Here is a 144,179-nt window from a genome sequence, read left to right as displayed (position 1 = left end):
AAGTGCAATTTTGAGGCACCATGGTCTCTCCTTGACAAAACAATGTTTTCAAGGAGATACCATTTCCAGGAGTGAAGGTGATAAACCCCATCTTTGTTGCCCTATTCCTTTAGCTTCAGGAATAATTACGTGGAACTCCAAAGCCTGTGTGCTTCATCTGGGACATAAGGTCAAGGTAAAGGTTGTCCCCTGACATAAAGTCCAGTCGTGTCTGACTCTAGGCTGTGATGCTCATCTCCACGTCTAAGCCAAAGAGCTGGCGTTGTTCATAGACACCTCCAAGGTCATGTGGCCAGCATGACTGCATGGAGCATCTTTACCTTCCTGCCAGTGCTATACCTATTGATCTACTCACATCTGCATATTTTTGAACTGCTAGGTTGGCAGAAGCTGGGGCTGACAGCGGGAGCTCATGCCGTTCCCCGGATTCGAACCTGTGACCTTTCAATCAGCAAGTTCTGGGACATACCTTAGTCTAAAACAAGAAGTGGAGCTAGGCAGGATTTTCTGTTTTTCGGATGTCATATCAACACCCAAGGACTTTATTAAGAGACTCGATTACACCAAACGTATGCAAATTTATTAAGTGTTATGCTTTGAATGCTTTCATCCACAGCACTCTGCATATTTATTTTTAGTACAGAATTTGGGTTACCTTGGTGCAGGGTTTGAATTTTTGTGCCAGCTATATATAGTATGCCAGGGCTGGGGTAATTTTAGCTTTCTTTTTTCCTAAACAACAATTACCAAGAAACCCGTTGTTTTTAGAAGTATAAAGGCAAATGAGCCTACAAAGACTCTTCTAGAAATCATGGATTAACTAATCTTTGTTAAGCAATGCTCTAGAGCAGGGGTTGGGATCATGTGGCCCTCGAGATGTGGTCAGACATCTGAACAGCTTAGCCAGCACAATCTATGCTGAAGAATGCTGGGAGTTGTAGTCCCATCACCTCTGGAGGACTGCATGATTGTCTCCCCTGTTGCAGGGGAGACAATCACTGTCACTTAAGGGCACAAGAAAAGCACATTTCTGGGCTAGAGCTGGCTCTTGCATTCTTTGCAATGATCCCAGCAAAACTCACATGAAATTGGCCAGTGAATTTGACTGGTAACTCATCAGTGGAGATGATGTTCCCAACTCCTTATAAAATGGGAGACAAAACGGTATATTGGTTTGAGTGTTCAGCTTTGGTGTCCAAGTCCCTACTCAGCCATGTAAGACTCTTGGACGAGTCACTCTCTCAGCCACAGAAAACCTTGTGATAGTTCACTTTGGGGTTGCAATAAGTCAGAAACTGACCTGAAGAAAAATAGCAAACAGGAATACAACAACATTCACACTTGCCTCCAACAGACAAGAGTTCTTTCTCCCACCCTGGACACTCCACAGATATATATACACGCCCAACTGGCCTAGTTTCCAACAGACCGCACAACCTCTAAGGATGCCTGCCACAGATGTGGGCAAAACATCAGAAGAGAATGCTTCTGGAACATGAAGACTTAGTTATATATTTTTTATTCCTCACTGTTTTTAAATGCTTTGTGATGGTTTTACTTTTTTCAATGTATGTATGTTGTATTTGGCATTGAATTGTGCCGACTTGTTTGCCGCCCTGAGTCGCCTTTGGGCTCATATGGGCAGGGTAGAAATAGCATAAATAAAATAAATAAATAGTGTGGTGGAGTGTGGTGGAGGCTCCTTCTTTGGAAGCTTTTAAACAGAGGCTGGATGGCCATCTGTCAGGGGTGATTTGAATGCAATATTCCTGCTTCTTGGCAGGGGGTTGGACTGGATGGCCCATGAAGTCTCTTCCAACTCTTTGATTCTATGAAATAAACATGGCCATACAGCCTGGAAAACTCACAACAACCCAGCAACACAACAACTAGAATGGATGGAAGGTTTTTGGTAGGAGTATAGACTCCTTCTTGTATGGAAATGAGTTATGGACGCTGGGTCCAGAGTCAACCAGTCTGCTACCTACACAATCCTGTAACCATGTAGACTATATGGAGCTAGAGAGGCTTTGGACTAGTGTCACACACTCACAGTCCAAAGAGGAACACACACACACACTGCAGACCTACTTCTTGCCCCATGCTTCCTTAAAAACACAGGCACTCTGCAATACGTCAAATCTAAGGACCACACATTGAAAGGCCCACTTCAAACTTTAGGTGCATCTTTAGGTGCACTCTTAAAACAGTTTGACACCACTTTAACTGCCATGGATCCATGAAACAGAAATATAGGATCTGTAGTCTGGCGAGGAACCAGCACTCTCTGGCAGAGGCGGTGAAAGATTTCGCGAAACGATCGCTTGTACGATTCCACGGCAGTCAAAAGTGGTGTCCAACGGCACTTTTTCCACTGTGTAGACGCTGTTCGGCAGGCCTTGTGTGGCGATGACAAATCACACACAAACCTCAGCTCTTCATCTGTGATGTTCCGTAAATAAGATTACAATCAAACAACCGCAAAAACTAAAAAAAAACAAAAAACACCCAAACCCAACGCTCTGCCTTTCCCACAAACACACACTTCAGAGTTCCTGAAGCTCTCCAGAGTTGGCAGCCCCGCACGAATGCATAACACCACCACCTTGCCTCCTCTCCCTGTAAAAAAGTAGGTCACGCTGGAAAGGAGATGAGGAGTTGGGACCCTTGTGTAGACATTGAGGGTGGGGCAGGGTGCGAGGGACACCCTAACCACATAAAACACACCCTCTTTGTGTGCAAGTGGGTTGGTGGCTTGTATCGGAGCACTAGAGTCCCCAGTCGGCTTATCTGGCTCCATTTACAGTGCTATATAATGCAGGTTCATCATGCTGTTTAAGTGCGTTAAACAACATTAAAAGAGTCCATTTCATGCACAACCTGCAGTCTCTTTGACTCCCAGAAGTCCTAGCCAACTGTTCCGATGGCCAGGAATTCTGGGACTTGAAGTCCAAAACAAGAAGTTGTGCAGGCCTTGGTAGATGGATATAATCCAGTAAAACAAATGAAGCCTCTGACACACAGCCTATAACCTGTGTGTGTGTGTACTCTATTATTGCTGTTGTTATTTATTCTGGCCCAGTTTACCTGTCCGAAAGTATTCTCCCCTATGAACCATCAAGTGTTAAGATCATCTGGAGAGGCCCTGCTCTCGGTCCCGCCACTTTCGCAGATGCGTCTGGTGGGAATGAGAGACAGAGCCTTTTCTGTGGTGGCCCCCCAGCTATGGAATTCCCTCCTGAATGAAATTAGATCTGCCCCCTCCCTCCTGGCCTTTAAGAAGCTAGTGAAATCCTGGCTGTGGAACGCGGCCTTTGCAGAATGATGGGTGAGACCGGTAATCGACTAAAGTATTGACCGCAATACATGGACTGAATATACGGACTGAGTTGGACATGTTTTAATTTGGCAAATGGCTTTTATGTATTTATTTTATATGTATTTGTTAATTTAATGCTGATATATGTTGTTTTAGATTTTTACTATTAGCATTGAATTTTTGCTGTCAGCTGGTCTGAGTCCCTCTACGGAGGTACAGAAAATCGGGATATAAAAGTTTTAAATAAATGAATAATATAATATTATTAGATACATAACAATATTAGTATACAGCAAATAAGATCAGTATGCTGGCTTTTGTATTTGCTCACACATCAGACACTTCCCAAGAGTCTACGACTGTGTGATGTATCGGCAAATAATGAGTGCAGATCCGAATAGGGCGGCTTTTGCACCTGACAGATAGCAATTTGTCAGCGGCGATTGTTTTTAAGTGCAGGCCAAGGTTTTTAGGCACTCCATCCAGTGTGCCGATCACTACTGCGACCACGTTTACTGGCTTGTGCCAGAGTCTTCGCAGTTTGATTTTAAATCTTCATATTGTGGATTTCAGCTTTTCCAGTTGCTTTTTGTCAATTATTAATGTTTATATGTGATTTATTTAACTGTATTGTTGTTATTTTTTGTTTACTGCTTTCTTGTTGATGTACTGATGTGTTGTTGGGTTTGGCTTCATGTAAGCTGCTCCGAGTCCACTGGGGAGATGGAGGCGGGGTATAAATAAAGTTTATTATTATTATTTATAAATATTTATTATTATTATTATCATTATTATTATTTCTTCCTAGTGTTTGTCCCATGGATTAAAAAAGGTAAAGGTAGTCCCCTGACATTAAGTCCAGTCATGTCTGACTCTGGGGGTTGGTGCTCATCTCCATTTCTAAGCCGAAGAGCCAGCGTTGTCCGTAGACACCTCCAAGGTCATGTGGCCGGCATGACTGCATGGAGCGCCGTTACCTTCCCACCGGAGCAGTACCTATTGATCTACTCACATTTGCATGTTTTCGAACTGCTAGTCCCATGGATTAGTAGGTCATATATATGTATGAGTACACACAATGCACCCTAAGTATCCATTTGATTCCCCGTGGATACCTGAACCCGTGAATGTTCAAATACCATGATATACAATTGTGTTCCCTTATGTCCCGTATATAAAATCAAGGTGAAATTTTGAAGCCAGGAATAGGGAAACTCCTAGATATGGAACCAGTGGATACAGCGGGATGATGGTATATATACCATCATCCCTCTGTATCCACTGATTTTGGATGTGTGTTATATCTTCTGTATTTAATTAGAAAAACAGAGCAGTGCAGGAATGATAATATGGAGGATGTTCAATTTGACTACGGATTGGCCCTTAGACTATGGATGATGTAATTTATTTATTTATTTAACGTGTCAGGAGCAAACCAAACAGTTGTATTGCATTTTTTAATAAACAAACAAATCACAAAGTTTGCAAGCTTGGTAGTTGATTAAATGTCCTTTGACCAGTAATGTAATTCATTGAAATGTATGTTATTATGCTTAGTAAAGGTAAAGGTTTTCCCCTGACATTAAGTCCAGTTGTGTCCGACTCTGGGAGTTGGTGCTCATCTCCATTTCTAAGCTGAAGAGCTGGCGTTGTCTGTAGACACCTCCAAGGTCATGTGGCCAGCATGACTGCATGAAGCGCCCTTACCTTCCCAGCGGAGCAGTACTTATTGATCTACTCGCATTTGAATGTTTTTGAACTGCTAGGTTGGCAGAAGCTGGGACAAACAGAGGAAGCTCACGCCACTCCCCGAATTCAAACCTGTGACCTTTCGATCAGCAAGCTCATCAGCTCAGCGGTTTAACCCACTGCCTTACCGGGGACTCCCGGTGCTTATTATGTTTTAATTTTTAACATGTTTTTAACGAATGCTGCCATTAATTTTTAACGAATGCTGTATGTTTTAAGGCACTGTGGAAGTGGGATTGTAAGCTGCCTTGAGTCCTCCTCGGAGTAGAGAAAGGCAGGATATAAATAAGGTAAATATATAAATAATAATTAATTGATTCCTAGGCGCCATTGACTGTAAGACATACATTCATTTCAGTGCTACCAAGGGCCCTTCCACACAGCCCCATACCCCAGTATATAAAGGCAGGAAATCCCACATTATCTAAGTGTGGGCTCAGATAACCCAGTTCAAAGCAGATATTGTGGAATTTTCTGCCTTGATATTATGGGATATAGGGCTTTGTGGAAGGGCCCCATGAGAAAAATGAGCTTTGTTTACATATGTGTGTATGTGATTCTAAGAGCCCTTCCACACAGCCCTATATTCCAGAGTATCAAGGCAGGAAATCCCACAATATTTGCTTTGAACTGGCCTGCTCACTGTGATTGCGATTTATCTATCACTGTGTTTTGCATTATTTTATGGTACTTTTATGTATTATTTCTTTCATTGTGATGTTTATTTTGTGTTTTTTGGTTTTATTTTGTTGTAATGCATTTCTGGGCTTGGCCTCATGTAAGCCGCCCCGAGTCCCCATTGGGGAGATGGTGGCGGGGTATAAATAAAGTTTATTATTATTATTATTTACTAGCCATCCCCTGCCACGGTTGCTGTGGCCCAGTCTGGTGATCTGGAAAATAATGAGAAGGTGTTGATTTTTAATATATGTAATTTCTTTATGCTTGTGGGTAAACCGTATTTATTGCTGTTTCTTTGTCAATGTTGATGTGGACATTGTCTGGTTTGCCTACTCTGGAACATGCAATTGTCCTTCTTTAGGGGTCCCTTTCAAATCTATGATACTATATCTCTCTGTGTGTGAATCATATATATCTATCTATATCTGTGGCTGGATGGCTCTTTGTCAGGAGGGCTTTGATTACATTTTCTTGCCCTCGTGAAGGGAGTTGGACTGGATGGCCTTAAGTATTTTCTGTTGGTCATGGGGGTTCGGTGTGGGAAGTTTGCCCCAATTCTGTCATTGGTGGGGTTCAGAATGCTCTTTGATAGTAGGTGAACTATAAATTCCAGCAACTACAACTCCCAAATGTCAAGGTCTATTTCCTCCAAACTCCATCTGTGTTCATATTTGGGCATATGGAATATTTGTGCCAAGTTTGGTCCAGATCCATCATTGTTTGAGTCCACAGTGCTCTCTGGATGTAGGTGAACTACAACTCACAAAGTCAAGGTCAATGCCCATCAATGCCCATGTTGGTCATGGGAGTTCTGTGTGCCAAGTTTGATTTAATTCCATCATTGGTGGAGTTCAGAATGTTCTTGATTGTAGGTTAACTATAAATCCCAGCAACTAAAACTCCCAAATGACAAAATCAATTTTTTGAGTAATGGTAGCTCCTTGGGTTAGTAGGTGTCTTGTGGCCAATTTTGGTGGCAATTCGTCTAGTGGTTTTTGAGTTATGTTAGTCCCACAAATGAACATTACATTTTTATTTATATAGACTAGGCGTCCCTTGGCACGCGTTACTGTGGCCCACTTTGGTGGTCATGGGGGTTCTGTGTGGGAGGTTTGGCCCAATTCTAGGTGAACTATAAATCCCAGCAACTACAACTCCCAAATGGCAAGATTCTATTTTCCCCAAACTCCACCAGTATTCACATTTGGGCATATTGAGTATTCGTGTAGAGTTTGGTCCAGATCCATCATTGTTTGAGTCCATAGTGCTCTCTGGATGTAGGTGAACTACAACTCAAAAACCAAAGGACACTGCCCACCAAACCCTTCCAGTATTTTCTGTTGGTCATGGGAGTTCTGTGTGCCAAGTTTGGTTCAATTCCATCATTGGTGGGGTTCAGAATGCTCGGCGATTGTAGGTGAACTATAAATCCCAGTAACATGTCAAGATTCTATTTTCCCCAAACTCCACCAGTGTTCACATTTGGGCATATTGAGTATGCATATAGAATCCATCATTGTTTGAGTCCACAGTGATCTCTGGATGTAGGTGAACTACAGCTCCCAAACTCAAGGTCAATGCCCACCAAACCTTTCCAGTATTTTCTATTGGTCATGGGAGTCCTGTATGCCACGTTTGGTTCAATTCCATCGTTGGTGGGGTTCAGAATGCTCTTTGATTGTTAGTGAACTATAAATCCCAGCAACTACAACTCCGAAAAGACAAAATCAATTTTTTTGAGTGAAGGACATACATTGGGTTGTTAGGTGTCTTGTGTCCAAATTTGGTGTCAATTCGTACAGTGGTTTTTGAGTTCTGTGAATCCCACAAACGAACATTACATTTTTATTTATATAGATTATCTGAGTCCATACTCAGATCTTGTGGGATTTCCTGCCTTCCAGCCTGGGATATAGGGCTGTGTGGAAGGGCCTCCAAGATATCAAGGCAGGCAATCCCACATTATCTGCTTTGAACTGGGTTATATGGCAGTATGGACTCAGATAACCCAGTTCAAAGCAGATCTTGTGGGATTTCCTGCCTTGCTATCCTGGGATATAGGGCTGTGTGGAAGGGCCTGCAAGATATCAAGGCAGGAAATCCCACAAGATCTGCTTTGAACTGGGTTACCTGAGTCCATACTGCCATATAACCCAGTTCAAAGCAGATAATGTGGGGTTGCCTGCCTTGATATCTTGGAGGCCCTTCCACACAGCCCTATATCCCAGGATATCAAGGCAGGAAATTCCACAATATCTGCTTTGAACTGGGTTATCTGAGTCCATACTCAGATAATATGGGATTTCCTTGATATTCTGGGATATAGGACTGTGTGGATGGGCCCTAAGACCCATCTTGCTTATATGAGGGGGTGTGCGCTTTAGGATGGGAAGAAACACAAACAAAACAAGACAACAAGGCACCCAAAGGGACAAACCAGGGAAGGAGCCTGGCCACATGCTCTTGGCGCACGCCATCGCCTCCTTTTCCACCCAAACAAAGCGCACGAAGGCAGGCAGGGAGGGAGAGAAGGAAGGAGGGATCCCACGCGAAAGGAAGCGGGGGGAAAAACACGCGAGGCCAACAATCGCCCTCCTCCCCAGGGCCTCCAACACGGATCTCCAGAGCTCATTCAGGGGAAGCAGAGAGGGGGCTCCCGTACCTGGCTTCTGCGCCGCCCTCGAGCCCAATCCTCTTGCTGCCTCCTCTTTTTGCTCAGCCTCGCAGATCCGCCACTGCCGCCGCCGCCGCCCTACTTCCTTCGCCGGCGAATGTGTGTTAGTAGGTCAGCCGGTTGCATAAGCGCTCCTGGAGTCGCCGCCGCCGCCGCACAAAACAACACGAAGGGAGGGGGAAGGAGCAAGAGGGGAGGGGCTGGAGGAGGAGGAAAGGCCGGAGTGGGAGAAAGGCTTGCCTCCAAGGCATGCCCCCTTCTCCTCGTTTGATGCCTCCTCTACTCGCCAGACCTCCAGTCACCCCTGGGGAGAGGCACTCTGCACATGCCTAGTGGCACTTCTCGGGACTGCTTTGCTGCTTGTAAAGCCTGAGAAGGAGAGATGCACTCTGCACATGCCTAGGGACACTCTTAGGACAGCTTGATCACTTGTAAAGCCTGGTCAATTCAAGGAGAGGATGGGAATGCACTCTGCACATACCTAGTGGCACTTCTTGGGACTGCTTTGCTGCTTGTAAAGCCTGAGAAGGAGAGATGCACTCTGCACATGCCTAGGGACACTCTTGGGAAGGATTTATCGCTTGTAAAATCTGGTCAATTCAGGGAGAGGGTGGGAATGCACTCTGCACATGCCTAGTGGCACTTCTCGGGACTGCTTTGCTGCTTGTAAAGCCTGAGAAGGAGAGATGCACTCTGCACATGCCTAGGGACACTCTTAGGACGGCTTTATCACTTGTAAAGCCTGGTCAATTCAGGGAGAGGGTGGGAATGCACTCTGCACATGTCTAGAGGCACTTCTTGGGACTGCTTTGCTCCTTGTAAAGCCTGGCTCATGAGAAGGAGAGATGCACTCTGCACATGCCTAGGGACACTCTTGGGACGGCTTTATTGCTTGTAAAGCCTGGTCAATTCGGGGAGAGGGTGGGAATGCACTCTGCACACGCCTAGTGGCTCTTCTTGGGACTGCTTTACAATATGAAAAGCCTGGTCAATCCAGAGAGGGGGTGCGAATGCACTCTGCACGTGCCTAGAGGCACTTTCAGTCATCTCTTGGGATAGGTACTCAGCACATGTCTAGAAACATTTCTCAGAACTGCTTTGCTGCTTGTAAAGCCTGGTCAATGAGAAAGAGAGGTGCACTCCGCACATGCTCTTGGGACACTCTTGGGACTGCTTCACTGTTTGTAAAGCCTGGTCAATGTGGGGAAAGAGATGCACTCTGCACATGCCTAGGGGCAGTCCTTGGGAGTGCTTTACAGTTTATAAAGCCTGGTCAGTTCAGGGAGGAGGATGCACTCTACTCATGTCAAGAGGCACTCTTGGGACTGCTTTACTGTTTGAAAAGCCTGTTCTATGTGAGGGAGGAATGCGCTCTGCACATGCCTAGGGACTCTCTTGCAGCTGATTCACTGTTTGTAAAGCCTAGTGATGTGGGGGAAAAGATGAACTCTGCACATGCCTAGGGACACTTCTTGGGACTGCTTTACTGATTGTAAAGCCTGGTCAATGTGAGTGAAGAATGTGCTCTGCACATGCCTAGGGACACTTCTTGGGACTGCTTTACTGGTTGTAAAGCCTGGTCAATGAGAGTAAAGAATGTGCTCTGCACATGCCTAGGGACACTTCTTGGGGCTGCTTTACTGTTTGTAAGGGCTGGTCAATGTGTGTGTATGTGTTGCGGGGGGGGGGGGGAGATGCACTCTGCACATTTCTAGGGGCACTCTTGAGAGTTGTTGCGTCTGCGGTGTCCCTGGAAAGGCAAAGTGGCTGCCTGTGTCCTGTGCAAATACATCCCCGAAGCCCCTGCCGTGAAGAGCTTCCAATTATTAAGATTAACTCTGCATTAAAAAAAAATCAGACAATCTGAAGAGCAGAGTTGTTTCTTTTTAAAGCAAAGCTGTGTTGTCTGAAAAACAAACACAAATTCCCCTTCACTACTTTATTTGGTAACATGAACTGAGGCTCTTAGAAGCTTGTTTGTAAAGTCCCAGTGTCTGGGTGGTTTTTGTTTGTTTGTTCAGAAAATGCCAATTTTTCTAAAACCATGACGGTAGAGGGCTGGTGTGGTGTAGCGCTTTGACTGGGTGCATGAATTAATTAATGCAATGTGACACCACTTGCATTGCCATGGCTCAATGGTATGGAATCCTGGGATTTGTAGTTTGGACAGGCACCAACACTCTTTGGCAAGGAAGGCGAAAGGCCTTATAAGATGACAACTCCCATGATTCCATAGTATTGGGCAGTGGCAGTTACATTGCATTGCTTCTACAGTGTAGACGCACCTTATGACCCTGGAGAGCAGGTTTTAAATCTCCACTCAGCTATGAAAACCCACTGCATGATCTTGGGCAAGTCACACACCCTCAACACCAGAAAACATTATGATAGATTAACTATAAGATGCCTTTGAAAGGCACCAGATCATAGGAGCTGTCTTCATAGACCTGTCAGCGGCTTATAACGCTGTAAAGCGCCACCTCCTGAGAAAAATGTATAATATCACAAAGGACTACCACCTCACTTGCCTCATAGGAAACCTGCTACAAAACAGGAGCTTTTTGTTGAGGTCCAGGGCCAGAGAAGCAGATGGCGGAAACAGAAGAACGGGGAGCGTGTTTGCTCCATCCATGTTCAACATTTACACAAATGACCAGCCGCTGCCAGAAGGGACAGAGAGTTTCATCTATGCAGATGACTGTGCCATTACCACTCAAGCAGGGAGATTTGCGATGGTAGAACAGAAGCTCTCCGAAGCTCTTGCCACCTATTACAGGGAAAACCAGCTGATCCCCAACCCATCTAAAACACAGACATGTGCCTTTCATCTTAAGAACAGACAAGCATCCCAAGCTCTGAGGATCACCTGGGAAGGAATCCCACTGGAGCTTTGCAACGCACCCAAATACCTGGGAGTCACTCTGGACCGTGCCCTGACCTACAAGAAGCACTGCCTGAATATCAAGCAAAAAGTGGGCGCTAGAAATAATATCATACCAAAGCTGACTGACACAACCTGGGGATCACAACCAGACACAATGAAGACATCTGCCCTTGCGCTATGCTACTCTGCTGCTGAGTATGCATGCCCAGTGTGGAACACATCTCACTACGCTGGAACTGTGGATGTGGCTCTTAATGAGACATGCCACATTATCACAGGGTGTCTGCGCCCTACACCACTGGGGAAATTACACCGTTTAGCCGGTATTGCACAACCTGACATCCACCAGGAAGTAGCAGCCAATAGTGAAAGGACCAAGGCAGTGACATCTCCGGCCCACCCGCTGTTTGGGTATCAGCCAGCACGCCAACGACTTAAATCAAGAAATAGTTTTCTAAGATCTACAGAGACACTCACTGGAACACCCCAGCAAGCGAGAGTCAAAAAGTGGCAGGCTCAAACCCAGAACCTCAATCAATGGCTGATACCAAATGAGAGACTGGGCACACAGAAAACTGGATGACTTGGAAGGCGCTGAACAGACTGAGCTCTGGCACCACGAGATGCAGAGCCAAGCTTAAGAAATGGGGCTACCAGGGGCGGCTCGTCCATTACGCAAAGTAAGCGGTCGCAGTACACTTTTTTTGCCAGGGGTGCAGAGGTGCCTCTGTAAATGCCCCTCGACCACCACTTGAGGAGAGCCCCCTTGGCTCACAACAGCCCTAGCTGGGGAGCCTCGGCTTCCTTGCCTTACTGCCAGGCGATCCTCTTCCCGAAGGGGCCGGGCCCTTGAGCCTCGCCTAGTCCCTCTTGTTCCTGCTCCATATCAATGATTGGTTGGAGGGGGCGGGGGTGCCAAAATACTGTTTGCTTACCATTGAAAATTACCTAGGGCCACCTCTGGGGGCTACCAAGTGAAATCCATGACATGCGAGTGTGGAGAGGAGCAAACCACTGACCACCTGCTGCAATGCAACCTGAGCCCTGCCACATGCACAATGGAGGACCTCCTTGCGGCAACACCAGAGGCACTCCAAGTGGCCAGATACTGGTCAAAGGACATTTAATCGACTACCAAGCTTGCAAACTTTGTGTTTTGTTTGTTTGTTTGTTAAAAAATGCAATGCAACTATTTGGTCTGTCCCTGACACAATAAATAAAAAACTATAATCTATCATATGACTCGATGGGTAACTGCTATCACGAAAAATCAAGGTATTCTTCTAACTCTGGGCTGGTAAGTATGAGCTCTAGTTCTTTTATGGAAAGTGAAATAGATTCTGCACATGGCCTGAGGTACTTTTGCATATTCTCTGTACGCCAAGGTGGCCCTTCTCTGTTCTCACTCAGAGCCATAAATCCAGAACAAGATAGAAAGGTCTCTGACCAAGAGGCTCTTTTTCCCCTCCCTGTTCAACTGTATTTGACCCTAACTTGCAAGCGGGCAAAAGCCATGCACAGAGTCGGACATGTAATAGTACACTGCTCTCTAGCAATGAGCTGGGGGTCATGTGACACACTGCCTTTGGCCCTTTAAAAGGGAACTCTGCAGCCTTTCCAGATTCAGTGCTCTAACTATTTCACTTCACTTCCCATTCCCAGCACTCAGACATAATTAGCTGTGAACATTTATCTCGGCAGCTATAATTTGGTGGAAAATGAGCGCTCCTTTGTGCATGTGTGGAATACTTTATTTCCCCCCTTATTGGTATATCTATGTTATTACACAGAAGCAACAAAGACACCATGCTTTCTACAAGGGCTCAAAACTTGGTGTTGGTCTGAGGCCCCTTCTACACTGCCATTTAAAATCCAGACCCCCTCAATGGACTGTCACCTTGTCATGGTGAGGGGACTTGCGTGTTCCAATGAACCTCAATGGTCCTCAACGAACCTCAATGAACCTCAAAGACCTCAACGGTGGAGCAGGCGGAGGATAACATGGTACATGTTACAACATCTGTGAAGGCGGAAGAAGGCTGCAACAGATTGAGAAAACACAGTCTCTATGTTTATGCCACCAGTGGAACCTCACTCTGTGAAGACTGTGTGTTGATCAGTGGTACACTGATCTCCACACATTGAAAAAAATCATGCACAGATGTCCGAAAAAATCCTGCAAATCTCTTGGGAAGACAAGTGGACAAATGTCAGCGTGCTGGAAGAAGCAAAGACCACAAGCATTGAAGCGATGGTCCTCCGCCATCAACTCCACATTGTCCGGATGCCCAACCACCGTCTCCCAAAGCAGTTGCTCTACTCCGAACTCAAGAACGGAAAATTGAATGTTGGTGAGCAGGAAAATAGATTTAAAGATGGGCTCAAACCCAACCTTAAAAACTCTGGCATAGACACTGAGAAATGGGAAGCCCTGGCCCTTAGTGCTCTAGCTGGAGGTCAGCTGTGACCAGAAGTGCTGTAGAATTTGAAGAGGCATGAATGGAGGACGAAAGAGAGAAATGTGCCAAGAGGAAGGCACATCAAGCCAACCCCGACTGGGACCGCCTTCCACCTGGAAACCAATGCCCTCACTGCGGGAGAAGATGCAGGTCAAGAATAGGGCTCCACAGTCACCTACGGACCCACCGACAGAACACCAACCTTGGAGGACCATCATCCTTGGACTACGAGGAATCGTCTAAGTAAGTAAGTAAGTAAAGTAAGTAAAATCCAGATTATCTCCTTTGAATGAAGCAAAATGGCAGTGTAGATCCACATAATCCACTTCAAAGCAGATGATGTGGATTATCTGATAATCTGAATTATATGGCAGTGTAGATCCAGCCTGAGGCCCCTTCCACACAGCTGAATAAAATCCCACATTATTTGCTTTGAACTGAATAATATGGCAGTGTGGACTGAAATATCAAGGCAGAAAATCCCACAATGTCTTCTTTGAACTGGGTTATCTGAGTCCACACTCAGATAATGTGAGATTTTCTGCATTGATATTCTGGGATATAAGGTTGCGTGGAAGAGTCCTGTGGCTCAAGCATGTAGCCGGGGGGGGGGGGGGGGGGGCTGAAATTCTTATGGTGGTCCGCGAGAAGGCCTTACTGGTACATTATTTAAACTGTTATGTTGATTCATATCATGATCTGATCACCATTCTCAATATATCCCATATGCATGGGGGTATTGGGGTAACGATACAAAAGGTTTGCTAGGCTAGACCCTCTTTCACTCAGACTCAGCCCCCCCCCCCCGAACCAAACTCAGCCCCCACCCCAAAACAAAATCCTGGCTACGGGCCTGCTGTGGCTGGTTGTACACTTATAATCCAGTTTAAATAATTTTATATGTATCTATGAATATCAATGGATTCAAGTGTACGTGGCTTGAAAAAATCCTCTACCCCCCAAACCCCAGGAAGCAAACCTTGATTTTGCCATTTTTTATACAGGACTCAATTGGCATTCACTAGTTTTGGTATCCACAGGAGGTCCTTGAACCAAACCCCAGTGGACCCAAAGAGACCATGGTACTGAGTTTAGGGGAAGGGGAAAAATCCACAATCTCTTGTGTGTTTGGAGCCCTTTAGTTCCAGAACTGGTCAACTTTCCCCTTTCTCCCTTTGGTTGAGAAAACGATGCCAAATCCTCAATCAGTGTCTATTATTAGCCAGCCTTTCATTTTAGGTTAAGCTGGAAAACCAAAGATTCACAATATGGGTCAAAGTTCTGCTCTTGAACGTATTTTAAGACTAAAGCGGTTCAAAACAAAACCCGTCCAGAGTATTTTGAGAGAACGTTTGTTGTAATTATCTTTTTATAGCTCCAAACCTTTCTCTCTAAAAGCCAGGTTGGTTTCATTTTACTGTTTAATGGGTTTTTCAACCACATTTCAGGATCAATGATCTTTCCAAGGTGATCCATAATAGCAAAACGATATAAGAAGGTACCGAAATAATAGCATCACATTATTAAAACAACACAATATGATCCTCCTGAACAACAATGTTACAAGATTAAAACTGCACACAGATCAATAAATCAAAGTACATGGAAGTCTATTCTTAGATCAGCTTCTATCATAGTCTCATTCTGGGTGGTTTTGTAACATTTGTGTGTGACTGGTACTTGGTGTAACAATATTGCTGTACTAACAATTAACAATTATATTGTATAAACAACATTATAGTAATACCTAAATACCTAAAACTAGGATGGCACCACATATCCAAGTGATACTCATGGATCTTTAGAAATGGCTTAAATGCTTAAAGTGGCTGCAGTGGTGCAACCGGTTAAACCGTTGAGCTGCTGAATTTGCTGACCAGAAGGTTGGTGGTTTGAATCCGCGGAATGGGGTGAGCTCCCACTGTTAGCCCTGGCTCCTGTCAATCTAAGGTAAAGGTTTTCCCTTGACATTAAGTCCAGTCATGTCCAACTCTGGGGGTTGGTGCTCATCTCCATTTCTAAGCTGAAGAGCTGGTGTTGTCCATAGACGCCTCCAAGGTTATGTGGCCAGCATGACTGCATAGTGCGCTGTTACCTTCCCGCTGGAGTGGTACCTATTGATCTACTCACATTTGCATGTTTTCGACCTGCTCGGTTGGCAGAAGCTGGGTCTAACAGCAGGAGCTCACGCCGCTCCCCGGATTCGAACCTGCGACCTTTCAGTTAATAATAATAAAAATAAATAATAAAACTTTATTTATACCCCGCTACCATCTCCCCAAGGGACTCAGTGCGGTTTACGTGAGGCTGAGGCCGAAGTACATCAACAGTAAATGCAATAAGAAAACAATCAATACAACAGTTAAAATAAATCTCATAAACAGAAGTAAACAATAGACAGTAACAATAACAGCAAGCATTTAAAACCTATGGCTGGGTCAAATGCAATAATTTAAAATTTAAAAAATATGCTGGACATGGATAAGTTAGGATATAACTGGGATAGAGTTTTCAGGTAGAGATAGGGCGTGCAGACAATCCTAAACCAGTGATACAGTGCATTTAGGGACATATTGCTGAGGGTATTTCCTTATTCTGAGAAGGCACACTGGAACAACCACGTTTTCAGGCTCCTCCTAAAGACTACCAGAGTTGGGGCATGTCTGATGTCCCTGGGAAGTGAGTTCCAGAGTTGAGGGGCCACCACCGAGAAGGCCCTCTCCCTCGTCCTCACCAATCGTGCCTGTGCCTCTCCAGATGATCGAAGAGATCGTGTGGGTTCGTACACAGAAATGCAGTCACGCAGGTAGGCGGGTCCCAAACCGTTCAGGGCTTTGTAGGTAAGAACCTGCACCTTGAATTGGGACCGGAAAATGAACGGCAGCCAGTGGAGTTCCTTAAACTGGAGCGTTGTCATAGGTGGGGAACATCTTGGAAATTTGGTGTCCAGAAATTGGCACAGTATTCCAGGTGAGGTCCAAACGCTATTATTTCCCATGTTAATGCATTGCAGAACTGGTTGCCTTTTTGGGCCACTGCGCCAGACTGATTTGTTCTATAGCTTTTGTATGCTTTCCTATTTAAGACAGTGTTTTTGTCCAACCACAATACTGGGAAAGTATGATTCTTCTTCTTGTTTACACATCCATAGTGTGGGCAATTTTGACGCAGCAGTTGGCTCAACCGTGGTAAGCAGATACTCGATTATTCCTGTGACATCAGCAACTCAACTCTCTCTTCTCTCTCTCTATCTCTCTCTCTCCCCCAGTGTCTTCTGAACTGGATTTTTCCTTCTTTTGTTCTCTGTTTTCCTCCATTACATCACAGAGGGGAAGAAAGCAGGTTCTCTAGATTTCCCTTCCTTTGAACACTATAGAAGTATTCATCTTAATTGGCAAGGGTAGTATTTGTTTTCTTGCTTAGTGGGATGACCACTGATTTTTTTCCTGGAAGGAGATGAATAAGTGGGCATATGGCATTCATTTTTTCCAGGCAAAAAAATCCCCCAGTTGGCAGTTTGCAATTATTTTTCTGGCTTCAGGAGAGAGAAAAATCATAGGGTATTATTAAAACAAAGCTTTGTTTTATTGGCAGTACTAAGCACACTAAAGCTAAAGTCTTATATGCGTTTACCTTGACATTCGTTCCACGTTGTACTCAGTGGCACTTTCCTCCTGTCAGTAACTTCATCCACATTGACTTGGTAAAGCTAAATAATGTCCCCTGACATAAAGTCCAGTCGTGTCTGACTATGGGGGTTGGTGCTCATCTCCATTTCTAAGCCAAAGAGCCGGCATTGTCCATAGACACCTCCAAGGTCATGTGGCCAGCATAACTGCATCTAGCACCCTTACCTTCCCACTGGAGCGGTACCTATTGATCTACTCACATTTGTATGTTTGAACTGCTAGGTTGGCAGAAGCTGGGGCTAACAGCGGAAGCTCACGCCACTCCCTGGATTCGAGCCTGCGACCTTTCGGTCAACAAGCTCAGCAGCTCAGCGATTTAACCCACTGCGCCACTGGGGGCTCCCTCCACATCAACTTACTTCTTGGTTGTTGTAGGTTTTTTCGGGCTATATGGCCATGTACTAGAGGCATTCTCTCTGACGTTTCGCCTGCATCTATGGCAAACATCCTCAGACCTCACTACCTCTGAGGATGCTTGCCATAGATGCAGGCGAAACGTCAGGAGAGAATGCCTCTAGAACATGGCCATATAGCCTGAAAAACCTACAACAAGCCATGAAAGCCTTCGAGAAGACTTACCGTACTTCTTGTTTACATCTTGCTGGTTGTACTGTAATTAAGTATTTATGGCTCCATCTGCACTGCTATATAATCCAGTTTCTGAATCCAGATTATCTGCTTTGAACTGGATTATATGACAATGCAGACTCATATAATTCAGTTCAAAATAAATAATCTGGATTCAGAAACACATGGCAGTGTATGTCTACTTCTCTTTTAATTTTACATTCCTCCCTCTTGAGATCTAGATCTTAATATTCCTTCCTCTTTTTACAAAGAGTCTAAATAGGCTTTTGTTAAATACATTTCCAAATAATAAAAGATCCCAGTTCTTGTTTGTAGTACATAGCATCTCAGGTCACTTTTACACGTCCATATAAAATCCAGATCATGTGCTTAGAACTGGATTATATAGCAGTGTAGAAGGGGCCGGAGTGCAATGAATAGTAGTTTCCATTCAGCTCAGGGTGGAATTATACTGCCATATATATATTTTTCCGTATCAGGAGCGACTTGAGAAACTGCAAGTCGCTTCTGGTGTGAGAAAATTGGCCGTATACAAGGACATTGTCCAGGGGATGCCCGGATGTCCTTCAGTCCTCAAATATGTAGCATTGCAGAGAAGGAGATGCCAAAAAGTCATTGACTAGACTTCTCTTTGCAATGTTTTCTTTCCCTCATTCGTTTTGCCTGCCCCTTTTCTTTGGATGCTTAAACTATACTTCGAAATGTCCAACTAAAGTTTTATATCATTGCAAAACTATTTTAGGGTTGAGGGAAATTTTCATGGGAGAGCAGAATTTGCAGTGGTGCAACGGATTAAACCATTGAACTGTTGAAACTGCTGACTTAAAGGTTGGCAGTTTGAAGCCGCGGGTTAGGGTGAGCTCCTGCTTTTAGCCTTAGCTCCTGCCAACCTAGCAGTTCCAAAACATTCAAATCAATGTGAGTAGATCAATAGGTACTGATTCTGCAAATGTGAATAGCCATGCCAGGAAGACGACCAGGGGTGTCTAAGGATATGGAACAAGGACACCATCCCATGGCCAGAGTTGAGCACAGCCTCCAGAAAGCAGGAGATGAAAGGGGAAGCCTTTACCTTTGTTCTGTGTATTGGTATGATGTCATTGTTATTCCACTGTATTGAAGGCATTGAATGTTTGCCTATCTGTATATGTAGTAATCCGCTCTGAATCCCATTGGGGAGATAGAACAGAATATAAATAAAGTGTTATTGTTGTGGTGGTGGTTGGAAAATGCCCCCATTCCCCACTCCCATAGTATTTAAAGCAACAGAAGAGAAAGGCGCTGGTTTTATTATGCAGTTTTATATTGTTGATTTTATTTGTTATTTCATGTTTTGTTATGATGTATTTTGTTATTGTGTGTTTGTTATGTTGTATTATTTTGGACCTGGCCTCATGTTAGCCGCCCCGAGTCCCTTTGGAGAGATGGTGGCGGGTTAAAAAGATTATTATTATTATTATTATTATTATTATTATTATTATTATTGGGCTGTTGTAGGTTTTTTCGGGCTATATGGCCATGGTCTAGAGGCATTCTCTCCTGACATTTCTCCTGCATCTATGACAAGCATCCTCAGAGGTAGTGAGGTCTGTTGGAACTAGGCCAAAGGGTTTATATATCTGTGGCATGACCAGGGTGGGACAAAGGACTCTTGTCTGCTGGAGCTAGGTGTGAATGTTTCAACTGACCACCTTGATTAGCATATAATGGCCTGAACGGGGCCTAGAGCAAACTTTTGTTGAGAGGTGATTAGATGTCCTTGTTTGTATCCATTGAAGCATGTGGACAATTTCAACAGAAAGGAGGAAACCATGAAGATGAACAAAATCTGGCTACCAGTATTAAAAAAACTCTAAAATTACAACAGCACAACAATAGTACCTCGGATTTGACCAGGCTCTTTTCCTGACTCTTGCACCTGTATTTGCATAGACAAAAGCAAATATTATAAAATATTTTAAATATTTTAAAGCAATTACTTTCCTTTCATAGCCTAAATACCCTGAAGGCAACATATCCCATCTAATAATGGAAGCTCAGCAGGGCCAGACTTGGTTAGTACTTGGATGAGAGACCACTAGAGAATATGATGTGCTATAGTCTATATTTCAGTGAAAGAAATTTGGAAAACCTCCTCTGAGTATTCCTAGCCTAAGAAAACCCTACAAAGTTTACGGGGGTGCCATAAGTCTGCAGGCAATTTAAAGGTACATGATCTTCCCTGGGTTCAGGGCTCCTAATGCGGCAAAATAGAACCATAGTCTTGGTAATTTCTACAAAGGCCTTGTTGCAGTCTTTCATGGCCGGAATCACTGGGTTGCTGTAGGTTTTTTGGGCTGTGTGGCCATGTTCTTTCCACAGATATATAAATTCAATTTGCCTAGTTTCCAGCAGACCTCACAACTTCTGAGGATGCCTGCCGTAGATGTAGGTGAAACGCCAGGAGAGAATGCTTCTAGAACATTCACAAGATTTTATAACATTGAGTCATGACAGTTAAAGTGGAATCAAACTGTATTAATTCTACTGTGGAGATGCCCATACAACTAAAGCCAATTTTACACTGCCATATGACCAAATATCTGATTCCAGATTATCATTTTTGAATTGGATGATCTGGTTGTGTAGACTCATATAATCCAGTTCAAAGGAGATAATCTGGGATCAGATCCTGGATTATATGACAGTGTAGATCCAGCCTTACAAGGACAGATGGAGAAACATCTGGGAAGCAAGGACTTGCCATTTATTCCCCGACTCTTGTACCCTCTACTGGAAGTTCTCTGAATGGCACCCTTCCTGTAAACAGGACAGGCTGGATCTACCACACAAAATCCAGATTATCTGATTTGAACTGGATTATACGCAGCATAGATCCAGCCTCAGTCACTAGTTTGAGTTCCTGAATTTGTGAATACATGTGAATGTGCCTTCAAATAATCTGTCAGTCTATTGAAGCTTGTGCGTCAGCTGCGACCATACCTCGTGAAGTCAGATTTGGCCGTGGTAGTCCATGCCTTAGTTAGTTCTAGATTGGACTATTGCAATGCGCTCTACATGGGTCCAATGAGCAGCAGCCAGACTACTAACTGGTGCGAATTACAGGGAGTAGTCAACCCCCCTGTTTAAGAAGCTCCATTGGCTGCCGTTTATTTTCTGATCCCAATTCAAGGTGCAGGTTCTTACCTACAAAGCCCTGAATGGTTTCGGACCTGCCTACCTGCATGACCGCATTTCCGTCTATGAACCTACATGATCTTTTCGATCTTCCGGTGAGACCTTTCTCTCGCTCCCTCCCCCATTGCAAGCGCAACTTGTGGGGACAAGAGAGAGGGCCTTCTCTGTGGTGGCCCCTCGGCTCTGGAATTCGCTCCCCAGAGATATTAGGCAAGCCCCCACCCTGGCAGTCTTTAGGAGGAGCCTCAAAACTTGGCTGTTCCTGTGTGCCTTCAATGATTGAATGTACAATAATCCCTGACCAAACTCTACATAAAATGCCCTCAGTAGCACTTTATTTTACCTGTTGTGCAATTAAACCCTACCTTATCCCCTGGACCCCCTGTGCTGATACATTACATTGCCCTCTCACCCAGTGTTTTAAATTTTAATCTTGGAATTGGCCCTGCCCACTGTGATCAATTCTTTGTGTTTTAATGTTCTGATTTTATATTGCTGCTTTGTTTATTTATATTGGTTTTTGTATCTTAAGTTGTTCTTTATTTTCTTATTTTCTGTTGTGTTCTTGTGTTATATTGTTTTACTGTATTGCTGGGCATGGTCTCATGTAAGCTGCCCTGAGTCCCCTTGGGGGGATGGTGGCGGGGTATAAATAAAGTATTATTATTATTATTATTATTATTATTATTATTATTATTATTATTATTATTTGAAACACCACAAGATGAATTCACAGCAAACACTCTGCTGGCTGTTGTATTGAATCACACATCAGACACTTCCCAAGTGTCTAGGACTGTGTGATGTATCGGGGAATAATGCATGCAGATCCCAGTAAGGTGGCCTTCTGCAGCTGGCAGAAGGTAATCTTGTCAGCGCCGATTGTGTTTAAGTGCAGGCCAAGGTCTTTAGGCACTGCACCCAGTGTGCCGATCACCACTGGGATCACCTTTACTGTCTTGTGCCAGAGTCTTTGCAGTTCAATCTTTAAATCCTCATATCGTATCAGCTTTTCCAGTTGTTTCTCTGCATGTCACCTGAGATTGCGACATTGATGATCCATACTTTGTTTTTTTAATAAGATTGTGAGGTCAGGAGTATTATGTGGCTGCCACAAACTAGGTGGAATTGGTTTAGACTCCATGAGATATTATTGAGAAACTATAACAAAATGTGCTGCAGGATGTCCCACAAAAGCAAAAGTTTTTCCAGTTTAATAAACTTTTCCCATGGTTTTATGATAGATCCAATTAGGAAATGACATTTATAACCCAAGGACAAAAAACGTGTTACAGGTTGCATTACCGTATTTTCATCCATTACTTTTTCCAATGCTAGATATTTGGGGAATGAAGGGAAAATTCATGAGGAGACCCAGAATTATTTGAAAGGTTCATTCCTTGCAGCCAGAGCCCCGATTGTAGTCCCAAGAAATGACTTTTCAAAATTGTTTGGCTCAAGATGAAACAACAGGAAAAGTAAGCAAACAGCAGTTTTGTTGGTATTCGTTCATTCTTGAGGAAGAAAACATCTATCCTCTTCCTGTTATATCAGTACTAGCTGTACCCGCCACGCGTTGCTGTGGCAAACCTTCCCTCCCTCTTTCTCCTCCTTCTTTTTCTCTCTCCTTCCTTCCCTCCCTCTTTCCTTCTTTTCCTCTTTTTCTTTCTCTTCTTCTTTCTTCCTTCTCTACCTGTTTCTTTTCTCGCTTCTTTTGCTGTTTGGTTTCATCCTTCCTTGTCTCTTTCCTTCCTTCTTTCACTTTTTTATTTCCTTCTCTCTTTCCTTCCTTCTCTACCTTTCTTTCTTTCCTTCTCTCCTTCTTTCCCTCATCTCCCCTTCCTTCCTTCTCTACCCTGCTTTCTTTCTTTCCTTCCTTCCTCCTTTCCCTCTTTCTCTCCCTCCTTTCTTCTCTATCTTCCTTTCTTTCCTTCTTTCTCTCCCTCCTTCTTTCCCTCTTTATTTCCCTCTTTCTCTCCTTCCTTCTCCCTTTCTGTGTATGTGTTTTATGTGTGTATATGCATATATGTGTGTTTGTGTATCTATATGTGGTTTTCTACATGCGTTGTAATTTTTGGGTGTTTTGTTTTGGCTTTTTAAGTCCCTTCTGCTATGTTTTTTTGTGTCTTTTTGAGTGAAGGACATACATTGGGTTGTTAGGTGTCTTGTGTCCAAATTTGGTGTCAATTCCCCCAGTGGTTTTTGAGTTGTGTTCATCCCACAAACGAAGGTGACATTTGTGTTTCTCTAGATTGTGCTCTGGCTGTGTGGGAGGGCCCAGGAAGCCACCCCAATAATGGGAAGGCGTGCCCAAAGACATCCATTGCCATGCCAAAGGTTGGCCTTGAGGCGAGCAGGCCCAAAGGCCTTGTGGGGGGGGGGGGGAGAAAGAGAGAGCGAGGGGCAGGCCTCGAGGTCTCCAGCATCACAATCCCCGCTCCTCGTGCCGAGGCCTACCTGCCCCAGGCGCCTCCCGCTCTGCCTCGGAAGAGAGGCCGCCCTGGCTCACCTGCGCCTGCCTCCGAAGGTGCTGTACGCCCGGTTGTCATAGGAGTCGAAATCTGCTGCAGCGGCGGGAGCGATGGGGTAGAGGGAGGGGCACAGGGGAAGCTGGGAAATGGAGTCCTTCCTCATCGTATTCCTCCCGAGGCCTCTGCACATGCTCCGTGTTTTTCGGGTATTGTGCGTTTGTGTTGTTGCGTATTGGTGTTTTGAGGGTTGTTGGTCATTTCTTGGGGGAAGAGGTATTAGCAGGCCAAATTTGGTGAGATTTCGTCCGGTGGTTTCTCCGTTTTTGACCGCCTAATTACGACCTTAAGCTTCTTATATATATAGATTGGCTTCTTTCAAATCAAAGTACAGTAACTGGCTTTTAAAAAAGTTATTCCCCAATACCAGACCTGCCACAGCCAAAATGTGAAAACCGGGGCCACAAACACATTCTGGAATTTGTGTGTGGGAGGCCACCATTCTTTCCATTGCCTTTGATTCTTTTACTACGGGTGGCACTTCCTGGCAGACGGGGCATAAGGACTCTCTGGCTTCTTGGGATGCCTGCGTGCCAGGTGCTCTGCCACAGACCTGTTTGTTTGGCTTTCTGGCTGAAGAAACACAAAGACCTGTCTGAAGCATGGATTAATGGCTTTGGGGCACATGTTAAGGGACTGTCTTGCCTCCATTCATCAGTGTTTGCCATATAGACTCCAAGTGAGAAGTCTGAACTAGGTCAGCATGCTAATTGCATGCTTCTTTGTTTTCAAAGATGTCTAAGATAGAATCCTCATATTTCTAGATAACTAGATAATCCAGATTATCTGCTTTAAACTGGATTGTATGACAGCGTAGATCCAGCCTGAGGTTCACACAGAGTACATCTACTCTGTAGAATGAATGCAGCTTAACAACCATAGCTCAATGCCATGGAATCATTGGAGATGTAATGAGTTGCTGTGAGTTTTTTGGGCTGTATGGCCAAAAAAGCATTCTCTCCTGCCGTTTCATCTGCATCTGTGGCTGGCATCTTCATAGGTCTGTTGGCTACCTCTGTGCAGATACCCTTACTGATTGACTTTGCAGCTTCATGGCTACTCAATGCTATTCAAGCTTGCTAACTGCAACATTCACATTTGCTTTAAACAGACAAGGGGTCTTTCCCCCACCCTGGACAGTCCAGATATATATCTTTCTAGATAATACCACTGCCAAAAAATGACCTCACTACCTCTGAGGATGCTTGCCATTGATGCAGGCAAAATGTCAGGAGGAAATGCCTCTAGAACAATGTTTCTCAACCTGGGGGTCGGGACCCCTGGGGGGGTCGCGAGGGGTTGCCAGAGGGGTCACCAAAGACCATAAGAAAACACAGTATTTTTCTGCTGGTCATGGGGGTTGGTCCAATTCTATCATTGGTGAGGTTCAGAATGCTCTTTGATTGTAGGTGAACTATAAATCCCAGCAACAACAGCTCCCAAATGTCAAGGTCTATTTTCCCTAAACTCCGCCAGTGTTCACATTTGGGCACATTGAGGATTTGTGCCAAGTTTGGTCCAGACCTATCATTGCTGAAGTCCACAATGCTCTCTAGATGTAAGTGAACTATAACTCCAAAACTCAAGGTCAATGCCCACCAAACCCTTCCAGTTTTTTCTGTTGGTCATGGGCGTTCTGTGTGCCAAGTTTGGTTCAATTCCATTATTGGCGGAGTTAAGAATGCTCTTTGATTATAGATGAACTATAAATCCCTGCAACTACAACTCCGAAATGACAAAATCAATCCCACCCAACCCCACCAGTATTCAAATTTCGGTGTATTGGGTATTTGTGCCAAATTTCATCCAGTGAATGAAAGTACATCCTGCATATCAGATATTTACATTATGATTCATAACAGTAGTAACATTACAGTTATGAAGTAGCAACGAAAATAATTTTTTGGTTGGGGGTCACCGCAACATGAGGCATTGTATTAAGGGGTTGCGGCATTAGGAAGGTTGAGAACCACTGCTCTAGAACATGGCCATATAGCCCGATAAAAACCCACAAGAACCTAAAAATGACCTCCTAGTATCTGAAATGATAGTCCACTATCTCCTTCATGATGAATGCAGGGGGACACATATATTACGAGGTATTTCTACAAAAACTTACTTGAACTGAAAATGTGTGATCAAGACTTCATATTCTGAATATCATTGTAATTTAGGACAGTGAGATTTAATCAGATAAATCAAGCAAAAATTTAGTTGATTAATTGAAAGGGGATGAGTTGAGTATATACATGCTTATTTCACAGGGCTGCTTTGGTGATTTTTTGTGTATGTGTGTGTATGTGTTTCAGGAGTGACTTGAGAAACTGCAAGTTGCTTCTGGTGCGAGAGAATTGGTCGTCTGCGAGAACGTTGCCCAGGGAAGGCCTGAATGTGATTTCGGTGAATTACTAAAACAAGTAAGGGACAAAGCAATGGTATTTCCTTCTAATAATGAGTTTGTTTACGAAAACGTATCAGTTCTTTTACAAAAAAACAAATCCATGGTGAGGATATAGCCATACACAAATTTATTTAAAATCAATTAATGGTTAGATTAAAAGGCAGATGACAAATCAACTAAATAATAATAATCTTCAATTGAATATTTTCAGTGCCAAGATTCCAGCATGGAACATATGAAATACTGTAAAGAGAGTACTCTGGTGCATGTTCAAAATGCCTTTCATCCACTACAAAACAATAGCAGAAATCTCCCAAACTTCAAGGACGGTGAGAAGGGTTTGCCTTCCAGAGAAGTCTGAGGGCCCTTCCACACAGCCCTATAACCCAGAATATCAAAGCAGAAAATCCCACAATATTTGCTTTGAACTGGGTTATCTGATTCCACATTGCCATATACTCCAGTTCAAAGCCGATAATGTAGGATTTTATTCACCTACTAGCCATCTCCTACCACGCATTGCTGTGACTCTCATGGGGGTTCTGTGTGGGAGGCTTGGCCCAATTCTATTGTTGGTGGGGTTCAGAATGCTCTGTGATTGTAGGTGAACTCTAAATCCCAGCAACTACAACTCCCAAATGTCAAGATTCTATTTTCTCCAAACTCCACCAGTTTTCACATTTGGGCATATTGAGTATTCTTGTAGAGTTTGGTCCAGATCCATCACTGTTTGAGTCCACAGTGATCTCTGGATGTAGGTGAACTATAACTCCAAAACCAAATTTGGACACCTACAATCAAAGAATTCACCTACAATCAATCTCCTGACTGTGCCCACCAAACCCTTCCAATATTTTCTCTTGGTTATGGGAGAACTGTGTGCCAAGTTTGGTTCAATTCCATCGTTGGTGGGGTTCAGAATGTTCTTTCATAGAAACAAAGAGTTGGAAGAGACCTCCTGGGCCATCCAGTCCAACCAAGAAGCAGGAATATTGCATTTAAATCACCCCTGACAGATGGCCATCCAGCCTGTTTAAAAGCTTCCAAAGAAGGAGCCTCCACCACACTCCGGGGCAGAGAGTTCCACTGCTGAACGGCTCTCACGGTCAGGAGATTGATTGTAGGTGAATTCTTTGATTGTAGGTGAATTATAAATCCCAACAACTACAACTCCCAAATGACAAAATCAATTTTTTGAATGAAGGACATACATTGGGTTGTTAGGTGTCTTGTGTCCAAATTTGGTGTCAATTCGTCCAGTGGTTTTTGAGTTCTGTTAAGCCCACAAACGAACATTACATTTTTATTTATATAGATGTGGAAGAGGCCTGAGACCTAGAAATGAAGAACTTGAGAAGGGTGGCATGACAATGTGAGTAACACACTGCTATTTGTCTTCACCAAATAACACAATTATGGTGCTATGATTCCACTTTACTTGCCATGGCTGTATCCTATAGAACTGTGGGACTCATAGTTCAATTGGAGGCACAAAGAAACTCCCAGGTTGAGAACCCATTTTAAGTGTATTGAATTTTAATCTGTTTTTTAAAATATATATATATATATATATATATATATATATATATATATATATATATATATTATTGGTTTTCTTAGAATACATCAATACCTTCAATACTCTTATATTCCGTGCTCAATTCATTACATCAACTATAAGTGTATATATATGTTGTATACTTTTTTTTAACCTCTGTGCCCCCCCCCCCCCGAATTTTAATCTGTTTTTACTACACTGTTACTATTTGTTTTTAAACTTTTGTATTGCACCTTTTAAACTTGACTAAGTGTGGGATTGTTAGCCGCCTTGAGTCCCCACGGGGAGAAAGGCAGGGTATAAATAAAGCTAATAGTACAACAACAACTCCAGGTTCCCCTGCTTTATCATCCAATCCTACGGCCCCATGTGACAGATCCATGACAGATAATGGAGAATCACAGTACTATAATGTGAAAAGACCCCTGTTCTCTACTTCATTTGCTCTGATTTGTTTTCCAATCATGCCAGTTCCTTGGCCTGCATATCACTGAGAGGGAGCCAAATTAAGTTCTTCCTCAAACTATTACTCTGAATTTACCAGCCACCATGACTACTGCACATTCTAGCTTACGAATTCTGGGAATTCCCAGGTCTGTTTTTTAACATCTAGAAACATCTGTGTGCCCAGCCCTAACCTACTTCAGTTTTTCAATCTAGCAAAACTCAATGTACTCAGAACTAAGTGGGGAGAGGGAGACCATACAAGAGACACTGGGACCCAACGATCTCTACTCTCCCAAGACTGGCACTGGGGAATGGGGTTGAGTTAGACACATTGGAGAGGAAACAACTAATAGGGTTGATGTTTCTGAATAGGACTGAGCTCTGGCTTGGAGTCAATGGAAACACAGTGAAATGAGCAGCAATGGCTATGATCAGCCCTACCATGAGACAAGGCAAGGCAACTGTCTCCACAATCAGATACTGGTGGTAACTGTCAGCAGCTGTATTCCTCTACTATTTCCTTAGGACTCTTCCAGACAGCCATGTAACTCAGAATATCAAGGCAGAAAATCCCACAATATCTGCTTTGAACTGGGCTATCTGAGTCCACACTGCCATATATTTGAGTTCAAAGCAGATAATGTGGGATTTTATTCAGCTGTGAGGAAGGAGTATTATGAGGGTTGAATGAAAAGTAATGCCTCCACCTTCGTTACTTGGGTTTGGATGGGAATATTTTAATAAATCAAACGCGGAAATAATCCTTAGAATGTGCTCTTTAACTACCCTTTAACCACTATTCTGAGGGCCTGTTCACACGCACCCCAGAAAGTGCACACAGTGGGTGTCCAGATGTTTTCGCGGGACTGGCCTGCAATAACATCTGGAAGCCCTACCCCTCTCTACCTCACTACCATTATTCACTTTTCCGCATAATCACCAGACAATTGGATACATTTCTGTCAATGATGAACAAGTTTTCTGAAGCCATCACGCAAGAAGTCGACACTCTGTTTTGGGTAGCCATCATGCACAGATCTTCCGATAGCCAGGCAAAGCAATAATGTGACCCACACCTTCTTGTGAAATGCTGATTATGCTTGAAATTTCTCTCTGAGTGATACGACGATCGTCCTGAATCAATCTGTCAACCTTTTGCTTGTGAAACTCAGTGGTTACTGTCACAAGATGTTCAACTCTTTGTTTGTCACCCAAGTCAGATGTTCCCACCTCAACATCTTTAAACTTACTCACCCAACAAAGCACAGTACTCACATCAACACAATCACCATAAACAACTTGCATTCTCTGATGAATCTCCTTTGAGGTGACACCTTCTGCTGTCAAAAATTCAATGATTGAATGCTTAAGTTGCATTGACCGACTGTCTGTGCAGGGTCCCATACGTCGCACTTTAACAACACAACTGTTCAATGCTAAGGCTTCCCGCCAAAATGGAACTGTAGAGGAGAGTCTACTGAACAAGCCAGTACCTGCCGCATACCAGTACTGCCATCTGTTGAGGAGGAGCCCCTGGTGGCACAGTGGGTTAAACTCCTGTGCCGGCAGGACTGAAGACCGACAGTCCTGCCGGGAAGAAGCGGATGAGCTCCCTCTATCAACTCCAGCTCCCCATGAGAGAAGTCTCCCACAAGGATGATAAAAACATCAAATCATCCGGGCATCCCCTGGGCAACGTCCTTTCAGACGCCCAATTCTCTCACACCAGAAGCGACTTGTAGTTTCTCAAGTCGCTCCTGACATGACAAAAAAAAAAATCTGTTGAGGGGTTACGAAGGTAGAGGCATTACTTTTCATTCAACCCTCATAGAAAATAGATTTGGGTGTGACACATGGCTTATCATGCACACTCTAAAGTAGGTATGACAGCCCCATCATCCAAGTCAAATTGAATTGCTAGCCCATTTCACTTTGGTACATTAAATGGGGTGAGATAGGATCCATATTGCCCTTTGCCTCAAGTTTCACACTGACAGTCACTGTCCATAAACCATCATCCTTTACAGCGTACCAGAAGTATCATAGACCCCATCTGGCCCATGTAAACGGTACTTTTCAGGTGCCTACTGGAATCTTCTAACACTAAGGTTTTCTGGCAGAAAAGTTCAAATAGAAAATATATTTCCTGAATTTCCTGAACATAAAAAGTTTGAGAGCTGCCAGAAGCAGGAGTTAATAGCACAAATAGTAAAGTAAGGAGTTCTAATGAATGGAAACAGAAGAAACCGACCCCACAGGACCACATTATGTACAAACATAGGGCTTGACAATTGGGGAGTGGGGGTGAGGAGGGAAAGGGGCCCACCCTCTGCCTATGAGCCCAGGCATTCAGCTTCCTGCCCTTGCTCAGTTCATCTTGATGAGGATCTGTTCAGAGAAGAGCTTTTTGAGCTGGGCCACTTCAGCAGAAAGTGAGGCAAGTTGGCTCCGCAAGGTGCTGTTTTCTGTCTGGTAGTGGGACCCCGGAAGGGCTGGCAGCTGGACCCCAGGGGTGTCTGTTTCGCAGCAGCTGTCAAATGCCATGGCTCCACCAGGCACTCCCACGTTCCTCTGCTCCTCTCGGGTGGCTGGGCTTCTCCATGTTCCAACGGGTGGAGAAGATGGCGGGTAATGTCCAGAGGGCTCCCCAGCAACCTCCTCTGACCCAACAGCCATTTTGAAACGCAGCTTGTGTGGGAGCCCTTTGACACTCTCCCCAGAGTCATAACGGCCAGCTCGGCCCAAATCGGCTCCATCAACAGGAGCCTCGGGCACCAAGCACTGCCCGTCATAAACCATTCCTTCTTCAACTCTGTCACGCTCCTCAAAAAAGACAGGGCTCCCCATATTGGAACTGCCTGGGGTGGAGAACCCAGAATCCTCAGAGCTGGTGGCCGGCTCTGGTCGGAAGGGGCAGGCGTAGCGTGGTGGTTCAGAAGCCACTGGGTAGTGCTGTGGTGTTGTGGCTGGCCGGGGGACCTCTGGGCCAGGGGGAAGGGCCACCACTGGTCGCACGGGCTCCATTGGGTCCCGAATCAAACCAAAGCGGAATTTGAGGGCCAGCAGTTCGGCCTTGAGACGAGCGTTCTCCTCCAACAGGGCTAGCACCCGCCCCTCCAGGGCCAGATCGCTGACCCGCCGCTTCTCCCGGGAACGCTTGGCAGCCTCGTTGTTCTTCTTCCTTTTGTCCCAGTAGCCATCATCCTTCTTCTCATCTGGGGTGAACTCTCGCTTGCGGCGGGCCATGGCTGAGTTTGCCCCATGCTCCTTTGTTTGGGACCCCATGCCACCTGCTGTCCTGAGTACAGAGTGATTCAGAAGGCCGTTGGCCGAGAGCATGGAGACTGTCTCCTCAGCAAAACAGGACACAGCTGTGCGCAATTCGCAGACCTGGGTGGAAGGAGGGAGTTGCTGAGTCTCCAGTTGAGGCTGGACCGGAGGGACCTCCAGTGGCAGATCCATCACTCCAAAGTCTGTGGAGTTGGAAAGAAAGGAGAGCAGGTTAGTGGATGCTAGAGCTGGGATTTCCTCACTGGGCCTACCTGAGGAGCATCTACAAGGACAATGGGGAAGAAGGACGCACATATGCCTAGCCTGCCACCTAGCGGCAAATCCATCATCTGCCATCAGACAACAATGAGACACCATAAAACATGGGAATCCGTGCTGCTCCAACACTCCTGTAATTAAACGAACTATAACACTTTGCTCTAGGGCTTGTATAATGGGCAGCTTGAATGAGGGCACAATCTCTCTCTCAACAAACCAGAATGGGAACCCAGCGTTTGCTTGTTTCTCTGGTTTGTTGGAGGGCAAATGTGTCATAAAGAATGCCAGTATTCAGACAACAAGCTCTGTGGTGTGTCCAGAGGAGGGTGACTAAAATGATCAAGGGTCTGGAGAACAAGCCCTATGAGGAGCGGCTTAAAGAGCTGGGCATGTTTAGCCTGCAGAAGAGAAGGCTGAGAGGAGATATGATAGCCATGTATAAATATGTGAGGGGAAGTCATGGGGAGGAGGGAGCAAACTTGTTTATTTATTTGTTTGTTTATTTATTTATTTATACAACCACAATAATAAAACCACAATTAAACATAAATCATAATTAGACAGTACATAAGCAATCATTACAACAATAAATAATAAAAACAGTTTACAGCTGCCCTGGAGACTAGGACGTGGAGCAATGGCTTCAAACAACAGGAAAGGAGCTTCCACCGGAACATTATGAAGAATTTCCTAATTGTGAGAGCTGTTCAACAGTGGAACTCTCTGCCCAAGGGTGTGTTGGAGGCTCCTTCTTAGGAGGCTTTTAAACAGAAGTTGGATGGCCATCTGTCAGGGGTGCTTTGAATGTTTCCTGCTTCTTGGCAGGGAGTTGGACTGGATGGCCCATGAAGTATCTTCGAACTCTATGATTCTATGTTTAATTGGTTGAGAATATAGTCAACCCTCTACATTTGCTTAGTTTAGAGGCACAGGGTCCCTGTGAAAGTGAGAAAAAAAAACTCAAATAGAATTTGATATCTTTTTTAACCTAAAAAAGTACCTTGCTAGAAATTTCTAGGTCCTCCGGCATGACTCCATTGTCAACTTCTGGAGGAAGCTGACTATAGAGTTGCACTGGAGGACATAGAGATTCCTAAGAACATTTTAATCAAATTCATGAATAATCAAATCCACAAAAGGCAAAGCTGCAAATGCGGAGAGCCTGTACAGGGCAGCCACATGTACTTGCTCCAGTCCTGGGTTTATCACTGTTCCCTGGCTTATCATGTTGTACAGTCTTACCCTTCAAGAGCAATTGTGATTACTCAGTATTAAAGTAGCTAACACCTTTTTCATGCAGCTGCAATGCACAATCTGGCATACCAGAATATTGCCCAATTTCTACCCATTTATTTATTTATCGTTTATTTACAGTATTTATATTCTGCCCTTCTCACCCCGCAGAGGACTCAGGGCAGATTACAATGTGCATATGCATGGCAAACATTCAATGCCATAGACACATAACATATATAGACAGACACTCAGAGGCTATTTAACATTCCAGCTTCTGGCCACCAGGAGAGCTATCACTTCACCGTCCATTTGTAACACTGATGAAATACTTTCCTCATTCTTTGCATACTTCCTGGATATTTTTATGGCCTCGTAAATCAGTTAAATTAGCCTAACCACATAAGTGGTACATAAATTTCCTACTTGACAGATGCAACTGTCTTTCGGGTTGCAAAGGTCGACAACAAGCTACACAATTTTGACCAGGAGCTCACTCTGACCCGGGCTGGCTTCGGACGCATGACCTTTTGGTCAGTAGTGCAGATACAACATATAAAATAGTGGAGAGACATCACTTTGGCAACAAATATCCACATAGTTAAAGCAATGGTATTCCCCGTTGTAACCTACAGATGTGAGAGCTGGACCATAGAGATGGCTGAATAGAGGAAGATAGATGCTTTTGAACTGTGGTGCTGGAGGAAAGTTCTGAGAGTGTCTTGGACCGCAAGAAGATCCAACCAGTCCTTACTCCGAGAAATAAAACCCGACTGCTCATTGGAGGGAAGGATATTAGAGGCCAAAATGAAGTATTTTGGCCACATCATGAGAAGACAGGAAAGCTTAGAGAAGACAATTATGCTGGGGAAAATGGAAGGAAAAAGGAAGAGGGGCCGATCAAGGGCAAGATGTATGGATGGCATCCTTGAAGTGACTAGATTGACCCTGAAGGAGCTGGGGGTGGTGATGGCCGACAGGGAGCTCTGGCGTGGGCTGGTCTATGAGGTCACGAAGAGTCAGAAACGACTGAACGAATAAACAACAACACAACATATAAGCCACACTCTTGGAGTTGATGCTTGAAGACTCGCTGGTCTTCTCTGAACACAGAACTGCATAACCCATAAAGCTGCTACGATTGTTCTTTTCGTTCACACTTGGAGATATCTCTGCAAGACAGCACCAAAGAAATTGCAAATGTTAATATTTAAAGTCATCCCTTAAGCCATATTTAGGTACTGTTGCCATACCCATTTATCCTCACACAGTGAGTCAGGTTATTGTTGATGACTTACTTTTATAGATCCAAGGGAGACTTGATTAAGTGAGGAATCAAATCCAGACCTCCTACGCAGCATAAATATCTGAAAATATCAGTGTAGCCTTCTGGCTTAGTGCTCTTTCACACTACATAATTATGGTGTCACGAATCTACTTTAACGTTCACAGCTTCTTCCTATGTAACACTAGGATTTGCCATTTAGAGTCATGTAGAATTTGCAGCCTTCCCAAACCCCAGAATGTGATAGCAATCGTAGTAATGAAACCACAGCATTACGACTGGCCCTCCACATTTGCACATTTAAATGTTGCAGACTTGATTGTCTGTAGATTTGATTAATACAGTGTTTCTCAAACTGTGCTCCTCCGGGTGTTTTGGACTTCAATTCCCAGAAATCTCAGCTATACACATGGAGTGGAATGAGACATGCCACATTATCACGGGGTGTCTGCGCCCTACACCACTGGAGAAATTACACTGTTTAGCTGGTATTGCACCACCTGACATCCACCAGGGAGTAGCAACCAATAGTGAAAGGACCAATGCAGTGACATCTCCAGCCCACTCCCTGGTTGGGTATCAGCCAGCACGTCAATGACTTAAATCAAGAAATAGTTTTCTAAGATCTACAGGGACCTCAGCAAGCGAGAGTCCAAAAATGGCAGGCTCAAACCTAGAACCTCAATTAATGGCTGATACCAAATGAGAGACTTCCCCCTGGGCACACAGAAAACTGGGCGACTTGGAAGGCGCTGAACAGACTGAGCTCTGGCACCACGAGATGCAGAGCCAACCTTAAGAAATGGGGCTACAAAGAGGAATCCACAACATGCGAGTGTGAAGAAGAGCAAACCACTGACTACCTACTGCAATGCAACCTGAGCCCTGCCACATGCACAACGGAGGACCTTCTTGCAACAATACCAGAGGCACTCCAAGTGGCCAGCTACTGGTCAAAGGACATTTAATAGAATACCAAGTCTGCAAATTTTGTGTTTGTTTGTTTGTTTGTTTGTCTGTTTTTTAATGCAATACAACTGCTTTGGTTCGCTCCTGACACGATAAATACATAAATAATTTCAGACTTAGGTTGACCCTGAGCGAGGGACGGGTAAATGATCTTGGAGGGCCATAGTTTGAGGACTCCTGTTCTGGACAGTCCTGAATTAATTCACCACAAACCAGGAAAACCCTGGTTTGTGGCGAATTAATTAGATAGTGAGTTTATTCCGTGCCTTCTTGGAAGGCACAGGATAAATCCACTACTACCAGTGTCTGGACTGCAGTCCAGACATCATTCCCAGAGTTTTCCGGACTAAATTAGTTCAGAAAACTGTGGGAATAACCATCCCTCTCCCCCACAGTCCCCAAACCTCTTTGAAAAGTAAAATAAACTTACCGGACCTACATGACAGTCTTGGAGCAGCTCTCCCGGCGCGTAGTAATGACGCACCAGGAGAGCGGGGTGGGGAGCAATTTTCCATCATTACTATGCGCCGGGAGAGCTGCTCCGAGACTGTAATAGAGGCTGGGTAAGTTTGTTTACTTTTCAAAGGGATTTGGGGACTTCGGTGGAGAGAGGTAGGGCTTCCAGATGTTATTGCGGGCCAGTCCCACAAAAGCATCTGGACACCCACTGTGTGCACTTTCTGGGCTGTGTGTGAACAGGCCCTCAGAATAGTGGTAGTTAAAGAGCACATTCTAAGGATTACTTCTGCGTTTGATTTATTAAAATATTCCCATCCAAACCCAAGTAACGAAGATGGAGGCATTACTTTTCATTCAACCCTCGTAGATTTACTGTTTGAGTAAATAAAGGGATAGCGTTGGTATCACTGTTGGTTTGTTATGCATCTTATTATATGGCCTAGTTGTTGTGTTTGTGCCATTTATGTAGTCCTCTCCACTACAGACCATATTTGCAGCCTGAAGGAGAAAGGAAAATGTGGCAACCCTGGGAGAATAAAACACACAACAGGTTTTGCAGTGTTGAGGTTAAGATCAACCCCCAGCTCCACTGCAGCAAACAGAACATAGGGTCATCATTGTCCACCTCCAAGCCCATCTCAGTGGCGGCTTTAATCCTCCCCTGGCCAGCTGCACTCAGATCCCTTCTTTCTCCTGGCCCTGGTCTAGGTAGAGCTGTAACTAGGTCACTCCCTCCAATGTAACAGTTCCCTCCTACCCAAAGCCCTTCTATTAGCCTATTTCTTGGGAACATTCCAGTGCAAGAACAGGACTGGATGTGCTGTTCTGCCAAAGGAGGCAGGCTGGGAGGGAAAACGCAGTTCATTTAACTAAACGTTCGAGGAAAAACAGCCAAGCTCTTTACTCATCCCACCCGGGTGCATACACATACATACTACTTCTATGACAGACCCACAGGAGGAACAGAATGATAGTTTGTTTGTTTTTTTGCATAAAAACACTGTTTAGTATCCAATACTACTACCTTCCACCCCCGGTTCCTCTCTAGTTTTTTGCCTTGGGGTGCATCTAGATGACAGATGTAATGCAGTTTGACACCACTTGAACTGCCAAAGCAAAGTGCTATGGAATTTTTGGAGCTGTAGTTCAGTGAGACCCTTCCACACAGCTGATAAAATCCATATTATCTTCTTTGAACCTGAATATATGGCACGGTGGACTCAAATAACCCAGTTCACAGCAGATATTGTGGGATTTTCTGCCTGGAAAGTCTGGGTTATATGGCTGTGTGAAAGGGTCCTGAGACACCAGCGCTCTTTGCTAGTGAAGGCTAAGAATGCTGTGAAACTACATTGATTTTTGACCAGGCCTGCACAACCTGCGGCTCGTCAGGTGTTTTGTACTTCAGTTCCCAGAATTCCTGTCAATTGGACAAGCTGGGTAGGGCTTCTGGGAGTTGGAGTCCCAAACACCTGGTGGATAACATGTTGTGTAGGCCTGGTATAGATGCATATATTTCACTAGCTGCCCCCTGCCATGCATTGCTGTGGCCCAGTGTGTGTATATGTGTTTTGTGTGTATATATATTTGTGTATATGTGTATATATGTGGTTTTGTGGATGCATTGTATTTTTTAAAAAATTTTTTTTTTGCTTTTTAAGTCTTTTCTGTTGTGTTTTTCAGTGTTTTTATGAGTGATGGACACTCGTTGGCCTGATAGGTGTCTTGTGTCCAAATTTAGTGTCAATTCGCCCAGTGGGTTTTGAGTTATGTTAACCCCACAAACGAACATTACATTTTTATTTACAGTATATTCTGGCGTATAAGACTACTTTTTAACCCAAGAAAATCTCCTCAAAAGTCAGGGGTCGTCTTATACACGGGAGTACTCTTATGCATGGGAGTCGTCTTAACTCTATATTTTAACTGGAAAAGTTGGGGGTCGTCTTATATGCCCAGTCGCCTTATATGCCGGAATATACGGGTATATAGATTCATGGCCTTTGATGGCTATGTAAGAGCATTGCATTGTGTGCCAGATGCAGCAATCTATGAGGACAGAATTTAGAAACCAGTATTCTGGCTGAGTCTCTCCATATCCATGGACTCTGTATCCACAAATGCAACCACCCACAGCTTCAAAATATTCCCATCGCAAAAAACAAAAAAGCAAACCTTGATTTTTCTATTTTACACAAGGGACCAAATCTGACACGTCGTTTTATAAAATGGTACTTGAGCATTCATAGATTTTGGTATCTACAGAAGGTCCAGGAGCCAAACTCCAGCAGGCACCACTGTATATGAGCAGTCACCAAGTTATAGACATCCAACTTACAAACAACTCACAGTTAAGAACGGAGGTGAGACAACAGGAAGCTAAATCTCCCCTTCAGAAAGGAAATGTACTCCTAAAAGAGTTGTTATTATCATGGGGAGAAGTTGTCTCAACTGAAGCTTTATCACCAATTCTTGTTTCCACAACAAGCCAAATTTTCCGAAATCCAATTACGAGGATTGAATGAAAAGTAATGCCTCCACCTTCGTAACTTGGGTTTGGATGGGAATATTGTAATAAATCAAACGCAGAAATAATCCTTAGAATGTGCTCTTTAACTACCACTATTCACTTTTCCACATAATCACCAGACAATTGGATACATTTCTGTCAACGATGAACAAGTTTTCTGAAGCTGTCACGGAAGAAGGCGACACTCTGTTTCCACAACTAGCATCTCACAGTTCTCTCAGAAGCATAATGATGTCCCCGCAAATCTTCTTTCATTATCGGAAACAGATGGAAATCAGACAGTGCTAAATCTGAACTGTATGGAGGATGTCGTACGGTGGTGAGAACCAGTCTCTGAAGTTTCAAGTCTGTGCGCTTTCATTTCAGGTGTCAGCATCCTGGGTGCCCATCGTGCACAGATCTTCCAATAGCCAAGCAAAGCAATAATGTGACCCACACGTTCTTGTGAAATGACAATTATGCTTGAAATTTCTCTCTGAGTGATACGACGATCGTCCTGAATCAATCTGTCAACCTTTTGCTTGTGAAACTCGGTGGTTGCTGTCACAGGACGTCCAACTCTTTGTTTGTGACGCAAGCCAGATGTTTCCACCTCAACATCTTTAAATTTACTCGCCCAATGACGCACAGTACACAATCACCATAAACAACTTGCATTCTCTGATGAATCCCCTTTGGGGTGACACCTTCTACTATCAAGAAGTCAATGACAGAATGTTGCTTAAGTCGCATTGACAGACTGTCTGCACAGGGTTCCATACTTTAACAACACAACCGTTCAATGCTAAGGCTTCCTGCCAAAATTGAACTGTAGAGGAGAGTCTACTGAACAAGCCAGTACTGCCATTTGTTGAGGAGTTACAAAGGTGGAGGCATTACTTTTCATTCACCCTCGTATCATAGGGACAGGAAGTGAGGTGAGATCTTCTGAACAGACAGGAAAGCAAACACCATAGGGATGTTAATTACTCCCTATGCTATCCAAAGCTTGTGTATGTGTGTGTGTGTTTGTATATGTATGTTGTGTGTATGTATGTATACATATATATGAAGTTGTTGTTGTTCATTTGTTCAGTTGTTTCTGACTCTTTGTGACCTCATGGACCAGCCCACACCAGAGCTCCCTGTTGGCCGTCACCACCCCCAGCTCCTTCAAGGTCAATCCAGTCATTTTAAAAATGTACCTGTTCTGACTTACAAACTGATTCAACTTGAGAACCTATCTTGTTTGTAATGTGGGGACTGCCTGTATGGGGAGGGGAGTGGGTCTGATGGGAGGAAAAGAAAGAGAGATAGGAAATTACAATTTTTCAGCCAACCGAGGTGCAACCCTTAAGGGACCTCTATGCTATTTACGGAATGATATTTCTCACGCTAAACAGAAACATGGTATAAAATTACCAAGAAGCCACTACTGTAAAAGGCAGCCCTGCCCTGAAATCTCCTGTTCCTTGGGGGAAACTAGAGGCGTGAACTGTTTGCACTGTGGACTTCTCAGCTGCCAGTTCCAAGAAATGCTTTTGTATCAAGGGAACTCTAGACAAGGTCAGATTGAGAGTTTCCAAGAAAATGCAAGATATTTTGGCACTTCAGGTATACCAAGCAACGTGACAATACTGTATTAGGTCCAGCATCCTATAGATATATACATCGCATCCTAGAAATATATAGAATTGACTTATACACACAACACTACACAAGGGACTTTACCACAAGTTCAAGGACTGAAGAGAGATATTGACAAGCTGGAATGTGTCCAGAGAAGGGCGACTAAAATAATCAAGAGTCTAGAGAACAAGCCCTATGAGGAGCGGCTTAAAGAGCTGGGCATGTTTAGCCTGAAGAAGAGAAGGCTGAGAGGAGACATGATAGCCATGTATAAATATCTGAGAGGAAGTCATAGGGAGGAGGGAGCAAGCTTGTTTTCTGCTTCCCTGGAGACTAGGACGCGGAACAATGGCTTCAAACTACAAGAAAGGAGATTCCATCTGAACATTAGGAAGAACTTTCTAACTGTGAGAGCTGTTCAGCAGTGGAACTCTCTGCCCCGGAGTGTGCTAGAGGCTCTTTCTTTGGAAGCTTTTAAACAGAGGCTGGATGGCCATCTGTTGGGGGTTCTTTGAATGCAATATTCCTGCTTCTTGGCAGAATGTTGGACTGGATGGCCCATGAGGTGTCTTCCAACTCTATGATTCTACATCAAAAGCTATTTTATGTGCAGGATCAGCAATCACACACCCCCCAACAACAAAAATTCTTGCTGTCTTAGTTTTTAGGTCAATTCCTGGGATTATTTGGGGCGTTGATTCAGAAAATTGCATTGGATAGACTATCAGCTCTGATATCTTAGATATGGTTATCATGATTTTTATGGGTGAGAATGAAGACTGGTATATGCATACGTTCTGTATTTCAAAAGCCAGAGTTGAGGTGTGGCAGTTAAAGTAGGGTCAAACTGAATTAATTCTACAGTGTAGGTGGGCCACTCGAGACTGAATCCTGCCCCTCTTTGTTTTGCATGCTCTCTCTCTCTCACACACACACACACACATACATATGCACACATAGATGCATGCACAATTAAAGCTGAGATCAGCCTCCAATGCCCAAATAATAATGAAAACCGAGGAGCGGCCTTAGACGAGTTGCATTCTCTCAGCCTCAGAGGAAGGCCAGGGCCAACCTCTCCTGATCAAACCTCGCCAAGAATACGAAGTGATAGGTTCATCTAAGGTCAACATCAACAACAACAGAGAGCAAGTGCCAAGCCCTCCCTGTTTTCAGAGGATATGGGGATGGGGGGTCTTAAAGAAGCCACGTACCCTAAATGGGTGCTAAGAAGCCCCCAATGTGTTAAACCCTTGTGCCAGCAGGACTGAAGACTGACAGGTTGCAGGTTCGAATCCGGGGAGAACGTGGATGAGCTCCCTCTGTCAGCTCCAGCTCCCCATGTGGGGACATAAGAGAAGCCTCCCACAAGGATGGTAAAAACATCAAAACATCCAGACATCCCCTGGGCAACATCCTTGCAGATGGCCACGTTTCTCACACTGGAAGTGACTTGCAGTTTCTCAAATCACCCCTGACTTGAAAAAAAAGTGCTATACAGGCAGACCCCAAGTTATGAACAAGATAGACTCTGTAGTTGAATTTGCATGTAAGTCTGAACAGGGACTTTTTTAGTGTAACTTCATCCATATATCTATATAAATAAAAATGTAATGTTCATTTGTGGGATTAATATAACTCAAAAACCACTGGGCGAATTGACACGAAATTTGAACACAATACACCTAACAGTCCAATAAGTGTCCATCACAAATAAATGCACACGCACACAAAAACCCCAGTGGAACAATTAAAAATCCAAAAAATACACCAAATACATCTACACATAATACTCATATACATATGTACATGCACACATTCACACACACACGTATATATATGCACAAACACACACAAATATACCCATATACACATACATACATATACATACACACATATATACATAGACACATACATACATATATACACACAAATATGCATATAGACAAGCACACTCATATACACAATCTGCATGTACACATATAAATACACAAATATATACACACATGCACACACACACACACACACACACACATATATATATATATACACGCAAACACATAAACACAAATATATACACATACATATACACACATATATACACACACAAAACACATATACACAGACTGGGCCACAGCAATGCGTGGCAGGGGATGGCTAGTAATCTATATAAATAAAAATATAATGTTTGTTTGTGGGATTAACATAACTCAAAAACCACTAGACGAATTGACATCAAATTTGGACACAAGAAACCTCTCAGGCCAACGAGTGACCATCACTCATAAAAACACTGAAAAACACAGAAGGGACTTTAAAAGCCAAAAAAGAAAAAAAATACATTACAAAGCATGCACAAAACCACACATATATACACACATATACACAGACTGGGCCACAGCAACATGTGGCAGAGGACAGCTAATATATATATATATATATATATATATACACACACACACACTAGCTGTCCCCTGCAACGCGTTTCTGTGGCCCAGTCTGTGTATATGTGTGTATATATGTGTGTGTATTTGTGAATATGTGTATATATGTGGTTTTGTGCATGCGTTGTTATTATTATTTTTATTTTTTGGCTTTTTAAGTCTCTTCCACTGTGTTTTTCAGGTGTGATGGTCACTTGTTGGCCTGATAGGTGTATTGTGTCCAAATTTGGTGTCAATTCCCCCAGTGGTTTTTTAGTTATGTTAATCCCACAAACGAACATTACATTTCTATTTATATAGATTAGCTTTGGATAGCATAGGGAAGGGTGAACACCCCTGTGATGTTTGTTTTGCTGTCTGAGCCCCAGTTCTGAAGATTTCCCCTCCCTTCCTGTCCCTGTGATAATTAGATTTTGGGGGAAAAATGGCTTGTTGTGGACACAAGGATTGGGGATACAGCTTCAGTGGAGACCTCCCAAGAAAGGAGTCCTCACTACCTCTGAGGATGCTTGCCATAGATGCAGGCAAAACGTCAGGAGAGAATGCCTCTAGACCAGTGTTTCTCAACCTTCCTAATGTCACGACCCCTTAGTACAGTTCTTCATGTTGTGGTGACCCCCAACCATAATATTATTTTCGTTGCTACTTCAGAACTGTCATTTTGCTATTGTTCTGAATCGTAATGCAAATATCTGATATGCAGGGTGTATTTTGATTCATTGGACCAAATTTGGCACAAGTACCCAATGCACCCAAATTTGAATACTGGTGGGCTTGGGGAAGGGAATTGATGTTGGGATTTGGGAGTGGTAGTTGCTGGGATTTATAGTTCACCTCCAATCAATGAGCATTCTGAACTCCACCAATAAAAATATGACTTACAAATGCTATACCTCATATTATATCATACCACGAACCCTTATTGACTTAACATTAAGACTGCAATACAGGAATGAAAAGCAAATTAAATTGATTTTGTCACTTGGGAGTTCTAGTTGCTGGGATTTATAGTCCACCTACAATCAAAGAGCATTCTGAACTCCACCAACGATGGAATTCAACCAAACTTGGCACACAGAACTCCCATGACCAAGAGAAAATATTGGAAGGGTTTGGTGGACATTGACCTTGAGTTTTGGAGTTGTAGTTCACCTACATCCAGAGAACACTGTGGACTCAAGCAAACTTGGCACAGATACTCAATGTGCCCATATGTGAACACTGGTGGAGTTTGGGGGAAAATAGACCTTGACATTTGGGAACATTTTGAACCTCACCAACGATAGAATTGGGCCAAACTTCCCATATGGAACCCTCAAGACCAACGGAAAATACTGTGCCTTCTGATGGTCTTTGGTGACCCCTATGACCTCTCCTCGCGACCCCTACAGGGGTCCCGACCCCCAGGTTGAGAAACACTGCTCTAGACCATGGCCATATAGCCCGAAAAAACCTACAACAACCCAGTGATTTTGGCCATGAAAGACTTCGACAATACAAAGGAGATTCCACCTGAACATTAGGAAGAACTTTCTGACTATGAGAGCTGTTCAGCAGTGGAATTATCTGCCGCAGAGTGTGGTGGAGGCTTTTAAACAGAGGCTGGATGGCCATCTGTTGGGGGTGCTTTGAATGCAATATTCCTGCTTCTTGGCAGGGGGTTGGACTGGATGGCCCATGAGGTCTCTTCCAACTCTATGATTCTAGGGGGTGCCTCCAGGCAACAGAGGCCAGGCTACCTTGATGCAGATACCCTCTCTGGTTGGTTGACTTTGCAGCTGATCATGCTGGCCAATGGCAACAGTCACACTTGCCTCAAGATATATAAACCTTAGTTTCCAACAGACCACACAACCTCTGAGGATGTCTACCATAGATGCAGACGAAACGTCAGGAGAGAATGCTGCTAGAGCATGGCCATACAGCCTGACAAACTCTTTCTTTGTCCGGCTAATGGAAGAAGCCTCCCCCAGGCCTTCCCACGATCAGTGTCCCCATCTCACCTCGTGGAGGGGTAGATGTCTCTCTCCTTCCTTCCTTCTTGCCTTTCTCCCTTCTCCGGCTCCCACCTGACTCTCTGATGCCGTCCTCGCCTCTCTCCTTCTCGCTCCCCTCCGTCTCTGGCAGCGGATGCAGCTCGGCTTTGCGGGAGGCGCCTCCCCAGCCTTGCTTCTCTCTCCCCCCACCCAGGCCCCGCCCCCGCCCCGTCCGGGGTCAGACGAGGACGCCGCCTCACCCGAGCTCACCCGAACTCACCCGAGCGCAAGGCCCTTGGCTGCAAGGCCGCCCAAAGACGACGGAAAAGGGGAGGGGAGGGTGCGCGAGGGAATCTGCTGACGTCACGCGCCGGACTCCTTGCCATGAGCCGCGAGCCTCGCGCAGGGCACGCGCGGGGCAGCAGCAGAAGAGGGATGGAATGGCCTCAATGCTCCAGCATTGTGGGAGCATTGTGGGAGTTGTAGTTTTGCAAGGCCTTTCGCCCTCTCTGGAAAGATCCCTGCCAAATCAGGGCTCAAGAAACAAGAATTCTTTAGGTTCTTGTGGGTTTTTTCGGGCTAAGAATTCTTTCTTCTGTCCTAGACATGCCACAGATATATAAACCCCACTTGCCTTGTTTCCAACAGACCTCACAACCTCTGAGGATGCCTGCCATAGATGTAGGCGAAACGTCAGGAGAGAATGCTTCTGGAACATAGCCATACAGTCCGGAAAACTCACAGCAACCCAGTGATGTTGGCCATGAAAGCCTTCGACAACAAATCAGGACTGTTGGAGAGCATTCACTGAACCTGCCGGTTGTAAGATTTCCCCTCTAGCAATGGCAACCAATCTACCATTGTAAGATTTTCAAGGGTTTGGGTCCACACAGGGGCGGCTTGTCCATTACGCGAAGTAAGCGGTCGCAGAACACTTTTTTTTGCCAGGGGCGCAGAGGCGCCTCTGTAAATGCCCCTCGACCGCCACTTGAGGAGCGCCCCCTCAGTTCACAACATCCCTAGCAGTCTGGGCGGAGCCTCTGCTTTCTTGCCTCGCTGCTGGGCGATCCTCTTCCCAAAGGGGCCGGGCCCTTGAGCCTCGCCTAGCCCCTCTCGTTCCTGCTCCACCCGGCCACCAGGTGCGCGAGCAGAGCCGGCGCTCAATCGTTCTCTGCGTTCGATCCCTTCCCCATGACCGGCTCACTTTCCCGATCCCCCGGTGCTCCACCCGCCTCCTCTCCTCTCCCCAATCCGCGGGTGGGCCAAGGGGCAGAGCCACCGCACCTGGCCCGCTTTGGGTCCAGAGGCGTGCCTGAAGACCCCAGCATGCGCACCAAAAGTCACCTCTTCTCCTGACTTCCTCTTCAGCCATTGGGACCAAGAGAGAGAGAGAGACAGAGAGAGACCCTCCGGCTGGAGGTATCTCCCACCTCCACTCCCTCCTTTGTTTTTGCGCCTACCTTCAGGAAAGGTGGGCATCTCCACTTCTCTCTCTCTCTCTCTCTCTTTCTTGGCCCCAATGGCTGAGGAAAAGGTCAAGAGAAGAGGTGACTTTTGGTGCACATGCCGGGGTCTTCAGGCACGCCTCCGGACCCAAAGCGGGCCAGGCAAGGAAGCAAATGCGGCAAGTGTAGTTACTGGAATGTATAGTTCACCTACAATCAAAGAGCATTCTGAACTCCACCAATGATGGAATTGAACCAAATATGACACACAGAACTCCCACGACAAACAGAAAATATATATCAATGATTGGTTGGGGGGGCACCAAAATACTGTTTGCTTACCATTGAAAATTACCTAGAGCTGCCTCTGATAACATGGTACATGTTACAACGGCTGTGAAGGCGGAAGAAGGCTGCAACAGATTGAGAAGCCACGGTCATTGTGTCAAACTACATCACCAGTGGAACCTCACTCTGTGAAGACTGTGTGTTGATCAATTGTGCACTGACCTCCACACATTAAAAAAACCCACGCACAGGCATCTTCCAAAGAAAATAAAAAAAAACAAACAAACCAAAGTCCCATGGCGATCAGTGAGTGGCAACGGGGGCAGGACTGTGAAATCTGGAAGCCCCTAGTCACAGACTGGCACATGGGCGGTGGGTACAGACTCAGTAGTTCTACCTCAAGATCTGAGGCAGTTGAGTAGTTCGGCAGCTGTATCTGCGACTGAGCAGCCCTTTTGAGGACCTACTCTGCTCACCCCACACGGGGAGGGGGCTAGAAAAGGTGCCCTAAACATAGTCTGCCTCTCTTATCCCTGACTGGACTGCCGCGTCCAGTGGGGTCACCATGAACTTCGGTATGTGGAATGTACGGACTCTGATTGTCCGGATGCCTGACCACCGTCTCCCAAAGCAGTTGCTCTACTCTGAACTTAAGAATGGAAAACGGAATGTTGGTGGACAGGAAAAGAGATTTAAGGATGGCCTCAAAGCCAACCTTAAAAACTCTGGCATAGACGCAGAGAACTGTTAAGCCCTGGCCCTTGACCGCTCCAGCTGGAGGTCAGCTGTGACCAGCAGTGCTGCAGAATTCGAGGAGGCACGAGTGGAGGGTGAAAGAGAGAAACGTGCCAGGAGGAAGGCGCGTCAAGCCAACCCCGACCGGGACCGCCTTCCACCTGGAAAGCAATGCCTTCACTGTGGGAGAAGATGCGGGTCAAGAATAGGACTCCACAGCCACCTACAAACTCACAAAAATAGTCATCAAGGAAGACCATCTTACTCGTCCAATGGGGGATCGCCTAAGTAAGTAAGTAAGTAAGTAAGTAAGTAATATAAACCCCACTTGCCTTGTTTCCAACAGACCTCACAACCTATGAGGACGTCTGCCATAGATGTGGGCGAAACGTCAGGAGAGAATGTTTCTGGAACATAGCCATACAGCCCAGAAAACTCACAGCAACCCAGTGATTTTGGCCATGAAAGCTTTCGACAACAAATCAGGACAGTTGGAGAGCATTCACTGAACCTGCCGGTTGTAAGATTTCCCCTCTAACAATGGCAAGCAATCTACCATTGTAAGATTTTCAAGGGTTTGGGTCCACACCTTAGTTACATCCAGATTGGATTATTGCGATGCGCTCTACGTGGGGCTGCCCTTGAAGACAGCCCGGAAGCTCCAACTGGTACAATGGGCGGCAGCCAGGCTCCTTACTGGAGCAAACTATAGGGAACATACAACGCCCCTTTTAAATCAGCTTCACTGGCTGCTAATAAGCTGCCGAGCCAAATTCAAGGTGCAGGTTATGACCTATAAAGCCCTAAACGGTTTGGGCCCCGCCTATCTTCGAGATCGCATCTCCCTCTATGAACCGGCACGAACTTTAAGATCTTCCGGGGAGGCCCTCCTTTTGCTCCCACCACCATCACTAGCACGGTTGGTGGGGACGAGAGAGAGAGCCTTCTCAGTGGTGGCCCCCCCACCCCTGGAATGCCCTTCCTAGAGAAATAAGAAAAATTCCCAATTACCAGGTTACTTCCTCCTATTGAAGTCGAACATGACCCTCCCTATAAAAGATAGTAACTTATAGTTTTGCTAAGGACAAGGACACCAGACTGGATAATAAGGGTTAAGCCTTGGTCAATTTGCCAAGACACTAACAACAACAAGGACCCTTCCTGTGTTAGATAGTGTGTACATTTAATCAAGGTTTTATGCCCTAGGTTTCATATATAGCAGAAGGTAGCACATTTATTACTGAGAAACCCCCTCCCTTTACACTTATGTGCTCTCTTAAACTTCTATGGTTGAAAAGTTGAAAAAAAAAACCCTTATCAAATACACAATTGCATGTACAATAGAAAGGGATCGTGACCTCTGGGATAGAAGTTGGTCCCCTAGAGGAAGTGGTCATTTGGCAATTATGATAATATCTCAATAGGATGGAGGGGGCCTTCGGAAAGCCGCACCTCGTCCTAATCTGTCACCCACTCAACTTTTCTTTCACTAAAGACTTCAGCCAAAGTTCCCCATTGTTCCCATATCTCTGCACTGGAAAGATCTGGATCTTGGCAGGATCGCCAAACATATCTTTATTGCAGCCACTCAATGACAATAGGAATGGCTAGCTTGCAGGCCCCAGGACTCGCTGGTCACATGGACATTTCCTACCTCCATAATCCTCTCAAGAATCCAGTTTTTCCCTCTCGTCCTGCCTCCCTCTCTCCTGATTCATCAGGACACCGAGGCATTAGAAGCCCAGCGATTGGCCTAGGCACTCAGGAGGTGGCCAAGCCTCCTCTCAGCTGTAGAGCGCCAGCCAATCATCGTTGAGCCGACAGAGGGGTGGGGAATGGAAGATTCAAATCTGGCAACCCTGTTTCTGTATAAAAAAGGCTTTTATTTGTACACATGTTATGCTTAGCTTGGCGAAATATTGCTGCTTTGCATCCTTTTGCAATAAAATCATCTCGGTGGCGCTTCCTTCAACTTTGGTGAGATTTCTTTTGGGAACTTATGAAAAACCTTTTAAATTGGGCTTCTTTTTGCTCACCATTGTAGCGAGCCCTTTTTGGTGGGTCCGCAGGGTCTCTCCTTCAGGGCCAGGCCTTTTTAAATTCCTCCATGATTTCACTATCAGGTCCCGGAAATGAACAGTGATAGACTCTACCTAATTTTCCGGGCCCTCTACAAATTGCACTAGCCTTGGCCTGGCCTTTTAAATTGCCTTAAACAGGCAGGATTATTTTAAATATATATATGTGCTATTACAATTTTTTATGCTTATATTGTCTTGTTAATTTTATGTTTATGTTGTTTAGCTTGTATATATTGATGATGTTACTTGGAAACAGCTCTGAGTCCCCTCGAGGAGATAGAACGGTATATAAATAAAGTTTTGTTGTTGTTGCCTCTGTAGGATTAAAAACCATACAGGAAGCTAGAGCTCTCTTACAAGATGCTCTCCTTTCACAAAACCTGAAGCTGGCCTTATAGAGCTCTTTCTTACATGTCTACCTAGTCTTGTCAGACTTTATTGCTACTCTGAAAATGTAATAAGTAACTGTAGTAGCAAGACAAGTTTGTATTAGTTTCCCCACCCGCACACATACACAGAGGTAGAAAGAGCGTTATGCCTGGGGCCACTTAATGAATTAAGGACAAAGGTGAAATTGAAGGAGGTACACTGGTTGGCAACTCCAGAGCCAATGTTGTTATTTGTTCTTTGAATTATCCCGCAGGTATAGAAAGGCTCTGGAAGGAAATACAAGCTGTTTCTACATAAAGTCACGTTATTGCGGTCCTGATACTCCAACCCCATATTATGTTTAGTTCTGTACATTACAAGCCTAAGGCCCTGTGTGTTCAGGTGTTGGCATCTATATAAATGCATGTTGATGAATATAAATTCAACTGATTTCTTGGGGAGGTTTAGAGGTGCAAGACAGCAAGGAAAAGGAAAGGCCTCTCTTGAGAGTGCCATATGTTGTATTAGCTTCCAGCTTGTCCCCATCTTGCTTTTCAGGGTTTTTTCCTTTGATAAGATCATGTATTTCAAGTGTCAGACACCACATCTTGACTTGAGAGTGTTTGTGGGTGAGAAGAGTGTAGGTGTTTTTATACATTTACATATGTATCTTCTATGAGGATCTGGCCGCACCTTTGCTTTTTCTTTGGAGTTTAAAAGCTCAGATTTTGAAGCGTAGTCTTGTACATTGTGTATGTTTGTATGCATAGGGGGGTGCGGAAAGGCAGCATAGTGTAGTACAGAAAACAAAGCATGACTTTTCATATCTTATTGACTTGTGCCTCCCAGAAGCCTCAATAAAGATACTACAACCTGTAGCCCAGCAGTAGTGTCCCTTTCCACATCGGTACAGTATTGTGCAAATCTGCAATAAGGTCATGCACTGCATGGTGAATTTGTTGAAATAATCGTTCTTTTTTGGCTCTAAGAGCTCTTTCAAACTGTCTGGGTGAGAATTTTAAATGCGTCTTCTTAAACTAAAATAAATAAATAAATACATTAATAATAATAGTAATAATAATAATAATTGGATCTGTGCAGATCATTCGGAAATACATCACACAGTTCTAGATGCTTGGGAAGTATTCGGCTTGTGATTTTTTGATACGAAATTCAGCATATAAATCTCATTTGCTGTGACATACTGTGATTTTGTGTCAGAATAATAATAATAATGATGATGATGATGTCACAAGTACCGCCTGCCAGCAGTAAAGAATTGGTGGGATCATAAACCCGCAAAGGTAATGGAAAATGAACATGTAAAAATACTGTGGTACTTTCTAATCCAGACTGACAAAGTTTTGGAACACAATACATCAGACGTCACGATTGTGGAAAAGAAAAAAGTCTGGATTATAGATGTCGCCATACCAGGTGACAGCCGCATTGAAGAAAAACAACAGGAAAAACTCAGCCGCTATCAAGATCTCAAAATTGAACTGCAAAGCTCTGGAATAAACCAGTACAGGTGGTCCCAGTAGTCATTGGCGCACTCGGTGCCATGCCAAAAGATCTCAGCCGACATTTGAAAACAATAAACATCGACAAAATCACCATCTGTCAACTGCAAAAGGCCACCTTACTTGGATCTGTGCACATCATTCAAAAATACATCACACAGTCCTAGACGCTTGGGAAGTGTTCGACTTGTGATTTTATGATACGAAATCCAGCATATAGATCTCGTTTGCTGTGACATACTGAGCTTTTGTGTCAATAATAATAACAACAACAATAATAATAATACTTTATTTATATACCACTCAAGGGGACTCAGGGCGGTTTCCAACATACAGTTGGGGGGGGGGGAGTATTTAGTCAGATACCAACTGTACAAGTTCTCCCACTTAAAAAGACGAGAGAGGCCTGTAATTGACATCATAGGTAGGCGTCGATTATGAGAGACAACATGAGAAAATACATTTTAAAAATCACATTGTCTGATTTTTATCAAATGTATTCATGCTTAAAAACCTGCTGGAACATCCAGGTTTTCAGGTCCCTATAGAAGGAGGACAGTGTGAGAGCTTGCCTAATCTCCCTGGGGAGGGAGTTCCAAAGTTGGGGGGCCACCACCGAGAAGGCCCTCTCCCTCGTCCCCACCAACCTCGCTTGTGATGGTGGAGGAAGCGAGAGGAGGGCCTCTCTGGCCAATTGCAGAGCCTGCGCCAGTTCATAGAGGGAGATACAGTTACAAAGATAGGGCGGGCCCAAACTGTTTAGAGCTTTGTAGGTCATAACTTGCACTTTGGATTGGGACTGGCAACTTATTAGCAGCTCGGTTCCCATTAGGTGAAGCCATGGGCTATTTCCCATTACACAAATGTTGCCCTATGTTAACTGCCACAGTTGTATACTATGGAGTCCTTGGGTTTCTAGTTTGTTGAGGCACTAGAGTCCTCCCTGGCTGAAAAGGAGGTGTTGTGGTCTTTAACTGGGATTTTTTAAAGACTGTTTATATTTAATTCTGTTTTAATGTTTGCATATTTGTATATTTTAAATTGTATGTTGATGCCTTTATGTTAAGCTGCTTTGAGTCTCCTGTTAAGCTGCTTTGAGTCTCTCCACTTTATCTCTGTTTTAATGTTTGCATATTTGTATATTTTAAATTGTATGTTGATGCCTTTATGTTAAGCTGCTTTGAGAGATAAAGTGGGGTATAAATAAATATAAACAAATATAATAATAATAATTTTAAATAGATGTTTAGATGATCCGTTCCTCAGCTTTCGCACAACATCTTCTCTATTCGCCTCTATTCATATCTATTTTGAGCACGATTTGACCCGTGTACCATCGTACGAACGTGTTGTCTTTCACATTATACGCCATACGGAATGAATCAGACCATTGAGTGGGAGGACAACCAAGAGGTCTTGTCCATCCCTGCGAGTACCACGTTGCTGTGGCATTACTCCAGTGTCCATCTGTTCTGAACATCACATGGCCGGCAAAGCAATGTTTGAGTTGGACAACATGGTGTAGAGGATCTTTCACTTTTGATATTTTTAGAAAATCCTTGGGCAGTCTGCGTTTTCTCTGCATTCGAAGAGACATCCCAACAAGCCATCTTTCAAATGAGGCATGTGCAACCAATAGGGAGTCTTAGTCATTCGATTAAGATGATGTTGAAGAATTTTAAATACCACACCCTAAATGGCAAATCTCAGGATTTCATAGGATGGATCCATGCCTGTCAAAGTGGAATCGTAACATTATAATTGTGTAGTGTGAAAGGGCCCTATGGATGATTATCCATGGCGTAACAAAAACTGTATAATCCTTATATATATCCCTACAATAAAAGCTACAATTATTTCAATTTCATGAATGGGAAAGCTGTAGGTGAGAAGCAGGGAAATTAACTACTTGGACAGCTATCTGTGCTTCCATGATAGGTTTGAACCTACAAGTTTAGAGTTATCAAGTGATTCCAGCTACTGCAAAACCTCGTGTTCAGAGGCCGGGTGTGCCCAGCTTTCCAGAAGGCCGAATGAGACACAGCTGTGTTTGAATGCAAAATCAGAGGTTTAGTCTCAATGGCCAGAGAGGATGTCAGTGGAAAAATTACTTCAAATGACTGACACAGCTCAATTGCAAATGCAAAGCATTTTAATTTTATTTAACAGCTATTCAAGAAACGTGCCAACTCCTGATTGGCTCAAAAATTATCCAGCTAGGATCCACAACCTGAGTGGCTCAGGACTCTGTCTGACGTCATCACTGGTTGGCTCTTTGTGGTGACGGGAAATTCAATAAACTATTATTAGACCGTTTGAAGTGTCACTCTGTTTATTGATCTGCCCCCAAGTGGTGCATAATTGGGAAGAAATGCATTGTGGCTTTGGGCAATGAGTCCATGATGGGCTTAATGAGTTGGCTCCAGTGGAAACAATAGGGTTAATCCAAAAAGTCCACAATAGGTACTTGAAGAAGATGGTCATTTCAATAGGTGGTTTGAGGCATGGCAGACAGATCTAGATACTCCGATGAAAATTCAATATGTGATCCCTTTGTGTCTCCTAGTAGGAGCCTCTGGTGGCACAATGGGTTAAACCCTTGTGTCGGCAGGACTGAAGACTGACAGGTTGGAGCTTCAAATCCAGGGAGAGCACAAATGAGCTCCCTCTGTCACCTCCAGCTCCCTGTGTGTGCACATGAGAGAAGTCTGTTGGAGCATGCAAGCAATCAGTGCGTGTGTGTCAATTGCAAAGTGTTCTGTCGCACACTGGGCCTGTAACAGCTGTCTTTTCTATAGCATGTATACTTTAAGCCCAGCAGGAAGCCAGGGGGCCTCAAAGAGAGATTCTCAGGGATTTTTCTGAAGTGATGGTCTTTAGAGTCTTTAATCATACAACAAAGTCTTTATTATGGAACAAACAACAAATCTTCAATGGTTCAAACAACACTTCAAGGCTTTCTTAGTCTAGTCCTCAATGGACTGGTACCTGACTTTGATTAACTGTACTTTCTCTGTAAGAAAAAAACCGCTATTCAACCTCTCCCAGGCTGTTTACTATCTATGCCTCATCGGTGTGGGTCCTACTACCGATTCCAAATGTGTCTGGGTATCGAGCAGACCTACCAGCCGAGGCTTGTAGATATTTTAGCTGGAGTTCAGTGGATCTGTAATGCTGTCCTCCCTCCGAGAATTCTTTGAAAACTTCAGGGCTGTTTTCCCTCTGATTGCTGTGAGGCTGAGAGGCTGTGAGCTCTCAGCCAGAGCCTTGGGATCTTTCCCCTGGAATTTCTGTTTCTGTTTCCCCGGATGTTCTTGAGAAAAGAAGCTTTTCTACAGGACGAGCTGGTCTACATCCTATAGTTTAGCTTCCTTATGTGAGACTGACCAAAAAAATGGCTCCTTTCCTTCCCAAAGCCCTGAATAAGGGGCGGAACCAAAGCTTAATTATGATGGACAGGTGGCCTGCCCTATGACTGCAAACAGATAACAGAAAGAAAATAAAGTTGGAGCTCCTGGTACAGCCGTACCAGCACACAAAGTAAGATGCATGAAGCTAATTGGTTGGGCAATGCATGGGATGATGCATGAACTTTTGGATACTGTTGCAATTTTGTTCAGGCTCAAGCTATCAGGTACAGAGAGACAGTTGGAAGAGAGAAGCAGAGAGAGAGAGACTGATTAGCTTCTTGGCTGCTGAAAAGAAGAGCTCATATGGACAAAGAAACACCATTTTAAATCTCTCTGAAAGGACATTTAGTGAGTTGATGTAACTGATCACATTGTACATGTGTTGTTCTGAATTAAGAAGAGTAAACTACTTGTTTTTATTGTTCATCTGCGTGCCATATTTTCTTTCCTTGGCAAGGCAGTATGTGGGCTGATCAAACGTGAACTACATGTGGTTTATTTTACACTAGCTGTCCCCTGCCACGCGTTTCTGTGGCCCAGTCTGGTGATCTTGAAAATAAATAAAATTAAGTTTCTAATATATGGAATTCCTTTATGCTTGTGGATAAACAGTACTTCTTGTTGTTTCTTTGTCAGTGTTGATGTAGAAATTGTCTGGTTTGCCTACTCTGGAACATGGAACATATTATTGTCCTTCTTTAGGGGTCCCTTTCAAATACTATATGTCTCTGTGTGTGAATCATATCTATCTATATCTATGACTGGATGGCTCTTTGTCCAGGAGGACTTTGTTTACGTTTTCTTGCCCTGGTGAAGGGAGTTGGACTGGATGGCCTTAAGTATTTTCTGTTAGTTGTGGGGTTCTGTTTGGGAAGTTTGCCCCAGTTCTCTCGTTGGTGGGATTCAGAATGCTCTTTGATTGTAGGTGAACTATAAATCCCAGAAACCACAACTCCCAAATGTCTCTAGTTCTATTTTCCCCAAACTCCTTCTGTGTATTTGGGCATATGGAATATTCACGCCAAGTTTGATCGAGATCCATCATTGTTTCAGTCCACAATGCTCTCTGGATGTAGGTGAACTACAACTCTCAAACTTAAGGTCAATGCCCACCAAGCCCTTCTAGTGTTTTCTGTTGGTCATGGAAGTCCTGTGTGCCACGTTTGGTTCAATTCCATCATTGGTAGAGTTCAGAATGCTCTTTGATTGTACGTTAACTATAAATCCCAGCAACTACAATTCCCAAATGACAAAATCAAATTTTGGAGTGATGGTCACTCCTTAGGTTAGTAGGTGTATTGTGTCCAAATTTGGTGTCAATTCATCCAGTGGTTTTTGAGTTATGTTAATCCCACAAACAAACATTACATTTTTATTTATATAGATTATGCCACAAACCTCCCAGAAGGATGGTAAAACATCAAAACATTTGGGAATCCCCTGGGCAACGTCCTTGCAGACGGCCAATGCTCTCACACCAAAAGCGACTTGCAGTTTCTCAAGTCACTCCTGAAATGGTAAAAAAATGTCTCCCAGCTCATTGTGAGGGATTATGGAAATTAAAGGAAGAGGTTTGGGTGTGCTCAGACAGCACTCCAGAGCCAATTTATACAAAAGGTTAATGTAAGTTAGACATAGACGGACACGCCTGCTACTCTTAGTGGAGTCACATCTCATATTTTATACATTTTATAGTTTTGGGATCTGATTTCTCGATATCAGAGTTACCCTTGATTTGTAAACTGAAGCCTTTCTGTTCTGAGCCTATGCTAGATATTGCTAATACATAGCTGAGAGTGCACGGCATTACATCTACTGCATGCTTCATCCACTAAGCGTATCGTTTGTTGTAATCACAGGGAAAGTCATGAATAATGTATTTTTTATAATCAATTTTAAATTCCAGGTGTTATCTTTTAACTAAGGATAAAAAATAGTCTCACCTCAAATGACCTGTGAGTATTTTCACTGGTAAACAATCCCGTCTTATTTGTAACGGTGAATCAGCTTTCTCCTCCCAGAGTTTTAAGTGCCCTCTGTTATCAAGTCCGTCGTGGTCAAAGGTATAATCAAAGCTGCTTTGTTTATCTGAAAATTTCTTCTAATTGGGGCAATAATCAATACCCATTACTTTCTCTTTCTGCAAGGGAAGTTTTAAACTGAAGGAGTGTCTGATTTGCTCCTGCTTACAGACATTGCGACATTTGATGGGAAAGAATCCATGAAGAAAAGGGCAAACAGAACTTGATCTGAACCAGGCTTTGAAATCGGCATAACAAGACTCGTGGCACCATTACTTTTCATCAGTAGAGACTCTCTTTGGAGTGTGTTTGAAGATTAGTGCCTCGGAGCACGTGAAAAATCTTTGTAGTGCAGACATATTCTCTGTGACCTGTATTGTTACCCCAGGGTGCTTCCAAACCAAATTGCGTGTTCTAAATCTGGGGCAAAAAATCCCGGGACATGACAACAGGTCTACACACAGATCTGTTAGTCCCAGGATATGGTCTCCTGCCATCTTCACATCTTCCTTTGAAGCGGATCAAGATGGAAGGGCAGATGAGTGACATCTGGTGGAAGTTTATTTAAAAAATTACTCCATTATGCGCTAGACCTCATATGCGCACATGCAAATATCTCAATGTAAACACAAGCAGATTTCTTATCTCTCTTTTTACCCAATTGTTAATTCATGCTCTGTTTAATATTATAAAGTTTAAAAGAAAGAGTTTGAGAGTTTTGGGTTATTGTAGGTTTTTTTGGGCTATATGGCTATGTTCTAGAGGCACTTCTCCTGACGTTTCGCCTGCATTTATGGCAAGCATCCTCTCCTTTCAGAGAGATTTAAAATTGTGTTTCTTTGTCCTCATTACCTCTGAGGATGCTTGCCATAGATGCAGGCGAAACGTCAGGAGAAATGCCTCTAGAACATGGCCATATAGCCCGAAAAAACCTACAACAACCCAGTGATTCCGGCCATGAAAACCTTCGACAATACTTTGAGAGTTTTGTTTTCCACTTGTGCTTCCCTTGAGCCACCTGTTTCAGGCTGTTAAAAAGTGTACGTATGCTTGAGTACTTTTTTGCCATTGGCTTTATTTTATTCACATTTTATTCAGCAATTCAATGCTCTGAGCTATTTTTAAAAATATGCGGGGGCCAAGGAGGAGGGGCTGTTCAGTCAGTCTGGGCTGGGGAGGGAGAGGGGCGCTAGCAGCCATCAGTCCCCTGTGGCCACAGCTCGGCCACTTCCTTCCTTCCTTTCCTCCCTCCATCAAGGACTGAGCACATGCTCCCAGGAGGCAAAGTCCATGCTGAGTTTCTTCATAGAATCATAGAATCCTAGAGTTGGAAGAGACCTCATGGGCCATCGAGTCCAACTTCCTGTCAAGAAGCAGGAACATTGCATTCAAAGAACTCCCAACAGATGGCCATCCAGCCTCTGTTTAAAAAGCCTCCAAAGAAGGAGCCTCCACCACACTCTGGGGCAGAGAGTTCCACTGCTGAACAGCTCTCACAGTCAGGAAGTTCTTCCTAATGTTCAGGTGGAATCTCCTTTCTTGTAGTTTGAAGCCATTGTTCTCCTTCACACACTTTGCAAGCGGAGTCAGCGCCTTTGCGGACGGCATACCATCTTTCTTTGTGGGCTGGCAGCTGGAGCAGTCCACACAGGATGAAGGAAGGAAAGCACATGTTTTGCATGACTGCAGGGATATACGGTCATGCAAAGGTGCTAATCTTTCGGGTAGAATCGGGTTTTAACACGTGCTTTTCAGTTGTTAACCCGATTCCACCTGCACTTTGGCTAAACGTCATTTAGCCACCCAACCATTTCAACCTGGTTACTACTGGTTTTTTGCCACGTGTAGAAGGGCCCTCAGTTCCTTTCTTCATCTCCACTTGGTCAGGGTTGGCAGGCATCCTCTTAGCTAATAATTTATGCTGGCTTTCTAGGAAAATGTTATTGCAAATGAAAACTGACGGGAGCAAAGTCCAATGAACATTTAGGGCAGGGCTGTTGCACTTTACCTCCAGGAGCCCAGAGGACATTGAAAGAGTTCCTTAACGGATTGAGTTTTCTTATTTGTTTTTGCCTCCACTTTTGACCGAGGGACAATCAAGGTATTGTTATACTGTGGCTTAGAAGCTCCAGACCACAAAAACATGTCTATGTGGGAAAGGGTTGCCTCTTTTTTAGGGGAATTCTAGTATCGAAGATCCAATGTATAATGTGACCCCCATATCCATGGGACAGATGTACATGGTTTCATTTGTCCACAGTTTCCCTTATTCGCTTAGGGCAGTGTTTCTCAACCTTCCAAATGCCGCGACCCCTTAATATAGTTGTGGTGACCCCAACCATAACATTGTTTTCATTGCTACTTCATAACTGTAATTTTGCTACTGTTATGAATTGCAAATTTGAATACTGGTGAGGTTGCGGGGGGACTGATGTCATTTGGGAGTTGTAGTTACTGGGATTTATAGTTCACCTACAATCAAAGAGCATTCTTAACTCCACCAATGACAGAATTGAACCAAACTTGCCACACAGAAATACTGGAAGGGTTTGGTGGGTAGGTACTGACCTTGAGTTTTGGAGTTGTAGTTTATTTACATACAGAGAACACTGTATGTAAATAATGATAGATCTGGACCAAACTTGGCATGAATACTCAATATACCCAAATGTAAACACTGGTGGAGTTTGCAGAAAATAGACCTTGACATTTGGGAGTTATTGCTGGGATATATAGTTGAACTACAATCAAAGAGCATTCTGGACCCCACTATCGATAGAATTTGGCCAGACATCCCACACAGAACCCCCTGCCTTGAAGGGACTCTGCTGGCACGAGCCTCCCTCCAGCCTCACACACTCTCCCTCGCCCGCACATGCGCACCAAGCTTCCATGTGCTAAGCACGCCTGCTCTCCCCTCCCTTAATTCTACAGTCACAGGTGGCCCTAGGTAATTTTCAATGGTAAGCAAACAGTATTTTGCCCCCCCCCCCAACCAATCACTGATATATATTTTCTGTTCATCGTGGGAGTTCTGTGTGCCATATTTGGTTCAATTCCATCATTGGTGGAGTTCAGAATGCTTTTTGATTGTAGGTGAACTACACATCCCAGTAACTACAACTCGCATATGTCAAGGTCTATTTTCCCCCAAGAGTGCCTCAAAGAACACCCCTGGGCAAAATCAACTATACTGCAAATGCTTACTTTGCGTAATGGGTTGAGCCGCCCCTGTCTACAGTGTAGATGCACCCTATGACCCTGGAGAGCAGGGCTCAAGTGTATTAATTCTACAGTGTGCATGCACCTCCAGTCCCGAGTGGACCATATAACTACTACTACTACTACTACTACTACTACACTTTATTTATATCCTGCCCTTCTCCCCACAGGGACTCAGAGCAGATTATAGTGTAAACTGATACTGGCAAATATTCAGTGCCTTGTTACAATACAATGAGACAAATAAACACAAACAAAGGGAAAGGGTGGGTTGTTGTAGGTCTTTTCAGGCTATATGGCCATAGTCTAGGCATTCTCTCCTGACGTTTTGCCTGCATCTATGGCAAGCATCCTCTAGACCAGTGGTCCTCAAACTAAGGCCCGGGGGCCAGATGCGGCTCTCCAAGGTTATTTACCCGGCCCTCGCTCAGGGTCAACCTAAGTCTGAAATGACTTGAAAGCACACAACAACAACAACAACCCTATCTCATCAGCCAAAAGCAGACACACACTTCTAATTGAAATACGAATAAGTTTATATTTGTTAAAATTGTTCTTAATTTTAATTATTGTATTGTTTTAAAATGTTTTTTTGCACTATAAATAAGATATGTGCAGTGTGCATAGGAATTCATTTGTGTTTTTTTCAAATTATAATCTGGCCCGCCAACAGTTTGAGGGACTGTGACCTGGCCCTCTGTTTAAAAAGTTTGTGGACCCCTGCTCTAGACCATGGCCATATAGCCCGAAAAAACCTACAACAACCCAGTGATTCCGGCCATGAAAGCTTTCGACAATACAAAGGGAAAGGCTTTTCTTTTCATTTCTGGCTTTGAAGGTAGTGTTCATCTCTGGCTCTTGGGGAGGTGCTGTTCTCCATTCCAAAACAAGGAGCATGCATGCATTGTCCCTCCTGGTTGTGTGATCAGCATGACTGCGTGAAGCATGACTGCGTGATGCATTTCCCACCAAAGCAGTACCTATTTATCTACACACTTTTGCATATTTACGAACTGCTAGGTTGACAGGAGCTAGGGCTAACAGTGGGAGCTCACCCCATCCCAATTTGAACTTCCAATTTTCAGGTCAGCAGTTCAGCAGCACAAAAGGATAAACCCATTGTGCCACCACAATGGGTTAAGTCATCATTCTTATAACCCAAGATATAGGTGTAGTGGAGGAGAAAGGTGTGTTAAGTTTACCGGGAACCCACTACTGTGACTCTCCTTCAAAACATCCCTGTATGATTCCCCTCCACATTCCCAAGTTTCAAGGCTACATTTGTTTGGGCCCTGTTGCTCTGGTGAACCCACCTCAGAATTTACACAGAGACCTTGATTCTAGTTTCATCTCGCTCCAGTTGTGTAAACACTCCCTAAACAGGATGAGATAAGGACAACCTGGGGTTTCTGCCAGATGGGAGGTGTAGGGTTGTGCAAAGAGCTATAGGGTTATGCAGATATGTTCGGTTTAATACTCTTTCTCAGTGCCCTGTCTTCTTTATCCACACACACACATACACACACAGAGATTACACAAGCTGCTTGTTGCTGTTATGTAAGGGACTGGCATCCAGCCAGAATATCTTGGTCCACAGCCCAACTCCCTCTGCCTTCAGCCCAGCAGGATCAACAAACAAGCAAGGAGGGAGGGGGCAGGTAACACAGAACTGGCACAAGTGTCCCTTTGTCCCGACGGAACGGTGGCAACGGTGCCATGTTATTTTCTGCACTCCAAAAGAGCATGACATTGCTGAACTCCAGGACTTCTGGCTGTTTTTTCCTCCTCCCGCCTGCCTGTGTTATGAACCTCGTAGCCTAAGCTCATTCCAGGAAATCCTGATAGATTCTCAGCCTTGTACGCAGTGACCGCTCTGTCCTCAGAGGAACCATGCGTAAGCTCAGATTGCTCCATCAGTCACACACACAGTGTCCTTAACCTGCACCTGCCACTAGTGTAGAGAGAAACAAATGCTATGAATTAGAGTAAAGAGTCAGGCCATGGTGTTTAGAATACATGTTTGGGAGGGGGGTGGGAGGAGTAAGATGGAGGGGTACATGGGACGGGTAATTAAGGATGACACATAGAGTTGGAAATGGACCAGTGTTAAATACTCACTTTTGTCAGCTAAGAAATACAAAAGAGCCTGGGTAGTATGGTGGTGTGCAGGGACGGCTCAACCCATTACGCAAAGTAAGCATTTGCAGTATAGTTGGTTTTTGCCCAGGAGCGCTCTTGGGGGAAAATAGACCTTGACATATGCGAGTTGTCGTTACTGGGATGTATAGTTCACCTACAATCAAAGAACATTCTGAACTCCACCAATGATGGAATTGAACCAAATATGGCACACAGAACTCCCACAACAAACAGAAAATATATATCAGTGATTTGTTGGGGGGGGGGGGGATACTGTTTGCTTATCATTGAAAATTACCTAGGGCCGCCTCTGGTGGTGTGAATGTAGACTAGGACGCTGGATGACCTGGGTTTGAATCCTTAGCTGTGGAATCCCACTGGGTGTTGGAGGCCCAAACAGCTGGGCCTCCATTAAAGGATGCCTGCTTTAATGTGAGTCAGCAGTAACTGTGGTGTCACGTGCTGGGCCTGTGAAAGAGTCTGTAGACAGAACATGTTTTCTGAATGCCCAATGGGACGCTGGGGGTGCCTCGGCTGAGAGGCCCTTCGGATTTCCCCACACAACATTCTTTTAAAGACTTAGAAAGTTCAACAAAGTTTTTATTGTTGCTTAAATCTTCAATGCTTAAATCTTCAATAAATCAAACAAATACTTCAAGGCTTTGAATCAACTGGTGGCTTGCTTAAATCTTGTCCACAAGGGACAGGCAACTTTCTTCATAAACTGTTTCTTCCTTCTACAAGGGAAATCCTTGACCCCTCCTTGGGCAATCTAACTTAGGCTCTGCTGGCATGGGCCCCTACACCCGGTCCAAATTGCGTTATGGCTGCCGCAAGTGGTCCTTACCAAACAGAGGCCTTTAGTAGATTTTCAAGAGGAAAGAAGGCTTTCAATTCCCAGTGAAGGCTGGCTGTAGAATTGTGGAACTAAATTCCCCAACAAAGGCTATGCTGTAGTTATCTGTAGAGCTGTGGGACTGGATCCCCCCAGCAAAGCTGTAAAAGATGAAGCTGTCTACAGGTGGAACTGATTCACGTCCTGTAAGAAAGGCTCCTCTGTGTGAACTGAGCTATCAATCAGACCAACTCAGAGAATCAATAGGAACTTCCTTTGCTATTGTCCATGCAAGAGTTCGTGAAATGTTTGTTTTTGTGGGGGGCAACAGCCCCCTCGGGCAACTGGTTGTTTTCTGGTCATCTCTCTAAAGTTGGGCAAGGGGCCAAGGGCAAGGTAAAGGCAAAAGGCAAAGGATAATTCATAGGAAGATTACATACATTCAAATCATACACATTTCATAGCGACAAACCCCATCCCTGTCCCATATCCCAAGCACACTTTAATAAAAGATTTGATTTCATGAAGAAACTTGAAGTTTGATGCTTTAAAAGTTCTTTGAAGAAAGTTCATGGGGGAGATAGCATTCACTGCGTGTCAGACCAACTTAAAGGTGGGGGCCTCCGCTGCCCTCGATGACAGAGGTCCCCTTTTCCCCTCCTTAACCCAGAAAAAGGGACGGAACTAAAGAACATAATGATAATTGATGGGTCATTGGCCCTATTATTGAAAACCAAGGGAAGCCACCTTATTGCAAAATGCATGGCTCTTTGGAATACATGCAAACACTCAATATAAAGGAAAAAAGGTTGGAGCTCCTGGTACAGCCATACCAGCACAGTAACCAAAAAACCAAGGAAAATGAAGATCTAGAAAATGCTCTTTTTGGATTTCTGTACATTTTCCAGAATCCCCTAGCAAACATGCTCACCACTCTGGTTGGTGGATTCTAGACATGGTAGTTGTAATAGGAACACTGCCAAGCTTGAGAAATGTTGGACAGCCTCATCAAAATGTAGAAGACCTTGGCCAGGACATTATAGAGGGATCACTTATAGGGGAATTATGCCCTCATGCCTCACAATGTCTTAGGCCAGCTCTGAAAACAGATAAGGGAATGAGGAAAGGCATACAGAAGCAGCAAATAGGGGAGGGAGGGAGGCAAGAAAGCATAGATGCAAGAGAATGCAGAGGTAATGAAGAGCAGGGGAGAGTGCCTATGTGGTGGGCTGGGGTCACAGGAGTGCTCCAGTTGTATAATATGCGTCAGCACAGAACTCAGTGTTCTTAGATGGTTATTTATAGACCTTGCCGCTGTTCACAGCCTCTCCCCACTCCCTGCATTGGGATTATCTGCTCATGGCTGACCCAACTGCAGAGGGAGAAACTGGATTCTTTGGTTCTCGCTTCAGGCTTGGGGAGTGTGTATCTATGTGTGTGATTGCTATATGGATCGAGGCTGTACATTTGCCATATTTATTTTACACACAGGGCTTCTACACAGTTACATAACACAGCCACTAACGGCTGGATTTATCTAGGTTTTATTATGTGCTATCTCACGTAATTGCTTTAGTGTTTGTATTTGAGCCTTCTGAATGTATTGTACACCACCCAGAGGACGCTGGCTAGCAGGCAGCCTAAAAGTGCCATCAGTCAATAAATCAATACTAAATGGAACAAAGTTTTCCCAGTACTGTATCTCTATACCAAGAACAGCTTTATTTGTTTCATGTGTTTTATTTTTCCATAGCTATTTGCACGCCATCTTTTCAAATGGAGGTTTCATAGTGATAAAATATTTATGAAATACCATTTCAAAGATCCAGATTGAGCCGTTATACCACAGAGACATCCGATTAATTGAAATCAATATTACAATCCCCTAACAACCCAGGACAATGAATTATATGTATATGTCGAACAGTTTAAGACAGTGGCTTTCAACCTGTGGGTCCCTTGATGTTTTGGCCGTCATTTATTTATTTATTTATTTACAGCTTTTATATTTTGCCCTTCTCACCCGGATTACAGTGTACACATATATGGCAAACATTCAATGCCAATTTTTGACATACAAACATATACAGACATACACAGAGGCTATTTAACTTTTTCTGGCCACCAGGGGAGCTGTCACTTTCATCGTCCATCTGCAACGCTGATGAAGCACTTCCGCATTCCCCGCATGCTTTCCCGCTGGAATGCTTTGCTGGAGTCTTCTTAATGGCCTCATAAATCAGTTAATTAAGCCTCCCCACACTTTAAGGTGGTACCTTATTTTCCTACTTGACAGATGCAACTGTCTTTCGGGTTGCAAAGGTCGACAACAGGCTACACACAATTGGTTGGAAACCCACTCCAACCCGGGCTGGCTTCGAACTCATGACCTTTTGGTCAGAGTGATCTTAATGCAGCTGACACTCAGCCAGCTGCGCCACAATCCCGGTCAACTCTCAGAAATCCTAACAACTGGTAAACTGGCTGGGATTTCTGGGAGTTGTAGGCCAAAACACCTGGGGACCCACAGGTTGAGTACCACTGGTTTAAGGTGAAACAACTAATATTAAACTGGACAGAAGGGTGTCAAATTCTGGAATCTGCCTACCAGAAAAATCATACAAGGTTGCTGGGATCTAATGTCAGCAGGGACAATATTCAGGGATGATGGGAATTGCAGTCTAAACATTATTTGTAGGCCACAAGTTCCACTTGCTTGCAGGAGTATGAAACAGGTGGATTTCCAGATGTGGTTGGACTACAGCTTTATCATTCCTTACTATACGTTATGTTATTAAGGCTAAGGGAAGTTACAGTTCATGTAGTCTGTGCACATCTGGTGTCCAAGCAATCCAGATGTCCAGTCTTCTACAGTTGGCATCTCTGTCATTTTCCACTTTTGAGGATATAAAATTATTGCCACTGTTAACATGTAATGCAGTCTCTTCTGTTCGTTTTTTATTTATCAGCAAATAGTCTTTGTAATGTAAGTTCTGGCTTGAAGCTGATTCATGTTGTAAGAATTTAGTGGATTACCCCATGAATTTGCATCCTGATTTTTTTGGCCTTTTTACAGGTTCACCACATATGGTAATAAGACCCTTCATGAACTGATTAACTGACCTAAAATCTCCAGGAGTACATGGTTTCCTATTTACTCAGTCCTTTCCCCATCATTTGAATCAATATGTTTTCAATTGCATAGCAGTCTCAAAGCACCATGATTGAGAACTTTATCACATGAGGACTGTGGCACAGCTGGCTGAGTGTCAGCTGCATTAAGATCACTTCTGACCAAAAGGTAATTAGTTTGAAGCCAGCCTGGGTCAGAGTGAGCTTCCATGTGTAGCTTGTTGTCGACCTTTGCAACCTGAAAGACAGTTGCATCTGTCAAGTAGGAAAATTAGGTACCACTTATGTCTGGGGAGGCTAATTTAACTAACTTACGAGGTCATAAAAAAACTCCAGCAAAGTATGTTGGGAATGCGGAAGTACTTTATCAGTGTCGCAGATGGACAATGAAATCGACAGCTCCCCTGACGGCCAGAAAAGTGGAATGTTAAGTAACCTCTGACTGTCTGTCTATATGTGTTGTGTGTCTTTGGCATTGAATGTTTGCCATATATGTGTACATTGTAATCCGCTCTGAGTCTCCTGTGGGGTGAGAAGGGAAGAATATAAATACTGTAAATAAATAAATAAATAAATAATAAAGCACAATTGCAGTAGGTTAAAACCACCTTGGATGGAGGTTAGTATGTCATGTCTGCCCCATAGTTGCATTGCACTTGCATAATCTCTTTAATTTTTTAAAAAAAATAATTTTTATTAAGGTGTTTAAGAATTACAACAAAAGAGGGTGAATAATCAAAAGAAGATAGAACAGTAGGAAAAATATTAAAAAAGTACCACCCGCTCCCTAAGATTCCCAAAGTCCAAAAAAAATAGAAATAAAAATAAGAGTAAAATAGAAAAAAACAGTTTTTAAAAAATTGACTTCCATCTCCACATCAGGTGTTGTGCCTTCAATTAACAATATTGCTTTTACTTCCACTTTAAAATGTTCCTCTTATTCACTTCTTTCTTTCTCATAATTATCATAGAGGGTCCAATCTGTCCTTTTTATCGGGTTCCCGGTATTTTTTTTCAAACAAAAAAAAGTTAGGTTCTTGTGGGTTTTTTTCAGGCTATATGGCCATGTTCTAGAGGCATTCTCTCCTGACGTTTCGCCTGCATCTATGGCAAGCATCCTCAGAGGCAGTGAGGTCTGTTGGAAATAGGAAAAGGGTATTGTCGAAGGCTTTCATGGCCGGAATCACTAGGTTCTTGTGGGTTTTTTTCGGGCTATATGGCCATGTTCTAGAGGCATTCTCTCCTGACGTTTCGCCTGCATCTATGGCAAGCATCCTCAGAGGCAGTGAGGTCTGTTGGAAATAGGAAAAGGGTATTGTCGAAGGCTTTCATGGCCGGAATCACTAGGTTCTTGTGGGTTTTTTTCGGGCTATATGGCCATGTTCTAGAGGCATTCTCTCCTGACGTTTCGCCTGCATCTATGGCAAGCATCCTCAGAGGCAGTGAGGTCTGTTGGAAATAGGAAAAGGGTATTGTCGAAGGCTTTCATGGCCGGAATCACTAGGTTCTTGTGGGTTTTTTTCGGGCTATATGGCCATGTTCTAGAGGCATTCTCTCCTGACGTTTCGCCTGCATCTATGGCAAGCATCCTCAGAGGCAGTGAGGTCTGTTGGAAATAGGAAAAGGGTATTGTCGAAGGCTTTCATGGCCGGAATCACTAGGTTCTTGTGGGTTTTTTTCGGGCTATATGGCCATGTTCTAGAGGCATTCTCTCCTGATGTTTCGCCTGCATCTATGGCAAGCATCCTCAGAGGCAGTGAGGTCTGTTGGAAATAGGAAAAGGGTATTGTCGAAGGCTTTCATGGCCGGAATCACTAGGTTCTTGTGGGTTTTTTCCGGGCTATATGGCCATGTTCTAGAGGCATTCTCTCCTGACGTTTCGCCTGCATCTATGGCAAGCATCCTCAGAGGCAGTGAGGTCTGTTGGAAATAGGAAAAGGGTATTGTCGAAGGCTTTCATGGCCGGAATCACTAGGTTCTTGTGGGTTTTTTTCGGGCTATATGGCCATGTTCTAGAGGCATTCTCTCCTGACGTTTCGCCTGCATCTATGGCAAGCATCCTCAGAGGCAGTGAGGTCTGTTGGAAATAGGAAAAGGGTATTGTCGAAGGCTTTCATGGCCGGAATCACTAGGTTCTTGTGGTTTTTTTTCGGGCTATATGGCCATGTTCTAGAGGCATTCTCTCCTGACGTTTCGCCTGCATCTATGGCAAGCATCCTCAGAGGCAGTGAGGTCTGTTGGAAATAGGAAAAGGGTATTGTCGAAGGCTTTCATGGCCGGAATCACTAGGTTCTTGTGGGTTTTTTTCGGGCTATATGGCCATGTTCTAGAGGCATTCTCTCCTGACGTTTCGCCTGCATCTATGGCAAGCATCCTCAGAGGCAGTGAGGTCTGTTGGAAATAGGAAAAGGGTATTGTCGAAGGCTTTCATGGCCGGAATCATTAGGTTCTTGTGGTTTTTTCCGGGCTATATGGCCATGTTCTAGAGGCATTCTCTCCTGACGTTTCGCCTGCATCTATGGCAAGCATCCTCAGAGGCAGTAAGGTCTGTTGGAAATAGGAAAAGGGTATTGTCGAAGGCTTTATTGGCCGGAATCACTAGGTTCTTGTGGGTTTTTTTCTCGGGCTATATGGCCATGTTCTAGAGGCATTCTCTCCTGACGTTTAAAAAAAGTTAGTTCGTTCATCTCTCTTATTTCTCTAATTTTCCCTAACCATTCTTCAATGGTAGGAATACTGTCCTGTTTCCAAAGTTTTGCCAAAGATATTCTTGTCGCTGTTGTTATATAGGTAAATAATTTATCTTTATTTTCATCTAATTGTAATTCTAAATCTGTAAACCCTAATAAATAATATTCAGGTTTCTTCTTAAATGTCCTTTTTAGGTTTTTTTGTGTTGCTTCATGTACCATGGACCAATATTTCACTATTTCTTTACATGTCCACCACATATGATAAAAGGTATCTCTTTAATTAATGGGGGAAAATCTGTCAACAAACTACAGATTCATTAACAGATGTTCCCTATCAAGGAAAAATGCAATTCCGACATTGTGGAGGCATTGCAAGAACACCAAAACTGCATGACTGTACAAGTGTGGCAAAATAGAGTGGAAAGGGTAAAAGCACAGTGTTGTACATGCATTGGGGAGAGCCAACATGGGTGAGGCTGTGTAAAATCTTGATTGCAGGAATTCACATCAACAAAGTGCCAGCGTTGTGCAATTACAATGAAGTATGACAGTGACCATTGCAATAAAACTATGTTTTGGTTTGCTTTAAGGCTGATATGATAAAATCCTAAGAGGAAAGAACCCAGACTGGAGCTGTGCAGACACAAAGCTGGGGTGCAGAAATATGATAGATTGTCAATGGATGGATCAGTGGGAGACCTCTACCCTTAATAATTGACTTATTTGGAGATGTCAGCTTTCTTTTACTTAGTGTTGTATTGTGGCAGATTTGTATAGATAGTAGACCAGCCCTTTCTGCTTCATAGCTCCACTAACAAGATCCCACAAGAATGTAGTGCGGTGCAATACATCTCATACTTGATGAATCCCTTCAAAATATTCTCCTTTATCCATCATTGATCAGATTTCGGTTGATGTGTTTATAAAAGCCTGATTATGTGCATGTTTCTGGTGTTGTGTAGTCTCATCCTCTAGAGGGTGCACTGCCCACACTGTTATTGTTTTCCAACACACAAACAGGATTGGAGGTGTATTGTTGAAGGCTTTCATGACTGGAATCACTAAGTTCTTGTGGGTTTTTTCGGGCTATATGGCCATGTTCTAGAGGCATTTCTCCTGACGTTTCGCCTGCATCTATGGCAAGCATCCTCACCTCTGAGAATGCTTGCCATAGATGCAGGCGAAACGTCAGGAGAAATGCCTCTAGAACATGGCCATATAGCCCGAAAAAACCCACAAGAACTTAGGATTGGGGGTGTTGGTATTGCAACAGACCACAGCATGACTACAATGTTTCTTGCTAATTCTCAGCCTATCCAAGCTTTCTCTATGCACCAATCTTTATTTTAAACTTTATTATAAACATCATTTATGATTACATATTGTCTTATTCTATACAATGACACAGTAAAATGGCATACCTCTTATAAAAAGGCAATATCAACAATGGTTTTTAATTTTTTATTCATATATATTTATCTATTATTCATATAGTGAAATCCATGGGTGTAGAATCTGTATTTTTAATCAAGTGTTTGTGTTTCTCTTTGTAGAATATGTCAGTAAACCACTGATGCCACCTCCTCACTACATTAACTTATGGAAAGATATATTTAAAGACATCATTTTAGATTTAATTGACATTATTAGATTATTAGATTTAATCAACATTATTATTAAGAGCCAGTTGTGCCCATATCTTGGGAAGTCAGACTTGGTCATGGTAGTCCACGCACTGGTTATATCCCGAATAGACTACTACAATGTACTCTACGTGGGGCTGCCTTTAAAGACTGCTTGAAAGCTACAAATGGTACAATGGGTGGCAGCCAAATTGCTTACCGGAGTGGTGTACAGGGAGCATACAACCCCCCCCCCCCCCCGTTACGTCAGAGCACAATTCAAAGTGCTGGCTTCAGCCTATAAAGCTCTAAATGGTTCTGACCCAGCTTATCTGTCCAAATGTATCTTCCTCTATGAACCACCTGATCTTGGTCCCGTCTCCCTCGCAGGTGCGACTGGCAGGGATGAAAGACAGCGCCTTCTCGGTGGTGGCCCCTCAGCTGTGGAATTCTCTCCCCAGCAATGTTAGATCAGCCTCCTCCTTTCTGACCTTTCGCAAGAGAGTGAAAACATGGCTTTGTGACCAAGCCTCTAGAGAACTTGTGAAATAGATAGATTTGGAACAATGTGCAATGACCATTGGAATGGCCTGGATTACGCTTGTGGATTACTTGTTTAACTCTTAATGCATTGTTTTTAAATGTTTTAATTGCTTAAATGTACTTTTTAATTCTATTTTAATATTTATTTAAGTGTACATTGTGTTTTAGGGCATTGAATTGTTGCCTGTATGTAAAGTCGCCTTGAGTCCCCTCCGGGGTGAGAAAAGCGGGATAGAAATGTCATAAATAAATAAATAAATAAAATATTTTGTTTTGGTTTGTTTTCTTTCTTTCTTGAGGACACAACGAAATCCCCACCATGTATACCTTCCAAACCTGTTTAGTATCACATTTGAAATGTCATTGCTAATGGTCTACATGGATTTATCAAAACAAGACATGCCAGACTAATCTGATCTCTTTTTTCGCTAGAGTTACAAGCTGGGTAGATGCGGGGAATGCCGTGGATGTAGCGTACCTGGATTTCAGTAAGGCCTTCGACAAGGTGCCCCATGACCTTCTGGCAAGGAAACTAGTCCAATGTGGACTAGGCAAAACTACGGTGAGGTCGATCAGTAATTGGCTAAATGGACGAACCCAGAGGGTGATTCTCCCCAATGTTTCCTCTTCATCCTGGAAAGAAGTGATGAGCGGAGTGCCACAAGCAGGGTTCCGTCCTGGGCCCGGTCCTGTTCAACATCTTTATTAATGACTTAGATGAAGGGCTAGAAGGCAGGATCATCAAGTTTGCAGATGACACCAAATTGAGAGGGATAGCCAATACTCCAGAGGACAGGAGCAGGATTCAAAACTATCTTGACAGATTAGAGAGATGGGCCAAAAGTAAAAAAATGAAGTTCAGCAGTGACAAATGCAAGATACTCCACTTAGGCAGAAAAAACGAAATGCAAAGATACAGAATGGGGGACGCCTGGCTCGAGAGCACTATGTGTGAAAAAGATCTTGGGGTCCTTGTGGACAGCAAGTTAAACATGAGCCAACAATGTGATGTGGCAGCAAAAAAAAAGCCAATGGGATTTTGGCCTGCATCAATAGGAGCATAGTGTCTAGATCTAGGGAAGTCATGCTACCCCTCTATTCTGCTCTGGTTAGACCACACCTGGAATATTGTGTCCATTTCTGGGCACCACAATTCAAGAGAGATATTGACAAGCTGGAATGTGTCCAGAGGAGAGCGACTAAAATGATCAAGGGTCTGGAGAACAAGCACTATGAGGAGCGACTTAAGGAACTGGGCCTGTTTAGCCTGAAGAAGAGAAGGCTGAGAGGAGATATGATAGCCATGTATAAATATGTGAGAGGAAGCCACAAGGAGAGGGGAGCAAGCTTGTTTTCTGCTTCCCTGGAGACTAGGACGCGGAACAATGATTTCAAACTACAAGAAAGGTGATTCCATCTGAACATGAGGAAGAACTTCCTGACTGTGAGAGCCGTTCAGCAGTGGAACTCTCTGCCCTGGAGTGTGGTGGAGGCTCCTTCTTTGGAAGCTTTTAAACAGAGGCTGGGTGGCCATCTGTCAGGGGTGATTTGAATGCAATATTCCTGCTTCTTGGCAAGGGGTTGGACTGGATGGCCCATAAGGTCTCTTCCAACTCTTTGATTCTATGATTCTATGAATATATCCTTGATCATTTACTTAGTTAATGGATTCTCTGTTGTAATTGTTATCTTTTAAAAAAATAAACATATAAAAAGAAAGAAGCTCCATTACTCAATGGTTTAGTAACACAGAGAAAAACTACTGTGTCCAAAGGGCATGAAAGCACAAGCTTTCAGGACCTCCTGGTGTCCTCAGAAAATATGGGCAGGAGATGGAAGGCAAGGGAGGGAAACTGATCAAATGTTTGATTAATGGGAGGGAAGGAGGGGACAGATTTCTTCAGGCATTCAAAAAAAGGTGCCAAGTATTAGTCCCTACCAGGTGTGGTTGTGTATGCGTTTGTGTATGTGTTTGCTTTGCTTATATCTCCAATCTCTTATATCTCTAAAGGACACGAATCCTCAAAGGGCCCTTCCACACAGCCATATAACCCAGAATATCAAGGAAAATAATTTTATTTATTTGTTTGTTTATTTTTATCCCACTTTTCGCCCACGAAGGGATTCAAAGAAGTGACCAGCATGTAAAATCAAGACCATTACAAACAAAAATATGAACATGAACCCCGACAATGTCTTAAATTATTTAATACATTAAACATTATGAACTCCCCTTACCCATGACAACTAGCATAAAACTAGCATAGCAACATAAACTAAAAATATACCAGTTAAAACCCATGTAATGCCCTATTCCTTTATGCCGTCAGCTTTAGAAGGTATAAATCCTTTTTTCCTAATATGCTCCTAAAGGCCTAGATTCAATGTTTCCTTGCCTTGAGACCTTACAGTGACTAATATCTTGTCTGCCTGAAAAGTATTTATTTATTTGTTTATTTATTTATTTACAGTATTTATATACTACTTTTCTCACCTCGAGGGGGACTCAAAGCGGTTTACATGTAAGTAATGGCAAAATTCAATGCCAGTACAAACAATTAAAATTATATACTACAATTAGACATAAATCAAATTAAAACAATACATCCCTAAGCAATAAAACAGTCATTAAAACAATAAAACAAAGGTTCATTAGTTTAATAAAGGCATAGGAAATCAAGCTATAATGCTAAACTAACTCTGTCCAAGGTACATGTTTTTACTCTTCTCTCCCAGCCTCAAAAGTGGGCTATCCCTGTAATGTGAAAATGGGGAAAAGGGTATGGAAGTATGCAAAATTGGGAAGTAACATCACCTACTAATGGAGTAGGAGAATACAACTGTCCCCAAAGAATAAGCCTTTCTAACTTTGTTCTTGTGAGTTTTTTTCGGGCTATATGGCCATGTTCTAGAGGCATTTCTCCTGACGTTTCGCCTGCATCTATGGCAAGCATCCTCAGAGGTGAGGTCTGCTGGAGCTGGAAAAAAGGGGGTTTATATATCTGTGGAATGACCAGGGTGAGACAAAGGGCTTTTGTAAGTTGGGCTAGGTGTGGATCTTTCAACTGCCCACCTTGATTAGCATACAATGGGCTGACTGTGCCTGGGGCAAACTCTTCTTGAAGGGTGATTAGATGTCCCTGCCTGTTTTTCTCTCTGCTGTTTTCTTTTAACTTTGTTTCTTTCTAACTTTGTTTTTGTGTTGCACTGTGTAACGAAGCGTTAATCCCACTGCCTGTCAACCAAAAATGTAAAGAAGCAGCGCTAATCTCACTAGATGCCACCAAAAATTATGTGAAGAAGCATTAATCTTCTTTAATGCCACCAATATTCTGTGAGGAACCTTCTTTTAAATATCTATTAAGCTGCCACCAATATGTTTAGAGACGCTGGTTTATGTCTCTGTTTATCTTTAGTTGGGTTGTGAGGTGATTTTGGTAGTGTGGAATGCACCAAGCATAACAGCAATGGAGGAGGCAGGTTTGAAATAAAAAGAGAACAAGTTTTATTGTTAACAGAACGTAATTGTTTCAGTTTTGAGAGTTTGAACTTGGCACAAGGCTTGATGTTACAAAATGGCTGGTTTGAGATACTTTCAGGCTTCTGAATGTTACAAATCTACAAACTCCTTCTTTAGTGAAGTGCTTATACTATTCCAGAGTTCCCTATTGTGAATGTCCACACTGTTTGCCCTATACTCGGAACAAACCACTGATCACCAGTCTTTCCTTACTGGCGATCCTTAAAACCCCCTCTGTTAGATTCTTTAACCTAAGTAATCTAACAAGGTAACACCTTCAGCTCTCTTGCTGAAGAAATATTCACAAATTCTAAGAACTGCTGAATTCTCACAGCTTCACAACAGAGCCCTAACTAACTGGCTCTGCTCTTCCCCGGGTCTCCTCCACCGGACTAAACTACTTTCCCCCAGAGTCCTTTCTTGACTCTGCTATTTCCCAGAGCCCTTAACTGGCTCTGCTCTTCTCCGGGTCTCCTCCACCGGACTGGAGCTTAACTGCCACACTCCAACCTTTTTCTCCTTAAGCTCCGCCCACCTCCTCTTCTGCCTTGTCTTGTCACCATGGCAACCTATCCCTCACAGCTAGGCCATGGCAATAAATGTAATACATAAATGCAGTTTAAACACAGTACATTAAACACTCTATAATAAACATTATAAATACCACTTTATAATGAACACATCTCTACACACTGGAACACTTTTTCTTCCAGCACTACATCAGAGTCCGGCAATGCTATATCTAAAAATGTTTATTAAGGAAAGCAGGTACAAGGAGGGGAAAGGTATTTCAAAAAGGGTAAATAGAATAAAGAATACAAAATAGCAGTAGTCCAAAAATAGGAAATACAAAATAGCAGTAATCTAAAAATGACAAAGTACATCAAGTCAGGAGAACCAGAATGCACAGCAATTATTCAACATGAACCAATAAACCTGAAAACATGAGCTTCTTCTAAGGCAAACCCTTACAGAAACAAAGGCAAGAACCATAACAGGAAACTTGAGAATTTGAATTTGAGAGCCTAGACAAGAAAATAATCCTTTAGCAATGTTGTCTACTCTGAGAAGCTTGAAGCTGAACTACTTAATTTAAGCCCCTTTGGGCACCCATGACATCATGCCGAATACAGCTGGACTTCATGGTCTTCCTATGAATTCTATGGGAATATCTAGTTCGTCTGTTTTTTACTTCCTCTGCTCTCAGGCCTAATCTAGTTTCCCGAGAAAACGTCTAATCTGCCTAAGGACTTTAATTTTCTCTGGTTGCCTGGGAATCAGCACTGGAATCCAAAACAGGGGCCTCATCTGTCTCTTCTGTCTGTAGTCCTCTCTGATCTGAGGCCTGCAATTCTCTCTGATCACACACCGAATCCTCATTTTGAAACTCATCATCCCCCTCATCCTCTGACAAATCTGATGCTTGCTGTGCTACAACATTTAAGGCCCTTCCACACATCTATATAACCCAGAATATCAAGGCAGATAGGCTACACTATCTGCTTTGAACTGGATTATCTGAGTCCACACTGCTATATAATCTAGTTCAATGTGGATTTTATATAGCTGTGTGGAAGGGGCTTTAAAGTTCTCTTAAATTGAAAATATAAGTGCCTTCTTGTGCTCAGATGTATATTAGTAACATATTTCACATATACACATCTTTGCCAAAGAATGTAACTGAACCCCATAAAAGTAGCTGGTTTATCTGGTTATCTTTCATTCCATAAATCACTCCTTCTGTACTTATCTGAAATAAAAAATACAGCTTTCATTAGATTAGGGTAAGAAATGCATTGAATGAATACCAAGTGTCAGGATATATCAGATGTACCCATTCAAGAATGAATTTTAAACTTAATCTCATTTTTTTCCTTGCTTCTTCTCTATATACAAATACTATGGCTCAGGACACTGTTCAATGTCATCACTGATTGGCTCTTCGTGATGGTGGGAAATTCAATAAACGGTCATGAGAGCATGAGAAGTGTCACTCCATTTAATGATTTGCCTCCGAAAGGGCATGATCAGAAAGGAATGTGATACGATATTGGGCAATGATTCCATGTTGAAAATGGGTTGACTCCGGTAGAAACAATAGGGTTAGTCCAAAGTACTCAATGGATGCTTGAGGATGATGCCCATTTCAATAGATGAGGCTGACTAGAGGCATGAGAGATGTTGCCACCAATATCACAGATAATACCAAGGAAGCTCATTCATTATGTGCTCTTCTTACGTCTCCCAGTCCATTTTGAGGGATTATGGGAAATAGAGGAAAGGGTTTGGGTGTGTTCAGACAGACAGCATTCCAGAGACAATCCAGGGCAGAGAGTTCCACTGCTGAACAGCTCTCACAGTCAGGAAGTTCTTCCTCATGTTCAGATGGAATCTCCTTTCTTGTAGTTTGAAGCCATTGTTCTGCGTCTAAGGGCAACAGAAAACAAGCTTGCTCCCTCCTCCCTGTGACTTCCTCTCACATATTATACGTGGCTATCATATCTCCTCTCATCCTTCTCTTCTTCAGGCCAAACAGAGGAACTCTAGATCTTCTGGCATGACCTTATTAATTTCTCTTCTTTTTTTTTGAATATTATTTTTTCCCCAATAATTTCACTCCGAGAGGTTGGAGCGTGAGGAAACTTTGTAAAATCATGATAGGTTTACATCAAAAGTGTGGGAACAATATGAGAAGGAAAAGTAGGAGAGAAACTGGGGTTGGGGAGTGGAAAGTTGAAAAAGAAAGGTAGTAATAACAGAATAAAAAAAGGAGGGGGGGGCGACAAAAAAGTTACATGTAACTTCCAGGTTGCTCTAGGTTGTAGTAACAACTCTTATTGTTAAATTTCCTATCTAACTTCGATCTAATTTCGGTTCTGGCAAGTCGCTTCCGATGTGGGAGAATTGGCCGTCTGCAAGGATGTTGCCCAGGGGACACCAGGATGTTTTACCATCCTTGTGAGAGGCTTCTCTCATGTCCCTGCACGGGGAGCTGGAGCTGACAGAGGGAGCTCATCCGCGCTCTCCCCGGATTCAAACCTGCAACCTGTCGGTCTTCAGTCCCATGTATATGTGTATCACATTAATAATAATTTTGACCTAGGCTCAACAAATGTAGAGGATCTACATTTGCCAGAATTAAAAAATGGATAGGACTTAGAGGGAATTTCAGCAAGTACAGTTTGTCCTGTGACTAGATAACAAGTACCTCTTTCTAAAATTCCTGCTTCTACGCAATAATTAAATGCAAAGTCTTTAGTCTGACTACCTTGTTTGGTATCATTTTCTCCGTTTCAATCCTTCCCCTGTAATTAACCACAAAAAGAGAAGCAAAGAAGTACAGTGCCAGTAGCTGGGTTTCTATCAGTTTGTGGCTTAACTTGGACAGGAAGAAAACAGTCTGAGCTCTAAATGAAAGAGTACCAGATTCCAACTTTGCCTCTTAAGTGATCTCACAAGGTAGCTTTAGTGAGCCCTGTCTCTTTTTCACCGCCTTTGCCTTTTACTTGCAACAGGGGAAATTATAACGCTGGCTCACCTTGTAAAGATGATGCGGCAATGTATGTGAAGCAGGATTGTAATTGTGGGGCAGTGTGGTGGTGTGAGGGATGGCATTGCATTTCTAATGAGTATTCTGTCTCCCAATCAGAGGTAATTTTCAACAGTAAGCAAACAGTATTTTTGCCCCCCCCCCTCCCAACCAATCACTGATATATATTTTCTGTTCGTCGTGGGAGTTCTGTGTGCCATATTTGATTCAATTCCATCATTGATGGAGTTCAGAATGCTCTTTGATTATAGGTGAACTATACATCCCAGTAACTACAACTCGCATATATCAAGGTCTATTTTCCCCCAAGAGTGCCTCAAGAGCGCCCCTGGGCAAAATCAACTATACTGCAAATACTTACTTTGCGTAATGGATTGAGCCGCCCCTGCTCCCTATTGAAATATTTCTTCATCACTCCAATTCCCAGCACTACAGAGAGTGGGATACTATTCCCACTTTATACTTTGTTCTATGTCCCAAGCCTGTAACCAAGGGGGCGGTTTGGGGGGTTCAAACCACCTCTGAAATTTTTCAGATTAAAAAAAACCTGGTTAACTCATGAATTTTTACTGATTAACATAAATCCTCATGCCAAGGATACGAGAAGCAAAATTTAGAATCCCTTCAGAACTGTAAGCACTATTTCAACCACATTTTGATTATTCACTCTCGATACATCCATGATAGACTACTGCAATGCACTCTACGTGGGGTTGCCTTTGAAGACAGTTCGAAAGCTTCAAATAGTCCAACGAGAGGCAGCCAGGTTAATTACTGGGGCGGCATACAGGGAGCACACAACTCCCATGTTACATCAGCTCCACTGGCTGCTTGTTTGCTACCGGGGGACAATTCAAAGTGTTGGTTTTGACCTATAAAGCTCTATAGGGTTCTGGCCCAGCTTACTTGTCCGAACGCATCCACCCCTACATCCCACCTCATAATCTAAGATCATCCGGGGAGGCACTGCTCTCGCTCCCATCAACAGCACAAATGCATCTGGCAGGGATGAGGGACAGGGCCTTCTCGGTGGTGGCCCCCCGCCTATGGAACACACTCCCAAATGAGGTAAGATCCGCTCCCTCCCTCCTAGCTTTTAGAAAAAAAATTAAAAACATGGTTCTGGGGCCAGGCCTTCGGACAGTAGATGTATATAGCATTTTAGAGGGACATTGACTGGAACGGCGATTTGACTGACGAGACTGTTTTATTGTTTTAATGCTTGTTGGTGTATTGTTTTAGTTGTGATTTATGTTTAATTGCGGTTTTACTATTGTAATTGTTTGTATTGGGATATATTGGTACCCAATGTAAGGCATTTAATCTTGCCATTATTTATGTGTAAACTGCTTTGAGTCCTCCCAGGAGTGAGGAAGGCGGTATATAAACACTGTAAATAAATAAATAAATAAAGTCCCCCCCCAGGGGTGAGAAAGGCAGTATATAAACACTGTAAATAAATAAATAAATAAATAAATAAAGAGAGTCCCCCCAGGGGTGGGAAAGGTGGTATATAAACACTGTAAATAAATAAATAAATAAATGGTCCTGGTCCAGTTTTACCTGTCTGAACGCATCTCCCTTTATGAACCACTGCAGAAAGTAAGATCTTCTGGGGAGGCCCTGCTCTCGGTCGCACCAACATCAAAGGTGCATTTGGCGAGGATGAGAGACAGGGCCTTCTCAGTGATTGCCCCCCGGTTATGGAACTCCCTTCCTGGCAATATTAGATCAGCCTCCTCCCTCCTGTCCTTCAGGAAGGTGGTGAAGACCTGGCTATGGGACCAGTGCAATGAGGTAAAAAGGTGTCCTGAGATGGTTCTTAAGCAAATTTTAATATGGATATAAGTGATTTTAATGTTTGTATGTAGTTATGGTTTTATGTCCCGGCATTGAATGTTTGCCGTATATATGTTGTGCTCCGTCCTGAGTCCCCTGCAAGGTGAAAAGGGCGGAATATAAATGTTTTAAATAAATAAATAATTACCTACATTTCTAGAAATTTACATTGCAATAGCAAAAAATAGCTGACATAGTGGAAGTGACCATAGTGCAGTGGTTCTTAGCCTGTGGGTCCCCAAGTGTTTTGGCCTACAACTCCCAGAAATCCCAGCCAGTTTACCAGCTGTTAGGATTTCTGGGAGTTGAAGGCCAAAACATCTGAAGACCCACAGCTTGCGAACCACTGCCATAGTAGCCCTGCCAAAATGTGGTAGCCAGCATGCAACGCCTAAGGCATGGGAGCGTGTGGGGATTTGATCTGAATTCTAGGTGAAAACTGAGGAACTGTGGAAAAAGGGGTGTATCCCACTTGTTCATCTAATTCAGTGGTTCCCAAACTTTAGTCCTCCAGATGTTTTGGACTTCAGCTCCCACAATTCCTAATAGCTGCTAAGATGACTGGAATTTCTGGGAGTTGAAGTCCAAAACACCTGGAGGACCAAAGGTTGAGAACCACTGATCTAATCCAAGTCCTGCCAAAGAAACAATGGAACAGGAGCAAAGAGAATAAGCTGTGTCATTGTTAGACCTTGGACTTTATATGAACAAGACTGTTTCTGATGACCAAGTGAAAGCTCAGTTAGTGCAAAATCCACAGACTCCATTGCCAGGATATGTATTTCCTGTGGATAAGAAGAGGCATCTAAGATTTCAACTCAAATGATTCAGATTTCCCTGGTTAACCTACTCATTTCATGTACAATGTGCACTCTGTAAGAACCGTGTCATGTTTGGAGGAGAAGTTGGGGGTGAAGGTGGTCATCAGAAGCTTGGTGCATTGGTTGCTACACCTTTTGTGTGATTGAAAAATACAACAGAAGTCTTCAATAGACACCAAAACAAACAAACAAACAAACAAACAAACAAGCAGAGTACCATCAGAGCAACTTGTGTTTGGCTGAAAACTTCTTGCTAATTCATAATGGAGTGCGTCTTGATGTAACCCATCATCATAATAAAGGTAATAAGAAGAAAACAGAAGAAAAGAGAAAGAAACTTCTGCCGGTTGTGGCCAACTAGAACTGACTTAAAGAGGGAGCAATGATTCAAGACCATTAAGAACCTTTGCATAATGGTGGTAATTTCGAGACCTTGTTGATCAGGAGACACCGACCTGAAAAGTTATCTGGTGGGGGGAGGTGTTAATTTCAACCTCTGCCAATTTTTTCCCTGTCTACGGGCCTGATACATCCTTAGTAACTTTGGGTGTATTTATACCACTGGTTCTCAACCTTCCTAATGCCACGACCCCTAAATACAGTTCCTCATGTTGTGGTGACCCCCCAACCATAAAATTATTTTCATTGTTACTTCATAAATGAAATTTTGCAACTGTTATGAATTGTAATGTAAATATCCGATATGAAGAATGTATTTTCATTCACTGGACCAAATTTGGCACAAATATCCAATATGCCCAAATTTAGATACTAGTGGGGTTGGGGGAGGGACTGGTTTTATCATTTGAGAGTTGTACTTGCTGGGAGTTATAGTTCATCTACAATCAAAGAGCATTTTGATCTCCACCAATGATGGAACTGAACCAATCTTGGCACACAGGACTCCCATGACCAACATAAAACCCTAGCAGGGTTTAGTGGGCATGGATCTTGAGTCTGGGAGTTATAGTTCACCGACATCTGTGGACTCAAACAATGACGTATCAGGACCAAATTTGGCACAAATACTTAATATGCCCAAATGTGAACACTAGTGGAGTTTGGGGAAAATAGACCTTGGCATTTGGGAATTGTAGTTGCTGGGATTTATAGTTCACCTACAATCAAAGAGCATTCTGAACCCCACCAACAATAGAATTGGACCTAACTTTCCACATGTAACCCAGATGACCAACAGAAAATACTGTGTTTTCTGATGGTCTTTGGTGACCCCTCGGACACCCTCTTGCGAGCACCCCAGGGGTCCAGACCCCCAGGTTGAGAAACACTAATTTATACTGTATTATTAATGCATCTGACACTACTTTGACTGTCATGGCTCAATGCTATGGTATAATGGGAATTGTAGTTTCATTAGGCCTTAAGCCAGAGCTTTCAAAAAAGTGTCATGACGTTAGCCAGGGAAAAAGGCTAGATAAAAATAAATAAATAAATAAATAAATAAATGTTAGTGTTTCGGTTGCAATGTGTAGGTGTGTCACGCGAATGTAATGAGAAACTTGAGTGTGTGAAATATTCTTGTTGTTGTTGTTGTTAATACCCTGCTTTATCCGCCCGCCCGTCCCCCCCCGAAGGGGACTCAAAGTGGCTTAACATAAAAGCATTAGTATAACCATTTAATATACAAATTTAAATAAGCAAGAAATGATACATTAAAAAATATAAATGAAAGGTTTCCATTTTGTTATTATTAATTGTATATGTGTCAATATCTCTCCTGTTTGCTAGTAAAACTTAATTACTGTGTTGGGAAATTATGCATGTCTAAAAAGGTGTGCCAACAACAGGGCACATTCAGAGAGCTTTAAAACCTTGGCATGTTACACTCTCAATCTCAGAAGAAGGCCATGGCAACCCTCTCTGAACAAATCTTACACGTTACACAATAATGCCTCATCAGATGCACGGTTTCCACACACTTTAAAAACAATTTAAAGAAAGAGTCCCATGGAGCGCATGATAACACAAAAGTGCCTCTAACCATTTGTCGTGGGACTCCGTCTTAAAAACGTGTTTAAAATGTGTATAAAATGTAGTTTTACTAGTCGGGTATCTGAATGTGGACTCAGTTCACCCAGTTCAAAGCAGATATTGTGGGATTTTCTGCCTTGATATTCTGGGATATAGGGCTGTGTGGAAGGATCCTTAGTTTAAAGCAAATATTGTAGATTATCTACCTTGATATTCTGGGTTATATGGCTGATAAAGAATGCTCAAACTTTCATACAGTGGCCCTTATTTCTCATGCCAGTAAGGTAATGCTCAAGATCCTGCAAGGAAGACTCCAGCTATACATGGAGCGAGAGTTGCCAGATGTACAAGCTGGGTTTAGAAAAGGCAGAGGAACGAGAGACCAGATTGCCAATATCTGCTGGATAATGGAGAAAGGCAGGGAGTTTCAGAAAAACATCTATTTCTGTTTCATTGACTATTCTAAAGCCTTTGACTGTGTGGATCATAATAAATTGTGGCAAGTTCTTGGTGGTATGGGCATACCAAATCACCTTGTCTCTCTCCTGAGGAATCTATATAAGGACCAAGTAGCAACAGTAAGAACTGACCAGGGAATAACAGACTGGTTCAAGATTGGGAAAGGCGTACGGCAGGGTTGAATACTCTTCCCCAACCTATTCAACTTGTACGCAGAACACATCATGCGATGTGCAGGGCTTGACGAATGCAAGGCTGGGGTTAAAATTGTTGGAAGAAACATTAATAACCTTAGATATGCAGATGATACCACTTTGATGGCCAAAAGCGAGGAGAAGCTGAGGAGCCTTCTAACCAAGGTGAAAGAAGAAAGCGCAAAAGCTGGGTTGCTGCTAAACATAAAAAAACCCAAGATTCTGGCAACCAGACTGAGTGATAACTGGCAAATAGAGGGAGAAAACATGGAGGCCGTGACAGACTTTCTAGGTACAAAAATTATTGCAGATGCAGACAGGAAATGAGGAGACACTTAATACTTGGGAGGGCCAATCTTGATAAAACAGTGATGAGTAGAGACATCACACTGGCAATGAAGATCCACATAGTTAAATCAATGGTATTTCCTGTAGTAACCTCTGAAAGTGCCCTGGACCGCCAGAAGATCCAACCAGTCCATACTTCAGGAAATAAAGCCCTACTGCTCATTGGACGGAAGGATAGTAGAGACAAAGATGAAGTACTTTGGCCACATCATGAGAAGAAAGGAAAGCTTAGAGGGGACAATGATGCCAGAGAAAATGAAAGGAAAAAGGAAGAGGGACCGACCAAGGGCAAGATGGATGGATGGTATCCTTGAAGTGACTGATTGACCTTCAAGGAGCTGGGGATGGTGACGGCCAACAGGGAGCTCTGGTGTGGACTGGTCCTTGAGGTTATGAAGAGTCGGAAACGACTGAAAAAAATTAACAACAAACCTCTGGATGTGAGAGTTGGACGATAGGGAAGGCTGAGCGAAAGAAGATAAATGCTTTTGAACTGTGGTGTTGGAGGAAAGTTCTAAGAGTACCTTGGACCGTGAGGAGATCCAACTAGTCCATACTCCAGGAAATAAAGCCCAACTGCTCACTGGAGGGAAGGATATTAGAGGCCAAAATGAAGTACTTTGGTCACATAATGAGAAGACAGGAAAGCTTAGAGAAGACAATGATGCTGGGAAAAATGGAAGGAAAAAGAAAGAGGGGCCGACCAAGGGCAAGATGGATGGATAGTATCCTTGAAGTGACTGGCTTGACTCTGAAGGAGCTGGGGATGGTGGTGACCGACAGGGAGCTCTGGCATGGGCTGGTCCATGAGGTCACAAAGAGTCGGAAGCGACTGAACGAATAAACAACCAATTGGCTGTGTGGAGAGGCCCAATGCACAACATATTCATGTAAAGATGAAAAACAACCATTCAGAAATCTTTTCACTGTAGCCAAATTTTTCAGGACCTCTACTGATCCCATTTGAGTTCAGGGCCCACTGTTTAAGAAGCAGTGTCTTAGATAAGCCAACAGTTGTTGTTTCTGCTTTGTGGAATATATTGTCAAGATGTGGACGGTTGAATCCGTGGATGACGAATCTGTGGATACAAAGGGCTGAATGTATGTGGGAACCAAAGACACTGTATGTCATGTTTGAATCTGGAAGACACTTCCTTTTGGGACCTAAATATCCTCAAGACACTAGATGTGTCTCATTTTGGATGCTCATGTTCATCCCTGGTTAGTACTTGGATGGAGGACTGCCAAGGAATCCTGAGTGCTGTAGGCTGTTTTTCAGAGGAAGGAATTGGCCAAACCACTTCTGAGGCCGCTTCCATATGCCATATAATCCAGATTACCAAGAAGATAATAATAATAATAATAATAATAATAATAATTTATTTATACCCCGCCACCATCTTCCCAAGGGACTCGGAGCGGCTTACATGAAGCCAAGCCCAACAATACATCAATAGAAACAAAAACAATAAACAAAACAATAAATACAATACAATTAAAATAAATCACATATAAACAATAACCAATAAACAGTAACACACAAAGATTTAAAAACCTATGGCCAGGCCAAATGTATGTCTGTATGTATGTATGTATTTATTTATTTATTTGGAGTGCTTCTACCCCGCCCTTCTCAACCCCCCTAGGGGGGACTCAGGGCGGCTTACAAAAGGCACAATTCGATGCTCAACAGTTCACAAAATACAGTACAATATACAATAAACAATACACAAATTTACCATATAATGTCAACAATTATAACTAATTAAAACAATCGAACAGTATACTAGCAGCAATAAAATCATCCTGTGGTCAATGTTCGCCAATTCATAGTCCGTAATCCATCTAGCATCGTCATTATCCTTTCCTACTCTGGTCGTCATTGGTTGTCTTTGTCCATCTGCCAGCTTACCCGAAGGCCTGGTCCCACATCCAGGTTTTTAGCTTCCTTCTGAAAGCAAGGAGGGATGTTGATGACCTAATCTCCCCCGGGAGTGCATTCCACAGGCGAGGGGCCACCACTGAGAAGGCTCTGTCTCTTGTCCCCACCAGTCTCGCTTGTGATAAAGGTGGGGCCGAGAGCAGGGCCTCCCCAGCAGATCTTAAACTCCGAGGTGGGACGTAGAAGGAGATACGTTCGGACAGTAAAAGTTAAAATTAAAAAATAAACACTGGGCATGAACAAGGTAGGATATAACTGGTATAGGGTTTTCAAAGAGAGATGAGGGAATGCAGTCAATCCTAAATCAGTAGTAAAGTTCATTTTGAGGGCATATTGCTGAGAATTTTCCTTATTCTGGGAAGGCACACTGGAACACCCACGTTTTCAGGCTCCTCCTAAAGACTGCCAGAGTTGGGGCATGCCTGATGTCCTTGGGAAGTGAGTTCCAGAGTTGAGGGGCCACCACCAAGAAGGCCCTCTCCCTCATCCCCACCAATTGCGCCAGCGAAGGGGGTGGGAGCACAAGCAGGGCCTCTCCAGATGATCGAAGAGATTGCGTGGGTTCGCAGTCACGCAGGTAGGCGGGTCCCAAACCGTTCAGGGATTTGTAGGTAAGAACCTGCACCTTGAATTGGGACTGTAAAATTTATTTATTTGTCGTGTCAGATTAACAAGTCAATTATATTACATTTCTAACAGAACAAAGCAAACAAACAGATAAAATACAACATTTGTGAGTTTGGTAGTTGGTTAAATGTCCTTTGACCAGTATCTGGCCACTTGGAGTGCCTCTGGTGTTCCTACAAGAAGGTCCTCCCTTGTGCATGTGGCAAGGCTCAAGCTGCAATGCAGCAGGTGGTCAGTGGTTTGCTCCTCTCCATATTCGCATATCGAGGATTCCACTTTGTAGCCCCATTTCTGGAGGTTGGTTCTGCATCTCGTGGCGCCAGAGCGCAGTCTGTTCAGCGCCTTCCAAGTCGCCCAGTCCTCTGTGTGCCCAGGGGGGAGTCTCTCATTTGGTATCAGCTATTGCAGTGTTTCTCAACCTGGGGGTTGGGACCCCTGGAGGGGTCTCAAAGGGGTGTCTGAGGGGTCGCCAAAGACCATCAGAAAACACAGTATTTTCTGTTGGTCATGGGGGTCTCTGTGTGGGAAGTTTGGCCCAATTCTATCATTGTTGGGGTTCAAAACGCTCCTTGATTGTAGGTGAACTACAAATCCCAGCAAGTACAACTCCCAAATCTCAAGGTCTATTTTCCCAAAACCCCACGAGTGTTCACATTTGGACATATGGAATATCCGTGCCAAGTTTGGTCCAGATCCATCATTGTTGGAGTCTAGAGTACTCTCTGGATGTAGGCGAACTTCAACTCCCAAACTCAAGGTCAATGGCCACCAAACCCTTCCACTATTTTCTGTTGGTCATGGGAGTTCTGTGTGCCAACTTTGGTTCAATTCCATTGTTGGTGGGGTTCAGAATGCTCTGTTTACAGGTTAACCATAAATCCCAGCAACTACAACTCTCAAATGGCAAAATCAATCCTCCCACCAACTCCACCAGTATTCAAATTTGGGCATACCGGGTATTTGTGCCAAATTTGCTCCAGTGAATGAAAATACATCCTGCAGATCATTATTTACATGGCGATTCATAATGTTAGATTTATGGTTGGGGGTCACCACAACATGAGGAACTGTATTAAGGAGTCGCGGCATTACGAAGGTTGAGAACCACTGAGCTATCGGTTGAGGCTATGGGTTTGAGCCTGCCACTTTTGGACTCTCGCCTGCTGAGGTGTTCCAGCGAGTGTCTCTGTAGATCTTAGAAAACTATTTCTAGATTTAAGTCGTTGTAAAATGAACGGCAGCCAATGGAGCTCCTTAAACAGGAGGGTTGACCACTCTCTTTAAGTCACACCAGTTACGGGGCTGCTCCCAGTTGGCTGCTCCCCATTGTACCAATTGAAATTTCTGGGCCGTTTTCAAGGGCAGCCCCACGTAGAGTGCATTACAGTAATCCAATCTGGATTAAAACATTATCTGCTTTAAACTGGATTAGATGAGTCTACACTGCCATATGATTCCATTCAAAGCAGGCCATCTGGATTTTATATGCCTAAGGCCCTTCCACACAGCTGAATAAACTCCCACATTATCTGCTTTGAACTGGAATACAGTGTGGACTCAGATCACCCAGTTCAAAGCAGATATTGTGGGTTTTTCTGCCTTGATATCCTGGGTGTATGTGGCTGTGTGGAAGGGCCCCATGTGGGTCTGCAGGCCACAAGGCCGCTCAAGGCGCAAGCGTCGAGGGCCTGGCTCCGCATACGTGGCACCGCGTTGCTTTCGACTCAGCCTCTGCTCTTGAATCTCAACCCTGGGCTGAGTCACGCACGTTGCGCTGTTACCACGGCAACGCCAGCGCCGGCGGCGCAATGCCGCGGAAGGCGACGGGCCCGAACCCTAGAGATATGAAAGTGTAGAACGAAGGAACTTGAACTGCTAGAAGAAACGGGAAGGCTGCCTTGAGCCTCGACTCCCTAAGAAGCTGCGGCGAGTCTCCTTCGACAATCAGAGAGAGAAAAGGGAATCAATTTAGGCGGAAAGATAGTGGTGAAACGACGACAAAAGCTCTAGGAGATATCAACGAGGCACGTGACGCAAAGGGGGCGGAGCCTGCGCCCTGGCCCCGCCCCTTTGGGAAAGGGAAGAGGGCGAGCGGGAGTCGGGCGAGGGAGCGGCGCGTGGGTGGCTGGATCTCTCCTGGGCCGACCATGGCGCCTAGCGGCGATATTATGGGGGCAGCTGAAGACCTCGCCGACCAGGTAACGCTCCCCCCTTTTTCTCAAGCGGAATGATCTGGGCTGGAGGCGCGCGCGGTTGAATGAGCCTCGTGCTGGGACCGTACCATCGCGCGGGAGGGGGAGAGGGAGGGCCGTATTTCTCCGCCTTCTATACGCGGGAAGACTGGCAGGCCGGCTTATACCATTAATGCGGCGGCGGGGGGGGGGGGGGATCTTTTTTTCTGAAAGGTCGATACCATCTGTTCCACAGGGGAAGGGTGGGCGCCTCTGTTGGAAAATGCGGATTGAGGGGAAGGGCTCGGTTTCCTGTAAAGCTCTTCCTCCTCAGAAGAGTGAAAGGGCCTGAAATGTCTCTCTAGGCCCTTCTGAATTAAGAGTGTGGACAGTTTCCTATCCTGAATGGTGGCAGAACTAGGAAAGGGACGCCTGAAGGCCTACTGGGTGCCAAAATGGGTGCATTTGGTGTAATTGAATATTTTGTACTATTATTTGGTTAGCAATTGTATAGTGCAAACCCTGAGGCACCAGGGTTTGTTGGACTCCCATTCCTTCAGCACCACACAATGGTTTGGCAAGATTGTGATCATGATGATGATTATTATATCTCTACATGGTAGACAGATAGGGCTGAGGGAATAGCTAGTCACAATTATTCAGTGAATCCATGTCAACCCATGAACATCGCAGAGTTGGAATAGAGCAAAAGGCCATTTAGCGCAATCCTATACTGCCATGCACAACCAAATCACTCCCGACAGATGGCCATTCAGCCTCTGCTTCAAAACCAGAGAAGGAGGCTCCACCACACTTCTCGTATCCCACTGTTGAACAGCTCTTACTATCAAGGTCTTCCTAATGCCTAAGGCCCCTTCCACACAGCTGCATGAAATCCCACAATGTCTGCTTTGAACTGGGATATATGGCAGTGTGGGCTCAGGGCATATAACCCAGAATATCAAGGGAGAATATTTATTTATTTAAAGCTTTTGCATCCAGTTCTTCTCTACCTTCGTGGAGGGACTCAGAACGGCTAACAGCAAAATTCAATGCTATACAATAAATAATGTCATAAAACAACATACAATAAATAGGTTCTAAAATATTATCATTTACTTTATTTATATACCGCTTTTCTCAGCCCTCAGGCGACTCAAAATACATTTATTTATTTAAAAGTTTTATATACTGACCTTCTCACCTCTCTTGAGGGACCCAGACCGGTTTCCAACCATAATATCACATAGTTAATAAAAACATAATAATTCATTTTACAATAAAACATTAAAACAGCAGTTACATTCAATAACTACAATGGTCAGTCGTCACACTAAACTCGTTCATCATCCTCCATCCATATCTGGCTCACTCGTTGAATGCCTGTCTCCATAACCACATCTTCAGCTGTTTCCTGAATGTCAGGATAGAAGGGGTGGTTCTGATCTCCAGTGGGAGAGAGTTCCAGAGTCGAGGGGCCACCACCGAGAAGGCCCTGTCCCCGTCCCCCCCCCCCCCCCCCCCAGACGCGCTTGTGAGGCCGGTGAGACCGAGAGCAGGGCCTCTCCAGACGATCTTAATAATCTTGATGGTTCATAGGGGAGAATACGTTCGGAGAGGTAAACAGGGCCGGAGTCATTTAGGGCTTTATATAAAAACCATTCATCACATTAACAACAACATCCAACTCAGTCCAAAACGCAGTCCAAATAACTCTTAGTCTATATCGAATCATCAATCTGCAAATGCCTGACTCCAAAGCCAGGATTTTAGCTGCTTCCTGAATGACAGGAGAGAGATGGCAGATCTAATCTCAACGGAGAGAGAGTTCCATAGCTGGGGGGCCACCACAAAGAAGGACCCGTCTCTCATCCCCACCAAATGCGCCTGTGAAGATGGTGGAACTGAGAGCAGGGCCTCTCTGGAAAGATCTTAAAGTCCTTGATGGTTTATAGGGGAAGATATGTTTGTTCACAATATCAGCTTTGAACTAAGGCCCCTTCACACAGCTGACTAAAATCTCACATTATCTGTTTTGAATTGGAATATATGGCAGTGTGGACTCAGATAACCCAGTTCAAAGATGATATTGTGGGATTTTCTTCCTTGATATTCTGGGTTACATGGCTGTGGAAGGGCCCTGGGTTGACTGAGTCCACCCTGCCATGTATTCCAGTTCAAAGCAGAAAATGTCGGATTTTATTCAGTTGTGTGGAAGGCCCTGAGATAATCCAAAACAGATATTGTAGATTCTTCTGCCTTGATATTCTGGGTTATATGGTTCTGTGGAAGGGCCCTAAGTGGTATCATTTCCCCCCTGCAGTTTGAATCCACTGCAAGTTTCATATCCTGATCCTCGCCACTGTGGCAAATCCTTTGCAGCTCTGGGGGAGGAGCCTGTGGCTTCCTGCCGAGGAAAGCCTATCTTTTCAAAGTGTTTTTGTGAATGGTGTAGAATTCATTCCTCTGTATGCATCTCGTTCCAATGCCCATTCAGGCTCAGTGTGGGAAAAGGTATAGTACTAGATCAGATGATTCCTGCAGGGTCACCATTTAGTCTCGGTATAAAAAAAAACCCCTTGTTTTTCTTGGTTCTGTAATCTCAGAGAATGCGGTCGTTGTGTGGTTGTCTTCATGTTAGACTGCAACTTCCCCAGAACCTGCAGTATTGAAATGATGGTTAGGAACATCCCATTTAGACTACTGTAACGGGCTCTACTTGGGCCTGCCCTTGTTGACAGGTTATTGACAGGTGCTGGACCCAGGTAGTGTACCACCCCACTGTTATAGCACCTACACTGGCTGCAAATATGTTTCCAAGCCCGATTCAAGGTTCTGGTTTGGACCTTTAAAGCCCTAAACCAAGGGTCCTCAAACTTTTTAAACAAAGGGCCAGGTCACAGTCCCTCAAACTGTTGGAGGGCTGGATTATAATTTGAAAAAACCATGAATGAATCCCTATGCACAGTGCACATATCTTATTTGTAGTGCAAAAAACACTTAAAAACAATATAATAATTAAAATGAAGAACAATTTTAATAAATATAAACTTAGTATTTCAGTTGGAAGTGTGGGCCTGCTTTTGGCTGTTGTTGCGTGCTTTCAAGTCATTACAGACTTAGGTTGACCCTGAACAAGGGCCGGGTAAATAACCTTGAAGGGCTGTATCTGGCCCCCAGGCCTTAGTTTGAGGACCCCTGCCCTAAACGGTTTAGGCCCAACTTACCTAGCTGACTGCATGACCCCTTACCAACCTGCCTGATCATGAAGATCTTCCGGAGAGACGCTTCTCTCGTTGCTGCTGCTGTTGTCACAAATACAGTTGACGGTGACGAGAGAGAGCGCCTTCTTGGTAGCCGCCCCAGCCCTTTGGAACTCCCTCCCCATTGCGATTCAAACTGCCCCTTTCCCTGTTGCTTTTAAAGAGCTAGTTGAAGGCCTACCTGTTCAAGCAAGCTTTTGACAAATGATTTAAATTGCTAATGATAGCAAGGTCAATTTGCACTGAGCTAAGTGAAATATACTATTTAATTGATGAGTCTCCACAATAATTGTAAATGGTTTTAAATGTTTTAATGCTTAATATTGATTTGTATCTTATTTCATATTAGACAGTTTGCAATATAAAATGATTTTGAGTACCTCTAATCACAGAGAAGGTACCTATTACACATTTCCAACCTTGCAATTGCAGAGGGATTAGGAGCCTAAAACAGTGCACACAAAGGCAGATGCTAACTATCTATTTTGTGCTTGTAGTTATGAGTATGGAGACATGCAACGTGGTCACAGTTCCTCCAGATTACTCTTGAATGAAAAGCTGCACTTCTTATATGTGTGTTCTCATTGTAACATGAGATTTATCTGCTCTTTGCCATTAGGTGTACTTTTCAAAATTGTGAAAGAGATTCTTTGTTGTCATGCACATCACCACAAAGTACCTTCCCACTGGGAGACCTGTTCTGTTAATCTTTTTGGTAAAGATAGTCAGTCGTACAGCCGAGGAGGTGGATTCTTTAGGCAGCAAGAAGAAGAAAAAACCATGCTACTTCCTTCCTTGATTATTATCTAGTTGCTTCTTGCTTTACGTTATCCTGTGGCAATCATGGCATTTTGTATAAGGAAATTCAAAGCAATGTTAGCTGTGCTCATTCATGATGGGGGAAAAATACTAAAGAAATGCATAGCCATTATCAGCCAGAAGTTTTGCAAATGTCCATAGTAATATTGCTCAGCTGTCAGATAATATAGCCCACAACCGATTTCTTGCATGTTACTTTTTCAAGAATGTAATAGTTGTGAAAATAAGATGATATTTCAAGACAAGCTGTGTAGTATGGAATGTGATACTATGCACAGATATTTGAAAGGTAATTACACTGAATTCGATGTGGTTCATTGCATTGCCTTCCTACCCTTTCCAAATATAGATAGTCCCCAAGTTACAGACATCTGACTTACATTCGATTCATAGTTAAGAATGGGGGTGAGACAACAGGAAGTGAGATGAACTCTAACTCTAGAAAGGGAAATTCATTCCTGTAAGAGATATCATGGAGAAAAGGATGTCTTTTCAACTCAAGATTTATCACCAATCCTTGTTTCTATGACAAAACAAAATGTTCAAAATCTAATTGTCACATGTACAACAAGTTAGGCGAAATCTTCTGAACAGGGGCACAGACAGGAACACAGACATTATAGGGTTGTTGAGCGAAGGAAGATAGATGCTTTTGAACTGTGGTGTTGGAGGAAAGTTCTGAGAGTGCCTTGGACTGCGAGAAGATCCAGCCAGTCCATCCTCCAGGAAATAAAGCCCGACTACTTATTGGAAGGAAGGATACTAGAGACAAAGTTGAAGTACTACGGCCACATCATGAGGAGACAGCAAAGCCTAGAGAAGACAATCATGCTGGGGAAAGTGGAAGGTAAAAGGAAGAGGGGCCGACCAAGAGCAAGATGGATGGATGGCATCCTTGAAGTGACTGGACTGACCTTGAAGGAGCTGGGGGTGGTGACGGCCGACAGGGAGCTCTGGCATGAGCTGGTCCATGAGGTCACAAAGAGTCGGAGACGACTGAACGAATGAACAACAACAACAACCCTTCCCTATTATATCCAAAACTAAAATAATATTTTTATTGGAGTTACACTTAAAAACACACCTGTTCAATTACATCATATTCATCTTAAGAGCAAAACTACAGGTGCTATCTTGTCCATAACTCAGGGACTACATGTACATAGTATTTCAGACCTACTGGCATTTCCAAAGTGAAACCAAAACTTGTGTGTCTTAGCTTCTTTTGTATGATTTGTATGTTATGTTATAATCATTCTGTGAGCTGCCTTGAGTCCTAGATTTGGGTAAAAGTTGAGATATGAATAAAGATTATGATAATAATCAGTATCATCATATAAGTATTGATGACTAATAAGCTAGAATTGTTGATGTCATCGACTCCAGGTTAACCTGTGGAACCAGGAAGCTGAGTTACTTGGCCTTATTCAATTTTACTGAAAGTAGCACCTGAAATGGCTCCCAAAATGATGAACGCATGTGAGAGCTTTCACTAAAGCAATTAGTTTAATCATATAGCTTTTAATTAATTCATGGGTTAAATCTCCACACTTTTTCATGGAACCAAACAGTCCTGAAAGAAACAAACTACTGGTACTTATGTTGTGCCCGTCTCAGATGCAGTACCCCTTTGTGGAAGAGAAGACGGCGTGCCATTTCAAAGCAAATGCACTACCATCCATGGTCTTTGTGAGTACAGATTGAGCACACTTATCTAGAATTCCAAAATTCAAAATACCCCAGCCCACATGGGTTGCTCAGATAGTTACATCTTTGCTTTCTAGTGATTCAGCGTACCCAGACTTAAATAATAATAATAATCAGCTGATGACCCAAAATACAGACTGTGCAAGGAAGCTGATGAAACCATTGATCATATCCTCAGCTGCTGCAAGAAAATCGCACAGACTGACAACAAACAGAGGCACAACTATGTGGCCCAATTTTTTTTTCGTGTCAGGCGCGACTTGAGAAACTGCAAGTTGCTTCTGGTGTGAGATAATTGGCCATCTACAAGGATGCCCAGGAGATGCCCAGATGTTTTTTTTTTTTAATGTTTATCCTGGTGGGAGGCTTCTCTTATGTCCCCGCATGGAGCTGGAGCATGGGAACTCATCCATGCTCTTCCTGGGTTGGATTTGAACCAGCAACCTTCAGGTCAGCAACCCAACCTTCAAGTCAACACTCCTGCTGGCACAAGGGTTTAACCTACTGCACCACCGAGGGCTCCATGTGGCCCAAATGATTCATTGGAACTTATGTCACAAGTGCCACCTGCCAGTAGTAAAGAACTGGTGGGATCATAAACCTGCAAAGGTAGTGGAAAATGAACATGCAAAAATACTGTGGGACTTTTGAATCCAGACTGACAAAGTTTTGGAACACAATACACCAAACAGCACGATTGTGGAAAAGAAAAAAGTTTGGATTATTGATGTTGCCATAACAGGTGACAGCTGAATTGATGAAAAACAACAGGAAAAACTCAGCCGTTATCAGGACCTCAAAATCGAACTGGCATATACCAGTACAGGCTTTCCCACTGGTAATTGGCCTAACCCAAAAAATTTGAAAACAATAAACATTGACAAAATCATGATCTGCCGACTTCAAAAGGCCACCTTACTTGGATCTGCGCTCATCATTTGAAAATACATCACACAGTCCTAAACACTTGGGAAGTGTTCGCCTTGTGATTTTGTGATATGAAATCCGGAATATATATCTCGTTTGCTGTGTCAGTAAAGTAATTTCACCTCTGAATTTGAAACTGACATAGTGATGCGGATCGCAGATGACATGAACATGGTGAAGAAGATGTCAGTTTCAAATTTGGAGGTGAAGTGTGAAACTTTTGTGTCAATAAAATAATAATAATAATAATAATAATAATAATAATAATAATAATAACTTTATTTTGTATTCCACCCTATCTCCCCAAGAGGACTCAGGGTGGATTATAACACAGTCTGTCCTTGCTTTTGTGCACAAAACTATTGTGTAGACAATTACCTTCAGACTATGTAGAGTAGACAAAGGTCTATATAAAATATCAGTCATTTTCATGTTTAGACTCCAAGATATTTCATTACAAATTTGTAAGCATTCCAATGTAAAAATAAATCTGAAATTCAGAATATTCTGTTCTCAGAATATTTTAGGGCCCCCTGGTGGTGCAGCTGGTTAAACTGCTGAACTTGCTGACCAAAGGTTGGCGGTTTAAATCCAGGGAGTGGAATAAACTCCTGCTGTTAGGCCCAACTTGTGCCAACCTAGCAGTTCGAAAACATGCAAGTGTGAGTAGATCAATAGGTATTGCTTCTGCAGGAAGTTAACAATGTTCCAGGCTGTCATACTGGCCACATGACCTAGGAGGTATCTATGGATAACGCTGGCTCTTCAGCTTAGAATGGAGATGAGCACCACCCTCCAGAGTCGGACATGACTAGATTTAATGTCAAAGGAAACCTTTACCTTTACATAATATTTTAGATAAGAGATACTCAGTCCATATTTGTATACTGAAGGTTGCTCTACATTCGAATTAATGTAGTTTGCCACCACTTGAACCGCCACAGGAGTTTTACTTGGTCTTTAGCCTTCTCGGCCAAAGAGTGCTGATACCTCTTCAAACTGCAGCCCCCAGGATTCCATACCATCGAGCTGTGGCAGTTAAAGTGGTGTCAGACCACATTAATCCTGCAGTGTAGATGTGCCATAGATGTTTGTTTAATAAGGTGTATTGAGTCCCAGACTTGGAAAAGGTGAAGATATTCATCGTCATCATGATCAATATCATCATTATTTTATTAAAATAAGCCATTAAAATGAAATCTTGATTTAAAACCTTTAATCAGCTTGTCTAAATCTTATGGCCTTCTCCTCTGTTGCTATAGAGGGCAGACTACAAACATCTGGGGATTGAAATGGGCATGCCTTGTCTGAGGAGGCAAGCCACCCCCATTTCCTTTCATTTAAAATGTGAGAAGCAGTGCTATAGCTCTCTCTTAGGTTCTCCCAGGATGGACTAAGCTCTCTTCTCAGAGAAGTACTGTAAGTGGCTCCTTTTTTTCTAAGAGTTCTGGTATAGTACTTAACATTGACCCATTGATAAGTCCACCTTGTTTTTTGGAGGCTGGTTTATTGACTAAAATTTCTAGACTCATCCATGAGTATATGCAGCATGTGTATTTCTTTGCTAGGTTCCCAGCTCATGTAATGGGCTGATAGTATACAGCTTAACCCAGATGTCTTACTGCATTAGTGCTATTCAGTTCTTAAGGTCAGGCCAACTAACACTGCATTACGGCACAGGGTACAATTGCAGAAATTGACTTAGCGGTATGGCGTTGACAGATACTGTACTTTTGCAAAATAAATGCTCAGCTCTTCTGAGGCATCTGCACAGAAAATCATGCCATTCGGTTCCCTGGCCTTGAATTATGCTATAGTGTGGTTAAAATAAGTGAAAACTGCTTCTAGAAATAATAGTGTTTATGTGTGTAAATTCACATACTCTGTAGAGAAAACTCCTAGCTCTGAAAATGTTCTGATATGCCTGATTTGACATTTAATGAAATGTTCTCAGTGAGCCCATTGTGGCATATTTAACACCTCTATAAATGCTGCCTGTCGTTGCCAACGTTTTTTATTCCAAGGAGGTTTATTTTGGCATCTTAAACCAGAAATACAACAAGTTTAAAATAAAGCTCAGTGTGTTGAAAATACATTTTGAAATGAAGAAAGAGCATATGGTAATTTGAGTGCTTCCTTCTGTTCCTTGTAAGTCTTGGGTGTCTAGATTTGGGACAGAAGGAGATCATTCAGTGTTTGGAGGTGGAGGAGCTACAATCTTGCTTGTGTGGCTTTCCAGTGAGAAGGAAGAAGTCCACAGAACCTCTGATCTATGTTAATCTAGTCAAGTAAATGTACAATGCACAATTATATTTATAGGGAAAAGAAACTATGCCCAGAGTTGCTTCATACATTATGGGTAACACCTGAACGGTTTTGGAGAATGTAGTAAAATTAGTGGGAAAAGCAATATGTTCTGTTTATATTAAAATGTCTGTATTCATCACATTTACTGATATAATAAAAAGAGTACCGTATATTCATTTCAAATTTTACATACATTACTAATCTAAAACTTGTAATCAAGATGAAAATTTCATCTATGAGTTTGTTCTTTATTCCTTTGTTTATCCAATTTTGAGCTTGGGAGGGAAGGAAGCGGCTGGTGTTTCTCACCCATCCACTCACTGAAAAGCATTTAGGAAGTTGCAAATACATGTGGGGGACATATAGGGTGCATAATGTTTCTTTGGGTGCTATGTAAAAAATAAAAGGAGCAAGAGGGTGTGATCAGTGGAAGAGTGAGCTACATTCCTTTAACAGTGAAACAAAGGATGTCAACTCAGTAAGGAAGGAACAACAACCTTATTCTCAAGAATTCCCAAAGCTCACAATACTCGGAAGAACGACAGGCAACCCAAATCTTAGTGGTTCAGCCCCTTTTTGCTGTCAGTATACTGTTTGCAAAGCTCCCAGATGGTGGTGGTTATGTAGCTAAATAACTGTTGAATGAACAATTAGGCAGCAACCTTTGAAATGTCAGCAGCACTGAGGCAGGAAGAAAACAGGAGAGTGGGAGTGGAGTTCAGCCTGCTATTTTATCCAGAACAGGTTGAAAAAGGCCCTGAAATGGGCAGGTTGGTGAAGAGAAAAGTGGACGATGGTGCTACAGTAATGATGATGATCATAATAATATGTGAAAGGCAGTCAAGAACCAACATTGAGGGAAGTCAGTAGTAGTAAACTGCTTAAAGTGCAAAAGACAAAGAGGGAATATTGTAAAAACACAGTCCAGAGCAGAAGAGAAAACTGGCAAAAGAAGGCTCTCTATGGACAGTTCCTGGGAAATATTGAGCCAAACTGACAAAGAGAAAACATGGATGCGGTTCACAAATGGAACTTTGAAAAAGGAGACAAAGGAGGGCCTGATTCTGGCAGCCCAAGAACAAGCCATTAGAACCGATGCCATCAAAGCCAGAATTGAAAAGTCGACAACAGATCCCAAATGTAGACTCTGCAAGGAAGCAGATGAAACAATAGATCACATCCTGAGCTGCTGCAAGAAGATCGCGCAAACAGACTACAAGCAGAGGCACAACACCATTGCTCAGATGATTCATTGGAATTTGTCGCAGGCAAATACCATTTGCCTGCGACAAAGAACTGGTGGGATCACAAACTGGAAAAAGTTACAGAGAATGAACACGCCAAACTCCTCTGGGACTTCCGGATTCAGACAGACAGAGTTTTGGAACATAATACTCCTAACCTCACAATCGTGTTAATTTTTGTGTGCGTGTGTTGTGCCTCTGTTTGTAGTCTGTTCGCGTGATCTTCTTGCAGCAGCTCAGGATGTGATCTCACAATCGTGTTAAAAAACAAAGTATGGATCTCTGATGTCGCAATCCCAGGTGACAGCAGGATTGCAGAGAAACAACTGGAAAAGCTGACACGATATGAGGATTTAAAAATCGACCTGCAAAGACTTTGGGACAAACCAGTAAAGGTGGTCCCAGTGGTGATAGGCACACTGGGTGCAGTGCCTAAAGACCTTGGCCTGTACTCAAACACAATCGGCGCTGACAAAATTACCATCTGCCAGTTGCAAAAGGCCACCTTATTGGGGTCTGCATGCATAATTCGCTGATACATCATACGACCTAGACACTTGGGATGTGTCCAGTGTGTGATCCAATTCAACAGCCAGCAGAGTGTGTGTTGTGGACTCATCTTGTTGTGTTTCAAATAATAATAATAAAAAAACTTTATATACCGCTCTATCTCCCTGAGCGGGACTCAGGGCGGTTTCCAAGTAACATCACCAAAACATACAAAGTAAACAGCATGACATAAAATTAACAAAATAACATAAGCATAAAATTATCACAATAACTCATATATATTAAAAATAATCCTGCCTGTTCAGAGCAATTAAAAGGCCGGGCTGAGGCTAGCACAAACTCAAAGTATGAGGGGCCCGGGAATTAAGTACAGTGCTGTAACAGGCTAACAACAATAGCAGGTACGGATCTGTGGCTGCTCATTTCCAAGGCCTATTAGAGGGTTGACCAGGGTAATAGGTAGGAAGTATAAGGCCATATTCAGTAATGGTTTGGGGCTGAGCTAGAACTGGTCATTCTCAAAAAATGGTTGAAGCCACCAGGTCTTCAAGCTTTTACGAAAGGAGGGATGTGGCTTTTAATATGATGTGGCTGACAGGGCTTTTAAAGGGAGTGGCATTTCTATTTAGTGTGTGTGTGTGTTTAGAAAAACTGATTTTAACCTACATTTTAAACTAATGTTCTTAAAGTAGAAATTTGATTTAATTACATTTCAACTTTTGTACTGGAAGCTTCTTAATCATGTACACCACCCTGGATCCTATGTTGCAAAAAAGCAAGGCAAAAATTAATAAATTATAAATAAATAAATACATTAATGCATACATTCATTCTACAAATTTGCACTTTTAAAAAATGTCACAATTATTTTATTTTATGATGGCATAAAAGGTTGCTAAAAATATGGCAAACAAAAAATCTTTCCCCCTTGTTTTTCCTGGGAAAATACTGTCAAATTATGCTAAATAGTGTTGGGTAAAATTATATTTTACATTTGGAATTAATCGAAACCAGGCATCATCAAACTTGTGTTTTGGGCTCCATTTCCCATGTGTTTTAATTGTTTGTACTGTTGTTATTATTGCTTGTATTGTTGTGTTTGGGCTCGGCCTCATGTAAGCCGCACCAAGTCTCTTGGGGAGATGGTAGCGAAGTATAAATAAAGTGTTATTATTATTATTATTCCCAGAATTCCTGATCATTGATTAAGATGGCAAGGGATTCTGGGAACTGAAGACCCAAATAGCTAGAGGACCGCAGTTTGAGGGTGCTTAGTTTAAACTGGAATTAACGAAATTAATACCAACACATTACTTACAAGCTCTAAAACGATGGATCCTTCTACATGGCCATATAAAATCCAGATTATTTCCTTTGAACTGGGTTATATGGCAGTGTAGACTCGGGGTACCTTCTACACTGCCATATAATCCAGATTATCGAAACAGATAATCCACATTATCTGCTTTGAACTGGATTATTTGTGTCTACACTGCCATATAATCCAGTTCAAATCAGATAATCTGGATTTTATATGGCAGTGTAGAAGGGGCCTCATGTAATCCTGTTCAAAGCAAATAGTGTGCATTATCTGATTTGATAATCTGGATTATATGGCAGTGTAGAAGGGGCCTGAATCAAAGCCCCATCTAATTGAACATTCTGTATGGCTAGCCAGATGCCTATGGAAGCCTATATGCATGGCAGGAGTACAGCACACAGCCTGCTTTGTATCCTGCAGCATTGAAAAGTATATTGTCTCTTATCATGGAGGTAATGTACAGTCACTGTGATTAGTAGCATTGTGCTCAATGAAGGATTGAGTTGAACTGTTCTGATGCATATCAAGTCTTTGTAGCCTGGTAGCTGTGATCTTTGTAAACTGGACTGAGAAAACAACCATACACACTTTGTTAAGATGCAATTGGCTTTGAAAGCAGTGAAACTTGGTGGAGAATGGATATTTAAATGGCCTGATCACAATCTGGATAGATCATAATCATCTCATCTGAAGGAGACATTCTGGAAGGGACATTAAGCTGCTTTAAAGGAATTGGGGGCAGGAGGAGCAAACAGTGTAGCTTGCAATTGGCTTCATATTACCAACCATACGATTAAGGACCTCTTTTATCCTAAAGTCTCAACCAATTCAACATAGTTTGTGGTAGCCACAAAAGCGAAGTTTCTGGAGTATAACAACTACTTTCGAAGTAAATACCACACAATTAAGCAGGAAATAACACTTTCAAACCTGGAAGAGGGAGAATAAAGGGACATAGAGCAATTTCTCCATTTCTCTTTATTCTCCCTCTTCCAGGAGGCTATATAGGCCTAAAGCCAGTTGCTAATTCCAAATGAAGGAAATTAGTTGATTTAATAGGATGTCTGTGAGCATTAACTTACAGTTCAGCCGTCGATTCCGTAGTCTAATTAGTTCGGACTAGAATTTCAATTTAGACAATAACACTATGTAACAGAATTCGAAAGAAATTCTGTTCCTGGTTTGAAAGCGTTATTTCCTGTTTAATTGTGCAGTATTTATTTATTATTTATTTATTTACGACATTTATATGCCTCCTTCTCACCCCAAAGGGTACTCAGAGCGGCTTACAAGATATATATTCATACAATATATTATGTTATTAGCATAGTGCAATATCAGTATTAAATATTACTATATTGTACTATACCATTATATTGTAATATTATTAGTAATATTACAAGTAATATAAATAATAATTACAATATCTTATTATTAGTATTATATTGCATTACTTTATAATATTATAAATTATAATGTATTATATTATATTATATTATATTATATTATATTAGTAGCATAGCACAGGAGACAAGTTGGAACTGTCCCCTGGCCCCCTCTCTCTTGACTCTGGCCCAGAGCGGCAGTTGGTGCTGGGGGAGGGCTCCCCAAGTTTGAAAGTACTTTGAATTTACTTTGTAATTTGTAAGTAATTTGAATTTACTTTGAAAGTAGTTGTTATACTCCAGAAACTTCGCTTTTGTGGCTGCCACAAACTATGTTGAATTGGTTGAGACTCTATCAGATATTTGTTGAAAAACTGTAGCAAAATGTGCTGCAGGATGTCCCACAAAAACAAAGTTTTTGCAATTTAATAAATTTTGCCCATGTATATATGATAGAACCAATTAGGAAATTGCACTTATAACCCAAAAATCATGTTACATAATGCAATGAATAGCAGTGCATTGGTTGTGATAGGCAGTTCTCTAGTTCATCTCTTGTACATATTTTGTTTGAATGAGTGGTTAAAACTGGGCTTTAGGAATGAGCTATTCCTGGTTACTAACACCGGTTTGTCACACACCGAGACTCTGTTATTGGACCTATAGTCTGTTAGAAGTATTGAAAGATGACTTGAACCAGAGTGATACTAGATTTTGGTTTTGCAGTGTTTTTGACCCTCTTCTCTCTTCTTTCCAGTTCTTGCGAGTGACGAAGCACTACCTACCTCACGTGGCCCACCTCTGTCTCATCAGCACGTTTTTGGAGGATGGCATCAGGATGTGGTTTCAGTGGAACGAGCAGCGGGACTACATCAACATGTCCTGGGGAAGTGGTACACTCTTAGCCACACTCTTTGTCCTCATTAACATGTGTGGCCAACTGGGTAAGAGCACTTCTAAATGGTTCGGACTCTGCCTATCTCCGCGATTGCAACTCCTATGAACCGGCATGTTCATAGGAGTTCATAGGAGTCTAAGATCTTCCAGGGAGGCCCTCCTCACGGTCCCACTACCGTCTCAAGCGTGGTTGGGGGGACGAGAGAGAGGGCCTTCTCAGTGGTGCCCCCCCCCCCCCCCCGTCTCTGGAATGCCCTTCCAAGAGAAATAAGACAGGCCCAATCCCTCCTTTCGTAAGAGCTTGAAGACCTGGTGGTTTCAACAAGCCTTTGAAAATGACCAGTTCTAACTCAGCCCTACACATTGTCGAATACGGCCTTATTCCTCCTACCAATTACCCAGACCATTTCCTCTAATTGGCCCCGGAATGAACAGCCACAGACCTGTACCTAATATTATTGTTGCCTGCCATAGCATTGCACTTAATTCCCGGGCCCCCTAAAATTTTTGGGCTTGCACAAATCTTGGCCCGGCCTTTTAATTTTTTTAATTGCCTTGTACAGGCAGGATTCTTTTAATATATGTGTGTTATGGCGACAATTTTTATGCTTATATTTTGTTTTGTTAATCTTATGGTTATGTTGTTTTTTTACTTTGTATGTTTTGTGATGTTACCTGGGAACCGCTCTGAGTCCCCTTGGGGAGATGGAGCAGTATATAAATAAAGTATTATTATTATTATTATTATTATTATTTTCCCAGCTGGGAGAAGAACTCACGTGAAATTGTATGTGTAGATCTCCCTCCAGAGTATGGCCTTGTAGACATTTGTATCCATTTTAGAATATGTCAGAAGTCATAATTCAAAATGTAGACTAGTGCCTTCTCCCCTGTAGCTGATGTGCTTTAGTAACTGGCTGTGAAAAGCAACAGCAGGGAGCTTGAAGATGTAGGGTAATCTCAGCTAGAAAATGCCAGCTCCTTAAATGAATGAGTTTTCTATCTTTTGGGGATGGATTCAAAAGATTAGAAAATCTGTTTAAGCAGATTGAGAATGTTTATATGGCCCATCTGTTTTATTAGAGTCGACTTCTGCTTTGTTTGTTCATTCAGTATGTTTTGGTTCAATGTTCAGTTTAGTGTTGATTTAACAGAATAGAAATGTGATACAAAAGCTTACGACAACACAGGTGTCAAAAGTAATCGTAGAATAATGTATTATTTTGCACCCAAGAGCAATAGATTTCATAGAACTTCATAAACCTTTTTGTCTTTGAAATCCAATCTATATAAATAAAAATGTAATGTTCGTTTGTGGGATTAACAGAACTCAAAAACCACTGGACGAATTGATGCCAAATTTGGACACAAGACACCTAATAACCCAATGTATGTCCTTCACTCAAAAAATTGATTTTGTCACTTGGGAGTTGTAGTTGCTGGGATTTATAGTACACCTACAATCAAAAAGCATTCTGAACTCCACCAATGATGAAATTGAACCAATCTTGGGACACAGAACTCCCATGACCAACAGAAAATGCTAGAAGGGTTTGGTGGGCATTGACCTTGAGTTTGGGAGTTGTAGTTCACCTACATCCAGAGAGCACTTTGGACTCAAACAATGGTGGATCTGGACCACACTTGGCACGAATATTCCATATGCCCAAATATGAACACAGATGGAGTTTGGGAGAAATAGACCCTGGCATTTGGGAGTTGTAGTTTCTGGGATTTATAGTTCACCTACAATCAAAGAGCATTCTGAAGCCCACGGACGACAGAATTGGGGCAAACTTCCCACACAGAACCCCCAAAACCAATAGAAAATACTTAAGGCCATCCAGTCCAACTCTCTTCACCAGGGCAAGAAAATGTAATCAGAGCCCTCCTGACAAAGAGCCATCCAGCCATAGATATAGATAGATAGATAGATAGATAGATAGATAGATAGATATGATTCACACGCACAGATATAATACCATAGATTTGAAAGGGACCCCTAAAGAAGGACTATGCTCTAAATTTATCTAATGTCATATGATAGGAAATACAGGTTTCAAGGCAAGTTCTGTAAACTATCATCCTCACAGTAATACAAATATGTGCGTCCTTGCAGTAACAGAAGTATGTGCAAGCACATCTGTCAGTTGGAGCCCCCGGTGGCCAGGCCCGTAGCCAGGATTTCGATTGGGGGGGGGGGGTGAGTGAGTCTGAGTGAAAAAGGGTCTACCCTAGCAAACCTTTTGTATTGTTACCCCAACACCCCCATGCATATGGGATATATTGAGTATGGTGATCAGATCATGTCCTCATGCGGGGACACGAGATACGCCTCCCACAAGGATGATAAAATCATCAAATCATCCAGGCGTCCTTGTAGACGGCCAATTCTCTCACACCAGAAGCGACTTGCAGTTTCTCAAGTCGCTCATGACACGACAAAAATAAAATAAAATCTGTCAGTTAGAGGTTATGTTAGAAGAGTGATTCCAGTTAACAGGACTATAAAGACACTTTTCATCGTAATAGGAAATCGCAGTGTACATATGAATGGGTGAATGTAGTTTGATTTTGTTTAGATTCTCATTGTTTGAGTCTAAGTTGATTCTGTCCATACTCTGTATCAATTTCTGAGTACATAGATATATCCTGCACTAATTTCCAAATATATTGCCATTCACATTTTTCAAACTATACTCTTCCAATTTTGCAAACATTTTTTAATACAGCATTTATTGGCATATTTTAAAAACATATGCATGTTATGCAATTTTTCAAAATTTGTCTTTTATTTTATTTCCCTCCCTGAACTACAGTTTAAACTTTAGAAAAGTATGGATGTCAGCATCTATCAGCATTCAGATTTGTGTTCAGTTCAGGAAGTACAAATTTGGCAAATTCATATTGAATGAATTTCTTCCCATTCTGTCCTATGTAAATGTTCTCTATACCAATGAAGCAGCATATCTGAACCTTTTACCAAGTAACCTGTGAGAGAGCCTGTAGAGTATAGCAATGTCAAAGTGGACATAGACCTGGGATATCATATTTCTATTTCAAATAAAGGTCACAGCGTAGTTTTTGCCAGTCTCTCTTACCTAACAGATTCTGTAGCCAGTCAATCTGGTGTAATCGGTAGGTTTTAAAGCTGACTTGTAGTCCATTCATGTGGTCTATTAAAAGGTTCCCAAATAGCAGAGAATATTTTATTTGGCCATTCAACTCAATTTTTTCCCTTTTTTATAAAGTTTTGTTTTTGGAGGCTGTATGAGGAACAGCTTATGCAAATGAGTATGTTTAGCTTGGAGAAAAGAAGGCTTGGTGGACATCTACAGTGTATAATCAATATTTATTTATTTACAGTGTTTATATTCTGCCCTTCTCACCCCGCAGGGGACTCAGGGCGGATTACAATGTACACATATATGGCAAACATTCAATGCCAATTAGACATACAACGTATATAGACATACACAGAGGCTATTTAACTTTTCTGGCCGCCAGGGGAGTTGTCGCTTTCATTGTCCATCTGCAACACTGATGAAGCACTTCCGCCTTCCCTGCATGCTTTTGCTGGAGTGCTTTTTGCTGGAGTCTTTTTATGGCCTCATAAATTAGTTAATTAGCTTCCCCACACAGAGGTAGTACCTAATTTTCCTATTTGACAAATGCAACTGTCTTTTGGGTTGCAAAGGCCGACAACAAGCTACACAAATTTGGCCGGAAGCTCACTCCGACCCGGGCTGGCTTCGAACTCATGACCTTCTGGTCAGAGTGATCTTAATGCAGCTGACACTCAGTCAGCTGCGCCACAATCCTGGTAATATTCTATTTTTAAATTTTTAATACACTTTGACACCACTTTTACTGTCTTTGTTCAATGCTGTGCAATCTTTTGCTTTTCCTTCCAAATAATTCTGGTGTTTCTCCAAACTAAAGCTCTCATCATTCCATAGCACAGAACCATGGCAGTTTGTTTTTTTTGGGGTTTTTTTGGTCGTGTCAGGAGCGACTTGAGAAACTGCAAGTCGCTTCTGGTGTGAGAGAAATGGCCGTCTGCAACTATGGACAGAAGTCCGCGACATTGTTCAGGAGGCGGCAACAAAGTACGTTCCAAAGAAAAAGAAAACCAAGAAGGCAAAATGGTTGTCTGCTGAGACACTGGAAGTAGCCCAAGAAAGGAGGAAAGCAAAAGGAAACAGTGAAAAGGGGAGATATGCCCAGTTAAATGCGCAATTCCAGAGGTTAGCCAGAAGAGATAAGGAACTATTTTTAAATAAGCAATGCATGGAAGTGGAAGAAGACAACAGAATAGGAAGGACAAGAGACCTCTTCCAGAAAATTAGAAACATTGGAGGTAAATTTCAGGCAAAAATTGGTATGATAAGAAACAAAGATGGCAGGGACCTAACAGAAGCTGAAGAGATCAAGAGAAGGTGGCGAGAATATACAGAAGATCTGTATAGGAAGGATAATAATATCGAGGATAGCTGTGACGGTGTGGTGAATGAATTAGAACCAGACATCCTGAGGAGTGAGGTTGAATGGGCCTTAAGAAGCATTGCTAACAACAAGGCAGCAGGAGATGATGGGATCCCAGCTGAACTGTTTAAAATCTTAAAAGATGATGCTGTCAAGGTGATGCATGCCATTTGCCAGCAAATATGGAAAACACAAGAATGGCCATCAGACTGGAAAAAATCAACTTATATCCCCATACCAAAAAAGGGAAATGCGAAAGACTGCTCAAACTTCCGTACAGTGGCCCTTATTTCTCATGCCAGTAAGGTAATGCTCAAGATCCTGCAAGGAAGACTCCAGCAATACATGGAGCGAGAGTTGCCAGATGTTCAAGCTGGGTTTAGAAAAGGCAGAGGAACGAGAGACCAGATTGCCAATATCCGCTGGATAATGGAGAAAGGCAGGGAGTTTCAGAAAAACATCTACTTCTGCTTCATTGACTACTCTAAAGCCTTTGACTGTGTGGATCATAATAAATTGTGGCAAGTTCTTGGTGGGATGGGCATACCAAGCCACCTTGTCTCTCTCCTGAGGAATCTGTACAAGGACCAAGTAGCAACAGTCAGGACTGACCACGGAACAACAGACTGGTTCAAGATTGGGAAAGGCGTACGGCAAGGCTGCATCCTCTCACCCAACCTTTTTAACTTGTATGCAGAACACATCATGCGATGTGCGGGGCTGGATGAATGCAAAGCTGGGGTGAAAATTGCTGGAAGAAACATTAACAACCTCAGATATGCAGATGACACCACTCTGATGGCCGAAAGCGAGGAGGAGCTGAGGAGCCTCCTAATCAAGGTGAAAGAAGAAAGTGCAAAAGCCGGGTTGCAGCTAAACGTCAAAAAAAACCAAGATTATGGCAACAAGAATGATTGACAACTGGAAAATAGAGGGAGAAACCGTGGAGGCCGTGACAGACTTTGTATTTCTAGGTGCAAAGATTACTGCAGATGCAGACTGTGGCCAGGAAATCAGAAGACGCTTACTTCTTGGGAGGAGAGCAATGTCCAGTCTCGATAAAATAGTGAAGAGTAGAGACATCAGACTGGCAACAAAGATCCGCCTAGTCAAAGCCATGGTATTCCCTGTAGTCACCTACGGATGTGAGAGCTGGACCTTAGGGAAGGCTGAGCGAAGGAAGATCGATGCTTTTGAGCTGTGGTGTTGGAGGAAAGTGCTGAGAGTGCCTTGGACTGCGAGAAGATCCAACCAGTCCATCCTCCAGGAAATAAAGCCCGACTGCTCACTGGAGGGAAAGATACTAGAGACAAAGCTGAAGTACTTTGGCCACATCATGAGGAGACAGGAAAGCCTAGAGAAGACAATTATGCTGGGGAAAGTGGAAGGCAAAAGGAAGAGGGGCCGACCAAGGGCAAGATGGATGGATGACATCCTTGAAGTGACTGGACTGACCTTGAGGGAGCTGGGAGTGGTAACGGCCGACAGGGAGCTCTGGCGTAGGCTGGTCCATGAGGTCACGAAGAGTCGGAGACGACTGAACGAATGAACAACAACAACAAGGATGTTGCCCAGGGAATGCCTGGATGTTTTGATGTTTCATCCTTGTGGGAGGCGTCTCTCATGTTCCTGCATGAGGAGCTGGAGCTGATAGAGGGAGCTCATCCGCACTCTCCCCGGATTCGAACCTGCGACCTGTCAGTCTTCAGTCCTGCCAGCACAGGGGTTTAACCCACTGCACCACCGGGGGCAGTTAAAATAGTGTCAAATTATATTATTTCTAAAGTGTAGTATGCAAGATAGGATTTGTCTTTAAATATATGAAGGGATGCCAGGCACAGAATGGAACAGGTTTGTTTTCTGCCATTGTAGAGATTGGAACACAAGCCAGTGAGTTCAAATAACAGGAAAAGGCATTCCACCGAAACTTTAGAAAACTTTTAAAAATGTAAAATGTGTTTTGAAGGTAGAATAAACTGCCTTGATAGATGGTGACATCTCAGTCCTTATAATTCTTTAAACAGAGCTCCAATTGACACAATTCAGGAGTGCTTTAGTCGTGTATTCATGCATGGCAAAGAATTGGACTACATAGCCCTTGTTGTCCTGAGTTCCTATCATTATTTATTTGTTTATTTATTTACGACATTTATATGCCGCTCTTCTCACCTGAAGGGGACTCAGAGCGGCTTACAAGTAAAAAGTAAATACAATATATTATTATCATAGCACAATATTAATATTATATATTACATTGTACTATAACAATATTATAATACAATATTATAATATAATATTGTTTTATTTATTTATTTATTATTTACTTCATTTATATCCTGCCCTTCTCAACCCCGAAGGGGACTCAGAGCGACTCAGAGTGTATATCTTCCATACACTATCAAAATAGCTTATTTTGCGCAGGAATAAGAAAGGACTGTGAGGAACGCAGCCTCTGAATTGTTGCCTTACTGCATTTCTCTTTCTTTTTTTGGCACTAAAGCATTTTCTCTTTTCTCTGTTTTTTAGCTGGGTGTGTACTAGTCCTGGCCCGAAAGTTTGTTCCTTATGCGTGCTTTGGCTTATTTGGAATCATCTTTATGCAGGTGAGTTATAAGGTTTCAAGAAAGAGGGAGATCGTTACTGGGAATGGGATGATATCCTATAGACCAGTGGTTCTCAACCTGTGGGTCCCCTGGTGTTTTGGCTTACAACTCCCAGAAATCCCAACCAGTTTACCAGCTGTTAGGATTTGAAGGAGTTGAAGGCCAAAACATCTGGGGACCCACAGGTTGAGAACCACTGCTATAGACATTCCAACAAATTGTATACTTTAGGACAGTGGTTCCCAACCTTTTTTTTGACCAGGGACCACTCTCCAACATTAGCACCAAAAGGGGTTACGAATCAGTTTTTGGTAAACTTATTTGGGTGCTGATTCAGAAAATTGCATTATTATTAACTTTATTTGTACCCCGCTAGCATCTCGCGAAGGACTCGATGTGGCTTACAAAGGCCAAGGCCTCAACAAACAATAGCATAACAAATACAATACAAAGCAAATCAAAACATTAAAGCAATAACAGTAAGACAACATAACACAATAAAAATAAAAACAGGGCCGGGCCAAAGTAATGGGTACAGATTAAAAAGTGCTGGGTGTGACAGGTGATCTATCAGTAAACCACATCAGCTCTATTTTCTGATACAGAACATATGTCATCTGGTAGTTGCCATCTGCTCACCCTCAGAAAATCTTATTTAATAATCTAGAGCTGATGTGATCTACCCAATGCAATTTTCTGAATCAGCACCACAAATAACCCCAGGAACAAGCCCAAAAAGGAAGACACCAAGGCACCCCTGCTTCCAGGCACCACATGGAATGGCTCTGCTCAGGGAGATGGAGGAGGAGAAGCAGCAGTCAGGAGACTTGTTGCTCCTTTTGTGCCTAACCTAAAGTTGGTATGCAAGTAAAGAGGGAAATAAAAAAGAACCCCATAATCAATAGCATTAATTCCACGGTCTTCTGACTACTGTTGGGAAGCAACGACTTTGTTTTTATCTTGTATGCATTTGAGCTCTACCTAGAATTGGGAAATACCTATTGCTACCTACCATATTCCATTTTGTTAGTGTCTGACACTATTATTTACAAATACGCTGTTTCAGAAATTTTGTGTGTGTGTGTGTGGTTAAAAATCAAGTTGCATAATAGTTGTGGTGTGCGACTATTATGCAAGGAGAAAATATTATTATTATGCCTTGACAGTGTGGGCTTTCCTGCCATAATACAAATCCATACCATTTTTTACTACTTCATCATGCATTTTTGGTAATTTATTGCACAGCAATATTAGGGATCTTCTAGAAAGAAGTGTGTGGGAAAGACAGACAAAAATCACTCTCCAGCTTTCTGACCAAAGTTGCTTCTATTCCAAAGCTGTTTTCCAGGAAATCTCAAGAGTTATTGTAACTGCTGCCAAGAAAAGTAGCTTCCCGCTCTGAAGACAAAAGCCTTTGGCATATACTCACCATCTTCTTGTTTATTTGTTTCAGACAATTGCCTATAGTATCTTATGGGATCTCAAGTTTTTAATGAGGTGAGTAAACCATAGAAAGCACGTTATATTCTAACTTTGCTAGGAAACTTGGCAAGAATGCTTAGATAGTCTCTGACTTTGATTTGGTATAAACTGGGATGCCCATCTAAGTAAGAAAAGACATTGCTTGTGTGCCAAAGAGAACAATCTGCTTGCCCAGCCTGCATGTGGAAAGGCTGCTTATGTAAAGAGATTAGAATTGCTCTGGGTTCAGGACAGGTCAGTGAAAGCATACGTAGTAAGACAGTACTATATGTTCCATGGTAGCTTTGATGGCCGTAAATATCTAGTTATGCTACGCCTCTGCCTTCTTTCTTCATTTGGAATGCAAGCATTTACACTACAAATGGGAGAGGTGCCATTACTAATTTTTACAGGAAAAATTGAAAAAATCTAGACTGCAGTTGACCTCCTTCAACTATTAAAAATGCTTTTACTGGGTTAAGTGTAAAACAGAGTTTGTCAGGTGATGTCATGGAAGAAACTGTCAATTATTTCTTCTACCCCTGACAGAGGCTGGATGGCCATCTGTCAGGGGTGCTTTGAATGCAATATTCCTGCTTCTTGGCAGGGAGTTGGACTGGATGGCCAATGAGGTCTCTTCCAACTCTATGATTCTAGTGTGCCATATAAGGACCTATAGCACCAGGATTGTGGCGCAGCTGGCTGAGTGTCAGCTGCATTAAGATCACTCTGACCAAAAGGTCATGAGTTCGAAGCCAGCCCGGGTTGGAGTGGGTTTCCAACCAATTGTGTGTAGCCTGTTGTCGACCTTTGCAACCCGAAAGACAGTTGCATCTGTCAAGTAGGAAAATTAGGTACCACCTTAAAGTGTGGGGAGGCTAAATTAACTGATTTATGAGGCCATAAAGAAGACTCCAGAAAAGCATTCCAGCAGGGAAGCATGCGGGGAATGCGGAAGTGCTTCATCAGTGTCGCAGATGGACGATGAAAGCGACAGCTCCCCTGGCGGCCAGAAAAAAAGTTCAATAGCCTCTGTCTATGTCTGTATGTGTTTGTATGTCAAAAATTGGCATTGAATGTTTGCCATATATGTGTACACTGTAATCCGCCCTGAGTCCCCTGCGGGGTGAGAAGGGCGGAATATAAAAGCTGTAAATAAATAAATAAATATAGTAGTCCTGGCATAATCCCTCTGAGTAGCACTGGTTTGAAGTACAACAATACTTTAATGTTGTACAGTACAGTGTTGTCTTTGGTCAACAGCAAAGGGACGTGTATAGAACATGCATAGCAACATGTAAGAAAAATCATGTTGCATACAAAAATGGAATTGATTTTGTAACAAAGCAAAGTCTTTAATGGTAGGTAATTCAGTCTCAGTTCATTTGACATTTTTCATCTTTCCCAGGTGAGCCTTGAAGTTATTGATTCAGTATCTTCCTCTAGTTCAGTCTTCTACAAATGATGCTGATACAGGTGTCACTGCCTCCCTATAAGTGCTTGTCAGGCAATAAAAGATTTGAGTTAGGGAAAGTAATAAAAAGAGAAGACCTTATTAATCCTGTACAAAGATGCTATCCAGAGTCACTTGCCATGTTCTGTGCATGACTCATATGGATCCTTCTAGTGATATCAGGAGCAGGTGTTGTTTACTCCCAGATTCGGAATAGAAGGAGCTCTGTAGGCTTAAAATAGGGGTCAGGCTGCATATGTACTGAATTATGAACTTGTCCTGAAGACTTGAGGTTTATGGCAAATTAGATGAAAAGGCCAGTCACTGTTGCTAAATAAACACATAGCTATTTTGTAGACATTTGGATATTCCTCAGCCTCCTGTAAAGCCAAAGCATCCATTTACTTGTAGTATATAGCTCAAGGGAGAACTTATATATCTAGGCAGGTACAGACTGTTCAAATCGACAGCCGATAAATGATACATTTATTCTGAAGAATTTAAGTCTCTTGGAACTTGGAGCTTAAAAAGAAACACGATACCGTATTTTGTTGCATAATAGTTGCGGTGTGTGACTATTATGCAAGGAGAAAATATTATGTTGCCGTTTTTTTAAAAAAATGCGTTACCTTTAAAGAAGACTGATCCAGCCTCAAACAGTTATGTTTCTGTTGGTTTCTTTTTTCAAAAGGTACTTTTGTTTTCCTCTCATAATAGTCACACCCCCATTTGATGTTGATTCCTCCCTCCTTCCTTCCTCCTCTGATGGGAAGGCAGTTTAAAAACTATAAAATTGAGGTCTCTGGAGCTCAGCTCTTTCCTCTTTCTACCTTCTTCCAATGCAATGCAGTTTAGAGGACCTGGAATGGAGTTCTTTGGAGAAAGCATGGAAGAGTGAAGATCTGAGTTGTAGAACTTCATTTCAGGTTTTTAAAACTGCTTTGCCTTGGAGGAAGAAGAAAGGAGAGAATAGTGGTACTTCACAGATGTCCATTTTGTAGCTTTTAAACTGCCTTGCCTTCAGAGAAATAAAGAAGGAAAAATCAGCCTCAAATGGGAGTGCGACTATTATGCAATGAAATGCGGCATTTCTTTTCAGTTCCATATAGGGATGGAAATATTTAGACATGTTTTAAAAGGGAGCTGTGTGTATGTGTGTGTGTGTATACACACACACACACACACATATATATATATATATATACATACATACATACATACATACATACATACACACATAGCTCCCTCTCAAGCATCAAGAAATCTTGACAAGAAAAATCCAGGCCTGATGATGATCTTTGCAGTTTGAGACTTCTGTGCAGAATTCACCTGTGATTGCTTGGTGCAGACAACAGTATTTTATGCACAGCATATACTGTTTGAACCAGTTCTGCACAAAATTCAAAATGATGTGTTTTGTGCAGGAAAAGCATTTTCTGTGCAGAAAGTGGTACTATGTGGGCAAAAGCATTGCTTTTATTATAAAAACACAACATGCAAATTTTATGCAGAATAAATCCCAAATTGTGAACAGTCTTTCAAAACTATTTTTGAAGACTAATAATCATAATCATAATAAAAAAAACTATAGGCTGCTCCCTCTTCCTCAGGGGACTTTTACATACAAAAAGGCAACCATTCAATGCCCAAATAAATGCAAATACATTAATGTAATACAAGGTAATACAGAATAATAACCACAGTGAGCTTATCGTATAAATTAACATCAAAGTAAGAAAGATGTTAATTAAGAAGATTGCTAAAATTACTCATTAGTCTCTTCAAGAAGAAAATGAGTAAAATACCGCATCCCTACATCCACATCCTCAAGGGATTGAGGTTCTTAGTTGCATTGTTTACATCAAAACTGAAACTCAGGTATCCAGTTTTCTTTATCTCCTTTGCCTATGTCTTCATTCTTTTTGAGTCCAGTTTGTCAGAGAAACTGATATGTAACTCACACAGAAATACTAAATATGTTAGTTTATGTTGGCGGACTCTCAACATGAAGGATCCATGTCAAGCTGTCCAGGGATCAACATATGTTCAGTATAGAAAAGCCTATCTCAACAGTTAAGAAGATAAATATTATGGGGGTAAAGAGATAATGGAACAAATGTGGGAGATCTCAGGTTTTGGGAGTAAATAGCGTCCCGGTTTTCTAACTTGGTCTTCATGTATACTCCAGATAGCTGCACCCTTCCCCATGATACTGTGAATTGGACATTTCCAAGATTTTGCCTGTGTTTTTGCCATTCTAAAGAACTAAAGTGCCTTTCCTACAGGTCAGGTAGTGATAATAGAAACCACATGGTAATTTTTTTAGTTCCCCACTTTAAGCATTTGGCCTTTTCCACTTTCCAGTTAAAAAAAGGGGGAAACCTAGTTCTCCATCCCTTAGAAATGGTCTGTGGAGAGGTGTGGGTAGAGGTGCAGCCATATACATCTGTTCTGGCCTTTAGTGATGCAATGTCTGAGTTTCTCAAGTACATTTTCCTTCTGTGCAGGAATCTGGCTCTTGGGGGTGGTTTGCTTCTCCTACTTGCAGAATCTCGTTCTGAAGGGAAGTCCATGTTTGCTGGAGTCCCCACCATGGATGACATCTCACCACGGCAGTACATGCAGCTTGGCGGCCGGTTGCTCCTTGTCCTCATGTTCATGACGCTCTTGCACTTTGAACTTTCCGTCTTCACTGTGAGTGGACTCTTCATCTCATTTTTTCTACCTTAAAGATGGAGAGGTTTCCTTGGGGGGGGGGGGGGAGACAATGCATACACCAGGGCTCCTCAAACTTTTCAAATAGAGGGCCAGGTCACAGTCCCTCAAACTGCTGGAGGGCTGGATTATAATGTGAAAAAAAAACATGAATGAATTTCTATGCACACTGCACATTCCTTATTTATAGTGCAAAACACACTTAAAAACAATACAATAATTAAAATGAACAATTTTAACTAATATTAACTTATTAGTATTTCAGTAGGAAGTGTGGGCCTGCTTTTGGCTGATGAGATAGGATTGTTGTTGTTGTTGTGTGCTTTCAAGTCGTTTCAGACTTAGGTTGCCCCTGAGCAAGGGTCAGATAAATGACCTTGGAGGGCCGTATTCGGCCCTTGGGCCTTAGTTTGAGGACCCCTGGCATACACAGTTGGACAAGCTTATATCAGCCTCATCACAAGGATAGTGACAAAAAGAAATGTAATAGGATATTCTCCTGGCCAGTAAAGCACAACATCCCACTTGTAGTGATTAGCTTGAACTATTGCAGCTCTTGTACTTGCAAAGATTTGGGACTCCTAGACTTTCTTCATGTCAGCTTTCTCTCCTGCCCTTGAGTCTTTTGCTGATCTATCTTCACACTCATTCCTAAATTGCCATGAGTGTGCAATTTCACATCCTTAGGATTCTTAGGATTAAATTAGAAGTTTGTTGTCCTTGACTTTACAAAGGTAGACTTTGAAACACCTATGCAATATCCAATGAAATCTCAGGGCTGCCTGTGTCCCCAAAGTGTTAAGAGATGTTCCACAACACTTTGCCTATTCCTAATAATAGCAACACGACCGAAATAGATAATGCAAACAAGCAAATGCCCGCACATTTGCATAATATTTAAAGCAGATCAGAGTGTGGCTTATGTGGATGCACATAGGATCTTGTTGCATATACAGCCTGTCTTTTGGTTTAAGAGCAGTACCTTTAGGAATGTTGTATTGGGAATGGGAATATTAGGGCATTGATCCCCCAAGTAAGAATTCTGCCTCTACAAAAATTTCCCAGCAGACATTCAGATAGGCAAGAAAAAGAAAAAAAAATCCAATATCTTCACATACAGGAATTATCCTTAGGTCTGTTGTTCCAGTGAGACACATGTACCAGTGTTCTGCTGTTGTTTCAGCCACTCCAGATTTCTGCAATAAGTGGTAAAAACCTAGGACATTGGGATGCCTGTACCACTCACCCTAACCATGGAAGTTCTGGCAAATCCCAACACTGTAGGAGACTCTTCCCTTATCTGCTGGTGAAAGAAATGATGATCTTACCTGCAATACATTTATTTTCTGCCAACAATGGACAAACATCCTCCCCACTCTCTTGGGGTAGGTGTTAGGCTATATGTTGTCCCCTATGGGGAGGCAGTTATACCACAAGCTGACTTCATGTCTGACCCATTTTCTGTACAGTGGACCCTTCAGATTCTTCATCCATGGATTCAACCAACCACAGATAATAATATTTGGGGGAAAACCCAAAAAGCAAACCTTGATTCTTCAGCATGGTCACTGTGAAATACACACCTGTGGTATTTCCTGCGTTCACGCAGCTGATTCGGATCCTTATTGAAAAGCTTTTGACAAATCAGGGACTCCAGCCCCGCCCATCCACTCCACTAATAAAGCCAGGCAGCGGGGCTTGAGGCCTTAGTTCCTTTTGTCCGCAAAAGCAGCAGCAACTTGGACAGCATTTTTGAACGGTGTGCCACTGGATGACATTTGTTGGACGGCCATTTGGTTGACACTGCACACATTTGTCTCCCATTACAAACTGGACTCGGCTGCCAAAAAACATGCAGTTTTTGGGATAGCAATTTTTTTTTCTGCATTAGCATGACGCCCACCATCCATGGGACTGCTCGCTAGTCTACCACAGGCATGGATTTCACAGTGAAAATAAGGTTGCTTACCTGTAACTATGTTTCTTTGAGTGGTCAACTGTGAAATTCACACCACCCGCCCATCCTCCCCGCACTCGGTCATGCCTTCTATCTCCAACTTTGTTTCGTGGTATGGAACTGAGGCCTCAAGTCCCACTGCCTGGCTTTATTACTGGAGTGGATGGGCGGGGCTGGAGTCCCTGATTTGGCAAAAACTTTTCAATAAGGATCTGAATCAACTGCGTGGGCGCAGGAAATACCACAGGTGTGAACTTCACAGTTGACCACTCGAAGAAACATAGTTACAGGTAAGCATCGAAAAGGTCAGGCAAAGGGAGGCCCCTTCTATGCTGCCATATAAAATCCAGATTATCTGTAGTCTCATATCCAGTTCAACGCGGATTATCCTTTGATAATCTGGATTGTATGGTTGTGTAGAAGGAGCCTTATTAAGGTGAGGAAAACACAGGTAATAGAAAAATTCTAAGTCTGAATGATTATCTCACTTCCTGCAATGCTAAAAATTTGTGGACAGGTGACAAATTTAATTTGTGGGAGATAAATCCTTTTTGAGGGGGAAGTGCCTTCATTTTGCTCTCACTTCTCTGATTTGTCTTTTAAATAGGGTTTAAGCTGTAGAGAAGGGAGCTGCATTAAGTTGCTGTGTCCATGTTTTCCCTCTTCAGATTTTCCAGGACATCTTTGGCATGGCACTCATCATTTTGGTAGCTGTCGGCTTCAAGACCAAACTTGCTGCTCTTACCCTTGTGGTCTGGCTCCTCATCGTCAACATGATCCAGAATGCTTTCTGGACCATCCCCACCTACAGGCCTCTCCACGACTTCCTCAAATACGACTTTTTCCAAACCATGTCTGTCATAGGTGGCTTGCTGCTTGTGGTGGCGCTGGGACCTGGAGGGGTTTCGATGGATGAGCATAAGAAGAAGTGGTGAAAGTGGACTGTGAATGGGGCTCAATGTGGGGTAGGGAGGGGGGAGGATTGGAAGCAAAATAGGGACAATGTGGGGTTGGGTCAGGGTTAAACTACAGCTTTTATAAACCCGTGTAGAATTTTATTCTCTTTTGATTCTCTTAAGGTTTATCATAGTTCACGGTTGCCTTATCAGGGTGGGAGAGCCTTTGCTTTTCTATCCTGTTTGAGACGTGTAAATTAAAGCCGAATTGTATACATGGGTGTGTTGTGTGTTTGCGTCTCTGTCTGTGTGTATGTGTGTATTAATTTGTGTATTTAATTAGCTTTCTGGGGCATGGAAACTGTTTTGTCTTCTGACACAAAAGCCTGGGATTGGAATAGCGGTAACCATTTTATGTCCTTTGGGAATATTCTTCCCATTGGAAGTAAGTGTGGACAGCTTACAGCCTTTACTCCCATGTTGAAGGGGCAGTCCCACAAGTGTTTCTAGGGCCCCTTCTAGGCTGCCATACAATCCATATTATCAAAGCAGATAATGCACATTATGTGCTTTGAACTGGATTATATGAGTCTATGCTGCCATATAACCCAGTTCAAAGTAGATAATCTGGATTTTATATGGCGGCATAGAAAGCGCCTTCGACTCTGGTTCTGTCTTGGGCTTCTCCACTCTGACACAAGTGTTTATGACCTTATGACATATCCTCCCCTATTTTATTTTTCTCCTTCCATATTTCAAACTTCCGAAGTGTATACATGGTCCAGGAGCTGCAATTTCTGCCCCATTTTACCTGGTCTAACAAGCCAAGGAAAATGCAAGTTGTTTTAATAGCAGCTCTTTCCCTATTTCTAAACTTACCTTGTAAAAATAGAGATACATAGTATGGCTGTGGGCATTTAGATAGGCAGGCTGTGCTCTCTATGGGGCCATAACAAGCTCTCCTAGCAGCAATAGCTCATAGCAGATATTCTTAATGACTTCTTAATGGCCATTGTCCTTCACAATAATAATAATCCTGTCACCATCTCGCTAAAATAACATCCTGTGGAAACTTACTGATCATGCATGGGGAGCAAACCCAAAAGTAATAAGAACATCAGCCCTGGCCTTGTCTTATTCAACTGTTGAGTATGCCTGCCCTGTTTGGTGAAGCAGGTGAACATAGTACTGAACGAAACATGCAGAATAATCACAGGATGTTTCAAACCTACGCCTGTTAATAGACTCTACAAGCTAGTTGCCATCCCCCCCCCCCCCCCCGATGTGCGATGGAAAGTTGTTGCTATGTGTGAGAGGAATAAGGTTGAACATTGTGAAAGCCACCCACTGCATGACTATCAGCCTCCTCGTAATAGACTCAGATCAAGGGAAAGCTTCATGAGAACCACCACTCCTCTTAATGTTCCCCAGCAACAGCAAGGGTATCCCTCTGGGCAGCTAAACCAGGAAATCCAAACTGGATGGCCCCCCACGAGGGTCTGCCTCCAGGGGCAAACCAAGAATGGGCAACTTGGAAGTCCCTGAACAGACTTAGAAGTGGAGTGGGCAGATCAAAAGACAACCTGGCAAAATGGTACTACCTAGAAGAATCCTGCACCTTGTGCGATTGTGAAGCAGAACAGACAACTCAGCACCTGTGTGCATGCCTCATGCACAGAGGAAGAATTGTTTAAAGTTACAGACAATGTTGCTGTTGCCCAGTTTTGGTCAAAAATTATTTAGCCGCTTGTGCTCTCTCTATTTTTCTGTTTTATACTTACGTATGCAATGCTTTTGACACGAAATAAATAAATAAACAAGTAAATCTCCCTAACAAGGGACTCAGGGCAGCTTACAAGGCAACAAAAGTGTAAGACAGAACATATAAAATATAACAAGAATTTGCCCAAATCAATAAGCAACACCAAATAACATAAAATAACAACTTACAAAAATTAACAAAGTATCTCAATTAAAATGAAAATAACCAATGAGAACACAACAATAAATTGTAGTTAAGAACAGACTTTATTTAGAGCAACAGTAAAGATGGCAAAATATCACTTTTCTTCTATCAAGACAACAACAAACCAATGGGATTTTGGCCTGCATCAATGGGAGTAGAGTGTCTAGATCTAGGGAAGTAATGCTACTCCTCTATTCTGCCTTGGTTAGACCACACCTGGAATAGTGTGTCCAATTCTAGGCACCACAATTGAAGAGAGGTTGACAAGCTGAAATGTGTTCAGAGGAGGGCGACTAAAATGATCAAGGGTCTGGAGAACAGGCCCTATGAGGAGCGGCTTAAAGAGCTGGGCATGTTTAGCCTGAAGAAGAGAAGGCTGAGAGGAGACATGATAGCCATGTATAAATATGTGAGAGGAAGTCACAGGGAGGAGGGAGCATGCTTGTTTTTTGGTGCCCTGGAGACTAGGACACGGAACAACGGCTTCAAACTACAAGAAAGGAGATTCCAGCTGAACATTAGGAAGAACTTCCGGTGAGAGCTGTTCAGCAGTGGAACTCTCTGCCCTGGAATGTTGTGGAGGCTCTTTCTTTGGCAGCTTTTAAACAGGCTGGATGGCCATCTGTCGAGGGTGCTTTGAATGCAAGTTTCTGGCTTCTTGGCAGGGGGTTGGACTGGATGGACCATGAGGCCTCTTCCAACTCATTGATTCTATGATTCTACAACGTGGAACAATGACTTCAAACTACGAGAAAGGAGATTCCATCTCTACATGAGGAAGAACTTTCTGACTGTGAGAGCCGTTCAGCAGTGGAACTCTCTGCCCCGAAGTGTGGTGGAGGCTCCTTCTTTGGAAGCTTTTAAACAGAAGCTGGATGGCCATCTGTCAGGGGTGCTTTGAATGCAATTCTCCTGCTTCTTGGCAGGGGGTTGGACTGGATGGCCCATGAGGTCTCTTCCAACTCATTGATTCTATGATTCTACAACGTGGAACAATGGCTTCAAACTACAAGAAAGGAGATTCCATCTGAACATGAGGAAGAACTTCCTGACTGTGAGAGCCGTTCAGCAGTGGAACTCTCTGCCCCGGAGTGTGGTGGAGGCTCCTTCTTTGGAAGCTTTTTAACAGAGGCTGGATGGCCACCTGTCAGGAGTGCTTTGAATGCAATTTTCCTGCTTCTTGGCAGGGGGTTGGACTGGATGGCCCATGAGGTCTCTTCCAAATCTATGATTCTATTCTGACAAGGGGAAACCTTTACCTGAGGGCCCTTCCACACTGCCCTATATCCCAGAATATCAAGGCAGAAAACCCCACACTATCAGTGTGTGGACTCAGATAACCCAGTTCAAAGCAGATATTGTGGAATTTTCTGCCTTGATATTCTGGGATGTGTGGATAGGGCCCAAGGTGCATTCATCTCTCCTCCACAGGAAGAATGAGACCTTTCCTAGGCCCTTCCAGCCTTATTAACCACGCCCACTGGGCGTCACGTATGCTTAACGTCACGCGACCGGGGCCCTCGCTGATTGGCCGCCGTCGGGATGACGTAGCCCAAGAGGAAGAGACGGAGGCAAGAAGAGCGGAGTGGGCACGTCGGGTGGAGAGGTCAGTCGAGCCACCGGAGGGGGGTGGGGAGGGTTCTCTGTTGCCATGGGGATCACCTATAGGGCCTAATCTTCCCGCTCAAGAGAGATCCTATGTTTCTTAGATATGGAGACACTGAGGGCAGAGGCAGCCTCCCAGTCCCAGAATCCCACCCTCAAGAGGGCTTCCCAGGGAAGTCATGCTCCCCATGCTCTATTCTGCCTTGGTCAGACCACACCTGGAATATTGTGTCCCATTCTGGGCAGCACAATTGAAGAGAGATATTGACAAGCTGGAATGTGTCCAGAGGAGGGCGACTAAAATGATCAAGGGTCTGGGGAACAAGCCCTAGGAGGAACGGCTTAAAGAGCTGGGCATGTTTAGCCTAAAGAGGAAAAGGCTGAGAGGGGATATGTATAAATATGTGAGAGGAAGTCACAGGGAGGAGGGAGCAAGCTTGTTTTCTGCTTCCCTGGAGACTAGGACACGGAAAAATCTCCAGAGCGTCTATATCCAGGGAAGTCATGCTCCCCCTCTATTCTGCCTTGGTTAGACCTCACCTGGAATATTGTGTCCAATTCTGGGCACCACAATTGAAGAGAGATATTGACAAGCTGGAATGTGTCCAGAGGAGGGCGACTCAAATGATCAAGGGTCTGGAGAACAAGCCCTATGAGGAGCAGTAGTATAAGTCATGTATTAATACATGATATAAAGATTGCAAATAAACAAATAAATAAATATCACAAATAAATAAATAAATATATTCTAAAATACTGACTTTACACATTGTACAATGATATTGCTAAAAATCTATATTTTAAAAAAGGAGATTCATAGATAGATAGATAGATAGATTGATTGATTTTATTTACATACTATAACTTACTTATTTACTTAGGCGATCCTTCGTTGGACGAGTAAGATGGTCTTCCATGATGGGTTTCCTTGTGGATTTGTAGGTGGCTGTGGAGCCCTTATTCTTGACCCGCATCTTCTCCCACAGTGAAGGCATTGGTTTCCAGGTGGAAGGCGGTCCCGGTCGGGGTTGGCTTGATGCGCCTTCCTCCTGGCACGTTTCTCTCTTCCACCCGCCACTCGTGCCTCCTCGAATTCTGCAGCACTGCTGGTCACAGCTGACCTCCAGCTGGAGCGCTCAAGGGCCAGGGCTTCCCAGTTCTCAGTGTCTATGCCAGAGGTTTTAAGGTTGGCTTTGAGCCCATTTTTAAATCTCTTTTCCTGTCCACCAACGCTCCGTTTTCCATTCTTAAGTTCAGAGTAGAGCAACTGCTTAGGGAGATGGTGGTCAGGCATCCGGACAACGTGGCCGGCCCAGCGGAGTTGATGGCAGAGGACCATTGCTTCAATGCTGATGGTCTTTGCTTCTTCCAGCACGCTGACACTTGTCTTCCCAAGAGATTTGCAGGATTTTCCAGAGGCAGCGCTGATGGAATCGTTCCAGGAGTTGCATGTGACATCTGTAGACAGTCCACGTTTCGCAGGCATATAGCAGGGTTGGGAGGACAATAGCTTTATAGACAAGCACCTTGGTATCCCTACGGATGTCCCGGTCCTCAAACACTCTCTGCTTCATTTGGGGAACTGCTGCACTCACAGAGCTCAGGCTGTGTTGTATTTCGGTGTTGATGCTGACTTTGGTGGAGAGGTGGCTGCCAAGGTAGCCACCTCTCCAACTTACATTGACACAAAACAGTGAACATTTTACAAACACATAACCCTACCACCAAAGTCTGAACAAGTATCCTTTCCTTCGCCATATATTTATAAATCAACCATTTATCAAATGTCATATCCAAAATTCCTGACCAGCAAGGTTATATTATTTTCCATTTTCATTCTCTAAAGTATATTTAATAAAGACCAACCAGTAGGCCTCAAAATCTGATTTGTTAGTTTCCCCCCTGAATACCCTCATTTCCATTGTTAGTTTATCATTTAAGGCTACGTTCCATACCTCCCTATACGATGCTTCCGGTGTTAGATTAGTTACTATTTTCCAGTTCCTTGCTATTATAATTCTTGCCACTGTGAAGAAAAAAAGCAGATTCTGATGGAGGGATTGGCTGGATACTCTTTCAGATTCTCCCAAAATGCTTGTTATAAACCCATCTCTCCTATTCCTTTCTTAGGCTGCTTGTTCCAGCTGCTCATCTAGACCTTCATCACCATGGTGAGTGTATATTGTCTTATAATACCTCCACAATCAGAGGATTATGTTGTCACACACACATACCATAAACATGCCCCATTTTTGTCATTGTGTGCTATGGCCACTCAAGGCCTGTTCTCATCCTCGCTCTAAGTGACCTTCATGTCAAGGAAGCAGATGTCTCAATGCAGTCCATGACTGTGAGCAATTGCTTCATCTTTAGTGGAAAGTGTTACATCTCTGGGGGGATTCTTTGCCTGAACCAGTGATTTCATGCAATGTGTGGCCATCAAGATTTGTGCACTGGCTCACATTGCAGTCACAATGCGCACAAGTCCCCCAATTACTTTTTAGACACGTACGCACACACATTCACTCTTTGACTGGACTTGACCCCTCTTTCCCAAGAAACTATTACCAAATGAAAACTTTTGTGGGGTTTGTATAAATTTGATCTACATCTATTGCTTAAATAATGTGCCTGCTTGAACTAGGCTATAGAGATGGGCAAAGGGTTGCGGCCTGGAGTCATTTGACTAGCACTTAGACAGATTCCATTTTTGGACTGCTGTTTCCAGATCTCCTAACCAGCACAGCCACTAGGAGTCTTCTTCACACTTTCTCTATCTTTCCATACTAAAAGCCTGCTTATTATTGTAGCGCGTTCATGCATTTTGAATTGCCTGAGGTAAGATCAAAGATAAGATCAAGGAACAGAACACTAATGTTTTCTTTATTGACTTACAGGGAGAAAGAAAAGGAGTCAATAAGTATTATCCACCTGATTTTGATCCTGCCAAGGTAAGAGAGGATCCAGATTTTTCACATCAGCTCTGTACATCGAGTGATGTGCTGCATGCATTTCCTAATGACAAGATAGGGTATTATTGAGATGAACTTAAAACAGGTCTAGAAAGTATATTTTCCCCTTTCTGTATTTGTTTGCACTATGGGTAGAGAAAATTTTAGCACCTCCAGAAATTTTTTTGCCTCCCATTTATCTCAAGCCTCACTCAGCATGGCCAGCAGTGGAGTTATAGATCAATTATGTATTACGTCTTATGATATGGAGCACAATATAAATGTTTTGATAATTTAAAAAGGAATACGTTCTTCATCCTTGGCATATGCTACGCTGATGTTGAACTGAGTTCTGACTTATCTTAAGTTCACCAAGCCAGAAACACAGGGAAAATATCCTAGAATATTTAACTCTTGGTTGAGAATCCAGAAGCCACCATATGTCTATTATGAACTGTCAGTATCACCAGTTTCTGGAAATAGTGTTCTGTCCATTGGCATGCTCATTGAGGAGTTGAAAAGTGGATGTGTCAAGGTTCCCCCTTTGCCAGGGACAGATTATTTTTCTTCACTCTGAGGCCAGATCTACACTGCCATATAATCCAGTTTCTGAATCCAGATTATCTGCTTTGAACTGGATTATATGAGTCTACAGTTCCATATAGAGTTCATATTATATGAGTCTAAAGTTCCACATTACCGCCTTCGTCACAAGTACGTTTGGCGGAGACGAGAGACAGGGCATTCTCGGTGGTGGCCCCTCGGCTGTGGAACACCCTCCCTATAGATATTAGATCAGCCACCTCCCTTTTAACATTCTGAAAAAAAGACAAGACGTGGTTTTTGAACAATTGTTTGCAAATGCAGAGTAACTGACACAGGAAAATGAAACGACTCGACAATGCGTTTTTAAAAAGGAGACACTATGAATTTATATTTTATTGATTTATTTAGTTTTTATTATATGTTATGTTTTTAATTGTATTAAGACATTGTAAGCATTGAATTTTGCCTTGTTAGTCGCCTTGAGTTGCCTGCGGGCTGAGAAAGGTAGTATACAAATACAGTAAATAATATAATATAATCCAGGACATAGCAGATGACCTGGATTCAGAAACTGGATTATGTGGCAGTGTAGATGGGGCCTGAGAAATTCAGTGCTGATGTAACTTTGGGTTTAACACATAATAACTGATTGTGTGTACAACATGTCCTTAATATATGGTCAGTGAAACAGATTTGGGGATGAGGGTTTTGGGAGGACAAACTGCCTTCTGCTATAGGTTTCAAATGCAGTTTCTTCAAAGATCGCATTTTAATTTTTTTTAATGGGGTGCTCAGAGGGTTGCAAAAGTGAGGGTTTGGGAGTTGGACCTTCCCCATTTCTAGCTGAGTACCTGCCTTCTCTTTCCTCTTGCAGCATGGCTCTCTTAATAAGTACCGCAACAGCCACCCATTGCGGGAAAGAGCACGCAAGCTCTCCCAAGGCATCCTCATCATCAGGTAAGGACACCTAAACATCACCCTTTGCATACTTGCCACTTAAAAGAGACCAAGATCGATTCTTGGTGATGAGAGCAAGGAAGTCTTCATTCACAGTTGTTTTAGCAAAGAAGTACTGGAAATACCACCTTTTTTTCTCTGTGAGGCTTGCATATCAGAACGGAAATTGCTCTAGATTCACCAGGTTATGTACAGGCATCACATGGGGCTTACCTTCAGAGTCACTGAAGCAGGTGGATGTCTCTATGGCATGCAGTAAACATCCCTTGGCTTCTTTTTTTAAAGGTTTGAGATGCCTTATAACATCTGGTGTGATGGCTGCCAGAACCACATTGGCATGGGTAAGTCTGAGATGAACTCTCCAAACAAACGTTCAAAGTAATCTGTGAAAAGAACTTGAATTATTTTCGAGATGAGGGGTGGTGGGCACAGAAGTGAGTTTGAATTCATAACATGGAAAAAAAGAATGCTGCCGGTCTGTCCGAGATCCTAAATTTCACCTTTTCCCTTTAGTTTTCTAGTATTGGACATAATGACATATTGCTCAAACACCTGGCACCTTGGGCTGGGTTGGGAAGAAACATGAGAAGGAAGGCATAAATTTACACTAAGTAATATGTTGCACTCTGGTGGCACAGCAGGTTAAACCGCTGAGCTGCAGAACTTGCTGACTGAATTTGGCAATTTGAATCTGGAAAGCGGGGTTGGCTCCCACTGTTAGGCTCAAATACCTGGCACCTTGGGCTGCGTTGGGAAGAAACATGAGAAGGAATAATAATAATAATAATAATAATAATAATAATAATAATAATAATAATCTTTATTTATACACCGCTACCATTTCCCCAATGGGGACTCGGGGTGGCTTACATGAGGCCAAGCCCAAACAACAAATTACATCAAATAAAACCAAAAACCGAAAACGCATACAATAAACAACATCATAATTACATAAAACATATGAATGCATAGCAATATAAAATTACAATAATGAATTTTACACTAAGTAATATGTTTCACTCTGGTGGCACAGCGCATTAAACCACCGAGCTGCAGAACTTGCTGACTGAAAGGTTGGCAATTTGAATCCGGGAAGCAGGGTTAGCTCCCACTGTTAGGCCCAGCTTCTGCCAACCTAGCAGTTTGAAAACATGCAAGTGTGAGTAGATCAATAGGTATCGCTTCTACAGGAAGGTAATGAGAGCTCCATGTAGACATGCCAGCCACATGACCTTGGAGGCATCTACGGACAACACCAGCTCTTTGGCTTAGAAATGGAGATGAGCACCAGCCCCAAGAGTCGGGCACAACTAGATTTAATGTCAGGGGAAACCTTTACCTTTACTTTAATATCATAAAAGCAAATGTAGTTCATGGAGACAAGAGGAATGGGCTTTAGGACAGTGGTTCTCAACCTGGGATCCCAGATGTTTTTGGCCTTCAACTCCCAGAAATCCTAACAGCTGATAAACTGGAGTTGTAGGCCAAAAATATCTGGGGACCCAGGTTGAGAACCACTGCTTTAGGACCTCTGAGTTTTCTTCTCAACTCTGGGAAGTTTAAGAGGAACTGGGAATGGGAAAACTGAGGGACCTTTGCCTCTGCTATCTTACCGTTTTGATAATTTCACTATGTAACATGATTTTTGTTCCTGGGTTATAAATGTCATTTCCTAATTGGTTCTATCATAAAAACATGGGAAAAGTTTATTAAACTGCAAAAACTTTGTTTTTGCGGGACAACCTGCAGTACATTTTGCTATAGTTTTTCAGTGAATATCTCATTAGTCTCAACCAATACAGCATAGTCTGTGGCAGCTACGAAAACGAAGTTTCTGAAGTATAACAAATACTTTCAAAGTAAGTAGGTAAAGATAAAGGTAAAGGTAGTCCCCTGACATTAAGTCCAGTCATGTCTGACTCTGGGGTGTGGTGCTCATCTCCATTTCTAAGCCGAAGAGCCAGCGTTGTCCGTAGACACCTCTAAGGTCATGTGGCCGGCATGAGTGCATGGAGCGCTGTAAGTAAGTACTGCACAATTAAACAGGAAATAACACTTTCAAACCAGGAACAGATTTTTTCCCCAAATTTTGTTACGTAGTGTTTTGATGAGGCATGTTGAAAAAAATTGATTCTATTTTGCATACTGAGAATAAATAAAATGATCATAGCTGGTAGTGATAGGATTGTGATCAGAAAAACTGTTGTAGGTATGTACACAAATGGGATGTCCTTCTTCACCCTCTTTGCCACAGGTGTTCGCTACAATGCAGAGAAGAAGAAAGTTGGCAATTATTACACAACCCCCATCTACAGGTTTGTAATGTGAAAGCTCAGGGGTTTTACTGTCTTTAGTGGCACTTTGGCACTGGTCTATTGTTGGAGGTTGGCAAGAGAATGGATTTTAGCTGTGAATATTTTAGTGCTGTTTGTGTTTTATTTTGTTTGTAATGTTTGTATATTTTAAATTGTATACTTATGCTTTTATGTCAGGCTACTTTGAGTCCCCTTTGGGGAGATAAAGCATTATTATTATTATTATTATTATTATTATTAATCTATATAAATAAAAATATAATGTTTGTTTGTGGGATTAACATAACTCAAAACCACTGGACAAATTGACACCAAATTTGGACACAATACACCTATCAGGCCAATGAGTGGCCATCACTCATAAAAACACTGAGAAACACAGCAGAAGAGACTTAAAAAGCCAAAAATAAAAAAATTACAACGCATACGCAAAACCATACATATATAAATACAAACACACATAAATGCACAAATATATACACACACATATACACACACAAAGCACATATACAAAGACTAGACCACAGCAACGCGTGGTAGGGGACACTAGTAATAGTAATAATAATAATAATAATAATAATAATAATAGGAGACAGCAGCTAGACAGCCTATATATAATTTTTGCCCACATTTCCAATGATAGATTAATTTTGTGACCAGGCAAACAAATGTAACTCTGCATATATTTGAATGTAGTGAGCTTGGAAAAAAGTTTAATCCCTCAACGACTACTGAATCTCCTTCTGTCCTCTAAAATCTCCCTGTGCCCACAAAGATTACCCACTGTGCTCACTTAGTAATCATTTAGAAAAAGCAGGCTTTGCATCTTCTTTGGCCCCTTCCACACAGCTGAATAAAATCCCACATTTTCTGCTTTGAGTTGGAATATATGACAGTATGAACTCAGGTAACCCAGTTTAAAGCAGATATTGTGTGATTTTCTGTCTTGATATTCTGGATGATATGGCTGTGTGGAAAGGCCCTGAGTGTGCTTTTGCAAAAGATGTAGCTCCAAACCTAATGAAGTGTTCAAGTCTATGGCCTTGAGGTTCTCCCTATTCTCAAAAATCTATTAATTTCTTGTAGAGTACAACCTGCTGTGCAGACATAAGTCACCCTACAGGGCAGCTTTGTTTCCTCTGGAAGATACAGCAGTTCAGTATAGTCCTTGATGTTTTGGTTCCCAACCTTTGACCTTCCAGACCTTTTTGGACTTCATCTTCTATAATCCCTGGACATTTTGACCAGGGCTTCTGGGAGCCTAAAGTTTGAGAGCCTCTGCTACAGTATGACCCTGGATGTCTTCCCAGGCCTGTCCCACTCATAGACACAATAGTGGATGACTCTCCTCCAGTCTTTCTGACTGTGTCACCCTCTGCCTTGCAGGTTTCGTATGAAGTGCCACCTTTGCCCCAACCACATTGAGATGCAGACGGACCCTGCCAGCTGTGACTATGTCATTGTCAGTGGCGCACGGCGCAAGGAAGAGCGTTGGGATGGGGAAGCCAATGAGCAGATCCTGACTACAGGTGAGCCAAGGGAGGACTGCCCATCGTGCTGTTGGGACCCTTGAGGGCTCATCTGGCTTGGCCCGACCTTCCTCATACCTGTGTTTGTGTGCTCTCAGCTCATGAGGAGAAGCAGAAGTTGGAGACGGATGCCATGTATCGGCTGGAACACGGCTCAAAGGATCAGAGCAAACTCCAGCGAGCCCTCCCCACCCTGCAGAATATCCAGGAGGCCCAGAGTGCTTGGAAGGATGACTTTTCCCTCAACAGCCTCCTTCGCCGAAAATTCAGGGTAAGCCAGTGGGAGGCAGGGAAGGATAATAATTTGGTTGGTCGTGTCAGGAGCGACTTGAGAAACTGCAAGTTGCTTCTGGTGTGAGAGAATTGGCCGTCTGCAAGGACGTTGCCCAGGGGACGCCTGGGTGATTTGATGTTTTTATCATCCTTGTGGGAGGCTTCTCTCATGTCCCCGTATAAGGAGCTGGAGCTGATAGAGGGAGCTCATCCGCCTCTTCCCGGATTCGAACCTGCGATCTGTCGGTCTTCAGTCCTGCCAGCTCAGGGGTTTAACTCACTGCGCCACCGGGAGTTCCAGGATAATAATAATAATAATAATAATAATAATAATAATAGTTATTTATACCCCGCCATCATCTCCCCAATGGGGACTCGGGCGGCTTACATGAGGCCAAGCCCAGACAACATATTACCGCAAAATAAAACCAAAAACATAGCAACAAGCAAAAACATCATAATTACATAAAAACATATGAATACATCAACATTTCTCTTCACAGCTTTAGAACAAATTGGTTCACAGAGAAAGCGGAACAAGACAGAAACGCAAATGCATTTCTCTCAATGAGTTTTTTAAAAACAAAAACAGAACAGTCAGAACATTAAATAACCTGTACTTAATTAACCAAGAACTATAATGGATTAAATTTAAATAAAGAGTAGGTATTCCTCTGAGATATTTACAATGATATTTCCTTAACTGCTGAGCTGCTGAACTTGCTGATCGAAAGGTCGCAGATTCAAATCTGGGGAACAGTGTGAGGTTGTGCTGTTAGCCCCAGCTTCTGCCAACCTAGCAGTTCAAAAACATGCAAATCTGAGTAGATAAATAGGTATCGCCTCAGCGGGAAGGTAACGGCTCTCCGTGCAGCCATGCCAGCCACATGACCTTGGAGGTGTCTACGGACAATGCTGGCTCTTTGGCTTAGAAATGGAGATGAGCACCAAACCCGAGTCGGACATGACTGGACTTAATATCAGGGGAAAACCTTTACTTTTACCAAACAAGTTCCTGATAATCTTTTAACCTTGTTTTAATACCTTAACTTTCCAAAGTTATAGAAGTGTCTCCTTTGCTCACAAGTCTATCAGGAGAATTGTCAGATCTAATTAATTACAGTTCATTAATCCAGTGCAAATCACCTTCTGCAGATCCTGGACCTACTTTTTAACTCTGTTTTGAAATGTGAGCCATGTTTAGGTGTGTGTGTATAGAGGTGTCTCCTTTCTCTCATCCTTGGCCTTATTTTCCTCCACTTGCTATTTTTCTGTATTTTCCTTCCTTATCATTGTAAAGTGCAATGATAGAAGAAACAGATACCAAAACCCCAGGGAAGATGGTCACTAACCTATCCCGAGATTCCCCCACACCTAAACAAATGAACAGAATTACTTCCCAACCATCAGTAAAAAAATACAGTATACTTCTCATTACTACTTAACTCAAATGTAAACTTTTGTTTACAAATCAAACAACTTTCTAACATTATAAGTGTTATTATTCTTTCTTCTTTATGTAGGATAAAAATGGCTCCTAGAGTATTCAGATTCCAAAAAAATGAGATTTGTCCCTTTCCTACTAGTTTATTTTCTTCTCACCATGTTAGTCCTTTACCTGTGTTTTGCTCTGCCCCCTCTCAATAATAATAATAATAATAATAATAATAATAATAATAATAATCAAAGAAAAAACATGGCTGTGGCTCACAAATGGAACTTTGGAAAAGGAGACGGAGGGCCTGATTCTGGCACCCCAAGAACAAGCCATTAGAACAAATGCCATCCCAAGTGGGATGAGAGATCCCAAGTGTAGACTCTGCAAGGAAACAGATGAAACAACAGATCACATCCTCAGCTGCTGCAAGAAGATCGCACAGACAGACTACAAGCAGAGGCGTAACACCGTTGCTCAGATGATTCATTGGAACTTGAGCCACAAATACCATCTGCCTGTGGCAAAGAACTGGTGGGATCACAAGCCGGAAAAAGTCACAGAGAATGAACACGTCAAGCTACTCTGGGACTTCCGGATTCAGACAGACAGAGTTTTGGGACACAATACTCCTGACCTCACGATCGTGTTAAAAAACAAACTATGGATTGTTGATGTTGCTATCCCAGAGTCTGTGCCAGAGTCTTTGCAGGACTGAAGAGAAACAACTGGAAAAGCTGACACGATATGAGGATTTAAAGACTCTGGCACAAGCCAGTAAAAGTGGTCCCAGTGGTGAATCGGCACACTGGGTGCAGTGCCTAAAGACCTTGGCATGCACTTAAACACAATCAGCGCTGACAAAATTACCATCTGCCAGCTGCAGAAGGCCACCTTACTGGGATCTTCACGCATTATTCGCCGATACATCACACAGTCCTAGACACTTGGGACGTGTGATCCAATACAACAGCCAGCAGAGTGTCTGCTGTGAATTCATCTTGTTGTGTTTCAAATAATAATAATAATAATAATAATAATAATAATAGTTGTTGTTGTTATTATTTTACTGACACAAAAACATAGTATGTCACAGCAAATGAGATCTAGATGCTGGGTTTCGTATCACAAAATCACAAGTCGAACACTTCCCAAACATCTAGGACTGTGTGATGTGGGTGCCACCTTGTCGTGGTGGGGGGCTTAACTGTGCCAATGATGCTGAGAGCTGTGCTAGCGGTAGTGTAACCAGCAGCAGGTCCAACCAAACCAGAGAGGTCTCAGCTGAGGAGTGGAACCAAGAGCACCTAACCCATTAGCACTATGGAGAAGCAAACCAAAACGAAATCTATACTGGCTCAGTCGACACCCAGGATAAAAAGGATCGCGTTGGATGCTGCTGATTCTGGACATCCATCGACAAGTGGGCTACAGAATCAAAATACAAATGAACAATCACAGAAGTGACAGAAATATGCAATGCCAGAAAACTGCACAGTTATGAAATGCTATTATTATTATTATTATTATTACTATTATTATTATTATGCTTTATTTCTAGACCATGCTCTCTCCCTGAAAGGACTCAGGGCAGTTTACACACACAAAAAGGCAAGCATTCAATGCCTCAGGTGAATACAAACGTATCAAAATAATACATAATAAAGCAACAGTAATAACAGTGAGGTAATGGATTGTGAAAGTATCCTAGATTTTGTGGTCCTAGATTTTGAATGTATCTCATTTTCTCCCTTCCCTTTGTCATAGGAAGAGAAGAAGGTCATACAAGAGGAGGAAAAGAAGGATCTCGCCTTGCAGAAAAAAGCAAATTTGTGCATCCCTCTTGTACGGGAGTCTGATGAAGATCGGCATCTGGCAGCGCTGCTCAAATATCAGAGCCTTGGCTGTACGTTGAAATTGAACTGTTGTGGTTTTTCATGGGGGCAGAGGATGCAAGTGCAAGGATATAAGAATTTTCCAGGAGATAATATGCTGATAATTGTAGTACTATGACTCCATTGTTAGCCGCCGTGATGTCACCCAATTGAATCCTGGGATTTGCCACGTAGGGATTTGCCTTTTGATTTCACAACCAGAGAGCATCTCCTTTGGGTGCCTCTCGGCAAACTATAAGCCTCCATAGGAAGTTGTGAAGTAGAATCATGGTGCTGTAATTGCTTAGTGTGAAAGGGCCCCTGGTCAGTTATCAAAAGACTGTTTTCTGAAGAAAACCTTTCTGCTTTCCTTTATAACATTGCCAAGGAAGTTGAGGCGCAGCTGTCCATAAGTCAGTGGCTGAACACATCTTTTACATACAGAAGGTCCCTTGACATTCCTAGTTGAAAGTAGAGGATGATGGGAAAGATTATTTTCTCTGACAGATTTCAGAAAGCCATTGTTAAGAGTAGACAATATTGGTTTCCATGGACAAATAATATAAGATGATATAAAAGTGTTTCCTGTGTTCTTGTACTGAAGAATGGGGGATGCGTGGCTCGAGAGCAGTACATGTGAAAAAGATCTTGGAGTGCTCTCTGGATGTAGTGCTCTCTGGATGTAGGTGAACTACAATTCCCAAACTCAAGGCCAATGCCCACCAAACCCTTCTAGTGTTTTCTGTTGGTCAGGGGAGTCCTGTATGCCATGTTTGGTTCAATTCCATCATTGAAGGAGTTCAGAATGCTCTTTGATTGTATGTGAACTATAAATCCCAGCAACTACAACTCCCAAATGTCAAGGTCTGTTTTCCCCAAACACCATCTGTGTTCATATTTGGGCATATGGAATATTCGTGCCAAGTTTGGTCCAGATCTATCTTTATTTGAGCCCACAGTGCTCTCTGGATGTGGGTGAACTACAACTCCCTAACTCAAGGTCAATGTCCACCAAACACTTCTAGTGGTTTCTGTTGGTCATGGGAGTCCTGTGTGCCACGTATGGTTCAATTCCATCATTGGTGGAGTTCAGAATGCTCTTTGATTGTAGGTAAACTATAAATCCCAGCAACTACAACTCCCAAATGACAATATCAAAATATTTTGTGTGAAGGACATACATTGGGTTCTTAGGTGTATACTGTCCAAATTTGGCTTCAATTTGTCCAGTGGTTTTTGAGTTACGTTAATCCCACAAATGAACATTACATTTTTATTTCTATAGAAGTCCTGCCTTGATTAATAACTCACTCCTGTCTCTCCTTCCAGCCTATGAAGACAAACAGAAGCAAAAGCGAAATGAAATTGCTGACCGCCCATGGTTCTCGCCCAACCAGCCTTCAAACACTAAAGCCAGTGACACAGTGAAAAGGCTGGCCTTCGCTGGAAAATCAACAGCTAGCAAGTCACCAGTAGCTATGAACAGCCTGGGTGTTGTGCGTCGAAAATCAAGGGAGAAGGAACAGTCTGAGATGGAGGAGAACGAGTCTTCCGATCTCACGGCCCAAGTTTGCAAGCAAGACCAGGACAGTCATATCCACGACGTGTCATCCCTTGACTCTTCTGTGGGGCCTGAGGCAGATTCTCGAAAAGCTGAATTAAACCCCCCATCCAATTTGGCTGCCTCCTTAGTTGCAGATTATTCAGACTCTGCATCTGATCCTGAAGCTGAACTATGAACAGAGACTGGAGCAAACAAGAGACTGGACTATGCCAGTTCAATGACTTCAAAGTGAGACTGTGTGTGGGAATGTATCATTGAGCGATTGAAAATGTCTTTGCATGCTGCTCAGGAGTTACATTCTTCTGCCTCTTCTTGGGCTGGACGGAACTCAGTTCCTAGTTATTTAAACACAAACTCTTCCAATAAACAAAAGCACTATCCCCACAGACCTGCTTAGTGTGTTCTTAATATAGCTTGATTGCTTCACACACAAATATTAGGTACATGCAGAGATCCTCAGTTATTCTTGCAGACAAGAAAAAAAAGTTTGACACACATTTAACAATACTGGATCACCACCTCAAGACTCTCCGGGGCCTTCCACACAGCCCGATATCCTAAAATATCAAGGCAGAAAATCCCACAATATCTACTTTGAAGTGGGTTATCTGAGTCCACACTCAGATAATGTGGGATTTCCTGCCCTGATATTCTGGGACATAGGGCTGTGTGGAAGGGCCCCCAGGTGGGTCGTGAAACAGGATTTTAGGGAAGAAAAGAGGTGGGGAAAGGAGAAAGGAAAGGAAGAGGGAAGGAAGGGAAGGAAATGAAGAAGGAAAAGAAGAGAAGAGGGGAAAAAGAAAGAAGGGAAAAATAAAGAGGGAAGGAACAGGGGAAGTAGGAAGAAAGGAAGGGGGAAGGAAACGAAGAAAAACGGGAGGGAAAAAGAAGTAAGAAAAAACGGAAGAAAAGGGGAAAGAATGAGGGAAGGAAGAAAGGAAAGGAAGAGAGAAAGAAGGGGGAAGGAAGGAAATGAAGGAAAAGGGGAAGGAAAAAGAAGAAAAGGGGGGAGAAAGGGAAGGAAAAAGGGGAGCAGGACGAAAGAAAAGGAAGAGGGAAGGAAGGAAAAGAAGAGAGGAGTGAAGGGAAAAAGAAGGAAGAAAAGGGGGAAAGAAAGAGGGAAGGAAGGGGAAAATAAAGAGGGAAGGAAAAAAGGAAAGAAGGAGGAATGGAAAGGAAGAGGGAAAGAAGGGAAGGAAATGAAGGAAAAGAAGAGAGGGGGGAGGGAAAGGAAAGAAAAAAAGGGAAGGAAGAAAAGGGGGAAAGGAAGGAAGGAAAAAATAAAGAGGTGAGGAAGAAGGAAGGGAAGGGGAAGGAAAGAAAGAATGGAAGAAGGAAGAAAGGACAGAAGGGGGAAGGAAGGAAATGAAATGAAGGAAAAGAAGAGAGGAGGGGAGGGAAAAGAAAGAAAAAAGGGAAGGAAGAAAAAGGGGGGAAAGGAAGGAAGGAAAAAAAGAGGTAAGGAAGGAGGAAGAGAAGGGAAGAAAGGGAAGGAAAGAAAGAATGGAAGAAGGAAGAAAGGACAGAAGAAGGAAGGAAGGGGAAAAGGGAAGAAGAAGAGAATGGGGGAGAAGGGAAAAGAAAGAAGAAAGTAAAGAGGAAAGGGAAGAAAAATGGGAAAGAAGGGGGAAAGAAGAAAAGGAAGGGAAGAAAGAAGGGAGAAGAACAGAAGAAAGGAAAGGAATAAGGAAGGAAGGAAAGAAAGAGAGAGAGAGACGAATCCCTAAATTCAGGACTGCTCCTAAGAGGCATGCAATCGTCGGCCACCACTAGGCTCTCTGTGGCCTCAATTCCTGTGTGCAACTTGTTTTGCAGCGCGACCCTGCCGCTTCCCGTTCCGGCGTGACGTCAAGGGCGAAGGGGCGGGCCCTTGACGCTGGGTGTGCTTTCCGGCCGGGCGCATCTCGCGGCGTCACTTGGAGCCATGGCGCAAGGCAAGCAGAAGTTCCAGGCGCGGAAGGCGGGCCCCGCGGGGAAGAAGGCGGCGCCCTCGGCTGCCCGGGGACCTCGGAAAGGAGGTACGGGAGGAGGAAGGAGGGGGGGGGGGGGCGGAGGATCTGTGAGATAGTCATTGAAAAAACTAGAGCAAAATGTGCTGCAGGGTGTCACAAAAAAGTTTCATTAAACTTTTACCCTCAGATTACACATGATCAAGGGTCTGGAGAACAAGCCCTATGAGGAGTGGCTTAAGGAGCTGGCCATGTTTAGCCTGAAGAAGAGAAGGCTGAGAGGAGACATGATAGCCATGTATAAATATGTGAGAGGAAGCCACAGGGAGGAGGGAGCAAGCTTGTTTTCTGCTTCCTTGGAGACTAGGACGCGGAACAATGGCTTCAAACTACAAGAAAGGAGATTCCATCTGAACATGAAGAAGAACTTCCTGACTGTGAGAACCATTCTGCAGTGGAACTCTCCGCCCCGGGGTGTGGTAGAGGCTCTTTCTTTGGAAGCTTTTAAACAGAGGCTGGATGGCCATCTGTCAGGGGTGATTTGAATACGATATTCCTGCTTCTTGGTAGAGGGTTGGACTGGATGGCCCATGAGGTCTCTTCTGACTGTGATTCTATGATTCTACGGGACTATATCCCAGGATATCAAGGCAGAAAAACAAAAGGCAGACACGACAAAAAAAAAGGCAGAAAATCAAAAAATTATCTGAGTGTGGACTCAGATAACCCAGTTCAAAGCAGATATTGGATTTTCTGCCTTGATATTCTGGGATATAGGGCCACTGGGAAGGACCCTCAGGTAAAGATTTCTGCTTGACGTTAAGAACCCTTCCACACAGCCCTATATCCCAGAATATCAAGGCAGAAAATCCCACAGTCTCTGCTTTGAACTGGGTTATCTGAGTCCACACTGCCATATAATCCAGTTCAAAGCAGAAAATGGGCAAACTTTTGTGTACTTTATATGTTCTCTATCGCACTTTTGTTGCCATGTAAGCCACCCTGAGTCCCTTTTTGGGAGATGTTGGTAGGATATAAAGAAAGTTATTGTTATTATTTGAAACACAACAAGATGAGTCCACAGCAGACAAGATCACTCTGCTGGCCGTTGTTTTGGATTACACGTCGGACACTTCCCAAGTGTCTAGATGTGTGTGATGTATCGGCGAATAATGTGTGCAGATCCCAGTAAGGTGGCCTTTTATAGCTGGCAGGTGGTAATTTTCTCAACACCAATTGTGTTTAAGTGCACGCCGAGGTCTTTAGGCACTGCACCCAGTGTGCTGATCAGCACTGAGACCACCTTGACTGGCTTGTGCCAGAGTCTTTCCAATCCTCATATCATGTCAGCTTTTCCAGTCGTTTCTCTGCAATCCTGCTGTCACCTGGGATTGCGACATCGACGATCCATTGTTTTTTAACACGATTGTGAGGTCAGGAGTATTGTGCTCCAAAACTCTGTCAGTCTGAATTCGGAAGTCCCAGAGTAGCTTGACATGTTCATTCTCTGTAACTTTTTCCAGCTTACGATCCCACCAGTTCTTTGCCACAGGCAGATGGTATTTGTAGCACAGGTTCCAATGAATCATCTGAGCAATGGTGTTATGTCTCTGCTTGTAGTCTGTCTGCGCGATCTTCTTGCAGCAGCTGAGGATGTGATCTGTTGTTGACTTTTCAATTCTGGCTTTGATGGCATTGGTTCTAATGGCTTATTCTTGGGCTGCCAGAATCAGGCCCTCTGTCTCCTTTTTCTCCTTTTTATTATTATTTTCATTTTACTGACACAAAAGCACAGTATGTCACAGCAAACTAGATCTATATGCTGGATTTCATATCACAAAATCACGAGTTGAACACTTCCCAAATGTCTAGGACTGTGTGATGTATTTTCGAATGATGCGCGCAAATCCAAGTAAGGTGGCCTTTTGCAATTGACGGATCATTATTTGGTCAATGTTGATTGTTTCCAAATGCCAGCAGAGATCTTTTGGCATGGCACCCAGTGTGCCAATGACCACTGGGACCACCTGTACTGGTTTATGCCAGAGCCTTTGCAGATTATTGTTATTATTATTATTATTATTATTATTATCTATATAAATAAAAATGTAATGTTCTGTGAGTTAGTCAAGGCTGTCCAGGAAGGCATAATGGAAACACTCCCAAAAGATGACCATCCATTTTTTCTTTATAGCAACCCTGGGCTATAATATATCTACAATAATTATATATCTATAAGTTTAATATATGTGTGTGTGTGTGTGTGTGTGTATGTCTATGATATCTATATGTCTGTAACAATAATATCTACATGTCTATAATATCTATAGGACTATAATATCCATATCCATATGTCTATAATTAAAATATTATCTGTCAATAATATCTATACATCTATAATATTAATACCGATATGCCTATAATATCTATGTCTATAATATCTATATACACGTATAATATCTATATGCCTATAATAATATCTATAGGTCTGTAATAATATCCATACATCTGTTGCCAGTTTTGTTCAAAAGATATTTAGCCCTGTGCTCCTTCTATTTTTAATCAGTTTTATATTAATTTCTGTAATGCTTTTGATACAAAATAAATAAATAACATCTATAATACATGCCTTTAATAATATTTGTGTCTATAATAATATCTATATGCCTATCATAATATCTATACCTCTGTAATAACAACAACAATAATAATACCTATATAATATACCTATATAATATCTTTGAACTGGGTTATATGGCAGTGTGGACTCAGGTAACCCAGGGCTCTTCCACACATCCATATAACCCTTTGGCCTCAAGGAGACTGAAATGGGCCTATACTGGGTTGACATTTTGCCACTTCAGTTGTGTATTGATAGCTTAGAAACCAGCTCTTCCTCTTTTCTTTCTTTTCCATTTCTCCACAATGGGCCACAGCAACGCGTGGCCGGGTACAGCTAGTTATTATTAAATGTGGGTTTTTATTCAGCTGTGTGGAAGAGGCCTGGGATCAAATGCTGGATCTTCAAGGCCTGCGTGATCTATAGAACTTACTTTATGGTGGATAGATTGAATTTTTAATCTGCATTTCATTGGTTGCAGGCCGTGTTATTGCTCCCAAGAAGGCTCGTGTGATCCAGCAGCAGAAACTGAAGAAGGTGAGCCATTTCCCATGCTAAGATGCAAACCTGAAGGGAGCGCTCCAAAGAGACTCCTTTTGGTAGCAACTAAGGCAGGGGTCTCCAATTTAATGCTTGTGGGCCGGATGCAGCTCTCCAAGGTCCTTTACCCAGCCCTAAATTTTAGACTTAGGATCCCCCAAAGTCTGAAATGACTTGGAGGCACACAAAAACAACAACAACAATCCTAATTGACAATCTCATCTGCCCACTTTTCCCACTGAATTACTGATAAGTTGATATTGGTTAAAATTGTTCTTTGTTTTGGATATTGTATTATTTCAGGGTTTTTTAACTACAGATTAGATACGTGCAGTGTGCCTAGGAATGTATTTGTGTTTGGTTTTTTTTTCAAACTATAGTCCAGCCCCTGCAGCATTCAGATGGACCATGTTTAAAAGGTTTGAGGACCTCTGAACTAAGGCTTACCCTTTTTGGACATTCATTGGCACATGTCCCAGTGGTGCAGGAATATTTTGGGCCAATATAAGGCTAATATGCCAGCAGATTTCAGTCCCGGAGCACTGTCATAGTAAACAAGAATAGCACCATTATTCTACTTTCACTGCCATGGTTCTATCCTATGGACTCCTGTGAGTGGCAGTTTGGGCAGTTCTCCGCCAGAGAGCTCTGCTCTAAACTACAAATCCCAGGATACCACAGGATGTAGGTATGGCACATAAAGAGGTATTACAGTATTATGACTGTGTAGGTGAGACGTACGATGGAGATCACCTGGCTCAATAGCCATATAAACCCCTGCACCGGCAGGACTGAAGACCGACAGGTCGCAGGTTCAAATCCGGGGAGAGGCGGATGAGCTCCGTCTGTCAGCTCCAGCTCTTCATGCGGGGACATGAGAGAAGCCTCCCACAAGGATGATAAAAACATCAAATCATCCAGGCGTCCCCTGGGCAACGTCCTTGCAGACGGCCAATTCTCTCACACCAGAAGCGACTTGCTCCTGACATGACAAAAAAAAAATAGCCTGGCTACTGCAAGTTGCAAATATTTTTACCCCGGAAAACATAACTGGACTGCAACGCCTAGCATTCCCCATCATTGGCTGTGTCTGCTGGGGTTGGTGGGAGTCTCATGCCTTTACCTTTGTCCTGGGTATTTCTGTGTCATTGTTATTTCACTGTATTAAAGGCATTGAATGTTTGCCTATCTGTGTATGTTGCAATCCACTTGGGGAGATTTTTTTTTTTCATGTCAGGAGTGACTTTTTTTCGTGTCAGGAGTGACTTGAGAAACTGCAGTTGTGAGAAAATTGGCCATCTGCAGGGATGTTGCCCAGGGGACGCCCAGATGTTTTGTGAGAGGCTTCTCTCATGGCCCTGCATGAGGAGCTGGAGCTGACAGAGGGAGTTCAACCCAGGACGCCCAGATGTTTTGGTGTTTTACCATCCTTGTGGGAGGCTTCTCTCATGTCCTTGCATGAGGAGCTGGAGCTAACAGAGGGAGCTCAATCCGCTCTCCCCGGATTTGAACCGCTGACCTGTTGGTCTTCAGTCCTGCCAGCACAAGGGTTTAACTCATTGTGCCACCATGGGCTCCCCCTCAGGGAGATAGAGCGGAATAATAATAAAGTGTTTTTATTATTTACTAGCCGTCCCCTGCCACGCGTTGCTGTGGCCCACATGGGGGTTCTGTGTGGGAGGTTTGGCCCAATTCTATCATTGGTGGGGTTCAGAATGCTCTGTGATTGTAGGTGAACTATAAATCTCAGCAACTACAACTCCCAAATGTCAAGATTCTATTTTCCCCAAACTTCACCAGTGTTCACATTTGGGCATATTGAGGATTCGTGTAGAGTTTGGTCCAGATTCATCATTGTTTGAGTCCACAGAGCTCTCTGGATGTAGGTGAACTACAACTCTAAAACCAAAGGACACTGCCCACCAAACCCTTCCAGTATTTTCTGTTGGTCATGGGGAACTGTGTGTCAAGTTTGGTTCAATTCCATTGATGGTGGGGTTCAGAATGCTCTTGGATTTTATCCCAGCAACTACAACTCCCAAATGGCAAAATCAATTTTTTGAGTGAAGGACATACATTGGATTGTTAGGTGTCTTGTGTCCAAATTTGGTGTCAATTCCCCCAGTGGTTTTTGAGTTACGTTAATCCCACAAACGAACATTACATTTTTATTTATATAGACTAGCTGTACCCGCCACGCGTTGCTGTGGCCAACCTTACCTCCCTCTTTCTCTCCTTCTTTCCCTCCTTCCCTTTTCTTTTTTCCTTCTCTCCTTCCTTCTTTCTCTACCTCTTTCCTTCCTTTTCTCTTTCTTCTCTGCCTCTTTCTTTCCTTTATTTTTTGCTTCCATTCTTCCTTTTGTCTTTCTTTCCTTCCCTCCCTCTTTCTTTCTCTTCTTCCTTCGCTTCCCCTTTCCTTCCTTTTCTTTCCTTCTCTCCTTCCTTCTTTCTCTACCCATTTCTTTCCATCCCTCTTCTTTTCCTCTTTCTCTCCTTTCTTCCTTCTCTACCTCTTTCCTTCCTTCCTTCGCTCTCTGCTTCTATGCTTCCTTCTTTACTTCCTTCCTTCCTTCTTTCTCCCCCCCCTCCCTCCCTCCCTCCCTCTTCCCTTTTTTCTGTATGTAATTTATCTTTTTGTCATTTATCTTTTGGGGGTTTTAAGTCCTTTCCACTGTTTTTTTTGGGGGGGGGGGATTATGAGTGATTGACACTCATCGGTCCTTCTTTCCTTCCTTCCGTCCGTCCGTCCGTCCTTCCTTCCCTTTTTTCTGTATGTCATTTATCTTTTTGTCATTTGTCTTTTGGAGGTTTTGTCCTTTCCACTGTTTTTTTTTTGGGGGGGGGGTGGGATTATGAGTGATTGACATCCATTGGTCCTTCCTTCCTTCCTTCCTTCCTTCCTTCCTTCCTTCCTTCCTTCCTTCCTTCCTTCCTTCCCTTTTTTCTGTATGTCATTTATCTTTTTGTCATTTATCTTTTGGGGGTTTTGTCCTTTCCACTGTTTTTTTTTGGGGGGGGTGTTAGTCTTCTCGCACGCTGGAGAGAGGGCCGTTTGTGCATGCTCTGTTAGGTATTTTTTTTGGGGGGGGGATATTAAAGTCATTTCCCCTTCATTTTTTTTTGTTTTGTTTGGAAGACATAGATCCATTTGAAAACTGGATCCTCTTTGCTCACTTGTCCTTCCTCTCTTTACACAGAATCTGGAAGTTGGAATTCGTAAGAAAATTGAGCATGATGTAGTCATGAAGGCCAGCGCAAAATTACCAAAGAAACTGAGTGTTCTGAAGACCCCAAAACCGGAAACCTCGAAGGACCAAGGTCACTCCAGCAAGTCATAGCTCGGTGGAGTCGGGGATGATGAGTCTCCACTTACGCTGGCTGTTATTGACTTTATCTATGGCAATAATCTTGCGAGAAGCTGGGTGGGCATCTCCAGTGTGACATTTCAGTTGATCTGCGTAAAGAGTTTCCTTTCACAAGAGAAATACGTGAACAGCATCTCGCCCTGTTCCTAGATTATAGTCACAGCTGTAGTTTTCAACTCTGACTTCCTAATGTACCATGAGATCCCCATATCCTCATGGGATACGCTCCCAGCCAGACTACGGTTTCCTGAAACCGCAGCTACAATGGAATGGCATTCATAGGCCCTTCTACACTGCCATATAATCCAAAGCAGATAATTCTCATCTGCTTTGAACTGGATTATATGAGTCTACACTGCCATATCATCCAGTTCAAATCAAATAATCTGGATTTTATATAGCAGTGTAGATGGAGCCATAGTACGTGACTTCTGGTCCCAGAATACCATAGCTGTGTTGGAGCACCTAGAGATTCCTAGCTCAGGAATTTGTTAGGTCCTTCAATGCAACTTTATAGTAACTTTCATAGGAAAAAGTACTTTAATATCACCTAATTATTCCTTACTAGCTGTCCCCTGCCACATGTTGCTGTGGCCCAGTCTGTTGATCTGGAAAATAAAGTAATGAGAAAGCGTTGGTTTCTAATATATGTAATTTCTTTCTGCTTGAGGTGTAAACGGTATTTCTTGCTGTTTCTTTGTCAGTGTTGATGTGGAGATTGTCTGGTTTGCCCACCCTGGAACATGCAACATATCATCGTCCTTCTTTAAGGGTCCCTTTCAAATCTATGATACTATATCTGTGTGTGTGTGTGTGACTCATATCTATCTACATCTATGGCTGGATGGCTCTTTGTCAGGAGGGCTTTGATTACGTTTTCTTGCCCTGGTGAAGAGAGTTGGACTGGATGGCCTTAAGTATTTTCTGTTGGTCAGGGGGTTCTGTGTGGGAAGTTTGCCCCAATTATCTCTTCCGTGGGGTTCAGAATGCTCTTTGATTGTAGGTGGACAAT

At 42.9% G+C, this 144,179-nt stretch overlaps 5 protein-coding genes across 5 annotated transcripts in view; 3 read left to right on the top strand and 2 right to left on the bottom strand.

Moving 5' to 3' along the window:
* The window catches only part of LOC132768053 (nuclear factor interleukin-3-regulated protein-like), a 27,995-nt gene extending 19,392 nt beyond the window's left edge, over window positions 1-8,603 (bottom strand). The window contains exon 1 of the mRNA XM_060763626.2: window positions 8,412-8,603. The gene's annotated coding sequence lies outside the window, so the exon portion shown is untranslated. The remainder of the gene's footprint in view (window positions 1-8,411) is intronic.
* Window positions 8,604-26,253: 17,650 nt separating this feature from the next.
* LOC132768054 (uncharacterized) lies at window positions 26,254-44,429 on the bottom strand. Its single transcript, XM_060763629.2, has 2 exons — window positions 44,235-44,429; window positions 26,254-31,627 (listed from the first exon to the last, which is right to left on the bottom strand). The coding sequence occupies exon 2, from the start codon at window positions 31,614-31,616 to the stop codon at window positions 30,522-30,524; it is 1,095 nt and encodes a 364-aa protein (XP_060619612.2). The 5' UTR covers window positions 31,617-31,627; window positions 44,235-44,429; the 3' UTR covers window positions 26,254-30,521.
* A 43,182-nt stretch (window positions 44,430-87,611) lies between these two features.
* LOC132768055 (surfeit locus protein 4-like) lies at window positions 87,612-117,955 on the top strand. The gene is made up of 6 exons (XM_060763630.2): window positions 87,612-87,755; window positions 101,969-102,155; window positions 109,120-109,196; window positions 110,650-110,693; window positions 114,618-114,804; window positions 117,451-117,955. Exons 1-6 carry the CDS (start codon window positions 87,705-87,707, stop codon window positions 117,715-117,717), a joined length of 813 nt encoding a protein of 270 aa, XP_060619613.1. The 5' UTR covers window positions 87,612-87,704; the 3' UTR covers window positions 117,718-117,955.
* A 3,201-nt stretch (window positions 117,956-121,156) lies between these two features.
* YJU2B (YJU2 splicing factor homolog B) lies at window positions 121,157-135,079 on the top strand. The gene is made up of 10 exons (XM_060763631.2): window positions 121,157-121,250; window positions 123,380-123,420; window positions 124,147-124,200; window positions 125,621-125,703; window positions 125,989-126,044; window positions 127,958-128,018; window positions 129,405-129,547; window positions 129,646-129,818; window positions 133,023-133,161; window positions 134,459-135,079. Exons 2-10 carry the CDS (start codon window positions 123,418-123,420, stop codon window positions 134,866-134,868), a joined length of 1,122 nt encoding a protein of 373 aa, XP_060619614.2. The 5' UTR covers window positions 121,157-121,250; window positions 123,380-123,417; the 3' UTR covers window positions 134,869-135,079.
* A 1,475-nt stretch (window positions 135,080-136,554) lies between these two features.
* Window positions 136,555-143,799, top strand: C2H19orf53 (chromosome 2 C19orf53 homolog). Its single transcript, XM_060763632.2, has 3 exons — window positions 136,555-136,711; window positions 139,744-139,799; window positions 143,000-143,799. Exons 1-3 carry the CDS (start codon window positions 136,618-136,620, stop codon window positions 143,138-143,140), a joined length of 291 nt encoding a protein of 96 aa, XP_060619615.1. The 5' UTR covers window positions 136,555-136,617; the 3' UTR covers window positions 143,141-143,799.
* Window positions 143,800-144,179: the final 380 nt, after the last annotated feature.

The sequence above is a fragment of the Anolis sagrei genome, chromosome 2 (assembly GCF_037176765.1).
Source record: "Anolis sagrei isolate rAnoSag1 chromosome 2, rAnoSag1.mat, whole genome shotgun sequence".
Lineage (NCBI taxonomy): Eukaryota > Metazoa > Chordata > Lepidosauria > Squamata > Dactyloidae > Anolis > Anolis sagrei.
Note: the sequence above shows the minus strand (reverse complement) of the source record. Positions and strands in the feature narration are given on the sequence as shown.

Coding starts and splice junctions, on each gene's coding strand:
- LOC132768054 (XM_060763629.2), bottom strand. CDS start 31,616: ATGGATCTGCCACTGGAGGTCCCTCCGGTCCAGCCTCAACTGGAGACT.
- YJU2B (XM_060763631.2), top strand. Junction 129,548..129,645: donor TGAGCAGATCCTGACTACAG/GTGAGCCAAGGG, acceptor GTGTGCTCTCAG/CTCATGAGGAGAAGCAGAAG. Junction 133,162..134,458: donor CAAATATCAGAGCCTTGGCT/GTACGTTGAAAT, acceptor CTCTCCTTCCAG/CCTATGAAGACAAACAGAAG.
- LOC132768055 (XM_060763630.2), top strand. CDS start 87,705: ATGGCGCCTAGCGGCGATATTATGGGGGCAGCTGAAGACCTCGCCGAC. Junction 102,156..109,119: donor TAACATGTGTGGCCAACTGG/GTAAGAGCACTT, acceptor TCTGTTTTTTAG/CTGGGTGTGTACTAGTCCTG. Junction 114,805..117,450: donor TTGAACTTTCCGTCTTCACT/GTGAGTGGACTC, acceptor TTCCCTCTTCAG/ATTTTCCAGGACATCTTTGG.
- C2H19orf53 (XM_060763632.2), top strand. CDS start 136,618: ATGGCGCAAGGCAAGCAGAAGTTCCAGGCGCGGAAGGCGGGCCCCGCG. Junction 136,712..139,743: donor CCGGGGACCTCGGAAAGGAG/GTACGGGAGGAG, acceptor CATTGGTTGCAG/GCCGTGTTATTGCTCCCAAG. Junction 139,800..142,999: donor AGCAGCAGAAACTGAAGAAG/GTGAGCCATTTC, acceptor CTCTTTACACAG/AATCTGGAAGTTGGAATTCG.